Consider the following 109,362-nt stretch of genomic DNA (forward strand, 5'->3'; position numbering starts at 1 on the left):
TCTTTGCGACCCCATGGACTATATAGTCCATGAAATTCTCCAGGCAAGAATACTGGAGTGGGTAGCCTTTCCCCTCTCCAGGGGATCTTCCAATCCAGGGACTGAACCCAGGTCTCCCACATTGCAAGCGGATTCTTTACCAGATGAGCCACAAGGGTAATCCACCTCTCGGTAGATTCAGAGGAGGGGTAGATTAACGCATTTACTGAACATGGACTAGGCCAGAAAGCAGGAACATCTTGGTGGGCACCTTCTAATTATAAGCATTCATGGATGGGAAGCATGCTTTAGGCAATAAAAGATTAATTTTTTCTTTGCCTTTATTTTTTGGCAATTATATGTTGCAGAAACTATTATAAAGCATATGTGCATTTTGAGAGGATAAGTTGGAGGTGTGATGGAATGGGATTAAGTGGGAGACATGTCAGTCTGGGCTTTTAAAAAAATGTCCAGAGGTAATCCACAAAATGGATAAAACCAGATTGAGCTGACTATTGTAATCACTCGCAGTCAAGATCCTCATAATTAAGGATGAGGATCCTTGAACACAGGAAACTTCCTTTAAGGACGACTCATATTACAGATGTCATCCCTTGTAATCTGTTATTTTCCAGAATTTTGAGAAGAGGGCCCAAAGGTGCCATAGATAACGCCACCATGGCTAGTGTCTTCGTGGCATTTCTTTAAGAGGGCATTAGATACAGGTGAAAGCCAGGTGGCAATAGATTGAATATGGGATGGAAGAGGAGCCTGCTGGACTAAAGGGAGAGGGGAGAAGGCCTACATGGTAAACAGGTGCAGGTGATACAGGGACTCACCCTGAAACTCATAATTGGAGACATAGTCTGTAGCTGCAGGGGCGGTGATGGAGGGAGGAAGGCCCCCAAACACCAGAAAAAAGCGTCCCTTTTGGCAGAGGAAACGCTGTCTTCCTCTTTCCCTGGGCAAGCGGTGGAGGCCCGGGGCTAAGGGACAAAGCAAAAATGTCGAAATCCCCTTCCCTAACTCGCATCCCTTCCAGGGCTGACTAGGATTTTGTAGGAGTTCTTTCTCTGCCTCCCGGAGAAAGGAGGGTGACCCTGAGTGAGTTTAGTGAGGTTTGGAGCTTCGCCAGGTAGAGGGACGCAACCCCGGCCCCCGTAGGCGAGCCTAGAGCCTCTCTCTACTCGGCGTCCCTCTGGGTGAGAGCGAGGGGAGCGAAGGTGGAGAGGAAACAAGCGACGTCGCGAGGCGGGGCCTCCGGGACACCCAATCCCCTTCTTTCCCCGCCCCTTCCCCGCCCCCTCAACTGATTTCGACCAACGGAACGCCGCGAAGGGCGGTACCTGTCACGGCTGGCGTTCTGGGTGAGATTTTGCCCCCGCCTTTTTTCCCTCCCTCCCTTCTTTTTTTTTTAATCCCCTTTCTCTTTTTTGTGAATGAAAAAAGGAGGTCGCGAGCGGTCCCTGGGACTGCAGCGCTAGGCGTCTTGGTGGCCTCGCCTTCGGAGCGGGCCCAGGCGCGTAGCACCGGCGGCCTCGCCCCTCTCGCCCACTGCTGCTCGCCGCCTCCGGCCTCCGCAGCCAGAGAGGACCGTTGGCGGCGGCGCGGCCCAGCCGCGGAGGTCTGAGCGGCCTCCCGCTGCCCGGCTCCGGCGCGCCTCCGTGACACTGGGCGCCGGGAGATGCTGATCCGGAAGAGGCAGTGGCCGCAGTGCCGCGCTCGCGGCCGCTCCCGGCCCGCCGTCCGGCCTGGGCTGCTCTGTCAGAGTTTCTGATGTAACGCGACCCGGGCCCGGAGCCTGAGCGGCGGCAGCAGCAGCAGCAGCAGCAGCGCGGCGGCACCGGTATCGTCCTAACTTGCACCCGCGGAGTGACCCCAGCCATTTCACTAAAATGAGCGTGCTTAGCAGGAAGAGATGTGTTCCTTACACTAGAAATCACCCTGTCACATGTAGCGGTGTAAGTAAATGATTAATTTCTATTATGGCCGGGTTGCGAGCAGCCTCTGGAAACGCGCCTCTTCCCCGTTCTGCGTCCTCCCGGGGGCCGTGTCTGCGCCGGTCCTGATTTCCCTCGGGCGTCCTCTCGTCCCTGGACTAGAGCTTCGGCTGCTGGGGTCTTAGCGGGCGGGGGACTAACCTTTTCTGGGTTTATCTAGGGAAAGGAAAAGGAAAAGAACTTGATTGCCGTGGCATGCAGTGGCCTTCCCCTTCCCCGATTTAAATAAAAAAATTTATTTTGTATGTGTGTGCAGAACAGCATGTCAAGAGAAAAGGTCCAGAGTAGTGGAAATATTTCCGTTAAAAATATTAAATGGAATGTGGGGTTTTTGTTTGTTTCTGCCATTCTGGATATGTTACTTTCAACCCGTTCCATTGCAGTCTGTGCATCTGAGTTCTGGCAAACTAAGGGGAGAAATCCTTAAGGTTGTTTGTTGATGTTTGAGGAGGCTTATTCTGTGTTTAGGCTTGCATTTTTGTTTAACATGACTATTCAGCATCTTTTTGGGCCTTGATGCCCATCGGATCTGTGGAGGGATTCATCTCTCTGCTCCCCCCCAACCCCAGTGTTACGGTGTCAGCGACCCAGTGGGAGCCTTCTTTAATTGGAAGGGTCTTCTCTTCCTCATCCTGCCAATCCTCCTTGATCTTTACCTTCATTTTCAAGACATTCTTCCCTTTTGTATTTTGTAAGATGCAGGATGTGGGATATTGGTTGCTAGGAGACAAAGCAGGCTCCCAGGGAGATTCTGTTGTTTCCTTGACAACCAGACTAGGGCAGCTACAGATGAGCAAGCCTCCTATCGGCTGTGGGAGGGAAATGGGGGGCTTTTCTGGGCTTTGCAAAGAGTGTGTGTAGGGGTATGGAGGTGGGTCTGGGAGCCTATAAGGGTTGTAGCTAATTTGAGCATACGCCTTTTGTTCTGACCTGGCCTGAGTACAAAGACCTGGGACGTTGGTGGGCAGGAGGCTGTCTTTGGAGAAGGGGACAGGGATTGTGGGATGGAGTGTGAAGGGAACATCTCGGTGACTCTGGAATCATTGAGGAAGAGGAGTGGCCTGGGGGTCTTGATAGCCAGGGCAAGGTGGCAAGGAAACCATAGTGTATGGAAGTTAATCAGGAGGCTCAGAAGGAATGGGGATGAGGCAATTCTGTGGAAAAGTCTAGAGTCATTGAAGGTGAGAGTGCCAGAAGGAAAGGGGAAGTTGAGAGGCTTATTGAGGGGGTTGTGCCATTGTATACCAGCACCATTACTGTGAAGTAGCAATATTCTAGAGCAAAAATTACATTACTGTTGACAATGGCATCATATCTCCAGGACAGGATCCTTCTAAAAACAGGCCTGATTAGACTAAGAGTTCTGCTCGCTTAATTGGGCCAGTGTGTATCTTAAAAGAGAGGTATAATTACACATAGAGATATGTAATCTGGCATTATATAATACCACGTTACATAAGAAGGCAAATACCTCCTTTTGGCCCAGGCTGTCTTGGCACAGATTCATCAAGATTCAAGATTTGCTTCTGATGCCCTCATACCCATTTTCCAGAAGGGTAGACCATGGCACAGAGAAATGAAGTGATTTGCCCTTTCCCAGATTAGACGGTGAATGAAGTTTGCCAGTCAGGCAGTTGGGATGGGGGTGGAGTGGGTGAGAATGATCAAAATTGGGAGGAAGTCAAAGGACAAGTAAGAGAAGACTGCAGGGGAGCTGGGGAAATGGATGGGGAGGGGCCGCTCAGCCAGAGGAACACCCAACAGGTCTGCTGTCTAAACTCCCAGCGGAGTGTCGCTCTTCTGCTTGTTGGTTGGCTGTCCCCTGCTTAAACCTAGAGGTGCATAGGGTGTGCACTGAGTGTTTGAATTGTAGACTCAGCAATCTTGGACCAGCACTGAACCACTCTGCTGGTGTTCTGACATCCTCCTCACCATCCAGCTGCTCCTGGGTGTGAGAGCTGACGTGTCGCCTCAATTTCTCATCCCCTCTTCTGTCTACACAGCTCCATGGTGCTAGGACCTCAATTTAAGAAAGAAGCTCTGTTGGCTAGTAGGTTTCTTTTTTTCTCCTACATCTGTGTATATTTGTATTGGGGATTCTATCTGTTTTGTTCCTCAACTAATAAAACAGAAATCACAACTCAGATGCCTCCCAGTGCCAACACATCCTTCCCGCTGTCTGCCTTGAGACGAGGAACTGTCAGAGTGGAGCTCCCGCTCTTCGTCAGGAGAGTGAACTTGGGGGGAGGCAAGATGGTGGGCAGAATAATGGTTGCTTGCTGGAGAGGGTGAGAAGGGGCAGAGGAAGGAGAAGGAATGAGGCAGACGATTGCACTGGAAACTAGGGAGGGACCTGCACAGAGACCCCTGGTTGTTTAGATCCTGTAAAATTCCAAGAAAGAGGAGGCGGGTGTCTCATTGGAAAGTCCTTGCTGTACTTTTTGCTAAGGTGGCTGAGATGCAGATGCATCCACTTGAGCAAAATCCCAGTTGCCATCGTTGGATATTTCAGGTCTGCATTCCTGCATGCTGGCATCTAGTTACAGCCCTGCAGGAGCTGAGCTCCTCTGTTGCTGCTGGTGGCCAGGCTCTTGGGCTGGATGGCTCAGCAGTGAGAGCTCCTGGGAAGCCTCCAGGACTCCTCTGGGCTCAGCCTTCCTTGGCCTAGGAAGGAGTCCTTCAAATTGCTCCAACCCCCAGCTGACTTCAGGCACTCAGGGAATGTGAGCAGGGGCAGGTCAGTGACCCTGGTGAAACCAAGCTTGCTAATAATGCCTGCACTACCCCTACCGTCTCTCTTCAACCCTTCCAGAGGGGAGTGGATGCCAACTGTGAGGCTGTCAGCAAAAACCCCTAAAAGCCCAGGGCCCCCTCCTGGAGATAGCTTTTTAAACACTGACATGACATTTTGACTACAGAAGGACCTTCTGTTCGTTCGTTTGAGCCATCCCTCTCTGTGGGTGGATGAGCCGCTTCTCTACCTAACACAGAAGGAAACTGAGGCAAACATTTGTTCAGAAATTTAGGCCCGAGTTTCTGACTCTCTGCTTTCCCATTACCAGTGCAGCCAGTTTAATGAGCATCCTTCCAGGAGTGCTGGTGTCTGGGGGCTTCCAGCTTGAGACTCCTCCTCCCTAGGAAGGAGAAATGTGGAAGGGAGTGTATCTCATTTTCCCTGAAACTGGATGCAGGATACTTGGAGGGCAGGCCTGTGTAGGGGATGGGAAGGCTCACTAGCCATGGGGTGTATTGTCCCAGATTTCCCAGGTGGCTCAGTGGTAAAAAATCCACCTGTCAGTGCAGGAGACGTGAGTTGGATCCCTGGGTCAGGAAGATCCCCTGCAACCCACTCCAGTATTCTTGCCTGGAGATGGACTACAGTCCATGGGGTCGGAAAGAATTGGACACGACTGAGTGACTGAGTGTGTGCACACACACGTATTGTCCCAGGCTACTGCTTACCCCCACTACCACCATCTCAATACTGAGTGAGCCCCTTAGGCAATGGGACGATCCCACAAGAGGAGAGGAGAGGCCTGTGGACTGCTCAGGTGCACCCAGAAGCCGCCTCAGCTTGGAGAATCTGGGACAAAAAACTTCAGCATCTCTGTAATGGGGCTGGGGTTGAAGGATAGCCACAGGCAGGCTGGAGTTTGGAAATTGACAGCCAGAGAAGCAGAGAGGCAAAGGTCGCGGCCAGGAGGGCCACTGCCCAGTCTGACAAGTCCATTAAATCTTAATTTAATTTTTTCATTTAAATTTTTAAGTTTTAATTTAATTTCATCTTAATTTTCTCAGCGGCCCTGCCCTCAGGCATGCTGGGAAGAAGGGGTGGGGACCTGGCGCTGACTCCCTCCTCTCACTGTTTGTTCTGCTCTCACAGCCCTGCGGGCTGGAGGAGGAGAGCAGATGATAAATGAGCTTCCTAGGCAGACACCTCTCTTCCCAGGAGAGTGGGGACTAGCCCCCGAGCAGACTCCGCCTTGGGATCTCTCTCTGGCATTCCCCAACCAGAAGCCCTGCTGCTGGAGGATGGAGACAACAGGAGGAAGACCAGAGATTCACCCAGTGGAGCTGTGCCTCTCAGCCTGAAGGGACTCCTGTCTTCTCGGGCCCCTGTGGAGTCTGTGCCCGGAAAGCTACCCACTCCCTTGTCCTTCTCTCTGCTCAGATGCTCAGAGAGGCCACAGCCCCGGCAGAGAAGAGCTGCTGGCCCTGGCCCTCAGGGGCTGGTGTGCGAAGTTGTCTTGACTGTTTCTCTTCTCTCCCTCAGGTCCCAATTAATGGATTCTGACATGGATTATGAAAGGCCAAACGTAGAGACCATCAAGTGCGTGGTGGTGGGGGACAACGCTGTGGGCAAGACCAGGCTTATCTGTGCCCGGGCCTGCAATGCCACCCTCACCCAGTACCAGTTGCTTGCCACCCACGTGCCCACGGTTTGGGCCATTGACCAGTATCGGGTATGCCAAGAGGTAAGGTTGCAAATCTATGGCCTCACTTATCTGGGCTTCTTCCCCAGGGATCTCTCCAGAGGGGGCCTATGCTTAGCTCACGGAAGCCCTTTAAAGGTTGAGTAGGGGCAGCTGAAGAGCACAGATCCCTGGGAGAGGCCTGAGGGGAGCCCACCCCAGGGGAGGGGTCCCCAGCCCTTTTTGTTTGTCTGAGCAGAAGCCTGGGGCATCTTGTGTAACATAGCCCCCAGTAATGGGAAGCCCTGGAGCTGGGAAAGGGGTGGTGCTTTGGAGAGATGAGAGCTGCTGGGAGAAAAGAAACTGCTGGCTAATGATACCAGAAGACCCAAGGCTGGGAAACATCTGATTGGCAGGTACAGCTGGGAACGAGGACGGGCTCCTTGGGAGATCACATCCCTCCCATGACTATCTGCTCTCTGGAGTCTCTTCTGTCCTGGCCAGCTCTTGTTAGGGGACTCAGGTGTTCTAGGACACACAGAGGGAGACACTAGTTGTCCCTCCAGCCCCGATGCTGTGGCACCCAGGAGTGAGCTGACCCCACCCCGAGTTGGCATGCAGGGCCCCCAGGAACCATTGTCTTTGCTTCCCTCCTCTCTCCCTGTCCCACCCCGTCTCCTCCCCACCCCCTGCCAGGTGCTAGAACGTTCCCGAGACGTGGTAGATGATGTGAGCGTTTCTCTCCGCCTCTGGGACACCTTCGGAGACCACCACAAAGACCGTCGCTTTGCTTATGGGAGGTAGGGAAGGCCCCTGCTGCCTGCAGGGAGCCAAGTGGATGGGGTTTTTCCCTGAGGTATGAGGACATTCTGTGAAACTGAGTAGAAGGAGTTTCACTCTGTGAAACTGGGAGGAAGGAATGGAGAAAACTGCCCTGGGAGACCCTTGATGGGAAGGAAGCCCGGGCTGGGCAGGGAGCCGGCTTTGCAGTTGGGAGGCCTAATTTCAGTTCTCCCCTGTTAACCAGTAACGCTGGGACTTTGAGCAATTAGGAAGGCCATTCTGAGATGAGTTTTTTCAGATGAGATGGTAAAAGTGTCATGTCTAAATCACAAGAGAGCTGTGAGGTCAACCCAAGAGTCTTCGAAGGCTCTCAAGTGCTAACTTGGGGGTACAGAAATAGGAGGTGCTATGATTAAATGTTTTGGGTAAGATCATGTGAGCCGATATGACAGTCGTGGGACTGCAGTGTAGGGGTGCCGTTGGGTATGTGTCCTCCCTTGTTCCAGCAGCAGGGAACATCACTAGCTTTTACTGCCTATAACCTCACTCTCTCCCACCCCCAGATCTGATGTGGTGGTTCTGTGCTTCTCCATTGCCAACCCCAACTCCCTCCACCATGTCAAGACCATGTGGTACCCAGAAATCAAGCACTTCTGCCCCCGAGCACCTGTCATCTTGGTGGGCTGCCAGCTGGACCTGCGTTACGCCGACCTGGATGCTGTCAATAGGGCCAGGAGACCCTTGGCTAGGTAGGGAGTCCTGGTGCCTAAGGAGGGGAAGGTGGCAGATGGGGAAGGGGAAGAAGGGGTGGGGGGAAGTTGTGTGTCTCTCAGCTCCCTGCTCAGCCCTGAGAGAATGCACAGAGCCTCACTTCTCTCCCTCCATTTGAACCAGACTCACATAGGGGGCCAGTAAGAATAGTCATTCTTTTATCCATCCATCCATCCATACATTACACACTGAGTGGGCAATACTGGGCTAAGCATCATGAGGAGAGAAGGAGAAGGAGAGGTCATCTTTGTATGAAAGGAGCTTATAATCTTGCTGGGAGATGAACTGGATAGGTGAATATGTTATAAACCAGCATGCTAATTGCCAGAGAGGTAGTCGGCCCTCCCTCTACTTTGAGCCGGGGCCTACCATAGATAATAGAGGGCTTCCTGGAAGAAGAAGGGATTAGAAGTGAGCCTTGAAAGAATGGTAGGATCTGGCCAAACAGAGGAGAAAGGGAGTGGAAATGAGCAGGGCAGGAACGGGGCTTAGCCCCAGATCCTCAGCGGGGACTCCCCCAGTCAGGTGAAAAACACACAGGATTGGGGGAATGCATCTCCCTGCCCCCCACCCTTCCACCACTGACATGAATTTGGCTTCCCTTCTTGAACATGCCAGGCCCATCAAGCCCAATGAGATCCTTCCCCCGGAGAAGGGCCGAGAGGTGGCCAAGGAGCTGGGTATCCCCTACTACGAGACGAGCGTGGTGGCGCAGTTCGGTATTAAGGATGTCTTCGACAACGCCATCCGGGCAGCGCTCATCTCCCGCCGGCACCTGCAGTTCTGGAAGTCCCACCTCCGCAATGTGCAGCGGCCCCTACTGCAGGCGCCTTTCCTGCCCCCCAAGCCGCCGCCCCCGCTCATTGTGGTGCCCGACCCCCCCTCCAGCAGCGAGGAGTGCCCTGCCCACCTCCTGGAGGACCCGCTGTGTGCAGACGTCATCCTTGTGCTTCAGGAGCGGGTGCGCATCTTCGCCCACAAGATCTACCTCTCCACGTCCTCCTCCAAGTTCTACGACCTGTTCCTCATGGACCTGAGTGAGGGGGAGCTGGGGGGACCCTCGGGGTCAGGGGGCCCCTGCTCAGAGGACCATCGGGGTCACCCTGATCAACACCACCACCATCACCACCACCACCACCACCACCATGGCCGGGACTTCCTGCTCCGGGCAGCCAGCTTTGACGTGTGTGAGAGCGTGGAGGAGGGTGGGGGCTCTGGGCCTGTTGGGCTCCGGGCATCCACCAGCGACGGGATCTTACGGGGCAATGGGACAGGGTACCTGCCTGGGCGGGGTCGAGTGCTGTCTTCCTGGAGCCGAGCTTTTGTGAGCATCCAGGAAGAGATGACAGAAGACCCACTGACTTACAAATCCCGGCTGATGGTGGTGGTGAAAATGGACAACTCCATCCAGCCAGGGCCCTTCCGGGCTGTTCTCAAGTACCTGTACACAGGGGAGCTGGACGAGAATGAGCGAGACCTCATGCACATCGCCCACATCGCTGAGCTGCTTGAGGTCTTTGATCTGCGCATGATGGTGGCCAACATCCTCAACAACGAGGCCTTCATGAACCAGGAGATCACCAAGGCCTTCCATGTCCGCCGGACCAACCGGGTTAAGGAGTGCTTGGCCAAAGGCACCTTCTCAGGTATGAAACAGGCTTAGGAGCTGGTGTCCCAAAGGCAGGGGAGTTCCCTCCAGGAGCCTTCTGTAGAATCTGGGTCGGTCTGAGAAGCAGTCTGAGTCATCTCAGCCACCAATGTCCTGGAGATACCGTGGCTCTGCTCCTGAAACCTAGAGCCCCCAGCCTGAGATTGTGGTCATGTGGTGCTCACAGACTGTGGCTTCAGGAGGAAGCAGTCATCTGGGAGCAGTGTCGACCTGTGGGTTGGTTGTCCCACGTTCTTTCACCCCATCCTCACGTGATGCGTCTTCTCTCACCCAACAGATGTGACCTTCATCCTGGATGATGGCACCATCAGTGCCCACAAGCCCCTGTTGATTTCTAGCTGTGACTGGATGGCTGCCATGTTTGGGGGGCCATTTGTGGAGAGTTCCACCAGGGAGGTAAGGCTAGGATGGAAATGGTTGGGAGGGAGAGAGGTATACTCCCTTTCCATCTGAGGCATCTGTCTCTTCACGGTACTTCCTTCAGCCTTGACTCTGTCCAAACCACCAAGTGATGGGCCCAAGAGACATTTATGAGATGGCTCCTATAGCCAAGGACTTTGCAATATACCAAGATGGGGAATTATGGTCACATCCTAGCTCTATAGTTTAGAAAAACTTTTTCCTTAAAGCAGTAAGAACAGATTTTTATTCAGAAACTATTGCAATAGGGGAAAAGAGATCTCAGTATAGAACTGGTTTTAATTCTTAATTGAGCATGATCAAGTGGGGTTTATAGTCAAGGTGTAGGGTGGGAGTCAGTGGGTAGAAAATTACTAAGAGTAAACATCAGGAGTCAGTGGGAGTTCTAGCCAAATCAAGACTGGAGTTCAAGTCTGACCGCCTTTCTACCCTTCTCTGAACTGTGACACTGACTGTCCATACCTCAGCCTTGTAGTTCACAGTGTCCTCCTTTGTGAATCTGCTTAAAGTTCCAAGGGTCCACACCAAGTTTCTCTAGCTGATCTGAGGTTTCCCTTGAGTATGGGGATGAGGTCTTTTATTTCTGCTGAGTACCCTTCTCAGCTCTGGGCCCTTAGTCAGTGCTCAGCAAACACTTGAATGAAAAGCTGAACAAAGAATGTTAGAGCATAGCATCCTCTAACCCAGAGAAGGGATTTCCTAAGATTTCTGGGTCAGGAAGATCCTTTGGAGGAGAGAAGGGCACCCCTTTCCAGTATTCTTCCCTGGAGAATCCCATGGACAGAGGAGCCTGGCGGGCTACAGTCCGTAGGGTCGCACAGAGTCGGACACGACTTAAGCGACTTAGCACACACTGGAAAGGGAGCCTTCTGGGAGGTGAAGAGGAGAGTTTGAGATCTGAGTTGCCTCTGCTCCCTGAAGCATGAGTGGGTTGAGATGTGCAGAGTGTGAGATGGGAACTCTCCAGAGCCACAGAAGCAGCTGTAAAGTTCCAGCCAATTCCCAGTGCAGCCTAGAGAGGCTGGCGGCTGATGAGAAAGCAGTTTTTGTGTTGGTCTTGCTCTGGAGAGATCCCAGAGGCCCAGAGCTGTAGCTTCGAGCAGCCCAGAGAGATCAGCTGGTGTTTGCTCCGTTCATCCACATCCCACTTGGCACTGCTCCCTGAAGGATAGAGTGGGGCCGGGTACAGGTGACCGGAAGGACTCCTTCATGCTTCCTCCAAACCAGAAGGATGCTAATGTGAGTCCAGGTCCTTGTAAAAGCTGTTGGAGCCCTGCTCACAGGTGCTCAGCAGATGGGTTCATTGCAGGCTGTTGGTGTGGGAGATTAGCCTTTGGGGAAGAAGGGGTTCTGAGCAGGTCCAGGGACTGCAGAGGGGTGGCGGCCTGTCTATGGGAGACCAACTGTCCAGGCCAGAGCCTTCTGAGTTCTTCAGAACTTCTGCTCTTTCCTGAAAGCTGGACCTTGCTGCAGCCTGCTCCATTCCTTCCCACCCGCAGGTGGTATTTCCTTACACAAGCAAGAGCTGCATGCGGGCCGTGCTGGAGTACCTGTACACTGGCATGTTCACCTCCAGCCCCGACCTGGACGACATGAAACTCATCATCCTGGCCAACCGCCTCTGCCTGCCGCACTTGGTCGCCCTCACAGGTAGCTAAGCCCAGGGGAGGGTCCTCCAGGGAGGAGGAGGAGTCAGGGGACCCCCTGGGAGACGTGATTTCTTCTCTCACCTGTCTCCTCCTAGGGGACAGGCCGCCAGCACCAAGGGGATACGTTTACATAGCGTGAGATACGTCGGTGCGTATTGGGGTTGCGGTGAGGACGTGGATGTAAAGAAATGTGTGAGAGGGATGCTTGGTGGGGTCACCTTATAGGTCTCTCTAGAGGTTATTGCGGCGCAGCAAGTGGGCACCAGTAGATGCCAGGGCTCGAGGTTCTCAGCTTGGCCACACTCAGGCAAGCTGAAGAAGTCAGAAAGAACAGAACACTGTTCCTCATTCCTACCCTTGCATCTCCTCCTTCCTCTCCTTTTTCTTCCCCTTTCTCATTTCCTTCTTCTCTTCCACCTTCACTTTCTCTTTCTTCTTCTAGAAACACAGTAAACATTGACTTAATTGTTGGTCACTCCTAATTCTTTGATTCCTGGAAGATCCTACGAGCTAGAGCTCAGGTTTCAGGATGGACCAACCCCAGAGGCTTGGGTGGAGCAGGGACTGGGGCAGGAGGGAGACCAAGGAGCCGCGCTTGGGGTCCCAGGGCAGGAGGAGAGATGGTGTAGTGCAGATGAGAAGTCGTCTGGAGCCTGTCGTGCCCGCCGACAGGTGGCGCTCCTGAGCTGGAGTCAGCATGTGCGTTCCATTGATGTTGGTGTTGGTACCTGTACTGGCATTGATGTCCAGATTAATGTCCTTGGGTGGGTTGGCGGCAGAGAGCAAGGCCTCAGATACTGAGTTGAGGTTCAGGGAAGGACCTGGTGTTAGAGATGCTGTGGCCCTTGGCAGATGATCAAGATTGGGACTTGCTATGAGGGAAGCAGCGATCCTATGATGAGAAATGAGTTGAAAGGTGGCGCTTGGTCCCTGGAAGAGGTGAAAATGATTGACCAGAATCAAATGTTAAGAGCTGAGCCTGCAGAGGCAGGCCAGGGGACACTGAGGGTTTTAGGGCAGAGAGTAAGAGGCTTCTAAAGATTTCAACTGCAGAATTCCCTGGTGGTCTGGTGGTTAAGTCTGTGCTTCCACTGCAGGGGCCAGGGTTCAATCCCTGGTCAGGGAACTAAGATCGCTGAGAGGTGGGACCAGTAAATAAATAAATGATAAATCACAGCTGCAACAATTTGAAAAAGTGGTGCAGCATTCCCAGAACACAGAAAACAGTCCAAACTCTTAGACTAAATAACTTTTGAAAGACTTGCTACAAAGAAATGGCCCAAATGAAAAAAAAAATGTATTCAGGTGTTTCTTTAAGTTTGTTTCATGATAGCAAGCAATCAGAAACACGTCAAACAGGCACCCTGGTTAAGCACGGGTGGATGGATTTTGCAAGGTAGCCATTAAAAATGTTACCTCTCACTGCTGCATAGAAAGGCTTATAGAATATAACACTGAATGGCCTTTCCTGTGAAATGCTTCATAATTGCTAAAAAACATTTAAAAAATATGTTTCCATGTACCTTGTTAAGGAACAGTGGAAAATGCCAAGTGTTGTATAAGTGACATGTTTTGTGATATAAGCTTACTATGAAGTTATTAATTTAAGCTTAATTTTAAAAATGTTAAATATTGCACAAAAACATGTAATATGTGTTCATCTTAATAAATTATCACAAACCAAAGTGGCTCTTGCTCGCCAAACCAGAGTCCCCAGTCTGTCCCTCTCAACAACAGGCTCTCCCCACCCCAAAAGTAACCATTCTGCCTATTGCTCTAAGATTTTATGATCGCTCTTCCTTACTCTTCCTCATAGTTTTATCATCCAAGTGTTCATCCTGAAACACTATAGCATGATTTTATTTTTTATATATCTTTTAAGGTTTTTGTAATCTGTAAGTACCTTGTCTGTTAAAAACAAAAACAAAACTTTCCCTCGCGATATGTTGGAACAACCCTCTGATCTAGGGAACCTAGATTTTTCTACTGATTGCCTTTCTGTAGTATAACATATTTCCTTCCTATCAACTGGCCTTCAGGTCTAGAGGCGAGATTAGATCCAGTCTTCTTTTGGTGAGACTACATTTTGTAGGTTGTTTCTGCTTTTCATCAAGAGGCATAGATCATCTGCTTTTCTCTCTTTTTGTGGTGTTAGCAGCCATTGAGTTTTATTGCCATTCATTTATTAAGTGTTGTGAAATGGTAATATTCCAGTTCGGTCTATTTTTTTTTTTAATCTGTTGGAATACTTTCAAAAGGAGAGAAACTTTCCCTCACCTATGGTTTGTTTTCCCAGTGGAATAGTTCATGTAGGAAAGGCAGGTGAATATGTGGTATTTTAATTTACCAGTTGTTTTCCTTTCTCTTATATTTAGGTACTTATTTGGCTGCAGTGGAGTCTTAGTAGTGGCATGAAGGATCTTTTGTTGCAGCATGTGGGATCTAGCTCCCTTACCAGGGGTTGGTCCTGGGTCCCCTGCATTGGAAGTGTAGAGTTTTAGCCACTGGACCACCAGGGAAGTCCCAATTTACCAGTTTTCAAGATACACATTTGTTTCCTATCATCCTTTGAGAGTGACCAGTTGATTTTTTGTTATTAATATTACATGTGATTATGAATTTTTGGACTTGAACATACTCTATTGGTTTTTAGTTCAGTTCAGTTGCTCAGTCGTGTTCAACTCTTTGCGACCCCATGGACTGCAGCATGCCAGGCATCCCTGTCCATCACCAACTCCTAGAGCTTACTCAAACTCATGTCCATCGCGTCAGTGATGCCATCCACCCATCTCAACTTCTGTCGTCCCCTTCTCCTCCTGCCTTCAATCTTTCCCAGCATCAGGATCTTTTCAAATGAGTTGGTTCTTCACATCAAGGGGCCAAAGTATTGGAGTCTTAGGTTCAGCATCCATCCTTCCAAAGAATATTCAGAACTTATTTCCTTTAAGATTGACTGGTTTGATCTCCTTGCAGTCCAAGGGACTCTCAAGAGTCTTCAACACCATGGTTCAAAAGCATCAGTTCTTTAGCACTCAGCCTTCTTTATAGTTCAACTCTCACATCCATACGTGACTACTGGAAAAACCGTAGCTTTGACTAGATGGACCTTTGTTGGTAAAGTAATGTCTCTGCTTTTTAATATGCTGTCTAGGTTGGTCATAGCTTTTCTTCCAAGGAGCAAGCATCTTTTAATTTCACAGCATCAGTCACCATCTGCAGTGATTTGGGAGCCCCCCAAAATAAAGTCTCTCAGTATTTCCATTGTTTCCCCATCTGTTTGCCATGAAGTGATGGGACCAGATGCCACGATCTTAGTTTTCGGAATGTTGAGTTTTAAGCCAACTTGTTCAGTCTCCTCTTTCACTTTCGTCAAGAGGTTCTTTAGTTCTTCTTCGCTTTCTGCCATAAGGGTGGTGCCATCTGCATATCTGAGGTTATTGATGTTTCTCCCGGCAATCATTCCAGCTCTCGGTTTTAAATAATTGCAATTAGCTTTATGGAAACTCAGATACTCTACTGTTCCTTTAACCTGTAGAAGTCTCTTCAAGTTGGCTGCGGAGTCTCTAGAGGAGCTTTCTGATGCTCTGGAATGACAAGATGTGTCCGGTTCATCATGTACACTTCTTGCCCCATACCTGGAATCAGCCATTTCTCTGAGAAGTCTTGGCTTCCTGTAGTTGGAAATGGGATTTCAAGGCCACAATATTTGCATTAGCAATGCTTTTGCTATTGGGATGGCTGTTGTTTCTAGGTCTTTTTCCATGAACTCAGCTGAGACATATTACTTTTAAAGATAAAATACTTTATCAGTTTATCCTGATACAGTTAAAATTCAGAACTAAAAGTATTTACTTCTTCCCTAGAAAGGTCTTAACATGAAATGCAAAGTTAGTACACAATTTGTTACAAAATTTAAGTTAATATGAACGACTTGATTTAATCCTTAGTTCTAATCCATAGTTCTCAGCAAATTTGAGATTTAATACCCTCTCCCATCAGTATCAATGGCTGATTCTCAGGGGTGGGGACTTTCACCCCACCTGTATAACTCCTTGCTGCAACATATGTAGCTTAAAAAACTTCATAGGTTATTCCAGTCTCCTTCCTGGTTTCCTCACTGGTGGGAGCAGACTTAAATCTCCTGTGGCCTTTCCTGGTCTGTTGGGACTGGCCCTGGAGCTCTCTTTGCCCTGCTGTGGGCCCCTGCTGGGGTCGGGGAGGGGATGAACAAGAGCCTGTCCACTCCTGTGGTTCTTCAGCCCATTCCTGGCTGTGTGTCACAGAGCAGTACACAGTGACTGGGCTGATGGAAGCAACTCAGATGATGGTGGACATCGATGGGGACGTCCTTGTGTTCCTGGAACTGGCTCAGGTAGGATGACAGGGAAGGAGTCTCTCCAACATTCTCAGCTCTGGGCTCTGCCTGTTGGCAGCAAAGGGGGAGGGTTCGGGGGGTGGTGGGTAGGAAGGAAACCCATTGACAGACTTGGTTCCCCCAGTGGGCAGACCCATCTCATCCTCCAGGCCAGAGGATTCACCTCAACACGCCAAGAGGAGAGGCTGGCTGTGGCAGGAAGGGACGGAGACTTTAGGCAACCGTTGGGCAGGGGAGGGAAGCCCAGAGCCCTGTACAGACGTGGTTGCTGCCTGCTGAGGTCATTTAAGGCACACTGGGGACTCTCCATCTAAGATGAACTTCCTACCTGCATTTTCCCAAGTGATAGTGTTAGTTGCTCAGTCATGTCTGGCTCTCAGTGACCCCATGCACTTTAGCCTGCCAGGCTCCTCTGTCTATGGGATTCTCCAGGCAAGAATACTGAAGTGGGTTGCCATTTCCTCCTCAAGGGGATCCTGCTGACCCAGGGATCAAACCCAGGTGTCCTGCATTGCGGGCAGATTCTTTACTGTCTGAGCCACCCAAAACAGGCAAGCAAAATCTCCCCTACCAGCCCTCAGGGTGCCAAAAATTCTAAAGATTAGTTTATGAAGTTAAAATATGCCTGGGAGGTCAGCTCTCTAAGCCCGCTTGTCAGCAGCTTAGTGCAGGCTGCTCAGGTCCAGCATGGAGGATGAGGGGTCATTCTGAGGAGGGCAGACCCAGTAAGAGGCTACCTCATAGGACTGTGGGTTTCTGGGGCTGCTGGGGGCAGGTCACAGGTGAGGTGGGGATGGTGCCAAGGAGCAAATGCATGTCATTCCGTCATGGTTTTGTGTGGCCTTGCCTCTCGAGGTGGGTTCTTTGTGACTCAGGGCCTTTGCCCAGCTGCAGCAAAGCTCTGGCTCTGAAGGCAAAAGTAGACATCTGTGTGCAGACCTTGGCCCAGGGGTCCCAGCACAGACATGCTCCTGTCTGTTCCCAGTTCCACTGTGCGTACCAGTTGGCTGACTGGTGTCTTCACCACATCTGCACCAACTACAACAATGTGTGTCGCAAGTTCCCCCGAGATATGAAGGCCATGTCCCCAGGTGAGCATCCCCAGCGGCATTTGTCGCCTCCCTCTCCTTGGGTCCAAGCCTCTGACCTGACCCCAGGGCACCCAGAGGCTGCCAAAGACCCCTGTGGGTGGGGAGTAGCCTGCAAACATGCACCCAGCCCAGCAGAGGGGGTCCTGGAAAAGGCGCTGGCGTGGAGGGCGGCCCCCCCACCCCGGCCCGCCAGAGACCTTGGGCAATTCATTCTGCCCCTCTGAGCTTCTGCTTTTCACAGGTACAGACTAGAGGTGGTATTTTTTTTAGATGTTTGTGGACCAAACTCCACAATAAGAAATACATTTTTGTTCATTAATTTTTATAGTGTTGGTTAGTTTCTGCCAAACAACAATACAAATCAGCTGCAATTATACATATATCCCCTCCCTCTTGAGCCTCCCTCCCATCCCATCCCTCTAGGTTATCAAGAATTACATTTTATCTTGTGACCTATTCCACATGTTGAAAAAGTTATCAATTGTTTTTAATACTGTTCATGACTCATGACATTAAGTTCATAACCTAGGAATGGCACAAGTCACAGCTTAGACAACACAGATCTGGGTATCCTCTGGGGTCCCTGCAGCTTGGTCTCTGCTTAATTGATGTCTCAGGTCCTGGGGCCTGACAGGAGTCGAGGGATCCGGGACTCATGGGATCCAGGGAGAGGTGTGGCTGGCCTCCACCGCGTGGCCTTCACGGGGCACTGTCTGCGTTGCTGTGACCCTCCTCCCACCAGTGCCCTACCAGTTCTCCCACTCCTGCTCTCTCCTCGTCACCCTTCTAGATTTTCTTTCTAAAGCACAGCTCCAACTGCCTCACTTCCCTGGTGCCAAACTTCCGTGGAGCCCACACACCTTCTAGAATAAGTCCAAAGCCCTCAGCCTAGCCTTCCGTCCCATCTGACCTCCTGCACACCCCCACCCCCGCACCTCCCCTCTCAGAACCTCAGCTCTGCCAGCTGCATCTGCTGTCCCCCCAGCCAGGCCGAGCATCTTCTTGCCCACAGCTCTTCTCGCCATTTCTCCCTCATCCCTTGTCGCAGCCTGCTTTATTCTCCGAGCCTTGGTAGGATCTTCCCTCTGACTTGAAGAAAAGTGCAAGTGGAAACGCCTTTCCCCAGTGTGGACCGTCGGCTCCACTCCCTGGGCAGCTGACTCTCTTTGGGGGCTGAGTGAAGGCAGGGCTTCCGCTTCTGGTCCCCAGGGGTTGGCATGTGGGCCTAGGAGGACCAGAGGCGTGTTCCATGGCAGCGGGGCAGGGGTGGGAGTCCCTCTGCCCCTCCTCCTGCATCTTCCTCACCCAGCCCTACTGCCGTTCTGCCCCAGAAAACCAGCAGTATTTCGAGAAACACCGGTGGCCACCCGTCTGGTACCTGAAGGAGGAAGACCACTACCAGCGGGCCCGGAAGGAGCGTGAGAAGGAGGACTATCTGCACCTGAAGCGGCAGCCCAAGCGGCGCTGGCTGTTCTGGAATAGTCCGTCCTCGGCGTCCTCTTCAGCCGCCTCCTCGGCGTCCCCATCCTCCTCCTCGGCTGTGGTCTGAGATGCTGCCACCCTCTTCTGACCCTGCTGCTGTTGTCCCCACTTGTCTTTGCCCCTCTGCCCCTCCGCATCGCCCCCTCCACCTCCCAGGGACAGAGGACTCGCATAACCAGGACCCTTTGGGTGGAGCTGCTCTCACCAGCCAACATAGCTCGGCACAGAGAGGAGGGAGCCTGGCCTCGTGGACCAGAGCAGTGGCCCTGTGCAGAGGTCCTGATTCCACGGCCAGCCGGGAGACAACTCCTGGGAGGCGGGCGTCGGGGAGAGAGCTGAGGACCGTGACATCTTGTCTGTGGGTCGGAGAACCCTAACATCAAAGGGGAAACTCTCCTGCTGGGAAGCTGTGTGTCCTGGTCTGCACAGGCAGCCCCCTCCCAGGGAGCAGCAGTGGGCAGGCAGGGTCCTACCTCTGTTGGCCCCACGTCTCCATCTATGGACTTGAAGGGTTACAGAGGCTTTGTGGGCCTTTCCACATGGAGCCTTGTCAAATCCTCACTGGAAAAGTCAGGGTAGAAATTAAGCCTTCAGAGCCCAACTCCAGGCTTCCACCCCTGTGGTGCAGCTACCAGAAGCCGCCTCTGTCAGCATTGCTTCCGGGGCTGTGGGCAACCAGGCCTGAGAAGGTGGCAGAGGTTTTTCAGAGCTGCAGCCCTGGAAGCAGTGCTTCTTGGTGCAATGAGAAACTTCTCTTTCCCCTGATCCTTTACCGCTCAGGTTTGGAGACGGAAACCCAAGGAAACACTGGAACAGGGGGAGAGAGAGTAGAGGGTGATGGGACCAGAGTACAGCAATCCCATGCTCCTTTGGGCTCCTCCCCCCGCTGCTGGCAGCACAGCATCTTATGGGGAGAGGGTAAATTTTGCAAAAAAATGCAGACAGTAATGAACAAAATCACCACCGACAAAAACATTGTGGCCTCTATCCCCTCAAAGGAAGAAAAGCAGAAAAAGACCCTGGATGGCTCTCATTTTTATAAAGCCAAGCAGGGGTACCATGTGGATGAGGAAATGGTCGAGGTGGTAGAATTGACTCCGATGCTTTTCAGGAAAGCAGTGTCACAGGCTGTGACCGAGGACGTCCTGGCCCCTCTGACTGACTCTGGAGGGCACAGTGCGTGCCTTCAGCATGCTGGGGATGAGGTTGCAGGGGTGGGGAGGGTGGGCTCGGGAATCATCATGGTGTTGGACCCGTCACGAGAATCAGACTGTTCTCAACTTCAGCAGGTAACTCCATAGGTTATGACCGTGTTGAAGGGGTGGGATGTGGTAGGGGTCAAAGGTCAGGGAAAAGGGCACTGACATGGAGAATAGGAGTCCTTGTCAAGAAGGATCGTAATGAAGCACGTGACCTTACTCAGTGCTGGTTGGTGATAACAGGGAAGAATGGGGGAATTGAACAGGAGCAAAACCAAGGTCAGTCCAGAGAAGAGGAGGGAGGAGCCTGGAGGATGGTGGAGGATTAAGACAGTATCTTGCAGCCCCATGGGGGAAAGCTGGGCCACAACTGACCCTCTCCCCCTTTTCTAATTCTGATTTGTATCTCACTCCACACACCCTTCTTAGATTCAGAACACAGGGTCCCTCTGAAGAAGGTGGAGCCAGAGAGACTGAGCTCCTGTCCTCAGCACTCAGGACTCATCTCATCTAAGAAAGATGCTTTAGGGAGAGGGACTGGGTTTTGGTCCCAGGGCCCGGTGTGGGGGGCTCCACCCCCAATAATCTGGCATAGAGCAAACCCTGCAAAAATGGAACCTCTGCATCCATTTTGTGGTGCCAAGACCTAGAGATTTGAGGTCAAGGCCTTGTCAAGAGAAAGAGCAGGAGGTGGCAGGTCACGTGCGTCTTGAGTGGCTGTGAGCCATGGTGTCCAAGCCCTAGACTTCAAGGCCATGGCTGCCTCCCCTCCAAGTCCTCCAGATGGCAGGCTTGGAAACCAGACATGTGCTGCCCTCTCCTGGCTGGTCAGCTCACTTCTGCTGAGCTCAGGGTGAGGTTGAGGTGAAGGGGAGCCTCCGAGGTGGGGTGTGCTGCTCTGCACCAGCACCTTCACTCTGGGAAGGGCGTGGGAGGGGCCATGGGGGCCTCCCAAGAATTCCATGGGGATGGGAGAGCCAGGACCTGAAATCCAATGGCAGGGGAATTAGGTCTCCATGAGAGAGGAGGCCTGAGTTATCTGGCCCACTGATGAGGATGCAAAAAGGCCAACAGGGACAAAAAAGGAAGGTGGCTCAGAGGTGGCAGGAGGCTCACATTTGAGAGACCACAGAAGGATCCCAGCAAGCAGGGTCTCACCACCCCTTCCCAATAGCTCTGTCAGAGCCAGTCCATACCTCCAGGGAGCCCAGCAAGCCCAGGTGGGACCTAGATACCACCTGGGGAGGCTGTGCGGGACCTGGGCCAGCCCAGTCAGGGAGGAGAGGGATGGAGGAGGGGCTGAATTTCAGTCCCCCAGGAACCTGGTGCCCAGAAATTGAGTCAGAGCAGGAGACACATTCACGCAGGGCAAGCTTGAGCCTGAGGCATAAAAGCGAGAAGGAAGGAGTGGGTCACACAGCAAGAACACACACTCCTGCACCCGTGTCACTCAGAACTACTCTAGAGGAGAATGGGAGGATGGGGAAGAAAAATCCACACATGCCTCTTTTTATATAAAATTGCATATTTAATTTGGTCATGAATTCATAAACACATGAGTATTTTGTACCTAATGGCCTTTCTTGTACTGTTTGATGTTTCCAACTCTTCTAAGGTGAGAACTTCCAATGGGGAGAAGAGTGAAACGATGAGCAACCACTAGTGAAACACTTAATCAAGTGCCTATCGTGGGTCAGGTGCTCTTTGGATTGGACATAAAACAAGGCAACTTCATGCTCTCATCAAGCTTACCTTAAATAAACATGATGAACACTGACAAGGCTAATACTTTAGGTGGGCACTAAGGAAGTCCTCTGAGAAAAGGGATAAGTGACCTGACACTTGACTGACAAGAATTCATTTCTATCTTCCTCTGAAGATGAAGGCAGACTGTCCTCCACAAAAGGAACAGCAAAAGCAAGAAACACGTGACTTCCGGGGAACAGAGGGGCAGTAGGGCAGGACCTCTGAAAGGGAAGAGGAAAGGGCTATTGCAACAAGGCCACTGAGGTAGGACCCCTACCAAACTCCACTGGAGCACCATACCCTGAAGGTCCCTAAATACTCAGCCAATTCTAGTTTGGGTCCAGCCTTGGGCACACAGTTTTGAGATGAAAAAGATACACTGAGGAGTACTGCTTTCATAACATCCTCCTGCCATGACTGGAATACTGCAGAGGCAGGTGTGGTGGAAGGAGGGCTGAAGGGCCTGCAAAGTATTTCTTGAAGTAAGAGGGAGTGATCTGCCCTCCCTGGACTGAGGGTGCTGGGGTGCATCTTCCACCCTAAGAGTGGTCAAGCAAGGAAACCTCCCACTAAGAACTGGGAAGGGCAAATGGAGGAGGAGCCAGAGAAGGGGAGGAGACACCAGGAGAGGCCCCCTTGCATGTCGTTGTTCTGAAAAGAAGATCACAATACAGACTGGGCAAGATGGCAGAGCAGAAAGACCCTGAGCTTGGGTCCTCTCACGGGCAGCCCAAATTACAACTATTTGCAGAACAAGCACTGATAAAAAAGACAGGACCCCAGCAGCATAGGTCTTCTACAACTACAGACAGAAAGCAGGAACCACACTGAGATGGCTGGAGTGGGCAGACTCGCAGTCTCATCAAGTACCATACTCCTGGGTGGACCACCCACAAAGTAGAGAATTATATTGCAGGGCTTTTCCACAGGAGAGTTCTGACCCCCCATTTGGGCTTTCCAGCCCAGTGATCCTGCATCAGCAAGATGAACCCCCAGAGCATTTGGCTTTGAAGGCAAGCAGGGCCCTAATTTTGCATGTCCCACAGGACTGGAGCAAACAGAGACTTCAGTCTTAAAGAGCACACACATGCACTGGGAGCTAGGGCAAAAGTGGTCACTTGATGGAAACCTGGGCTAGAGCTGCCTGCTGGTCTGAAAGAGTGTCCCAGAGAGGCAGTGGGTGGGTGCGGCTCAGGCTGTGGGTATAGACACTGGTAACAGCTATACTTTTCACACTCTCCATGGGATTCTCACGGCAATACTGGAGTGGGTTGCCATTTCCTTTTCCAGTGAACCATGTTTTGTCAGAACTCTTCACCATGACCCACCCATCTTGGGTGGCACCGCACAGCATAGCTCATAGCTTCATTGAATTATCCAAGCCCCTTTGCCACGACAAGACTGTGATCCATAATGGGGATTGACAGAGGGGCCTGGCAGGCTAGTCTATGGGGTCACAAAGAGTTGGACACAACTTAGCAACTGAGCAATAACAGCCATACTTGGAAGCCTCTACTGGTGGACACGGGCGCTGACAGGCACTATCGTGGGATCTGCCCTCTAGTTCATTAGCCCCAGTAGGTAATGAGTTGGGTGGGGTTCATCAGCCCCACCCAACAGCCTGTAGGCACCAGTGCTGGGATGGTGTTGTTATTGTTGTTCAGTCGCCAAGTCATGTCTGACGCTTGGCAGCATGCAAACGGACTGCAGCATGCCAGGCTTCCCTGTCCTTCACTATCTCCCAGAATTTGTTCAAACGCATGTCCATTGAGTCAGTGATGCCATCCAACAATTTCACTCTTTGTTGCCCCCTTCTCCTTCTGCACTCAATCTTTCCCAGCATCAGGGTCTTTTCCAATAAGTCAGCTCTTTGCATCAGGTGGCCAACGTATTGGAGCTTGAGCTTGAGCTTCAGCATCAGTCCTTCCAATGAATGTTCAGGATTGGTTTACTTTAGGATTGACTGGTTTGGTCTCCTTGCTGTCCAAGGGACTCTCAAGAGCCTTCTCCAGCACCACAGTTCAAAAGCATCAATTCTCAGCCTTTTTGGTCCAACTCTCACATCTGTTCATGACTACTGGAAAAATTATAGCTTTGACTATACAGACCTTTGTCAGAAAGTAATGTCTCTGCTTTTTAACACACTGTCTAGGTTTGTCACAGCTTTTCCAAAAAGCAAGTGTCTTTTAATTTCATGATTGCAATCACTGTCCACAGTGCTGGGATGCTTCAGCCCAAACAACTAACAGCCCTACTCATCATCAGACAGCTGAGTAAAGACGTCCTGAGCCCACGGCCACCTCTAGGCATGCCTCTAGACATGGCACTGCCCACCAGTGGGCTAAGACCCAGCTTCCCCTGCCAGTGGGCAGGTAAGGGCCCTGCCCTCCAAGAAAGCTTCGCTGGCCTCTGGACAGCCTCACCTACCAGGGGGCAGAATGCAAGAAAACCACAGTCCTGCAGACTGTGGACGCAATCTGTACGCAGCAGGTGACACCCTGTCCTAGGACCAACTGGGCCCATCCCTGCCTATTAGCAGGCCAATACAAGCTTCAGGACATGCCAGATTCGATCCCCAACTGTGTCAGGAACTACCCCCGTACCCCCACCCTGCACCAGTGATCTGACACCAACTCGGGATACCTGGTGCCTGTGGCCAGACTCCAGGGCATGGCTCTGCCTGCCAGTCATCTGGCACTAACCCCAGGACCTGGCTTCACCCACCAGTGGGTGGGCAACAGCCCTGGAGTTTTCTGGACCCTGGCCATGCCCACCAGTGAGCCAGCACTAGCTCCAGGTCCCATGGGGTTCTGCAGCCAGCTTCCTTGTGACCAGGTACCACTAATGAACAGCTGGCAGCCTCCACACAAGGTAGGCCCTAGCAACCAGGCCTATGACACCGCCTACATAGTCCACCGCCAACAACAGAGGGAACAGCCCCTAGAGCAGGGGTCCCCAACCTCCAGGATCTAATGCCTGATGATCTGAGGTGGAGCTGATGTAATAATAGCCAAAATAAAATGCATAGAATTGCCAATAAGATATTGAATAGAAGTAGTAAAACAAGGCATCCTGGTCTTATTCTTGATTTTACAGGAAAAGCTTTTTGTCTCACTACTGGATAAACTCTTTGAAAAGGCCCTTTGATTTTGTGTGTGTGTGTGTGTGTGATGATTACGTTGTCCTTCTAAAACCCAGGAACAATATGAAGCAAAATGAAGAGGCCAAGACTCAGAGAAACATGGCTCAGTATTTTAAGAAGTATGAAGATATATTTGTCCCCTCAGAGGATTTACAGAACAAAGAATTTTTATCACAGCTTAGTTTGCTACTTCAAGCAGAGCTGTATTGGAGAAGCCTAGAAGTTTTAAAAGCAGATAAGTTTTCTGGACTCTTGGAATATCTTGCCAAAACTTCGAGATCAGCTTCGAGAAGTCTTATAATAAGTAGGGATGACTTGTCAATACTACAAAACTTATTTCCTAGCTTCCCTTTTATTCTGGTGAGAAAACCAATAGCCAGGTCAAGAGTCTAAAGTAATGGAAAAGTATACTTAGTCACTGGAAAATTCTCTCAGGGGCAATATAAGCATATGTATCATACAAAGCAACCAACTGTCTATTTCTTTCTTGGGAAAGGTAATAATATGAACAGACTTGTTCACAAAGGAATAATTGATCAACGTTTTTAAAAGACAGCTGATAGTAATTCCTTGGGGCAGAGTGGAGATGCACAGGAGGGAAAAGCCCAAGAACTTTTGCTTTGGTTAAAGGGACGAGTTGAAAATAATTGTTTGTGCAAGGATATAGATCATGAAATAAATTACAATACACATCATACCTGCTATTTTGGATCAACGTAGAAGTGGTAGAAGCATAGAAAAAATAATCTTTTTATAATACCTGGGGTTTTCCATTGGAGACCCACAGGCTTTTGACAGGTTATGTGAAAGTCTTCTTCTCCCTCCAGTTATGTGGACACAAAAGCACTTAATGTTTTTTAGAGCCAAGATCTAGACTTTAATTTGACAGATTTATAGATACAGCCTCTGACTTCTTGGCCCTGTATGTGCAATATTTATATTTCTTCTCAAGCATGCTGTGAGTCCCATATGGACTGTGGTGAAAAAGGAAGGAATGAGAGATGTGGAAGCTATCAAATATCTTCCTTGGTTTGGACAATATCACTGACGGCAAACTAAGGGGGAGTTATGGATAGAATTGAGCTTGCCTGGTGGCTCAGACAGTAAAGAATTGGCCTGCAGGGCAGGGGACCTGGGTTTGATCCCTGGGTCAGGAAGATCCCCTGGAGGAGGAAATGGCAACCCATTCCAGTATTCATGACTGGGAAATCCCATGGACAGAGGAGCCTGGTGGGCTATAGTCCATGGAGTCACAAAGAGTTGGACATGAATTAGTGACTAAAACAACAAGCTCTTCATATCCAGACACCATGACAAGTCCACATTGTACATGAAAAGGAAAGGCACAAGAACCTTTCCTGTGATGTGAATGGAAATTAAAACCACAATACTGTGGTGCCCCATTTTTACTTCTTAGACTAGCAAAGAATTTAAGTTCAATGTGGCTAGGGTTAGGGAAACAAGGAAACTTGTTTACTCTTCAGTTCAGTTCACTTGCTCACTCATGTCCAACTCTTTGTGACCCCATGAACTGCAGCACGCCAGGCTTCTCTGTCCACCACCAACTCCCAGAGTGTACTCAAACTCATGTCCATTGTCAGTGATGTCATCCAACCATCTCATCCTCTGTCATCCCTTCTCCTCCTGCCCTCAATCTTTCCCACCATCAGGATCTTTTCAAATGAGTCAGCTCTTCGCATCAGGTGGCCGAAGTATTGGAGTTTCAGCTTCAGCATCAGTCCTTCCAATGAACACCCAGGACTGATCTCCTTTAGGATGGACTGGTTGGATCTCCTTGCAGTCCAAGGGACTCTCAAGAGTCTTCACCAACACCACAGTTTAAAAGCATCAATTCTTCAGTGCTCAGCTTTCTTTATAGTCCAACTCTCACATCCATACATGACTACTGGAAAAACCATAGCCTTAACTAGATAGACCTTTGTGGACAAAGTAATGTCTCTGCTTTTTAATATGCTGTCTAGTTTGGTCATAACTTTCCTTCCAAAGAGTAAGCATCTTTTAATTTTCATGGCTGCAGTTACCATCTGCACTGATTTTGAAGTCCAAAAAAATAAAATCTTTCACTGTTTCCCCATCTATTTGCCGTGAAGTGATGGGACTGGATGCCATGATCTTAGTTTTCTGAATGTTTACTCTTAGCATGAGTTAAAATGGTCCAGCCTTTTTTTTTGAGGGCTCTGTCATTATCTGAGCAAAAGTATAAAATTCTCTAACCCACTAACACAACAATTTCACTTCTAAGGATTTACCCAATAGACAATACACATACATGTATGACTCATACAAGTATGCTACCCGCTCCAGTATTCTTGCCTAGGAAATCTCATGGACAGAGGAGCTTGGTGGGCTACAGTCCATGGGGTCACAAAGAGTTGGACACGACTGAGCAACTAACACACACACATACACACACACAACATACACACACACACACACAACATACACACACACAACCGCTATTCTCTCCCCTGCTCACTTCACAAAAGCGTGTGTTGTTGCTGTTGTTCAGTTGCTCAGCCGTGGGCAACTCTGTGACCCCATGTCCTGCAGCACACCAGGCTCCTCTGTCCTTCACTATCTCCTGGAGTTTCCTCAGTCATGCCCATTGGGTCAATGATGTCATCCAACCGTGCATTACCTTCTATTTTATTTTCGTTTTGTAGACTTCTTGTATTCTGACCAGACAATCCTGTTAAAATAATAGCTTTCTTATTCTCCCCTCCCATTTTTTACTTCAGAAGTCTTTTTCTTTTCCATACTGTGTCTTACATATGTTGTCTAACACAGAGTTCGTTCAGTGGTCATGGATCTTGATTTTACGAAGACATTTTTCATTTCCTGGGTCTATTTTCATTTCCTGGGTCTATTTCCCATATGGCTACTATTGGGCTTCCCGGGCTGAGTCAGCTGGGGGCCGTGTCTGCCCTGCAGAGAGGACAGTAAACCAGAGCAGGTGTGCTGTGTCTGCAGGGAAGCGGGTGCGCGTTTCCCAGGCTGGGTAACTTGAGATGTCTGCCTTTACTCTTTTGAGGTATCAGCTGGGGTCGGGTTCCTCTGTAAATCCACCCCATCACCCTTGTGCCCAGATCAGACTCAGCCCGGAATCACAGGGCTTGTCGCACTCGTAGGCCAGCACCTGCTTGAGAGAGGGGCGCCCCCCATGACCAGAGTGTCATCCCTGCTTCCTGCAGTGCTCTGCCTGGTGCTGACTGTCTAATAACAAATAGAGTCTCATCAGTGTAGGACCAAGGCCAATCTAGGGGAAAAAGCTGTTTTGATCAGAAAGTTGGGAGAATTGCTAAGCTTTCACTCTGGCCATGTTTTTGGAACAGTTCTCTCTGACTTAGTGGTGAAGAGTCACGCTGGGGGATCCTTTGGGCATGCTGCTGCCTCCGTGTTCCCTTGTTGATGTTTTCTGGGTGAGACCCCTGAAGTTGCAGATGTGTGGTCTCTGCCACAGGTTTTTGGAGGCCACGGTGCTCTGGATCAGCTGTTAGTTAACTGTGGGCATCGGATCCGGCCTGGGAGGGAGAGAAAGTAACAGCTCCAGACTGGAAGGTAAAACCTGCTTTGCTCCCCGGCTGTGGAAGAACGCGTGCCCTGAGCTGCCTGCAGAGTTGTCAGAGGTGGTGGTGACCCGGTGGGGGTTGGACCCTAAGCTACCACTGAAGTTCCAGATAAACAAGTGGGAGAGGAGTTGGTAGTGCGCCGGCCGGCCCCTCGCTTTATTGTAGGAGGGAGCCAAGGTGGGGGTGACTCCCTGAGTAGGAACTAGGCTTTGGACGAGCCACCTCCTCGCCCGGCATTGGGTCATGCGTCAGTCATCTGTCCTGTGTCCTCAGTGTCCACAAAGAGGACCATGACCACTCTCCATTCTCCCGAGGGAGCCTGGTGCCTTCCTCTAAGGGTCGGGCCTGGGTGACTAGAGCAGCACGGGGCCGCTCAGAGTTCGGGGTGTAAATATTTTTAGCTTCCTGGCCACCACATGGTCTCGAGCAGCTCCTGAACTAGCTGTATTGTCTTGACACAAAGTTAGGCATAGATTTTCTGTAAATGAGCAGATGTTCTGAAACATCTGTATGTTCCAGAAAGCTTTATTTACAAAGAACCTCGGTACTGGATGTGGGCCATGGGCCAAGGCATGCTGACCACACAGCGGAAAGCTCGGGGTGGACTGCTCGGACAGCGTGTGGCCTTGAGAGGTCACCAGACCCACTTCCCTGACTGGGGGTGATAAGGCGGTGGCGGGCCCCACTGCACACCTGGGAGGGCTGGATGTGAGGCAGGTGTTGACACTGACCGTGCCATGTGCCTCAAGCATGCCATCTGTGTTCCAGTGTGTGCCCTGATTCCTGGGTCACGTGCTTTGACAGTGTCCCACCTGAAGAGGGTGATCACTGCCAGCAGTCTTCCTGGAAGTGGGCTTAGGAGTCGTTGGCAGGCTGCTGTCTCTGTGGTTCTGGTTGGGGGCTGGCCTCCTGTTTCTTCAAGCGCAGGCACCTCTGAAGGCCCCCTATGGCTGGGGTTCTTGGGAGACTTCCAGGGAGCCTGGTGTGGAGAGGGTTCAGGAACACCCGACTGGGGGGCCCTGGTGTTGCGTTGCCCCCTGGAGTTACTTCCCTCTGGGCCGGCTTCCACATTGAGTGATCTTGTTTGCATCACCCACACTGAGCAGAAGTGCAGGCTGCCTCAGGGTCAGGGCGCAGGGCGGGGGGGCGTCCAATGTGGCAATGCTGGTGGGTGTCTGATGCTTCACTTTTGCCCCTGTTCCAGTCAGCTGTCAGCCACGAGTATCAGTCAAAGCTCTCCAAGCACTGCTTGCAGGTTGACTCTGTCTGGGGGTTTGGAGGCAAGTTTGGTGTCCATGCGGACAGAGTGGGCCAGGGGAGTGAAGTGTTGTGAGCAGACAAGAATTGGGGTAGTGGTTTCCCCTTGGGGGTGAGGAAGGGGTCTCCTGGGTGCTGGCCACGTTCAAGTGCTTCATTACGAAAAAGGTGTCGTGTGTGCCTGTCTCTCGCCTGTGTGTGAAGAAGCTCCCACGAGACGGTTTTAAGACATCAGGAGAGGGCAGTGCTGGAACCCACCCCTGCTTCAAGCTACCTCGGCATTCTCGCCAGTCACATAATCCCACCGTGGAATTATCCATGACACGGCTTCTGTCTACACGGGGTATCCTGTGTTGAGCTTGCCACCAAACCCTATAGAATGGATGTCAGGCAGCTTCTGGGGTCTTCTCCGGCAGAGGTCTGTAGAAGAGCCTTGGTCAGAGACCTGCTTCTCAGGAACAACACCAGTCTCAGAAACCCAAACTCACTCTTTATCAAGCAAAGAGTTGGCATACATTTTAAGTAGGGTATCCAGTAAACTGAGAGGTCTATTCAGATGCTTATATCTTTCCTTTTCTCCTTTGCTTTTTGCTTCTCTTCTTTTCACAGCTATTTGTAAGGCCTCCCAGACAGCCATTTTGCTTTTTTGCATTTTTTTTCCATGGCGATGGTCTTGATCCCTGTCTCCTATACAATGTCATGAACCTTATTCCATACTTCATCAGGCACTCTATCTATCAGATCTAGGCCCTTAAATCTATTTCTCACTTCCACTGTATAATCATAAGGGATTTGATTTAGGTCATACCTGAATGGTCTAGCAGTTTTCCCTACTTTCTTCCATTTAAGTCTGAATTTGGTAATAAGGAGTTCATGATCTGAGCCACAGTCAGCTCCTGGTCTTGTTTTTGTTGACTGTATAGAGCTTCTCCATCTTTCAATGCAAAGAATATAATCAATCTGATTCGGTGTTGACAATCTGGTGATGTCCATGTGTAGAGTCTTCTCTTGTGTTGTTGGAAGAGGGTGTTTGCTATGACCAGTGCATTTTCTTGGCAAAACTCTATTGGTCTTTGCCCTGCTTCATTCTGCATTCCAAGGCCAAATTTGCCTGTTACTCCAGGTGTTTCTTGACTTACTACTTTGCATTCCAGTCCCCTATAATGAAAAGGACATCTTTTTTGGGTGTTAGTTCTAAAAGGTCTTGTAGGTCTTCATAGAACCGTTCAACTTCAGCTTCTTCAGCGTTACTGGTTGGGGCATAGACTTGGATAACTGTGATATGGAATGGTTTGCCTTGGAGATGAACAGAGATCATTCTGTCATTTTTGAGATTGCATCCAAGTACTGCATTTCGGACTCTTTTGTTGACCATGATGGCTACTCCATTTCTTCTGAGGGATTCTTGCCCGCAGTAGTAGATATAATGGTCATCTGAGTTAAATTCACCCATTCCAGTCCATTTTAGTTCACTGATTCCTAGAATGTCAACGTTCACCCTTGCCATCTCTTGTTTGACCACTTCCAATTTGCCTTGATTCATGGACCTGACACTCCAGGTTCGTATGCAATATTGCTCTTTACAGCATCGGATCTTGCTTCTATCACCAGTCACGTCTGCAACTGGGTATTGTTTTTGCTTTCTTTCTGGAGTTATTTCTCCACTGATCTCCAGTAGCATATTGGGCACCTAATGACCTGGGGAGTTCCTCTTTTGGTATCCTATCAGTTTGCCTTTTCCTACTGTTCATGGGGTTCTCAAGGCAAAGATACTGAAGTGGCTTGCCATTCCCTTCTCCAGTGGACCACATTCTGTCAGACCTCTCCACCATGACCCGCCCGTCTTGGGTTGCCCCGCAGGCATGGCTTGGTTTCATTGATACCAAGGGAACATTTCATGCAAAGATGGGCTCGATAAAGGACAGAAATGGTATGGACCTAACAGAAGGAGAAGATATTAAGAAGAAGTGGCAAGAATACACAGAAGAACTATACAAAAAAAGATCTTCACGACCCAGATAATCATGATGATGTGATCACTAATCTAGAGCCAGACATCTTGGAATGTGAGGTCAAGTGGGCCTTAGAAAACATCACTATGAACAAAGCTAGTGGAGGTGATGGAATTCCAGTGGAGCTGTTTCAAATCCTGAAAGATGATGCTGTGAAAGTGCTGCACTCGATATGCCAGCAAATTTGGAAAACTCAGCAGTGGCCACAGGACTGGAAAGGTCAGTTTCATTCCAATCCCAAAGAAAGGCAATGCCAAAGAATGCTCCATCTACCGCACAATTCCACTCATGTCACACGCTAGTAAAGTAATGCTCAAAATTCTCCAAGCCAGACTTCAGCAATACATGAACCATGAACTCCCTGATGTTCAAGCTGGTTTTAGAAAAGGCAGAGGAACCAGAGATCAAATTGCCAACATCCGCTGGATCATGGAAAAAGGCAAGAGAGTTCCAGAAAAACATCTATTTCTGCTTTATTGACTATGCCAAAGCCTTTGACTGTGTGGATCACAATAAACTGTGGAAAATTCTGAAAGAGATGGGAATACCAGACCATCTGACCTGCCTCTTGAGAAATCTGTATGCAGGTCAGGAAGCAACAGTTAGAACTGGACATGGAACAACAGACTGGTTCCAAATAGGAAAAGGAGTACGTCAAGGCTGTGTATTGTCACCCTCCTTATTTAACTTCTATGCAGAGTACATCATGAGAAATGTTGGACTGGAAGAAACACAAGCTGGAATCAAGATTGCCAGCAGAAATATCAATAACCTCAGATATGCAGATGACACCACCCTTATGGCAGAAAGTGAAGAGGAGCTAAAAAGCCTCTTGATGAAAGTGAAAGAGGAGAGCGAAAATGTTGGCTTAAAGCTCAACATTCAGAAAACAAAGATCATGGCATCCAGTCCCATTACTTCATGGGAAATAGATGGGGAAACAGTAGAAACAGTGTCAGACTTTTTTTGGGGGGCTCCAAAATCACTGCAGATGGTGACTGCAGCCATGAAATTAAAAGATGCTTACTCCTTGGAAGAAAAGTTATGAACAACCTGGATAGTATATTCAAAAGCAGAGACATTACTTTGCCGACTAAGGTCCGTCTAGTCAAGGCTATGGTTTTTCCAGTGGTCATGTATGGATGTGAGAGTTGGACTTTGAAGAAGGCTGAGCGCCGAAGAATCGATGTTTTTGAACTGTGGTGTTTGAGAAGACTCTTGAGAGTCCCTTGGACTGCAAGGAGATCCAACCAGTCCATTCTGAAGGAGATCAGCCCTGGGATTTCTTTGGAAGGAATGATACTAAAGCTGAAGCTCCAGTACATTGGCCACCTCATGCCAAGAGTTGACTCACTGGAAAAGACTCTGACGCTGGGAGGGATTGGGGGCAGGAGGAGAAGGGGACGACCCAGGATGAGATGGCTGGATGGCATCACGGACTCGATGGACTTGAGTCTGAGTGAACTCTGGGAGATGGTGATGGACAGGGAGGCCTGGAGTGCTGTGATTCATGGGGTCGCAAAGAGTCGGACACGACTGAGCGACTGAACTGAACCGATCTGAAGAGGTCTATGCTAGTGGTGTCTTAGAGTGGAGAAAACCGTGCCAGAACCTTGAGTCCATGAAAGAGAACAAGTTGACATGGAGGAACTCACCACCCAGAGCCACCATAAGAAGTATATTAGTTAGCTTGCGCTGTGTAACAAACAGCCTCAGAACCCAGTGGCTTAAAATAATGTGTATTTATTATTTCAGGTTCTTTTGGTGGGGTCAGAAATTCAGAAATGGCTTAGCTGTGTGATTCTGGCTTGGGAGTCCCTCATGAGGTTATCGTCAAGATGTCATGTAAGGCTGCAGGTATCTGAAGGTTGTTCTGGGGCTGGAAGACCAGCCTGCAAGATGGCACACTCACAGGGCTGTTGGTGGAGCCTCAGCTCCTCACCACATGGACCTCTTCTCAGGCTGCTTGAGCGTCCTCACAACATGGCGGCTGGCTTCACCCAGGGCAGGAAGTCCAGGAGAGAGTGAGGAAGAGTCTGAAATGCATCTGATGGCCCTCTTTTCAGTAGTAACATGCTGTCATTTCTACCTTATGCTATTCATTAGAAGCGAGTCACTAAGCTCGGCCCATACTTAAGGGGAGGCAGATTGGGTTCCTTTCTGAGCAGAGGAATACCCCCAAACTTGAGGACATAATTTAAAACCACCACAGCAAAACCTCAGGGACAGCAGTATTCTGGGAGCTTCTTTCAGCTTAGACTTTGTGACCAACTATGGGATGGTACAACTGTCGCTAGCCCCCCTCCCACCTCCTCAGTCAGAAAGTGGCCTCAGCTGGCTGTGTCTATCGGGCCTAAGACCTCTGGGTGTCAGCCACTGTGTCCTCACTCTGGAGATCATGCTCATTCTCCTCTAAGCATTGCACACCTGGAACCCAGCATCCTGGGCAACCCAGGGACCACACCCCATCCTCTCCCACAAGTTGACTCCAGCACCAGTTTTTAAATACTTATTTATTTGGCCATGCTGGGTCTGAGCTGCATCGTGCTGGATCTTCTAGTCACAGCACGTGGAATCTTTAGTCGTGGCATGTGGGATCTAATTCCCTGAGCAGGGGTCAAAGCCAGGCCCTCTGCATTGGGCGCATGGGGTCTTAGCCACTGGAGCATCAGGGAAATCCCAGTAGCAGCATTTTTTGAAGCAATAAGAAAAAAAGAGCCTTCGATTTTATAAAGTCTTAGCCAATTCTGATAAAGAATGCCTGGTCACATTTGCTGAGTTTTTGGCAACTCGGCTGCTTGTCAAAAAATTGGGCCCAATCACACATACAGGCTCATTGTATGATTTCCAGGACACAACAGTAAACATCAGTTCATGTTCAACAGGCCAAAAGAGAACAGCCATTGTGTGATTATTTACTGTTGCACAGTGAACCACCCAGAACTTAGTGGCTGCAAACAGCCACCCATTATCTCTCATCAGGCTGTGGGTCGGGGAGCTGATTGGGGCCAGATGTGTGGCCGATCTCCAGTGGGGACACTCCTGCATGTACAGTCAGCTGGTGGGTCAGCTGAGCTTGGCTGCTCAAGGGTAGGCACGGTTCATGATGGACAAGCTGGCTGTTGGCAGGGGTGACGATGGGAGTCTTATCCTCCAGCAGGCTGGCCTGGGCTTGTTCACAGGGAAGTGGCCAGAGAGCAATGCTCTCAAGGCCCTGTGAGGCTTGTCACTTTGCCTCTTTCTGTTGGCCAAGCCAAGTCACAAGGCCAGCCCAGAAGCTGCAGAAATACGCTGTGCCTCATAACGGGAAACGTTGCAAAGTAGTGTGGCAAAGGGGGCAGTTACAGGCCAGGGCAGGAGAATCATGGCCTCCTACAGTCTACTCCCTGTGTGGTCTTGCTGACTTGATGCTGAAGAGGAGATTCCATAGACCTCAGCACCTTCCCGCTGTGGTTATTGTTGTTCTGTTGCTAAGTCAGTCGTCTTACTCTTTGCAACCCCATGAATTGCAGCACCCCAGGCTTCCCTGTCCTTCACTATCTCCTGGAGTTTACTCAAACTCATGTCCACTGAGTGTGTGACGCCAGCTGACCATCTCATCCTTTGTTGCCCACTTCATTGGATAGAACTGAACATCTTCCCACTAAAAACTCTTTAAAAACATCTATAGAAACATCTATTTCAAGCCAAGGGCCAAAGTCACACTGAATCATGATGTGTTCCAAGTGGTCTCATTAAAGTCAGGGACAAGTCAAGGATGCTGTGATGACCTCCATTAATTATCAATGCTCTGAAAGTTCTAGCATGTGCTATCAGACAAGAATATTCCATAATAACTGTGGTTGCTGAAAGAGGGAAATAAAATAGCCACTGATTAAGGATGATACGATGGCCTACCTGAAACACCCAAGAGTGTCAGCTGAAACACAGTGATAATAGAACTGCTGTGCCAGGGGGTCAGACGCTGACACTCTCCAGAGTCACTGTTGGCAAGAGAATCATGTAACTGCTGGAAAGTGCAGTGGAGAAAGGATGCAATCCCAAAGAGCAAGGTGGTGGGGGAACAGAAATACCCTATGATTAAATTTAAGAGGAATAAAATACCAATCTGCACAAAAATATAAAGTTCTACTGAGGAACAAAGGATGGAAGGAAGGGATCAGGGGAGGGAGGAAGGAAGTTTGTATAGATGGATGGATGGATGGATGGATGGGTGGATAAATGAGTGGATGGGTGGATGGATGGATGGATAAATGAGTGGATGGGTGGGTGGATGGATGGGCGGATGGATGGATGGGTGGTTGCATAGATTCACGGACAGACAGGTGGTTAGATAGATGGATGGATTGATAGATGGAAGATGGATGGATGGGTGGATGAATGAATTAGTGAGTAGATAGATGGATGGACAGATGACTGGCTGACTGCATGGACATGTAGATGGATGGATGGATGGGTGGATGGATGGATGAATTAGTGAGTGGATGGGTGGGTGGATGGATGAATTAGTGAGTGGATGGATGCATGAACAGATGGCTGGCTGGCTGGATGGATGGATGGGTGGATGAACAGAGGATGGAATTAATAAAGCAGATGTTTCCACTCCAATTCTAGAAACATAGTCTACAAAATTGGGTAGGAGCTGGGCAATGATTGTGTTCTCCAGAACAGTGGCAAGTGTTTGGAAACGGCCTAAGTGCTCATCAGTGAGGGGTGAGGTACAATCTGTGGACACCCCACAAGGAACAGCCCTCCCCCTCTTTCCTGCCACCTTCCCCATCCCCAAGAGCTCATCAGGGGTTCTTCACACGCCCCTCCCCCAACACCATCCTCACGGCAGGGGGCGGAGGTGGGGATGCTGCTTGAGTTCACCACCCATTAAACTCAATTCATAAAACGCTCCCTTTACCGAGATACTTTAAGAAAACCTCCGGGGAACCCTCAGCACCTTCATTTCTAAAAAGGTGGCTCTAGTGAACCCTCTGGGGCACAGAGAGCAGAGCAGATAATGCTGAGAACAAGTGCATCAGTGCAGGGTGAGCTGACCACCCTCACGCTCACACTTAGAAACAAGGAAGACAAATGGACGAGAAAGCCTTCACGCTTTTTGTGTAAAATAACCATGAGCCCGAGTCAGGCTCCACCTGGTCCTCAGGGCAGGTACATCTGGGAGGTCACGTCTCCTCCCCAGGGTTCCTCTCCAGAGTGGACACACCAAGCGTGGGGACTGAGCTGTGTCCTGAGTCTGCACTCGAGAAATGAGGAGCTGGCCGGCCCTGATCTCCTGGCAACAATCCACATTTCCACCAGATGCGTTTTAATTTTTCCAACTGGGAGGACCCTCTTACAGGACTTTCAAGGTCTTCCCACGTGGAGGAAACTTGGATGAGCACGATACGACTTGGTGCGACCTGGCAGATGTATGGACTCTTAAAACCCTGAGAGCCCAGGGTCTACAGCTCCCAAAAAGGAAACTGCCGAAGAGGACAGGCCCGACAAGGCAAATAAGGGAAAAGCAATGCAGCCTGGGGGCTAAGCCTTTTCTCTTTCACTTTCTTGACATTTATATTTACATTTCTTTTAATACATTTTCAAAAACTTCCTTTTTTTTAAAACAATTTTCACATTTTCAAAAGTCCCTTTTTTATGTTTTCAAAAACTCCCATTTCTCTATTAACAATGCCACTGCAGCCCAGCTGTTACAAAAATAACCTGTCTGAAGTATTCACTCACCTATCTTGTAACAACACTACTGCCGCAAATGCAAAGCTGTCATGGTTTTGAATGCTAGAACTTTAAGCTAGAACAGTGGATGTCTGTATAGAGAACCCCGGAAGCGACACAAACTGGGCGCGAACCCTCCCTAGGGAAGGAGGGAGGCGTACCCTTCTGGACCAGGCGGAGCGGCTGGTCAGGGACATGCTCTCCTGGATCGCCAGCCGCAGCTTTAGCCGGTGCAATGGGTTGCTGATGCTGATCTCACGCTGGATCTCCGCATCCAACAGGGCGACAGGGTGGACATGATAGCGCTGCTCTTCACGTTGGCTCGGCAAGCAGCCACCTACTAGGCCGGCATCCTGACCCAGAGCTGGGGACAGGAGACAGGAGGTCGGATGTTATGCGTGGCTGTGGAGGGACTGACACACCCAGCCCAGGCCTGGGGTGCGGGTGGGGGTGGGGCGCATACACACCTCCAGCCAGACCACAACAGTTGGCCCTTCCCACTGTGCCAAGGCACGCCTTGGCTCCGGGCTTCCTCCAGCAACTCATGCCTACAAGTAACGAAACATTCAAAATTCAAGAGTCACTACTACACACGGGTATAAAACAAGTTAACCTTAGTATTTATTCTCTTTATAAATTTGAAAAGTGAAATAGTATGTATCTCACCATTTTCCTTTAATCTTCTAAACCATCTACTTAATGAGAGTTCAGACATATTGCAAAGAACACTTGAGTCATGAAATGCTGAATGAGTCCCCGCAATTCCTTACAGAATTGCCTCCTTCCCGATGAAAGAGTTATTGCCAACCTTAAAGGATTCAGAAGTCTGTACATCCAAGGGAGGAGGGTAGTCAAGGAAAAACATCCACTCTTCCCTTTCTAAACAGTGAGGACAGACATGTAGAAGAGGAAACCACACCGAGATCTGAGCAGAGGACTCTGTCCCTGAGAGAGCGTCAGGAATGCACACCATTTCACAGCAGACACCCAAAGAGCAACACAGACTTTCAACACAGAACACTATAACACAGCAAGCAAGGAGAGGGCTGGATGGGGGCTGTTTCTATCCTACACTGCTGCTCAGCTAACTAGCTATGTGCTAAATTAAGGTACTGGTTATTCTTTTTGGACTAGGCCACTGTATGGCTTGCAGGACCCTCGTTCTCCAACCAGGAATCAAACCCCAGGCCTCCTGCAGTGGAAGTGCAGAGTTCTAGCTACTGGACTGCTAGGGAATTCCCTAAAGATACACAGTGGCTTTTCAATACACTCAAATAGCATCAGACTTTACTTAAGACTGTGAAGTCTATGTATGGTTAAAGCTCGAAATGCTTCACATCAAATTTCAAGTAACTGTTCCTTTAAGTCAACCTTAGGTTTCCTAGAATAGGAAATATTCTATTTTCTAGGAATAATTATAACAGAAAACACAATATGTATCTTAATAGCTCAAAAAGTGAAAGTGAAAGTGAATTTGCTCAGTCATGTCCAACTTTTTGAGACCCCATGGACTGTAGCCTAGCAGGCTCCTCCATCCATGGAAGTTTCCAGGCAAGAGTACTAGAGTGGGTTACCATATCTATCTCCAGGGGATCTTGGATCTCCCAGGGATAAAACCCAGATTTCCCACATTGCAGGCAGATGCTTTACCATCTGAGCTACCAGGGAAGCCCCTTAATAGCTCAAGGAGAGTTTTAAAAGAAGGCAAACTTTTAAAATTCCCGTATCCCAGGGGAACGAGCATGTACCACATGCCTGGAGTTTGCGTCCTAACCACAGCCACCATCCAGAAGCAAATGGAAGACTCGCCTGGCTTCTGCTGGGGTTTATTTCCTTCCTCGGCTATAAGATATCGCATCACTCTGCTGTCAGCGGCCCACTCTCCGCTGAAGCCTCTCTTTACAGAGACAGCTTCAGAGACGAGCCTGGGGGGCTGCCTGCTCTGCTGCGACGACCCTGCTCGGCCCGCCCTGCGGGGCTACTTAGCTAGGACCGTCTCTGCCCCCTCGAGGATCAAATTTGAGTCCCCAAGTGCAATTCGTTAAAACACTTGCTTAGCAGTAAACTGACGTGGCATGCTTCCTCGCCTTCAAATTAGAGTCACGGGAGAAAGACATTTGGAAATACAGTGAATTCTATGGGGAACAGACACACCCAAGAGAAAGCCACACCATCTGTGGATGACCAGGGGCACTTTAGAGCAGGACATGAGCACCACGGTCAAGCTGTCTTTCCTAACAAGATGGCTGTGTGAGCTTCTTCCCATCAAATGCTACACATGTGGCACCTCCCAGACGACAGGTGTGGCCTTGTATTCTGAGACTGACCGTCCACACAGCCCAGCACCTCCTACGAGGGTTCGCTGGGCTCCCCTTCACCAACACCATGCCCCACTCCTGCAGCGCTGCTCAGCTCAGAGCCTGGAGCTGGGGACGAGCCCCACGGGGAGGCTTCAGGACACACACAGCTCAGCAAACCTGCTGACTCGGCTTCCCCTGCAAGCTGGCGCATGACAGCGTCCACCAAGGGGAAGAGGAAAGACAGCATTTAGAGCAGGAGGCACATGATGCCCGAGGGGAGTCCCTGCACGCCCAGGACACTGCGGTGACCAACAGGGACGCGGAGGGTCCCGGCGGCCTCGGCCTCCACTCCTCATGGAGCACGTCCAGCACCTGGTGAGCCCGCAGTGCTCTCCCTGGGAGTTTCCACAGAACGTGAAAATCTGAGATTCACCAACCCTCAAAAATTCTCTGAAAGTGGGTGCATTGGCTGTGTAAATTTAGCAATTAAAAGAATACCTTTGAGACAAATTGGGGCTTAATAGGAAGAAAATAGTTTTGAGAAATAAGCTGATTCTCTCATCTATAATACCATAAATGTTAAACTATATTCAACTGAAATTTTTTCTGGAATACTAAAATATTTTTTCACATTTTATAGATAAGGCATTTTCCCTGTAGTCACTGTTGTTTCTGGTTGACTGACAGAACTGAGATTACCCACTGCGGTCAGAAAATCCTCGTACTTTGAATTGTTCTCTATGAAGCCACCAGAACATCCTAGAATTTGCCACGCATAGCAACAGAGCAAAGAAAAACCCACTTGTGCACGCGCGCAGATGAACACACACACGCAGAGTTAGATGTCCACCTTAACACCAGATCCAGAGAAACCTGTCTACCAGAAAACACACGCACACACACACATAAACACACACACACATCCCTAAACACAGGCACTGAATCCACTGGGATTCCTTTAAAATTATCCTCCCATCACTTTCAAGACAAGAGGCACAGGGCTCCTGAAACTGACGACGATGTGCACAGGCTCCTTACTTGCGGGCGTCCCTCATGTCCTCGTGGCTGGCCATGCACAGCACCCCGTCTGCAGCTGGTCCAGCTGAAGGGACCACAGAGAGGTGGGGGTCGAGGTTTCACATTTGATGGTGGTCTTGTCATCTCGTACCTCTTCCCGTAAAGCTGGCAGCTGATGGAATGAGGTAAGTGTAAAACTGGGTAACAACAGACTGTGTCGAATATGTGAATCTGGAGCTCTGTGAATAGCTGAGTAGCTGTGGAGTCGCTGTCCCCATGTCGGCATTTCTGTCATCGAATGTGCCGTTGATGCTCTAGTGTGACTGCCCCTCCCCAGCCCCCGGGTGTCAGGGACCCCCACGTGGCAGCCCCCAGGCTCGCTCTCTCCAGCTCATCCACCCTCTGGAAGTTTCCCCAGACCCTCAGTAGGAGTGGGCGCTGCAGGTGTGTGTGTCCTTGTGCCCCGTGTGATGTTGCACGACTAACCGCAGTCTGTGTTTGCACGCTTCCTCCCATGCTCGTGGGACCAAGCAGCGTGGCAGGAATGCAGAGGCCGGATTCTGCTACAGTCAGGACTTACTCCTGCCGAGCTTTAGGGTGAGTACAGGCCGGCCTGGTCCCGCGGGGGCACGGAGGCCACTCCCTAGGAGTGGAGGGTCAGCAGCTCTCCGGAGGTCGCGCCAGGGAGAGCCCTCAGGAGCAGAGAACGTGACCGTGGCGCCCGGCTGCCACCTGAGTGGTCAGAGCACGGCCCGAGTCTCCCTCGCGTCCGTGCACACAGGTGTCCCTCCCACAGCAGCAGCGCTGCTGGCCATGCCCTGTGTACACGTTCTCGGAGGGAACAGGGCCCAGAGCATCAGGGTTCACAAGGCTGCCCTGCCCTGGCCTCTCCATCCGGAGGCCAGTCTTTAACACAGAAGTGCACTGGTATCTGGGGGTCGGCCGCAGCTGAGGGGCCACCCTCCCTTGCAGGTGCTGCTCTGGGTGGTCCTCTGGTGGGTCCAAGCCGGGAGCTCAGCCCTGCTCGAGCCGCTCTGAGAGCAGGAGGCTGTCTGCTCTATCCTGTTCATGTCTCAGCTAGAAAGCTGGATTGGGTTTTAAGTTTTTTTACCAGCATCTTTTAGCTAGATGTCAGAATAAAGTCAGCCACAGAGCTCTCTCCTTGATCTGCTTGGTCCTTCACGTTTCTTTGAATTCTCAAAGCAGCGGAAGCCCAGAATGGGGTAGGGGGGGTGTCTGGAGGGGAGGGGCTCGGGCACCAGCTGCCATCTCAGGACTGACTCGTCTGTGTGTTTGTTTCCAGTTTACCCGCACTACTTCTGCAGGGGATTATACAGCATCCAGAATACGATAAAGACTACATTTTGAACTTGATGCAATCTTTAATCTGTTAATACTTGTTATATGGACCCTAAGTTATTTTATTACAGAGTATTTAATTAGTGAAAAATTCATGAATACCATAGAGAAAATATTTTAAAATTTAATGTTTCTTATATTTATGTAAACTTATGACTTCATTTATATACTTACTTTTTCTTGTATATCCAGGCTATGAATATCCTTTCAGATCAGTTCATGTTCTGATACCTGATTTTAGTCTTTCAAATGAATGTATTGTAATACTTGTCTGTATAAATCCTATGAACAAATATAGGGCTTTTGTAAATGATACATTTATTGTAATTATTCTTGTTTAATTTTAAAATGTTAAACCATGAGAGAAGGGGTTTTATTGCGATTGTAAAATCATCATGACACGGTGTGCATTATCCTTCCAGAATGTAACCAAGCTCTCCAACAATCACTCTGAAATGAGCGAACTTAATTTCAACCAATTGTTGTATTTTAATGAGTGACCTAAACTGTACTTTTTCTCTAGGAAGAAATGCTTTTTGTCTGCAGCATGAAGCGGTTTCAAAGTACTGGGTGTTAAGTGTGAGCTTCTGATGAAGTTTGGGCTGAAAGGAGGACTAGAAGACAACTATGAAAATCTCTCCTGTAACCTAGTCTCTGGACCCGGATCCCTGCTCTCCGGTGAGACTCTTCGAGGACCAATCCCGATGCCCTGCACCCGCTGCAGAGCCATTGAGCTGGACAGTGAGGGCGCCACATCCCCGACAGACAGACAGCATAGTGCAGCTCTGACAAAGGCCTTATTTTTCTGATGTAAATCATCTTTTTACATCTGTTTGTACACATGTTTAAAGCATGGACCTAGGCATACATTTTTAGATTTTGATGATTGTGGAGGAGCTAGAAGGCTTTGAGCAAATGTATTTGCTCTGCTCTTGACGAAGGTTGGAAGCTGGAATGAGCATAACAAAGGGTTATGAGCCTTCACGGAGTGCCTGAGGCTGGGAACGGATAACGAAGGGTTATACGCCCAGCCTTGAGGCGTTCAAAGCCTTCCTTCTCAACACCTGTTTCTGAGAGCAAGGACTGTTGTTTCATGATAAGACTCTCTTTACAGTTTCACCAAAGCTATGTTATGGCTTGGGCGGTGGGAACTGTATTTTGTCCTTAAATGCTTTGATGTTTATCTGAAATGGCTACGTGCAAGGCTGTCTTATGCTCTATTCCCTGAAAATTATAAAACTACACAATTGGATAATAAACTTTGCCAGTCCACTGGAGGCTGTCCCTGAATGTCCTTTTCAGAGTGTGGTTCTCCGAGCCTTACAATGACACAGCCATTTGGGATAGTAACTTTTACTTTTTCAGCAGCACATTAGAAAAGCCAGCAAGAGATGCGTTCAGATCACGGTGCCTTATTATGCAGCTGATATCTTGGTAGACACAGACGGCATGTCTCTTTACATGTGCATTCTGCCTTTACGTGTACAATTCATTGTTACTGTTTTTCTATTAATCTTTTGTGAACTCCCTGAATATGTGACAAAGTATGTACAGTCTACTTTTGAACTATTTTTATCACAGTATTATTTACTGCTTTCTTTCAATGAAGTACTGAAGCCAAATTTCCCACTGCCAATAAACAGTGCCGAGGGTAAGCTGTACTCTCAAAGAGAACAGACCAGAGCTGGTAATGGGAGCCTGTGTCATCACATGGACATTCTGTTAAGAGAAATGGATATACAATGGAAAGGCTAGAAGGCGGAAGTATAGGTGTCCCCAAAGGACGACCGACCTGGTATTCATGTCCTTGGCTCCGGAGACAAGGGACTCCATCACTTCAGCATCTGCAGGGACAGGGCCCCTCTGCTGCTGAGGCGTGGGCAGCGGGCCGAGGGTGGGAACAAAGTACAGGTGTCGAGGCTCACCGTGGATCCCAGGGCGGGGTGGCCGAGGGCAACCCGACGCGGACCCGAATGATGCACTAAGGAGTGTACGTGTGCACGCTTGTGTGTGGGAGCTTTTTATATTACTTTAGTCAACAGTCTTTATTATCCATATATCCATAGAAACAAGAATGTAGCAGGGGGAGGTGGGAGGGAGAGTCAAGAGGGAGGGGACACAGGGACACCTATGGCTAATCCATGCTGATGTACGTCAGAAATCAAACCAATATTGCACGGCAATTATGCTTCAGAAAAAAAGAACATAGCAAGGTGGTCAGGAAAGTATGAAAAAAAGATTTTTCATAGAGATTTATAATCACAACTCTGTGTACATCTGGGAGCAGGCTGCCCGCCACCATCACACCTTCCCGCCAGCATCAGATGTTTAACCCCCAGCATCAGGCCCGAGTCGAGCATCAGAATCTCCCCCAGCATCAGACCCTAGTCCAGCATCAGATGCTCCTGCCCTAGCATCAGGGCCCTCCTCCAGCATCAGGGCCTCCCCCAGCATCAGGCCCTCCCCCAGAATTAGGCCCTCACTCAGCATCAGGGCCTCCCCCAGCATCAGGCCCTCCTCCAGCATCAGGGCCTCCCCCAACATCAGGCCCTCCTCCAGCATTAGGCCCTCACTCAGCATAAGGCCCTCCCCAGCATCAGCCCCTCCCCCAGCATAAGGCCCTCCTCCAGCATCAGGGCCTCCCCCAGCTTCAGGACCTCCTCCAGCATCAGGCCCTCACTCAGCATAATGCCCTCCCCAGCATCAGGCCCTCCCCCAGCATAAGGCCCTCCTCCAGCATAAGGCCCTCTCCAGCATCAGGCCCTCCCCCAGCATAAGGCCTTCCCCCAGCATAAGGCCCTCCCCCAGCATCAGGCCCTCCCCCAGCATAAGGCCCTCCTCCAGCATCAGGCTCGCCCCCAGCAAAGGGCCTTAGTTCAGAACCAGACCTTCCCAACCATCAGACCCTAGTTCGCCATCAGGCCCTCCCCCAGCATCAGGCCCTAGTCCAGTATCAGACCTTCCCCCAGCATCAGACCCTAGTTCGCCATCAGGCCCTAGTCCAGCATCAGGCCCTCCCCCAGCATCACGTGTGGCAGCCCCACTTGTCTGACGCTCCTGAGCACACTTAGGCAGCCCCAGAGCAGCAGGACAATAGCTCTTGCAGGATGTGCATCTTTAGGAATCACCTGCGGATCACCAGCAGCTGGGGTCTATTTCAGGCCAAGGAGAGGCAAAGAAGAGGCACTTGTGCCGCAGGCAGCGGTGGGTATGGGCACATTCCCCAGCTCTGCTTCCTCCCCGAGGGGGCTTTGCTCTCCTGCTCTTCTCATGTGGTCACTCGAGGGCCCCAGGGCTGTGTCCTTCCAGATTCACGGTCTCCTTGATATCTCAAGCCCAAGTCCGGAGTTGCGTCCCAGTCCGGCGTGGCAGAGGGCTGGGAACACTCAAGCTCAAGGGCTGAAAGGATCCCAGGGGGACAGCTGGGCTCCAGCAGGTGGCAGAGCAGGGGATGAGGGTGGCCGCCCACAGAGGGCCCCGCAGCACCACTGGAAGGAGAGCAGGGATGCCTTAGCTCACTCGGGGACGTTGCCCGGCCTCAGCACTCAGATGTCACCCCCAGCAGCTCTGGGGACGCAGGAAGCTGGTGAGTGACACCACGCCACTCGGGCCGTGTGGGTGGGCACTGCTGACCATGGCCTCGGTTTTCATTCCAGTTCCAACTGTCCCTGCGAGGGCTGACGGGCTCCTCTTCCGAATGGCACAGATATTTTCTTTGTGGGTGAACACATCCTGGCTTGTTTCTGTCGGCACTGTTGTCGCTCATCGTGTGTTTTCCTCTTTTCAACCTGTACTTGCTGCTCTTCCAGTTTAACTTAGGAGCAGCCCTTATTTTCTGCATTTCCTAGTTGTCAGCGTTCCCTGGGGCTCTCCAGGTGGCGCTAGCGGTAAAGATCCTGCCTGCCACTGCAAGAGATAACGAGAGATGTGGGTTCGATCCCTGGGTTGAGAGGATGCCCTGGAGAAGGGCATGGCAACCCACTCCAGTATTCTTGCCTGGAGAATCCCATGGACAGAAGAGTTAGTGGCCTACAGTCCCTCGGGTCACAAAGAGTCAGACACGACTGAAGCAGTTTAGCACACACTCAGGTTTTAGTTCAGTCACTCAGTTGTGTCCGACTCTTTGCCACTCCATGGACTGCAGCACTCCAGGCTTTCCTGTAATTCACTGTCTCCTAGAGTTTGCTCAAACTCATGTCCATCGAATCAGTGATGCCATAGAACCATCTCATTCCTGTTGCATCCACCAGAGAGGTGGCTGGGGCTCAGCAAAGTGCATGGTCCCACTACGTGGGTGTGAACCTGCCCTCACCATTCCCTAACCACATGACCATCACTGTCTCCTCCTCTGTAAATCGGGAGGTGGCAGCACCTGCTTGGTAAGGGGCACACACAGCATCTGGTATATAATCAATGCACCATCCATCTCAGTGTTGTATTTATTACTAACAGGAATAGCATTTAATAATCTGCTCCTTTTTCTCTCTTCTCACTTCACTGTGCTCCAGACCACATCTGTTTTACTTACCCTGTAAATCCCACACCCAGCAAAAAGAAGACACTCAACAAATATCTGGCTGAAGAGGCAGGAACATACCCTGTCCTTAAGGAGATGAAGCCGAGAGAGATGGGGGCCTGATGATAACACTGTGTGATGAGGAGACCCCAGGAGGACCTGCGTGGTTGTGGGCTGGGGTAGGGGGCATGGGCAGAACCCTTGATGAGCTCCTGGGGATGGGGAAAGCGGCAGGAAGGAGGGGGTGCTGTTCCTTGTGGGGTGTCCACAGATTGTACTTCACTCCTCACTGATGAGCACTTAGACCATTTCCAAATGCCTGTCAGTGTTATAGAGGAAAAAATCGTTGCCCGGCTCCTACCTCAGTCAATTTCGTAGAGTATGTTTCTAGCAGTGGAGTACAAACATATGCTTTATTCATTCCATGCTCCGTTCATCCACCCATCCAGCCAGCCATCTGTTCATCCATCCATCCACTCACCAGTCCATCCATCCATCCACTCTGAACTCACCCATCCACCCACCCAGCCACTCATCAACTGATCTGATCATCTCAGACCTTAAAGAAGACAGACGCCTCCTCCACTCCTATCAGGAGGACACCCAGCGTGAGTGACAGGAGCCTCTTGGAGAGAGTGGGGGACACACAGAAGGGACATGCATGCAGACCCTCCTCCCTCTGAACGGTGAAGCACCCACCTGGTCCTAAGGCCTCCTTGCTGCTGTGTCCAGGCCGGCCCTTTTCCTTTTTGCCAAACAAATGACCGATGGAGGACTTGATGCCCTTCTTCTTTGGGGCTTTCTGCAATGAGTCCTGGCTGCTGTTGCTGTTGCTGGGGTTGCCCCCAGGGCCATCCTGAGAGCCTGTCGAGCTTCGGGGAGAGAAAACAACCTTTAACCGGCACCCTTGTGCAAACACACACCCCTCCACAAGACCTACGGATAGAACCGGCCACCCAGCATCACCCGCGCCTCAACCTCGCAGCAGACAGTGGAGTCTCCTTCACCAACCACACTCCACACAAGCAATGCAGACTTCGGGCCATAAACAACGGCCCCGGGAAGCTGAGATTCTCTGACTGGAGCTCTCCCCTGAGGAGGGCTTCACTCCAGACGAGCTGGTGCAGAGGTCGCTCCGACTCTCCCTAGGGTTGCTGCTCGAGAGGTGACAATGCTCCCAGGGAAGGGGAGCTCCTCAGTTCTGGGCCGTTCCCCCTGCCTCCTGCAGGGTGACCGTCCTCGGCCGTGGCAGGAGAGCGACGGTCACTGTGTAGGGCTGCTGGTCAGGTGACCACATGTGCCCTCCATCGAGTGCTGCCTGGCTCAAGACGGGAGCTCAGCAGGTGGGGGTCTGAATGAGGACAGTGTCAGTCACAGGAGGGGACAGACAGGCTCCTGAGAGGAGACCCCTGAGGAAAAGGGAGGGACCCTCAAGAGCAAATCCGAGAGGCACGGAGCCGTAACCATCAGGAATGCCCCCCAGGCTGGGCAGACCTCTAGCAAGAGCAGGAAGAAATCTCCCATAGGAGTCAATACGTAGAGACAGATGCTTTCTAAAATCACTGAGGTCACTGAGCTCTTCTACCCCAGCACCTCAAGTTCACCACTAAACACAGGCACCGAATCCAGTGGGATTCCTTTACAATCATCCTTGCAACTGTTTCAAGACAAGAGGCGCAGGGCTCCTGAAACTGACCACCAGGCGAGCAGGCCCCTTACTTGCGGGCGTCCCTGATGTCCTTGTCTCTGGCTGTGCGCAGTGACGCCATGAGCCGGTCCAGCCGAAGGGACCGCAGCAAGGCGGAGGTCAAGGTTTCACCTTTGATGGTGGTCTTCTCATCTTCTACCTCTTCCTGTAAAGCTGGCAGCTGAGGGAGTGAGGTAAGTGTAAAATTGGCTAACAATAGACTGTCGAGAAAGGCAATCACACGGGCTTTACATTATAACCAGAAACTTATTTGAAAATATATTAGCTATGCTATCCGCCAAGTACCAAAAAAAAAGCCTTGTTCTAGCTTAATGCCATCTTAAAGGACTGTTTGTTCAAGAGAAGCAGGGCCATGGAGCAGTGAGAGCACCCCACTGAGTTCAGAGACACCGGCCGGGAGCCTCCCTGCAGCCGGGCTCCGCACTCCCTGGAATCCAGTGACCAGATGGCCCTGTCAGGCAGGACAGCAGAGCCACGCCAGCACCGTGAACCCTGCATGGCATGAACTGCCCTGATGAAAGGACTGTGCTCATCGCCAGATGCTGCTCAGAAGCACCACCAGCAAGAGTAAGAAACCTCTCAGCAAAGCTGTCCAGACCTTTCTATTTGAAGGAGAAAAAGAAAGAGCTTGTACCACCACGCAAGATCATTTGTAGTGATGATGCAGGTTACTGACCCCATGACAACAAGTGAAACACAGAAAAGGTACCTAAGCCCTCCGCACGAACACCATGTGTCTGGCTTGTATTTCTCAGTAACATACAGACTGGGGGCTACACACTGAAGTGCTTACACCCAGTTTGAGTGTCATTTGCTCACTGTGGTTTACATAAAGCTCTCCTAGGTCTTCACTAAGAAATAATCTTGTATCAACCTAGAGGGGTAGGATGGAGAGGGATTTGGGAGGGAGGTTCCCAAGGGAAGGGATGTATGTGTACCTATGGATGGTTCATGTTGAGGTTTGACAGAAAGGAGCAAAATTCTGTAAAGCAATTATCCTTCAATTAAAAAATAAACTAATTAAAACAAAATGAACTCATCTGGACCCCCAGCTTTTCCGCTAGTCCTGGGTCTGAAGATAGGAAAGACAGTGGTGGCAACGGCAAGGGGAACTGATGAACCCCTTCGGGGTCCAGACAGGTCTCACTTATACATTTGGGCGTGTGGTTAAGCAGGGGAGGTTTGAGGAAACATGCATGGCAAGCATTTTTATAAACAATGAGTGTGTTGTTTTAACCTACTAACCAGTCCTTTTTAATGGGATTCTGTAAAGAATACTGAGCCAGTGCAGCCCCACAGGAGCTTGGTGACAACAAAGTGACTTAGTGTAAAATACAGCTGAACTCGTTTAACAGCAGCTGGATAAACTGGGCACCCTCCCCTGATCTCTACCAAGAAACCTCAGACAACAGACAGCTACAAAGGCTAGAAATTATCCACATGGAACTGAACAGGGATCAATCTCAAATGCAAGGTAAAATAAGCATTTATAAAAATCAGAAAACAACAAAGAACAGAGCAGGGAAGTGACACACCTGGGTTGACTATGGACTCAATGAAGACAAACACCTGCCTCAGAGTCAGGGACCACGGCCAGTCCCTCCCCCGGGCCCCCTCCTAAGGAAGGCCCCTGGCTCCCCAGCCTGGCTGCCCTCCCCCAGGATGGGCGCCGCCCCACTGGTGCCCACGTGCCTAGGATGGGCAGTGCCGTGTCCTCACTTAACAGGAAGGCAAAGCGGGCCACAGAGCGGGCGAGCGGCACAGCCAGGTCACCAACCCCAGGATGATGGCGCTGCTCTGCTGTGCCCAGCAGAAGGGCTCCCGGGCACTGAGCTGCCTGAACTGGAGCACGGCTGCCCGAGTCCTGCAGGAAGGCCCCAGGAGTGCTCGATCAGCAGGCTGGGAGTGGGAGAGGGACAAGGAAGGCCAGCCCTCGGGGCACTGGACTCCAACAACAGGGGCTCAACCAAGTGACCAAAGGGGAGAGGCAGCGAGCTCCCTCTTGATGCTCCCTCCATCAGGGATGCTGTGATGGACACGAGAGCCTCCGGAGCAAAGAGGGCTGGATGGCACCACAGTTAGTGTCCAGGCTCTGATCGGACCAGTCTGAACCACACTGCTAGGTGTGGGAGCCTGGGCACGGTGCTCGGCCTCTCTAAGCCTCAGTGTCCCTGTCTGCTGAATGGGGATAACAGCAGCCTGGACCTCACCTGGGCGTCTGCGGGATTAGATGACTGACTCGGGAAGCACTCGACACGGTGCCTGGCGCACAGAGTCTTCTGCACACTGCTACCCACCGTCATTAAATTGGCTTCCCCCAAATCTAACTTCTCTGGCTCTGATTCAGTCATTTGTTTTAAAAAAAAACACTAAGCCGAAATTCCATGGTGGTCCAGACGTTAGGACTTGGCACTTTCACTGCCAAGACACTAGTCTGATCCTTGGTTGGGGAACTAAGATCCCATAAGCTCTGCAGCACAGCCAAAAAAATAAGAAAAATTTTAAAATAATAAATACTATGTCTATTATAAATAAGCATGAGATGATTAGAAGGCAAACAAGTGGGAGATAGGCAAACTGTTACAATTGTCCCAACAAATGACCTATTTCCAACAGAACCGTCAGCATAGTTTAAGTGGTGGGTGAGTTTCATTACTTCCACTAAAATGTCAATTATTCACCAGTACATGACCACACAGTGTTCATTCATGTAAAATGATAATGACTCTCTAATACTTCGCAGAGAAACAAAGGCATGCTAAATTACTAAATAGTTTAGCTTTCGACAATGCTTCCTTAAATCACTAGGCTGATAGATGCATGCAAAGAAATGAAGAGAAACCAGATTTATTGAGACTTTGAAGCTAAAAATTCAAGAATCAGTATAGACAAATACAGTATAGCAAAAATGATGGCAAACATATAAGTGAGATGAAGATTTAGAGAACATGTAACTGGAAACAACATTTTTTTTGACCACAGAAATTAAATAAGCTATTCAAGATGTACTAGAGAAACACTATAAATTATTATTCAGGAAGATACAATTCTATTACAACATCATGATTTATTAAAGCACAGCATTCTGTACAAAAAGGGCCCTTAACAGTTGTCTAGTCTCAGCCAAACTTCTCTATAAGTTAGTTTCTCTTCATAAAACACGTTATACTTTAAAATAGTAATTTAACTGATGAGGAAGTTACCATAATACCTATTTGAACACTGAACAAATCGAATCACCTATTGGACATTAACATAAAATGCTTACTTAGAATTTGATTTAAAACTTCTCAAAATAAATTGATGAAAGCAGGTTCCCTGTGAAAATATGTAAGAATGAAAGCTAGCATAATAGCAGGTGCAGTCTTTACATTTTATTAACCATAGAAGATGCTTTTTTAACGAGTCTAGTAGAGACATTAACTGTGCAAAAGCTGATGAGATTTATAGTCTTCAATACAAGCACCAACACAGAAAGGATATTGTGTCAAAAGTCCATTCATTCTACACTTAAGAAGATCATTCCTTCATGCAAGTATAATCTCATTGATGAATTACACACGATATGTGGTTTAGGATCCATCTACATTATGCTTGTATCTGCATAGTGATATGCTAATTCAAAGTTACTGCTGTGGGGGAAAAACACCATGTGATGAGACATGAAGACAAAGCACAAACCCGACTAGGGGCACACCTGCTGTGGACCACAGCACTGCTATGACCAGAGCAGGTGGGAGGACGGGGAAGGGGAGATGGATGGGTCAACTGCAGCCTCGGGGGCGAGGCGGGGCAGTGGTGGGGAGCTGGGGTCTGGACTGGCAACCACTAAGCAGACAACAGGATGAGCCAGGAAATCGAAACCAATGATGAAAGCAGACACACCGTCAGAGAACTCCAATAGCAGGACAGAATATACAGAACTGCTCTTTCACAAATACTCAGAAAGAAATCAATCATGAAACTACAGAGAAATCGTCAAAGATTTTTAAATATCAACTAATTAGCCAATGATGCAAATTATAAAAACAGTGTCTCAAAAGACCACAAAATGGACTAGTTACCACTTCACATGCCGCTAAATGGTTCACAGTTAATTTAATTATATGCTGACTAACAATGCAGCTAACATGAAACGGTGGTAACCGAAAAATAGTGATAATACAAGTGCAGTTACAAAGCAGAGTGTTGTAAACATGATTTCATGGGGTAAACGGCAATGCACTCACAAAACCTAAGCTAAACATGGAAGAAAGCTGGAACATGTGCTTTAGAGCCGCACACTGTCACCAAAAGCCCTAGGTCGTCATCTCGTTTTCAGACTCGGAAGACTGAGGAAGCCCGACTTCTTCACTGGGGCCCTGGGGCACCGGGCTTTTAACCTGGTTTTACACGCAGAGCTGGCCTGAGCGCGCGGCCAGGCCCATCAGCGAGCAGACCAGTTGAGATTCCTAAGCCAGGGGTCCAGATATCAAGACTAATTTGTTGCTGTGCGATTATGGAATGATTTCGCTCAGTCGTGTCCGACTCTTTGCGACCCCATGGACAGTGGCCTACCAGGCTCCGCGGTCCATGGGATTTTCCAGGCAAGAATACCGGAGTGGGCTGCCATTTCCTTCTCCAGGGGATCTTCCCAACCCAGGGATCGAACCCGGGTCTCCTGCATTGCAGACAGACGCTTTACCGTCTAAGGCACTAGGGAAGCCCGATTCAAGACTAGGCAGTTTTAAAAACCTTAGACCTCTGAGCGTAGCAAATGTACCTGATTTTCTTCTGGGTTAAAAGAGAAAAAACAAACAAACAAAAGAAAACCTATGTGCTCGGGGAGGGACGCGGCAGGAAGGAGGCAGACACATACCACAGTCATGAAGCCCAGCTTGTCTACTTCCCGCGCGGGGCTGTGCCGCCTCCTTCGGGGCTTGGAGCGCCCTCTGCTGGGCGGGCAGGAGCCGGCATGCGAGGAGGCGGGATTCAGCTTGAGGGAGTTCGAGGACTGAGAACGACGAAAGTTGCTTAAGCTCCCCCTGCCCACCCTGCTCTCAATCCCTTCGGCCCGCTGATCCGTGTTCTCCTTCTTTTCTTGGACCAGCCTAAAATAGAATAAAATCATCACCTGCCTTTGTCAGCAGAGGAACGTGTCTGGACAACAAATTTGGGCTTGCATTCTGTGTCACGATTAGCAAATTCCAGGAACAGTTGCTCAATTAACATCTCAGCAAAAAGGTTCAGCTTTCCCTCTTTTGAATATTCTCAAACTGAGAATAACTTCTCATGGAGTCTTACAAAGTGGCCCCTGATCCTTCACGTTTGATTTGACTTATTTACTCTAACATTCTGATGGGGCCTGGGGGGTGACTCTCTCCCTGTGAGGAGATGCCTGAAGTTGACAAGCTTTACCTGCCCTGCTCTCAGGGCAGAGATGCACGTCAGTGCCTCAAATCTTTTCCACTGGGAATCGGGAACTCCGTATAACCAAAACAGCCATTCACGAGCAAGCTGGAGTTTCTAAACACAAGTCTCCAGACCAGATGATTGCCGAGTTGAACTTCTAATTTCTTTTTAAGCTTGTATATGTACAAATGCATCATTTGATGAAGTTCTCCACCAGCTCTGTGTGAGTTTCTGGATTCATGTCAATGAGCTGCATTAACCTAGAATTCACAGTTGCTGCTCTTCTCCCCTACTGTGTCATGGATGATTCCATATACAGATTAAATATATGATTATGCAAATAAAATGATTTTCAAATTAAAAGACAAGATCCTTAGAGGTAGAAAACTCTCCAGTTTCACTTCTACTTATACATCTTGAAAGTTTTTCACTGTTGACAAGTTGATGGACAGAATTTACCATTTACATCAAGTCAACTTGTTGCATAAGGAAAAATCACTTTTTCCTGACAACTTGCTGTAAAAATAAAAATATTAATATATAACTATTCTAAATTTCCGACGGGGATGAGAAAAGACAATATTTCTGAGCTTGTTTGTGCTCAAACACGGCCCACAAAGCAGTCTGTCTCAGCATCAAAAGTGCAGGCAGCATCATCTGTGTTTGCTGGTTGTGCCATTCACCCCTGCCTTTTCCCCGAGCCCCCCGCACTCGACTAGCAGGAACGGGCACCTATGTCAGGGGTGACGGGATGAGAACAATCTGAGCAGCAGCTCTGCCAGGTACTATGCAGGGTCACTGGCCTGTGGCCACTCTGAACGTGGACTCGGGCCAGGAGGCACAGCTGTGCGGGTATGGCACCAGGCAGGCCTCAGGGCCCCCAGCACCCCGGCAGCACCCAGACCCAGGGCCCCCTGCTCACCAAGAGGTGGGCCTTTGGGTTCTATCCTGTTTTGTAAACTGTTATAACTGCCAAGACTGGGTCTAAAGAAAACATTTTAAATATACTGATGAGATGAGAAAAACTCAAACACATTACCTTGGATCACTGTCTTACAACAAGCCAATCTTCACAATGTATTAAGTTAAAAAGGAAAATGCAGATCTGAGTGGGAATTTGCCAACCCCAGAACCCCAGCTTTTCTGTTCCAGGTGGCTTTTCACCAGAACCTGGAAGGCTCCGAGGGACACACGAGGGTGAACCCTCAGTGCTGGAGGGTGCACGGGCCACAGGGGACACTGCCTCGGCACCTCACCCACCTTGGGGCCCAGAGCTGAGGGGGGGACACCCCACAATGGCCCCCCACGGAGTGCTGACACCACACTGTGGACAGAATGTCCTGGCTGACTGAGCTCTATAATCAAGGGCAATCTCAGAACTGAAAATTCTCGAAGCAGACCTGAAGTCAGTTTTCTCACTATGGAACACTCAGACTTCTCTAAGCAGAAGACAGCTCCTCAGAGAAACCGAGTTTCCTGGCAGTTGGGCTCTGGCACACCCACCGGATCTCTTCGTTGATTTTGTCCAGCTGCTCCTGAATCCTCAAGGCCAGAGTCTTGGCATCGGCCTGCCCACTGGGCGACAGCAGAGCGGGCGCGCTGAAGAGGGTGACCCCGTTGCCCTCGCCGTCAGACATGCCCTCCTCACTCTCCAACACCTGGGCCACGTTGGCCAGCATGCTGGCTTGCTGCCCGCGCTCCCGGTCCTGATCTTTCAGGGGCTGCACCTGGCCATGAGAGGACCACGTCTCGTCAGCAACATTCCGGACAGCTCAAGTCTATCAGGAACTGAACACAATTTTACATGGAAGCCCTGACTTGGGACAAATGGGCCCTGCTTATGAGACACTGCCATCTCTTAAGTGAGCAGTACTGAAGAAACGGGCAGGAGGAGAATCCAGTTCCTAGATGGCCTGGTGACATTCAGGTCTCAGCGTGGACGGAAGGCAATCCTATGAGGTTATTCACAAGGGTGGGCTGATGGAGTCAGACACAAAAACCGAAAATTACAAAAATACATCCTTGCTTCCATCAGCCAGGCTGAAGGAAAATTTGAAAAAAAATCCTTCAGCTCCACAGCTGCTGGGTCCTCCCCACCGGTCATCACTGGTACTAGTTCGCTGAGGAGTGCCGTCCTCGCGGGTTCCCAGCCCTCCGTTTCCCAGGCTGGTCTGAACACGCACAGACAGGAGTGAGAAGGGGCAGCCAGGGGCCGGGAGGGCCAGCCTCCCGTGGCTCTCCTCTCAGGGCACAGGCCCTCAGGCTGTTCTGGGGATGGCCCCGCACACCGCAAGGGCGCCTCTGTCATCTGAGACGCACGGGAGAGTGCCTGCTGGGCCCCGTGCCGCCCTCCCGCTCTCACACCTCACACCCTTCTCTCCATAAATCTCCCCGCTGCCCCACTCTCACCCAGGTCCTGCCTTGTTTGCCCAGACATGACCTCAAAGCAATGGCGGGGCAGCCTCGAGGTGCTGGCTTGCCGGCTCCCTGTCCCCCGTGGCCAGTACCCTCACTTTCTAACTTCATCACGACCCCACCCCAGGGATGGACCACCTCTTTTCCTGGCTCCAGGACCACCTGCCATCATGCCTGCTCCACTCCAGTGAACTAGCTGCCTATGGGTTCACCCCCGTCAGCCCTATCGGCACATCCTCTCCATTCTCTTGCCTTAAAATTGCACATTTTTGAACATTTTAATTCTGAGAAACTGTACTCTAAGTGTTCCATAGCAAAGATAAACACTCAGAACAATACTAACCCTTATAAACCAGAATGAAGAAGTTACATCTCAGGTGTAGAAAAGCTTCTGGAGGAAACATGGCAAGCCATTGACAACAATGAAGTCTGTAGAGAGAAGCTGGACTTGGGGCCGGGGTTCAGGTGGTGGGGGACAGGACTCACTCTATCGCCCTCGCTCCTCTCATTGCTTTAAACTGTCTCCCCCTCACATTCATTCCTGGGCATTCCTCACTTTCATTCCTCTACACCCCACTTCACTTCCTCACGGGGTTAAACAAGTCAAACGGGCCGAGTTTCCGAGTCACTCGACTCAACCTGGCAGCTCTGTGCTGTCGGCCACGGCAGTCACTCGCCTCGTGCAGCCACTGACGATGTGACACAGTCCGGTGCAAAGCTCGGTGTGGAAATCACACAGATTTCAAGACTCGCAGTGGAAAAAGCATGTAAAGCAGCCCGTTCATTTTTAGGAATTTTAGATTGTGTATGTGTCTCGTATTATCTTTCTGATGGACAGCACTGTCCACATGAAAGGCTCATGCTTTGTCTCAGCTTTCGGGTGAACCCAGAAAGGACTACTCAGAATTCTGAACCACACACAACAGCCACACACTCTAAATCCACCTACAATGCAAGTCACGCTCAAGTTTCAAAACCAGAAACGCTATACACGTTACAGCAGTGGACTAGCCATAAGGAAAATGTAACTCCACTTCCGCTAAGCATCTGCAGTAACTGTAACAATGAACCCAGCTCAGTTCAGCTCTTAACACATTTCTAAAGGATTTAGAGATTTAAGGACCTTGTCCTTTTGCATTTCTTCTAAATGCTTTTTTTGCATTTTCAACTTCCCATAGGAGAGAATTCTGGAAAAGAGACACACAGTGCTTTAGAGTCAATTCTTAACAGACGTTGTGTGGACTGCGGGATGGCTACTCTCCTGAGTGAAAGCATAAAGCACCTCGGGATGAGGGGCGGACCTCGCGCCCAGAGTGAAGTGTCGGCACGAAGCCGGATGACAGCTTTTAACACTACCTTGTACACAGAAAAACTCCTCCTTTCCCGACTGATCTTCTAGATCCAAGGAGGCCAGGTCCCTGGGGTAAGTGAAACTGCTTTATGCTTGCTTTCAGCTTTTGCAGTTGAGTGCTCACTCAGGAAACTGGCTCAGGTTTCACATGCAACATTCAAACCTGAAACAAAACTATCCCCACCTCAGGGCCAGCCCACAGGTCAGGGTGCAGTGAGGCCCCTAGTGAGGTGTGGGTGTCATCTTGAGTTTTGTGGGGGAAAAATGTGCCACGGAACTTGTAGTGACCATGGGTCTCTCTCAGACAAGTGTCGCCCAAGCACCAACCTCGGCGAAGGCTCTGGGCCTCGTCTTTAGGGCACTGGTGCAGCTGGGACAGGTTTTCACCGAACCTGAACAAGACTGTTGCCCACTGAGCTGCTCTGATAGAGGTTCTCAGACATTTTCCAAAGTAAATCAAAAGAGAGATGGCTGGAGTTGGAATATGAGAATGCTTGCTTTTACTTGCTTCATTCAATCTTTTCTATCACATTATATAAAAGATCCGGAACTAAACTTATTGATTTGGCTGCATCGGGCCTTAGCTCCATCATGCAAGATTCCTTTGATGTGATTGCCGCGTGGCACGTGGGATCTTAGCTCACCAACCAGGGATCGAACCTGCGTCCCTGACCTTGCAAGGCAGGCTCCCAGCCACTGGACTGCCAGCAAAGCCCCAGAAATAAACTTCTAAGGAAGAAACGAAGGGGTGAAGGTGGACCTAGAAGAATGTTCTAGCACAGCGGCTGGTGACATCGGGGCCACTGGTGGATCCGCCTCACTGATGCTTTCTCTAAGGGTTGTGGGCACTCATCTATGTCTGTTCCTTTACACACTGCCTGTGGAGGCTGTCACGCTTATTGACTAGCATGAAATGCTGCTACTCTAACCAGTAAAGACATTCTGTCTGGCGCCCTCTCTGGGAGTTTTCCAACTCCTGTCCTGGAGGTTTCCCCCACACACAGACCGGGCCGAGCCAGGCCAGGTCACATGCGCCTCTTGTAAAGGGGCCATGAAGCTGGCTCACCTTATCCTCCAGAGCAGCCGTTCTCTCCTTCAGATGAAGCTGAAGCCTCTCATCTGAAACAGACAGAAGCTTATCCACGGTGTCTGATGAGTGTTCATTGTGTTCCTCATTCATTTCTTCTCTTTGCCTTGCCTAAAACAGGAAAAACGAAAACCCATAAACTTCAACAGCAAGTATACTCATTCTTTTAAAAGCACCGGGGAGCCGCGACGTGAGTGTCCTGTGCCCTGGTTCCCGAGGCGGTCCCCTCCCACGGCCAGCTCTGGTGGGCTCTTGAGCATCCCCAGAGCAGACGGGCAGGTGCAGAGGGAGGCAGGGACTTCACTGGTCAAACGTCACTCCCAACACTTCTCTTTGGCAGAGCACCTGGGGGACCTTAGTGTCACCAGCCATTTCCTGTTGAAGGGCCTCGAGGAGCAAGCAGATTTACACTCAGAAACAAGTACACTTGAAAGGGGATCGGCTTACACACTGAACTCTGAGCAGCAGTGACTCGGAGCTGAGGCATCCTGGGGACACACAGAGCACAGGACAAAACTGGAGGGAAACTAATGCAGGGATGACACGGGAGCGGGGACTGTCTGACACTCAGGGAGCGCTCCCATCTCAGAAGGGCAGCACGACCTGTGTCTGCGCTCCTTCCTGGACTGAGCAGCAGAGGAACAGGCCCTCCCCACGCCCGCCCCCCAGGGACCAACAGCAGCACCTTGGAGAGCGCAGCTACCCCCTGAGCCAGCTCAGCCTCCACTTCCAGCAGCATCTGCTGCAGCTTCTGCTCTGCCAGCTCCAGGCACTCCTGCAACTGTTGGTCTTTATCCTCCTTCTTCAAAGGGAGACCAGAACAGCAAGACAGGCCATGTGGTGTAGCCTCTGCCATTTTAGTAAGCTGAGGCAAAACCTAAATGCATGTGTCTACAGGATCAGTTGTGTTTCAGAAGCTGCGTCACGGCAATTTTACCTCAGTGTTCCTGGGCTTGGTCTCAGTGGGCAGAACACCTCCTGCCTGAGTATTTGCTTTTCCTAAACGTCTCCAAAGAAGTCTTTTAAAAAAAGTTCTTATAGATTAAAGAAGACCAGGTTTCTGTAGAAGCTTATTCATTCTTATCGACAAGTTAAGGGTCAGTACGGACCCTTCTTAAAACATCACCAGAATCATCATTTGAAGGGAACCCTACCGACCGCAGACGACCATGGCCTTGTAAACCAAAATATGGCTTTCATCTCCTCTGAAATACAGACCTGATCAGAGTGTGCCTGGGGAAATGCCAGTCAACTAATAATTGTAAATGCATGATTATTCTTTTAACAGATCTTCTTACTCTGAAAAGTTTCAGTGTAGAACAATTAGACAGATTCTTTTTTGAAAAAGAAAAAGAATGAAATCATCTATACGCTCGGGTTCCTGAGAGGTTAGCGTTTATTTCTAAGCTGCTTTCTTATATTTTCTGTGTGCGTATTACTCTATGTACATACATAAACAATAAGAGATGCTTTAAAACCCTCAGAGAACAACAGCACATGGTACGTAGTCTTTTCTGATCCGCCTTTTACAGCCATTCTTTTGTATGTCGTAATGCTCTAAATGAGCATTCCACATCAGACATTTCAATGGCTTTCTAGTATTTTATTTTTGTAGTGGGGCCAATGATACACTTTGTCACACACCAGACTGACTCACTTTGTTTTGGAAAAGCCAGATTTGGTTTTCCTGGTTAAGTCCTGATTATCTGAGACCACACAGGAACAGGAGCAAGTAAAGCTCACCAAACCACAGGACGTACAAAGCCTAATCAGACTGGAGCTCTAACCCTGCCTTTTGTCACAGTGACCCCAGTTCCCAACAGGCAGCCAGCTGCTGTGAAGTTCCCTGCTGCTCTCTGCTCTTTCAGTAAAAATGCTAACAAGCCAACACATTCAAGGCAAGTAAAACAAGAGTCAGGAGTGCAAGTCCACAAAAGGGTTAAACCAAATCCCAAATAACTCAAACCTGTAACTTGCAGTCACCCTCAATTTTTTAAAAAAAAATGTATTTCCTTTCAGTACAGCTGCTGTATCATGATGTCCATCCACACTTATGAACGCAGTATTTTAGGGTCCTAAGAACTTTCCATTGGGACTTGATTTCCAACATGGGAGTCACATGAAAAGGTCTTTACCTTCCTTCCTCAGTATTCACTACTAGAAAAGTCAGACACAGTTCAGTAAAAGCCACTACCTGTCGATGCATAGAATCCTTATTTGCGATTTCATTTTCAAGTTTATCATCGAGGTTGTGCCCAGAGATGGCTTCGTGCTGTGCAGCGAGGTAGCGTTTCTCAAGTGGAGTGATTCTCTTCTCCATGTCCTCCTTCTGGGCCATAGCCTACACCAGGCATTGCAGAGGAGAAAAGGGAAGTCATTATCATAGAATACTCCGATACACTTAAGAGTAAAATAGCGGGACTAAATCCTAAATTTCAAATCAAACATAAAATTAGCGTCCTCAAAATTAAAGTCCTAGACATGGCAGTTTTCTGAGGTGTGAGCAAAACCACGCCTACCTCAAATATCACATTTGCCACCATGGCACCCATCTGTTTTAATGTCTGTCTGGCCACTCGATTTACCAAGCTTTTTTCTACATAATAAACCCAAACAGCAAACATAAAGTACACTAAACTACTCTCATTGCAAGAATTCCAGAAGGGAAGGTATCTGGCATGAAATGAGGACCTCTGTCTCCTACACCATACAGGCGGGCTTGACCCAGAACAGGGAGGGACCTTCAACAGATCCAACAGGGAGCTCTGGGCTCATCTCCTCGGGTAAAAGTTGGAAAAATCTCATGCAATTTCTTCAAAATTATATAAGAATATTAATGAGTGGAAACAGAAGTCAAAGTGTGACACAACTGGGAGTAGCCTTCTCAAGCCGAGTTCTTCTAAAGCAGTTATACCACAGGTAGGAAACGCTCAAACCAGGAGCAGAACTTGCTGCTGGTGCGACTCCTGTCTGCTGGCTGAAAATCCATTTCAGGTCCCTCCGTGCTCACTATGTACCCGATGTTGTCCTAACATTAAAAGTGAAAGGTCTTAAAAACGCTTTTTCCAGAATTCTCTACATATTAACCTCTGCCACCTAATTTTCTCCTGTGGCCAAGAGTAGTGTGAACAGGCTATACAAACATGTGCAAATATTTCTGTTTTGTGTTCTCACACAGAATTACTCAACTGAGCTACTAAACAAGTACGCCTGGGGTACCACATGTTGGAGGGGTGCTCTCTGAGACGGCTTCATGGGGGAGGGGGTGGGCAGGGTGGGCACTGTCTGTGTGCACACAAAGGAGAGGTGAGGCTCACAGGAGGAGGCCTGAGCCCCCAGCTCTCTTCTGTTTTCACAGTGACCATTAGGGAGTTTCTCATAAATCACGACATCCGCAGACACGACCGCCAGAAACATCGTGATTCTGCATGATCACACAGCATGAGCCTGAGGGGAACTGAGCACCCCTGGCTGACACCCCGCACGCCCCAAGGCTGCAGAGTGAGGGTGTCTCGAACTGTAAGGACAGGGCCAGCGCAGCCAACCAGCCTTAGGCCAGCTCTCAGCAGGCCCGTCTCCCTCCTCCATTCAGCCTAGAGCCCCCAGGCCAGTTGAGAGAGTTAGAGATAACAGCATAGGACAAACCGGGGACCACGTCCACCCTGGGCATTGTTGTGGGGGCAGAAGCAGTTACTGAGGGTCTCATGCTGCCAGATGCTAGAGAAACCAATCACCTTGTGCCAGCACTCATCAAAGAGACCTAGAAGAGAAGAGACAACCACTGAGTGGTGGGGAGGGCCCTCTTGCCGCACCTCCCATCCTAGGGACAGGGTGCAGGGTGGGGGCTCAGACACTGAACAAAGAGCCCCAGGCCTGTGACTGCAAGTGGGACATTCTGAATCTGGAGAACCCACAGGGAGGAGAAGAGAAGGGAGAAAATGAAGTAAAATGAAACCCATGTAAAATCTCTGTGCAGTGCTACTGAACCACCCTCTTCTCCTGCCTCCTCCCACCAGACTCGGCCAGGGGGAAGAGGGGACCATCAGCTGAGCTGGGGGCCCGATATGATCACGGTTTTGTAGGACCAGGTGAGGTGGGAGGGGTTTCCTTGGGAACAAGATCAGAGACAAGCCAGGAGGAACAGGAGGATTGGGGCGATGGAGGAGGGAGCCAGCACCTCCTCCTTCCCTTCTAGAACCTCACCTTTCAAGAAGCACCACACAACCCATCCGATTAGGACAATGGCGTTTCCAAGTCCAGTTACAACTCCGATCCTCTGCCCTGAAGGGCCTGCGGAGAGAGAGGGGGTGACGGGGAGTGTCTGGCTCGTGGCTGCTGGCTCTCCAGGAACTGGGGCCTCTCCATGGGCCAGGGCACCTGATTCTTGGTCCACACATTTGATGTCGCTCCAGGGGGTACAGTCCGTGACCATGACCTTCCCATCAGGGCACCTGGGTACAGACAGACACAGGGGCGATGTAGGGGACCCATCAGGGCCAGCTGCCTGGATGAGGAGAAAGAGGGGGCAGCCTCCCATCCTGGGTCCCCTGACAAGACAGTGGAGGGGGCACAGGCTCTTGCTGTCTGCAGGGGAGGGTCCGCTCACTCCCCCTCTCTGGGCGGGAGAAGGATCCAGGATTGTGTACTGCAGCCCCCAGGCTCCTACTGAGTGTGCAGAGCTGTCCTTCAGGAGCTGGACTTCCTCTGCCAGGCCCGCCTGGCCTCCCTGGGCTGCACGGGAAGCTCTCTGAGGTGGGGGCCTCATCCAGGTCAAGGGTCAGAAGGGTGTGGGCACAAGTTTGACTCATCCTCCAGTCAAACTTGAACACGAGGCCCTCTCATCCACCTGTTGACTCTTCCTACCAATCTCAGCCAACACTGGAGCATCAGAGGATAGTGAATTACTATTGGCCCCTGAGTCCCCAAATAGGAAACATTCAGGTGCTACTGGGGAACAAGGGGCTGGGTGTGAGGCCTGTCGAGTTGGCTCCGGTTTTATGGGAACCTTGAAGGAGCACACACGTGGCCTCATCATGACTTCTGTCTGCTGTGAGCACTTTGGTCTTTCTAGGTCCCTCCCGAGGAGACATGAGAAGGGGCCACAGGGTAAGCCATGCAAGACAAACAGTGGTGGTAGGGAGCGCTGCTGCAGGCTCAGGAGACCCCACAGGCACAAGGGAGCTCTGAGAGGTGGGAGGAGCTTCACGGAAGCAGGAGAGAGAAATGGCTACAAGGAAACTGGGGTCTCCTGTGGGTTGGAAGCCCCCCAGGCTTCTGTGTCTCACCCGGTGCTGCAGTTTTGACAGAATTCAAGTGCATCTTCACGGAAAGTGCCAGGTTTGCACTGACACTCAGTGTCCTTGGTGGGGGTGCAGCGATTTTTTTCTTCTTCTCCTAGAGACCAAATAAGGTTTTGAAGATGAGTCTCCCTCATATGTCTCTCAACCCTTCTTCACCACCCAGAACTCCATCCACTGAGTTCAAGAAGTGATTTGGATGGCTTCCTGGCTGCTCCAGTGGTTAAGAATCCGCCTGACAAAGCAGGGGATACAGGGTGCATCCCTGGTCTGGGAAGGTCCCACACGTTGCGGGGCAGCTAAGCCTGTGCGCCACAGCTACTCATCCTGTGCGCTAGGGCCTGTGCACCACGATGAGAAGCAGCAAGAGTAGCGCCCCTCACCACAACGAGAGAAAGCCCTTGTTCTGCAACAAAGACCCAGAACAGCCAAAAATAAATGCATTAATCTTTTTTAAAGTAATTTTGGGGTCATTTTCTGTGGCAACACACACAGACCATCCATAGAACAGCCACTGTTCACGTGTCACCAACAGAGGCATACAAAAGGGACTGTGCATCATTACGGATTGCACCAGGGTTGGGAAGAAAAACGTTTTAGATCACAAAGGAGGAGCAAGAAGTGGGGTGGGGTGAGGTGTAATCAGAGGCGCTGTGGATGGAGAGGAACCCTTGGGTGATGTCCCAATGGGTGATGCCCTGCTGGAGTGGCAGAGGGACCTCAGGTCATGAAGGCTGAGAGAGGCTGAGACCCCAGAGCAGAGGGCATGGCGCCCACAGGAGTCTGGCCCAGGATCAGACACATCACACAGCTCAAACCCAGCCCTGCCCCACTCCCCCAGGCCTTCTGCACTCTTACCATCCAGCCCCCTCCATCAAGGGACACCTTAATCCCCTTTTCCCAGCTGATATTTTGAAAGACTTCCCTACCAGTTGGCATGTGTTATGCAAATAACTCTTGTTTTCATTTATTTTACTGACCTAGGACAAGTTGAAGACCTAGCTGGGCTGGAAATCAGGTTTCTGACCCCTCGTCCCATTTAAATCCCATCTCATCACCCAGCACCCTAACTGCAGGCACAGGGGACCACAGGTTCTGTACCTGATTTGCAAGTCATGCAAGGTAAGCAAGAAGAGAGGGTGTTTGAATGACTGGTGTAGTCTGTCCCATCGGTGCGTGGGGCACAACCTCCACTGGCTTCTTCCATATAGAATCCTGGGAAGGAAGGGAAAAGCTGGTGAGTAAACCCCACAGGATTCCCTGAGGCTGGCAGTGTGGCTGGGGAGGCCTCTTTTGGCCATCTGTGGAATCCACAAGGGGAACTCTCCTCAACCAGGCTTTCATCTTTTGATTCTTCATCTACCACATACCCTAGACAGACCCTAGACCAGTACTGCCAACAGAAATATATTACAAGCCACACATCCAAGTCACATTCATAGCTGGCACAGGAAACAGTAAAAAGAAAGGTCAGGGGCTTCCCTGGTGGCTCAGAGGGAAAGAATCTGCCTGCCTATGCAGAATACATGGGTTCGATCCCTGTCTGGGAAGATCCCACATGCTGTGGAGCAGCTGAGCCCAGGTGTCACAACTCCTGAGCCTGTGCTCTGCAGCTTGGGAGCCACAACTACTGAGCACACCTGCTGCGACTCCTGAAGCCCATGTGCCCGAGAGCCTCTGTTCTGCAACAAGAGAAGCCTCCCCAGTGAGATGCTCACCTACCGCAACTGGAGAGGAGGCCCCACTCTCCACATCTAGAGAGAGCCCATGCAGCAGCAAAGCCCCAGCACAGCCAAAAATAAACCCATAGACAGGAAGACAAGGGTTGGAGACCAGTCTTAGAATCTACCTGGTAGACATAAGTTCTCTTGGAGGCTCCCTTCCAGTGGGGCTGATGACTGCTGGTCAATTTCGTCCTTCCTTACAGACGTGGTTGAAGCAGGTTTAACCTATGGGGACAAAGCAGGGACAGGCATGAGTGGCTTCCACACTCTCACCCCTTCTAGGATCCACCCCACATTTCCTTGAAGACTGCCTGCAAAATGAAACAGGACTGGGATCTTTCTTCCCAGCTCTAAACTCTCATTCTTTTCATGTTTGTCCTTTGGCCTTTTGTGCTAGCAAGTAACTTTCACTTCAGTTTTTGCTCCTGTATTCTTTCCTCTTAAAATATGTTTATTCCAGAAAGTATGTGCTCAGATGTGTCCAACTCTTTGCGACCCCATGGACTGTAGCCCATCAGGCTCCCCTGTCCATGCGATTCTCTCAGGAAGAATTTTGAGTGAGGTGCCATTTCCTCCTCCAGGGGATCTTCCTGACCCAGGGATCAAACTTCAGTCTCTTGCATCTCCTGTGGTGGCAGGCTGGTTCTTTACCACCAGTACCACCTGGGAAGCCCAGAAAGTATAGGCAAAAAAAAAATTTTTTTATAAGAATACAGAGACCACAGAGATCCCCTTGATTCGAGAAGATATCCAGGATTTTGTGTCTTGACTTCTTCTATCTGACCACATGTGTGAATACTCTCAGGCTCTCTCTCTCTTTCTTCTCACATGTGCATGCACACACAGACACACACACACACACATTTTCACAAATGAGGGTTCTGCCATGCATACAATTTTTCATAGTAAGCTGAGGCAAAACCTAAATGCATGTGTCTACAGGATTAGTTCTGTTTCAGAAGCTGCGTCATGGTAATTTTTCTCTCAGTGTTCCTGGGTTTGGTCTCAGTGGGCAGAACACCTCCTGCCTGAGTATTTGCTTTTCCTAAACGTCTCCAAAGAAGTCTTTAAAAAAAATTTTTTTTCTTATAGATTAAAGAAGACCAGGTTTCTGTAGAAGCCTATTCATTCTTATCGACAAGTTAAGGGTCAGTACGGACCCTTCTTAAAACATCACCAGAATCATCATTTGAAGGGAACCCTACCGACCGCAGACGGCCATGGCCTTGTAAACCAAAATATGGCTTTCATCTCCTCTGAAATACAGACCTGATCAGAGTGTGCCTGGGGAAATGCCAGTCAACTAATAATTGTAAATGCATGATTATTCTTTTAACAGATCTTCTTACTCTGAAAAGTTTCAGTGTAGAACAATTAGACAGATTCTTTTTTGAAAAAGAAAAAGAATGAAATCATCTATACGCTCGGGTTCCTGAGAGGTTAGCGTTTATTTCTAAGCTGCTTTCTTATATTTTCTGTGTGCGTATTACTCTATGTACATACATAAACAATAAGAGATGCTTTAAAACCCTCAGAGAACAACAGCACATGGTACGTAGTCTTTTCTGATCCGCCTTTTACAGCCATTCTTTTGTATGTCGTAATGCTCTAAATGAGCATTCCACATCAGACATTTCAATGGCTTTCTAGTATTTTATTTTTGTAGTGGGGCCAATGATACACTTTGTCACACACCAGACTGACTCACTTTGTTTTGGAAAAGCCAGATTTGGTTTTCCTGGTTAAGTCCTGATTATCTGAGACCACACAGGAACAGGAGCAAGTAAAGCTCACCAAACCACAGGACGTACAAAGCCTAATCAGACTGGAGCTCTAACCCTGCCTTTTGTCACAGTGACCCCAGTTCCCAACAGGCAGCCAGCTGCTGTGAAGTTCCCTGCTGCTCTCTGCTCTTTCAGTAAAAATGCTAACAAGCCAACACATTCAAGGCAAGTAAAACAAGAGTCAGGAGTGCAAGTCCACAAAAGGGTTAAACCAAATCCCAAATAACTCAAACCTGTAACTTGCAGTCACCCTCAATTTTTTAAAAAAAAATGTATTTCCTTTCAGTACAGCTGCTGTATCATGATGTCCATCCACACTTATGAACGCAGTATTTTAGGGTCCTAAGAACTTTCCATTGGGACTTGATTTCCAACATGGGAGTCACATGAAAAGGTCTTTACCTTCCTTCCTCAGTATTCACTACTAGAAAAGTCAGACACAGTTCAGTAAAAGCCACTACCTGTCGATGCATAGAATCCTTATTTGCGATTTCATTTTCAAGTTTATCATCGAGGTTGTGCCCAGAGATGGCTTCGTGCTGTGCAGCGAGGTAGCGTTTCTCAAGTGGAGTGATTCTCTTCTCCATGTCCTCCTTCTGGGCCATAGCCTACACCAGGCATTGCAGAGGAGAAAAGGGAAGTCATTATCATAGAATACTCCGATACACTTAAGAGTAAAATAGCGGGACTAAATCCTAAATTTCAAATCAAACATAAAATTAGCGTCCTCAAAATTAAAGTCCTAGACATGGCAGTTTTCTGAGGTGTGAGCAAAACCACGCCTACCTCAAATATCACATTTGCCACCATGGCACCCATCTGTTTTAATGTCTGTCTGGCCACTCGATTTACCAAGCTTTTTTCTACATAATAAACCCAAACAGCAAACATAAAGTACACTAAACTACTCTCATTGCAAGAATTCCAGAAGGGAAGGTATCTGGCATGAAATGAGGACCTCTGTCTCCTACACCATACAGGCGGGCTTGACCCAGAACAGGGAGGGACCTTCAACAGATCCAACAGGGAGCTCTGGGCTCATCTCCTCGGGTAAAAGTTGGAAAAATCTCATGCAATTTCTTCAAAATTATATAAGAATATTAATGAGTGGAAACAGAAGTCAAAGTGTGACACAACTGGGAGTAGCCTTCTCAAGCCGAGTTCTTCTAAAGCAGTTATACCACAGGTAGGAAACGCTCAAACCAGGAGCAGAACTTGCTGCTGGTGCGACTCCTGTCTGCTGGCTGAAAATCCATTTCAGGTCCCTCCGTGCTCACTATGTACCCGATGTTGTCCTAACATTAAAAGTGAAAGGTCTTAAAAACGCTTTTTCCAGAATTCTCTACATATTAACCTCTGCCACCTAATTTTCTCCTGTGGCCAAGAGTAGTGTGAACAGGCTATACAAACATGTGCAAATATTTCTGTTTTGTGTTCTCACACAGAATTACTCAACTGAGCTACTAAACAAGTACGCCTGGGGTACCACATGTTGGAGGGGTGCTCTCTGAGACGGCTTCATGGGGGAGGGGGTGGGCAGGGTGGGCACTGTCTGTGTGCACACAAAGGAGAGGTGAGGCTCACAGGAGGAGGCCTGAGCCCCCAGCTCTCTTCTGTTTTCACAGTGACCATTAGGGAGTTTCTCATAAATCACGACATCCGCAGACACGACCGCCAGAAACATCGTGATTCTGCATGATCACACAGCATGAGCCTGAGGGGAACTGAGCACCCCTGGCTGACACCCCGCACGCCCCAAGGCTGCAGAGTGAGGGTGTCTCGAACTGTAAGGACAGGGCCAGCGCAGCCAACCAGCCTTAGGCCAGCTCTCAGCAGGCCCGTCTCCCTCCTCCATTCAGCCTAGAGCCCCCAGGCCAGTTGAGAGAGTTAGAGATAACAGCATAGGACAAACCGGGGACCACGTCCACCCTGGGCATTGTTGTGGGGGCAGAAGCAGTTACTGAGGGTCTCATGCTGCCAGATGCTAGAGAAACCAATCACCTTGTGCCAGCACTCATCAAAGAGACCTAGAAGAGAAGAGACAACCACTGAGTGGTGGGGAGGGCCCTCTTGCCGCACCTCCCATCCTAGGGACAGGGTGCAGGGTGGGGGCTCAGACACTGAACAAAGAGCCCCAGGCCTGTGACTGCAAGTGGGACATTCTGAATCTGGAGAACCCACAGGGAGGAGAAGAGAAGGGAGAAAATGAAGTAAAATGAAACCCATGTAAAATCTCTGTGCAGTGCTACTGAACCACCCTCTTCTCCTGCCTCCTCCCACCAGACTCGGCCAGGGGGAAGAGGGGACCATCAGCTGAGCTGGGGGCCCGATATGATCACGGTTTTGTAGGACCAGGTGAGGTGGGAGGGGTTTCCTTGGGAACAAGATCAGAGACAAGCCAGGAGGAACAGGAGGATTGGGGCGATGGAGGAGGGAGCCAGCACCTCCTCCTTCCCTTCTAGAACCTCACCTTTCAAGAAGCACCACACAACCCATCCGATTAGGACAATGGCGTTTCCAAGTCCAGTTACAACTCCGATCCTCTGCCCTGAAGGGCCTGCGGAGAGAGAGGGGGTGACGGGGAGTGTCTGGCTCGTGGCTGCTGGCTCTCCAGGAACTGGGGCCTCTCCATGGGCCAGGGCACCTGATTCTTGGTCCACACATTTGATGTCGCTCCAGGGGGTACAGTCCGTGACCATGACCTTCCCATCAGGGCACCTGGGTACAGACAGACACAGGGGCGATGTAGGGGACCCATCAGGGCCAGCTGCCTGGATGAGGAGAAAGAGGGGGCAGCCTCCCATCCTGGGTCCCCTGACAAGACAGTGGAGGGGGCACAGGCTCTTGCTGTCTGCAGGGGAGGGTCCGCTCACTCCCCCTCTCTGGGCGGGAGAAGGATCCAGGATTGTGTACTGCAGCCCCCAGGCTCCTACTGAGTGTGCAGAGCTGTCCTTCAGGAGCTGGACTTCCTCTGCCAGGCCCGCCTGGCCTCCCTGGGCTGCACGGGAAGCTCTCTGAGGTGGGGGCCTCATCCAGGTCAAGGGTCAGAAGGGTGTGGGCACAAGTTTGACTCATCCTCCAGTCAAACTTGAACACGAGGCCCTCTCATCCACCTGTTGACTCTTCCTACCAATCTCAGCCAACACTGGAGCATCAGAGGATAGTGAATTACTATTGGCCCCTGAGTCCCCAAATAGGAAACATTCAGGTGCTACTGGGGAACAAGGGGCTGGGTGTGAGGCCTGTCGAGTTGGCTCCGGTTTTATGGGAACCTTGAAGGAGCACACACGTGGCCTCATCATGACTTCTGTCTGCTGTGAGCACTTTGGTCTTTCTAGGTCCCTCCCGAGGAGACATGAGAAGGGGCCACAGGGTAAGCCATGCAAGACAAACAGTGGTGGTAGGGAGCGCTGCTGCAGGCTCAGGAGACCCCACAGGCACAAGGGAGCTCTGAGAGGTGGGAGGAGCTTCACGGAAGCAGGAGAGAGAAATGGCTACAAGGAAACTGGGGTCTCCTGTGGGTTGGAAGCCCCCCAGGCTTCTGTGTCTCACCCGGTGCTGCAGTTTTGACAGAATTCAAGTGCATCTTCACGGAAAGTGCCAGGTTTGCACTGACACTCAGTGTCCTTGGTGGGGGTGCAGCGATTTTTTTCTTCTTCTCCTAGAGACCAAATAAGGTTTTGAAGATGAGTCTCCCTCATATGTCTCTCAACCCTTCTTCACCACCCAGAACTCCATCCACTGAGTTCAAGAAGTGATTTGGATGGCTTCCTGGCTGCTCCAGTGGTTAAGAATCCGCCTGACAAAGCAGGGGATACAGGGTGCATCCCTGGTCTGGGAAGGTCCCACACGTTGCGGGGCAGCTAAGCCTGTGCGCCACAGCTACTCATCCTGTGCGCTAGGGCCTGTGCACCACGATGAGAAGCAGCAAGAGTAGCGCCCCTCACCACAACGAGAGAAAGCCCTTGTTCTGCAACAAAGACCCAGAACAGCCAAAAATAAATGCATTAATCTTTTTTAAAGTAATTTTGGGGTCATTTTCTGTGGCAACACACACAGACCATCCATAGAACAGCCACTGTTCACGTGTCACCAACAGAGGCATACAAAAGGGACTGTGCATCATTACGGATTGCACCAGGGTTGGGAAGAAAAACGTTTTAGATCACAAAGGAGGAGCAAGAAGTGGGGTGGGGTGAGGTGTAATCAGAGGCGCTGTGGATGGAGAGGAACCCTTGGGTGATGTCCCAATGGGTGATGCCCTGCTGGAGTGGCAGAGGGACCTCAGGTCATGAAGGCTGAGAGAGGCTGAGACCCCAGAGCAGAGGGCATGGCGCCCACAGGAGTCTGGCCCAGGATCAGACACATCACACAGCTCAAACCCAGCCCTGCCCCACTCCCCCAGGCCTTCTGCACTCTTACCATCCAGCCCCCTCCATCAAGGGACACCTTAATCCCCTTTTCCCAGCTGATATTTTGAAAGACTTCCCTACCAGTTGGCATGTGTTATGCAAATAACTCTTGTTTTCATTTATTTTACTGACCTAGGACAAGTTGAAGACCTAGCTGGGCTGGAAATCAGGTTTCTGACCCCTCGTCCCATTTAAATCCCATCTCATCACCCAGCACCCTAACTGCAGGCACAGGGGACCACAGGTTCTGTACCTGATTTGCAAGTCATGCAAGGTAAGCAAGAAGAGAGGGTGTTTGAATGACTGGTGTAGTCTGTCCCATCGGTGCGTGGGGCACAACCTCCACTGGCTTCTTCCATATAGAATCCTGGGAAGGAAGGGAAAAGCTGGTGAGTAAACCCCACAGGATTCCCTGAGGCTGGCAGTGTGGCTGGGGAGGCCTCTTTTGGCCATCTGTGGAATCCACAAGGGGAACTCTCCTCAACCAGGCTTTCATCTTTTGATTCTTCATCTACCACATACCCTAGACAGACCCTAGACCAGTACTGCCAACAGAAATATATTACAAGCCACACATCCAAGTCACATTCATAGCTGGCACAGGAAACAGTAAAAAGAAAGGTCAGGGGCTTCCCTGGTGGCTCAGAGGGAAAGAATCTGCCTGCCTATGCAGAATACATGGGTTCGATCCCTGTCTGGGAAGATCCCACATGCTGTGGAGCAGCTGAGCCCAGGTGTCACAACTCCTGAGCCTGTGCTCTGCAGCTTGGGAGCCACAACTACTGAGCACACCTGCTGCGACTCCTGAAGCCCATGTGCCCGAGAGCCTCTGTTCTGCAACAAGAGAAGCCTCCCCAGTGAGATGCTCACCTACCGCAACTGGAGAGGAGGCCCCACTCTCCACATCTAGAGAGAGCCCATGCAGCAGCAAAGCCCCAGCACAGCCAAAAATAAACCCATAGACAGGAAGACAAGGGTTGGAGACCAGTCTTAGAATCTACCTGGTAGACATAAGTTCTCTTGGAGGCTCCCTTCCAGTGGGGCTGATGACTGCTGGTCAATTTCGTCCTTCCTTACAGACGTGGTTGAAGCAGGTTTAACCTATGGGGACAAAGCAGGGACAGGCATGAGTGGCTTCCACACTCTCACCCCTTCTAGGATCCACCCCACATTTCCTTGAAGACTGCCTGCAAAATGAAACAGGACTGGGATCTTTCTTCCCAGCTCTAAACTCTCATTCTTTTCATGTTTGTCCTTTGGCCTTTTGTGCTAGCAAGTAACTTTCACTTCAGTTTTTGCTCCTGTATTCTTTCCTCTTAAAATATGTTTATTCCAGAAAGTATGTGCTCAGATGTGTCCAACTCTTTGCGACCCCATGGACTGTAGCCCATCAGGCTCCCCTGTCCATGCGATTCTCTCAGGAAGAATTTTGAGTGAGGTGCCATTTCCTCCTCCAGGGGATCTTCCTGACCCAGGGATCAAACTTCAGTCTCTTGCATCTCCTGTGGTGGCAGGCTGGTTCTTTACCACCAGTACCACCTGGGAAGCCCAGAAAGTATAGGCAAAAAAAAAATTTTTTTATAAGAATACAGAGACCACAGAGATCCCCTTGATTCGAGAAGATATCCAGGATTTTGTGTCTTGACTTCTTCTATCTGACCACATGTGTGAATACTCTCAGGCTCTCTCTCTCTTTCTTCTCACATGTGCATGCACACACAGACACACACACACACACATTTTCACAAATGAGGGTTCTGCCATGCATACAATTTTTCATAGTAAGCTGAGGCAAAACCTAAATGCATGTGTCTACAGGATTAGTTCTGTTTCAGAAGCTGCGTCATGGTAATTTTTCTCTCAGTGTTCCTGGGTTTGGTCTCAGTGGGCAGAACACCTCCTGCCTGAGTATTTGCTTTTCCTAAACGTCTCCAAAGAAGTCTTTAAAAAAAATTTTTTTTCTTATAGATTAAAGAAGACCAGGTTTCTGTAGAAGCCTATTCATTCTTATCGACAAGTTAAGGGTCAGTACGGACCCTTCTTAAAACATCACCAGAATCATCATTTGAAGGGAACCCTACCGACCGCAGACGGCCATGGCCTTGTAAACCAAAATATGGCTTTCATCTCCTCTGAAATACAGACCTGATCAGAGTGTGCCTGGGGAAATGCCAGTCAACTAATAATTGTAAATGCATGATTATTCTTTTAACAGATCTTCTTACTCTGAAAAGTTTCAGTGTAGAACAATTAGACAGATTCTTTTTTGAAAAAGAAAAAGAATGAAATCATCTATACGCTCGGGTTCCTGAGAGGTTAGCGTTTATTTCTAAGCTGCTTTCTTATATTTTCTGTGTGCGTATTACTCTATGTACATACATAAACAATAAGAGATGCTTTAAAACCCTCAGAGAACAACAGCACATGGTACGTAGTCTTTTCTGATCCGCCTTTTACAGCCATTCTTTTGTATGTCGTAATGCTCTAAATGAGCATTCCACATCAGACATTTCAATGGCTTTCTAGTATTTTATTTTTGTAGTGGGGCCAATGATACACTTTGTCACACACCAGACTGACTCACTTTGTTTTGGAAAAGCCAGATTTGGTTTTCCTGGTTAAGTCCTGATTATCTGAGACCACACAGGAACAGGAGCAAGTAAAGCTCACCAAACCACAGGACGTACAAAGCCTAATCAGACTGGAGCTCTAACCCTGCCTTTTGTCACAGTGACCCCAGTTCCCAACAGGCAGCCAGCTGCTGTGAAGTTCCCTGCTGCTCTCTGCTCTTTCAGTAAAAATGCTAACAAGCCAACACATTCAAGGCAAGTAAAACAAGAGTCAGGAGTGCAAGTCCACAAAAGGGTTAAACCAAATCCCAAATAACTCAAACCTGTAACTTGCAGTCACCCTCAATTTTTTAAAAAAAAATGTATTTCCTTTCAGTACAGCTGCTGTATCATGATGTCCATCCACACTTATGAACGCAGTATTTTAGGGTCCTAAGAACTTTCCATTGGGACTTGATTTCCAACATGGGAGTCACATGAAAAGGTCTTTACCTTCCTTCCTCAGTATTCACTACTAGAAAAGTCAGACACAGTTCAGTAAAAGCCACTACCTGTCGATGCATAGAATCCTTATTTGCGATTTCATTTTCAAGTTTATCATCGAGGTTGTGCCCAGAGATGGCTTCGTGCTGTGCAGCGAGGTAGCGTTTCTCAAGTGGAGTGATTCTCTTCTCCATGTCCTCCTTCTGGGCCATAGCCTACACCAGGCATTGCAGAGGAGAAAAGGGAAGTCATTATCATAGAATACTCCGATACACTTAAGAGTAAAATAGCGGGACTAAATCCTAAATTTCAAATCAAACATAAAATTAGCGTCCTCAAAATTAAAGTCCTAGACATGGCAGTTTTCTGAGGTGTGAGCAAAGCCACGCCTACCTCAAATATCACATTTGCAACCATGGCACCCATCTGTCTTAATGTCTGTCTGGCCACTCGATTTACCAAGCTTTTTTCTACATAATAAACCCAAACAGCAAACATAAAGTACACTAAACTACTCTCATTGCAAGAATTCCAGAAGGGAAGGTATCTGGCATGAAATGAGGACCTCTGTCTCCTACACCATACAGGCAGGCTTAACCCAGAACAGGGAGGGACCTTCAACAGATCCAACAGGGAGTTCTGAGGCTCATCTCCTCCAGTAAAAGTTGGAAGAATCTCATGCAATTTCCTCAAAATTAAATATTAATGAGTGGAAACAGAAGTCAAAGTGTAACACAACTGGGAGCAGCCTTCTCAAGCCAAGTTCTTCTTAAGCAGTTACACCACAGGTAGGAAACGCTCAAACCAGGAGCAGAGTTTGCTGCTGGTGCGACTCTTGTCTGCTGGCTCAAAATCCATTTCAGGTCCCTCCGTGCTCACTAAGTACCTGATGTTGTCCTAACATTAAAAGTGAAAGGTCTTAAAAACGCTTTTTCCAGAATTCTCTACCTATTAACCTCTGCCACCTAATCTCCTCCTGTTGCCAAAGAGTAGTGTGAACACGCTATACAATCATGTGCAAATATTTCTGTTTTGTGTTCTCACACAGAATTACTCACACCGAGCTACTAAACAAGTACGCCTGGGGTACCACATGTTGGAGGGGTGCTCTCTGAGACGGCCTCACACGGGAGGGGTGGGGCAGGGTGGGCGCTGTCTGTGTGTGCACAGAGGAGAAGTGAGGCTCACAGGAGGAGGCCTGAGCCCCCAGCTCTCTTCTGTTTTCACAGTGATCGTTAGGGAGTTTCTCATAAATCATGACATCCGCAGACACGACCGCCAGAAACATCCTGACTCTGCATGGTCACACAGCACGGGCCTGAGGACCTGAGGGTGAGCAAACGCCACTCGACTTGTCTGATCGCTGGTATCACTGTCACACATCCCTTCAAGGAGCGGAACCTCAGAAAACTAGAGAAGATGGCCAGGCAAGCTGCCTCAGCAGAGCCCGCGCAGCATGCTCTCATCTCTCCGAGAGAACGGGCTCCACAGACGTTCAGACTCGCCTGAGTGAATCAGAAGGAAATTTCCGCATCATCGGGAACACATTCAACAGGCAGGTCGGGGGATGAGCTGGGAGACTGGGGTTGACATGTATACACTACTGATGCTCTGCATCAAGGCCACAGCGAGTGAGGACCTACTGTACCGCACAGGGCGCTCTCCTCAGTGCTCTGCGGTGGAGTCACTGGGGAGGAAACCTGAAAATCAGGGATATGTGTGTGTATATATATATATGATTGTTCACTTTGCTGAACAGCAGAAATTGACACAGCAGTGTAAAGCAACTATACTCCAATAAATGAATGAGTGGACGAATGAACTTTTTAAAAAGGAACACACTGGGCCCCCTAGAACTTGTGGATACTCCATTCTGAAGGAGATCAGCCCTGGGTGTTCTTTGGAGGGAATGATGCTAAAGCTGAAACTCCAGTAGTTTGGCCACCTCATGCGAAGAGTTGACTCATTGGAAAAGATGCTGATGCTGGGAGGGATTGGGGGCAGGAGGACAAGGGGACAACAGAGGATGAGATGGCTGGATGGCATCACCGACTTGATGGACGTGAGTTTGAGTGAACTCTGGGAGATGGTGATGCACAGGGAGGCCTGGCGTGCTGCGATTCATGGGGTCTCAAAGAGTCGGACACGACTGAGTGACTGAACTGAACTGAACTGAACTAACTGAAATTACACGATGACTGATCAAACTTACCTCTTTATGTGTGGCACCTAATTCTTCTAGCAAACTACCCCTTTCAAGTGCTCCTCGTGTGTTGATGTGTGTCTATACGTTAGTGCACTTCTTAGTGTATGCTGCTGGTGCTGCTAAGTCGCTTCAGTCATGTCCGACTCTGTGCAACCCCATAGATGGCAGCCCACCAGGCTCCCCTGTCCCTGGGATTTTCCAGGCAAGAACACTGGAGTGGGTTGCCATTTCCTTCTCCAATGCATGAAAGTGAAAAGTGAAAGTGAAGTCGCTCAGCAGTGTGCGACTCTTCGCGACCCCATGGACTGCAGCCTACCAGGCTCCTCCACCCGTGGGATTTTCCAGGCAGGAGTACTGGAGTGGGTTGCCATTGTATACTCACCCTAATACACGGCTACTATAACAGAATACATTTAATGTATCTCATTCATCATAACGTCAAGAAAATCTGCTTATTAACAGCTTTAAATTCTAAGTTTAAGAGGAAAAAATGTTATCCTAAAATAATTCTATTACCTAGTTTTTAATTGCAAATTGATATACAGAATATAATAAATCTTGAGACATTTATACCAACGAATACTTTTTAACTGGGGGCTTCCCAGGTGGATCAATGGTAAAGACTCCACCTGCCAGTGCAAGAGGGCAGGTTCGATCCTTGGGTCGGGAAGATCCCCTGCAGTAGAAGATGGCCACCCACTCCAGTATTCTTGCCTGGGAAGTCCCAGGAAGAGAGGAGCATGGTGGGCTACAGTCCACAGGGTCGCAAAGACTCGGACATGACTGAGCATGGACGCAGGCAATACTTTTTAACCATATAAAACTCTTGACTTCTTACAGAAAAAATGTATTTACAAGAATTCAAGAAGCTCAAAAGTCAACTAGTTACATAAATACATGCATCATCCACCTAACAAGGCAGCAAGTGTACAAATCCGGGATGGCCGGGTGGCTGGTACCTTCTGGTCCAGGGCCTTGTGGTGCTCAAAGAGTGACTTCAGTGCTTTGAGCACCTCCAGCTCGCTGGTCATGCCGGCTGGGGACTGCGCCTGCCACTTGCCCGCCGTCATCTGCAGGGACGGTATGTACCGGGAAACCAGGCACTCCAGGTGCTCCAGCAGTAGCTGCAGGGCAGGGCCAAAGGAGCACCTTCAACCTCAGGCTTGAATTCAGGGCCGATAACCCCTCTCAGCCTCATGCTATCGCCGGAAACATGCTAAGGCAAGTCGGAATCCCGCCAGTGCAGTCTAAAATTAGAGTGGACTTCCCCAGTGGCCCAGTAGTTAAGACTCCACACTTCTGCAGGGGTCATGGCTTTCAGTCCCTGGTCGGGGAACTAAGACCCCACACAAACTGTAGCATGGACCAAATTGTAAGTTCAGAGAACTCCCCCCTCAAATGTACTAAAATTCTGTTAGCTCTCCTCATAAATTTGAAGCAAAGTATGAGAACCCCAAACTGATCCACTCTGGTCTGCTCAGTGGGAAGATGTGAAAAATGACTTGAAAACCAGACAGAGTTTAAAGACAGCAACACGGAGCCCAGCAGTGACCCCCGCGGGGCAAAGGTCAACACGTGAGAATGCCCTACTGACCCTGGTGTGGTCCCTTTCTGCTATGAGCACAGCCATTTCTTCCTCTCTCGCAAGAAGCTGCTTCCAGCACATTTTGAATTCCTCTGTAGATGTTGCCAACTCCTAGAAAACAGTGAAATGAGTAAGTGACCAAATGCAAACACAGATTCAAAAGAGAGCGAGACTCTGAAGATGACCCTGTCAAGTCTCCACAGGCTCCATACAAAGGATCTCCCTGTCCCTCCAGAGAACAGGGGTCCACTGACCCCAAGACCACACAGACCACCACAACTCAGACCGGCCTTCAGCCTCCACCTCGACCTGGCAGGCACACGGCAGGGGAGAACCCAGAATCCAAGCCTGCCTTCTCAAGACCCAGGGAAGTCTGAGAAACTTCCCTAAACATAAACCTAACAACAGAGTGGATAAAGAGATTTTTAAATGACACCCAGACAAGTGACCTAGAACCGCTGGGGAGGGTGAGGAAGAAAGGTAAGATCTACAAGGCCATCTGGCTTTGGAGTGTTCCTCTGGGAAAAAGGCTGATGGCACCCCAAGGCCATCTGTCAGCCTGACTCCACAGAAGTCACCCAGTCACTCAATACACTGGTAAAATGTTAAATTCATGTTATATGTATTTTATCACCATCTTCATGCACGCGGTGCCGTCCACGTGGTGAACTTGCTGAAGTTGAACCACATGGAGTCTTTCATTCTTCTAGTTTTCTTTGCGCAAATAAAAAACTCCTGGGCTACGTATCCCCTACTACATACTGAGTATTCAGCACCTAGAACACTGCCCAACCCTTGTAAGAGGCATGTAGTAGACATGTGAAGCTATGAGGGTGTATGTAATACACATAAGCAGTAGGTACCCGTCATTAAGATGCTGGACACACTGTTCTGTGCTTTGTAAGATGGGAGATGTTAAGGGGCTTAGCCTTTCTGCTTCAAGGACTGACTCTATAGCTCAATCCACGTGCCCCAGTGACTCCTCCAGCCAGTGTTTCCCTTCTTGTGGGGCCCCCGCTCATCCTCCACGCAGCACCTGCACAACCACTTACAAGGTCAACCTGCTGGGGTTGATCCTGCCCAGAAGGCCAAAACGCCCTGGCCGGCAGGGCCCACAACCAGGCTAATAAAATGAAACACAACCCCAACGCTTCGCTGGGTGAAGGCCAATCCGAGGGGCCCAGCCCCCGGCTGCTCTCACCTCAGGCCACTCTGCTTCCAGGACTTGGGCCGAGGCCAAGTTCTTCCTTGTCTTGGCCTTTGCCTTGGGGTAGCAGCACTGGAAAAGTGCCCATAGGCGGGCCTTTCTGCGACCCATCCTCGCGGATGGGGGCAGCCCCCCGCTCAGGGGCAACTGCTGTTTCACGGTTAGATACCTCAGCACCCGAGCTATCACCACCGATCTCACACTACGACCACCACTATTCACACTACGACCACCGCTCTCACACACACCACTCTCACACACTACTCTCACACACGACGCTCTCACACACCACTCTCAGACACACTGCTCTCACACTAGGACCACCGCTCTCACACTAGGACCATCAGCACTGCTGTCTCCAGAAGAAATGGCACGAAGGCTCTGCCTCCAGCACGTCTCCCAGGAGCCTGGAACCTGGAACCCACTCAGTCACAAGGGGCTCCGTGGTAACAGGGGGGCTGGGCTCAGGCCCACCATCAAGGGTGCAGACAGCGGGGAGGGGCTGCCAAAAAGACAACAGATGAGTGTGGGCTGCAGGAGAAGGAAGACTGTGCCCACAGCTCAGGCCCAGCATCAAATATGACCCTGCAAGGGGACTGGTTCATAGTTGAATCAAATAGTAGAAACTGCTTCAGAAACCACCACCACTAGAATGAGCACGTCTTCTAAGTGGGCTTCTGCCTCCTCTACCCCCCAAACAAGCCTCCAGTGAGGCTACTCAAAGGGCACCACTGAACTCAAGGGTGTCCCCAGAACCCACCCGGTGACAAGGACTCACCGCACTAGCTGCCCCTCACTCTCACCCTGAGCTCGGTCCTCCCTGACTGACTCCCTCACTCGAGCTCAGCAAGGGCTTGACCAACCTCCCGCCAGGCACTTAAAATGAATTCACAGTGGGTATAGGGGTTCCGTCCATCTGCTGCAAACTCGCCCTCTTAACTTTGACCCTGGATGCCAGACAACTCTTCCCTGTGGGGGCTACATGGTGGAGGTTCAGAGGTGTCCCTGCCTTCAGCCGTGACAGCCAGCGCCTCCCAGACCCCGCCAGGTGCTGCCCCTCCCTCCACGCCCGAGTCTCCCACCCCCTCTCCTGGCCCCACTCCCAGCCTCGTGGCTCTCCACTCGCCAGGGCACAGGCCATACTGCTCCTGGCTCAGCCGGAGCCTCTGTTATCACTTGAGGACCTCGGTCACCAGGGTGCTTGAGGCCCTATATCCACCCATCTCAGCAATTACACACTCTGGGGGAGACAGAGTACAGTTTGGGGTCCCGCCCCCAGTTCACCCTGAACACATTCTCTTTTTTTCGCTTGATCTGCTGGAGTTCTCTGAGATGTCTTTTGAAAACCTCAACTGTTGCTTTCAAAAAGACTGTAAAATCACTGTGCTCAACTTTAAGAATAAAATCTTCATTTTCCACCTTAAAGTGAAACTGGAGAGAAGAGTAAAAGCAGTCATTTTCTCAAACTGAAAAAGAAAACCCCCACGTCACAGAATACAGTTCACGCAACCCCTCCCTCCTCAGCCTTCTCCTCCACCACCAGCAGCCTGTCATCACAAGGCCTGCCCTGGGCCGGCAGGGGCAAGGGAAGAGGGCAGACTGACTCCTCTGTCCCCAGGCCACATGCACCGCTTGCCCCACCTTCTTCCCAAGTTCAGGTGGCATTGAAACAGCCCGGGCAAGCTGGGGATTCTGATCAGAAACACAACCGTGGGGAATAAGCAAGGACCCCTGGTTCTTGTCTGCCCCAGTATCAAAGATGATCAATAGAATTCCTGTGAATTTTACATGTGGCTTCAGATGAGAGAAGACACCCAGGGCTTCCCCACTTCCAGTTATAGATGCAAGCAGCTTGTGGGTCAGCCTACCAAGAGCTAGAGAAGCTAAATACATTTCAACAGAGGTCCTTAGGCAGCCACAATCCAAGATTTCAGACAAAAGCCCAGTGAGGGAGCTGGCGACTGAGAGGGCCGCTCCTTCCCTCGGGCCATCAGAACAAAGCTGACTCTGGGAAGAAAAGGCAGGGAAAAAGTCAAGCAGAGGGGACTGGCTAACAGCTCTGGACAGTTCCCTGGGCTGGGAAGACAAAACTTCAACCGCAGGCCTGACAAGTCAGTCCACATGGTAGAGACTAAGCTTCCCAAGAAAAGGGAGGCGCAGAAAACATACCCAACACTCTGCCCAAACCGGCTGAGCGCTGAGTATCAGTCAGCTTGTGGTGCTCGGGAGACAGACGGTGGGCTTCAGGACCGGCCGAGAAGGGAGGGGGCCATGGGAGGCACCCCAGCCTTCCAGATGGAGACGCTGGAGGGCTCCTCCCTGGGGTCAGGGGGGAAGCTGGGTGAAGGCTGCTGAGACTCAGCTTACAAGGACACCCCAGCCTCAAGTCACTCACACCCTGAGTGAACAGACAGCTCTGTCCCCACTAGAGGTCTGCGTCAGAGGAACCTCTGGAGAAGACAGCATCACCAGAAACTCTCGGGTTTTCCATAGATAATGTCCAACATGCAACCAAAAAAGCAGGAAAGGATGTAGCAACAAACAGGACCAAGAGTAAAAGAACTGAACCAGATCCAGAGGTATCAGATGTGTATCAGCATATCAGAGGTATGCTAGAGGAATCAGATGCAAACTTCACCAGTTCAAAAATATACTTGACAGAAGGAAAAATTTCTGAGACTCAAAACCGATTTGAGAACTTTCAAATAACAGTGACAGAACTGAAGAACTCAGGCTCTGGGCTTCACATCAAAGTGGACGTAGCTGAAGAGAGGATCAGTGAACTGAGGAATGGATCAGTTAAAAAAGTATATATGAGGGAAAAAAGTATAGACTATGTCGAAGGAACCCGTTGTTAATCTACATTGTTAAAAACTATAAATGGGGCCCCTCATGGTGGAGAAAAGACAGTCAGGGGAATAAGAAATGCCTCCAGGGGCTGAAACTAAAGAGCCTCTTAATGAAAGTGAAAGAGGAGAGTGAAAAAGCTGGCATAAAACTCAACATTCAAAAAATGAAGATCATGGCATCGAGCCCCGTCACTTCATGGCAAATAAATGGGGAAACAATGGAAACAGTGACAGGCTTTATTTTCTTGGGCTCCAAAATTACTGCAGATGCCGAAATGAAAAGACGCTTGCTCCTTGGAAGGAAAGCTATGACAAACCTAGACAGCACATTAAAAAGCAGAGACATTACCTTGCTGACAAAGGTTCATTCAGTCAAAGCTATGGGTTTTCCAGTAGTCATGTATGGATGTGAGAGTTGGCCCATGAAGAAGGCTGAACGCCGAAGAATCGATGCTTCTGAACTGTGGTGTTGGAAAAGACTCTTGAGAGCCCCGTGGACTGCAAGGAGATCCAACCAGTCAATCCTAAAGCAAATCACTCCTGAATATTCATTGGAAAGACTGATGCTGAAGCTCCAATACTTTGGCTGCCTGATGCGAAGAACTGCCTCTTTGGAAAAGAACCTGATGCTGGGGAAGACTGAAGGCAGGAGGAGAAGGGGAAGACAGAGGATGAGATGCTTGGATGGCATCACCGACTCGATGGACATGAGTTTGAGCAAGCTCCGGGAATTGGTGATGGACAGAGAAGCCTGGCGGGCTGCAGTCCATGGGGTCGCGGTGGGTCAGACACTGAGCGACTGAACTGACTGACAGGGACAGTGGCAAGCGTTGGTTCAAGAATCAGAGCATTGACTCAAAAATGAAAACCACACATTGGTTTCAGCAGCTCTGCAGGTGCCTAAGGCAAGAAGAAAATGGTCAAGCTCTCAGAGGAAAAAGGTGTGGCTTTTAATGGCACAGCAACACTGAGAGCTGACTTTTCAAGAAAAAGGAAGCCAGAAGGTAATGGACTGGCATCTGTAAAATGCTGAAAAACAAATAACCACGAACCTGGGATTCTATACCCAACAAAAACACGCTTCGAAAGTGAAAGCAAAATAAAGACTTTTAGGGCAAATGGAAATGAGACAATTCATCACCCACAGACATGAACTAAGCAAATATTAAGGCAGTGCTTTGGGAGAAAGAAAAGTAGTCTCTGACTGCAATATAAAAAACAAGTAAAGACCAACAATGAGGTAACTAACTGTCAGGGTAAATATTTACGCTACAGTGATGATAATGCCAAAAATATATCTAAAATTTTAAAGGGTAACAGTGACAAGGAGGAAACAGTCGTGTCAGGGAGGCAGTAAAAGTACTAAGTTAGACTTCAATGTAAAACACAGGCTGTGTCTGCGAATGTGCACCCAACAACCCGGCAAAGGAGCAGAGAACTAGAGAAACACCTCATCCTTCTAAAAGAAGGCAAGAGAAAAGAACAGACCAGGTGGGACGGACAGAAAACACACAGCAACATGGTATGTACAGACCGAAACATCAAAGTTATAAACAGAGCAAATGTTCTCATTAAAAGATAAAAGCGTCACACTGATTCAGATTAGAGCCACACACTGTTCCCAGAGGCACATGTTAAGATGGAAGACCACGGACAGGTGGAAGTAGAAGATGCCCAGGCGAACAAGGACAGAAACCTGCCGCGGCAACATCACGGTCAGAGAGTGTCTAAAGTAAGGGGCATCACTAGCGATAAAGAGGAGCATCTCATACTCATACAAGTTCAGTCTACCAAGAAGACGAGCATTCTAAATTTGAATGTACCTAATAACATAACCTCAAGACGTCAAGACATAAAAACTGACAGAAATAGAAACGCAGTCACAGCCAAGTTCATAATTGCAGTGGGAGACGTTAAAGACACATCTCTCGGGGAATTGGGCTCCCTGGGACACAGTCCCCTGCAGCCGCGAAGTACCTGAAATGCGGCTGGCTCTACAATGAGATGTGCTGCAAGCCTGAAACACACACTGGATTTTAAAGACTTAGCATGAGAAAACGAAAGTGAAATATTTCATTAGGTTTTATCAGGTTGATTACACACTGAAATGATAATATTTGGGGAATGTTAAAATAAAATATATTACAGGTAATTTCACCTACTACTGCTTTACTCAACGTGGCTACTGAAATCTGAATTACGATTGACAAACCTGATCAAACTGATACGCACATAACTGCATTCCCACTGATAGATATTATTTTCAAGAGCCCAAGGAACATATAACAAAATGAATATATATTGGGTCCTTAGGAAAGCTCAAATTATTTCAAAGGACTGAAATAATGCAGGGGATACTTACAGATTGCAATGGGCTGATGGCTTATGTGCCCTCAAACTTCACCCTGCACGTGGTGATGATGCTAGGAGGCAGGGACTCTGGAAGGGGTCAGGTCAGGAGGGAATGGGCTCCCGTGCTGCCAGGACAGGGAGAAGAAGCAGGCAGTCTAGGAACCAGGAAACAGGCCTCACCAGACGTGGCCCCTGCTGGTGATCTTGGGACTTCCCAGCCTCCAGTACTGTAAAAAGCAACTTTCTGTTGTTTCTCAGCTGGTCTACGGTATTTATAACAGTAGCCCCAAAAGACCAAGACGGGGCTCCTCGTGGAATTAACAGAGATCAAAAAGGGGCCACTAGAAAAACCTCCCCAAACATTGGGAAGATAGATGACATACTTCTTGTAGAATTTCATGAATAATAATTTTTAAAAACACAATGTAAATTAGAAAATACTTTTACATAAAAGATAAGGAAAATTTGGCTTATTCAAACTTGTGGGACCCAGCGAACTGTGTTTAGATAGTAACTTAAAGCCTTAAACACATATCCTGGAAAAGAAGGAAGGCCAAAATCAATTGAGCCTCCATCCCAGAAAACCAGACAGAAAGCACAGCGAATGGAACACACGTAGATGGGAGAAAAAGGAGCAGAAAATAAGGAAACACAAGGCAAATATGAGATTTTTTTTAAAACAAAGCCAGAAGTTGGCTCTTTGAAAGGACTGATAAAACTGATAAACCCCTTGAGAGACTGATTAAGAAAAAGAGACAAAGCACAAATCACCAGTATCAAGGATTTTTAAAAGGGGAGACAATGCATCTTGCAGAAAAGAAAGATATTATGAACCACAGTTCACTGACTAATAGGAGAGTCTACTGGCCTAGCAAAGGGGAAATGCTTTACCTAAATATACCCAAGAAGACATACAAAATCAGAAAATTTTATTTGCATGAAAAACACTAAATCTGAAATTAACAGCCTCCCCACAATGAAACCAACTGGGTTTGTCAATCAATTCTTCCAAAAATCTAGGGAAGAAAACAGCAATCTCACAGGAACTCTCAGGGTAAACAAGGAACACTCTCCACCTTGTTTTCTAAGACTAGCATACTGCTACTGCTGCTAAGTCACTTCAGTCGTGTCCGACTCTGTGTGACCCCATAGACAGCAGCCCACCAGCCTCCCCTGTCCCTGGGATTCTCCAGGCAAGAACACTGGAGTGGGTTGCCATTTCCATCTCCAATGCATGAAGGTGAAAACTGAAAAGGAAGTCGATCAGTCCTGTCGGACTCTTAGCAATCCCATGGACTGCAGCTTACCAGGCTCCTCCGTCCAGGGGAGTTTCCAGGCAAGAGTCCTGGAGTGGGGTGCCATTCCTTCTCCATGGAGTACAGGAACATGAAAGATACACACACACACAGAGCTAACTGTGAGGCGATGCGCCTGTTGGGCAATCATTCCACGATGTCTATGGGCATCATGTCATCACAATGCAGACCAGGAAAACACAAAAACTGCATCTGTCAGTGACTCGTGAGTGAAGCTGGGGTTCTAAACTCGGCCTGGCACCTTAGAGCTGGCGGGTGTGGGAGCTCGGGTCATGTGCAGGCTGTACACAGTCTGAATCACAGGTGAGACCTGAAGCAACCAAGCAACTCTCCATTTTTCTTTTGTGTTTAACAGATTCCCAGCATCGAGTGAGCAGCGTCAATGCAGCAATATTGTTTCCCCATTGAAGGCAGGAGCCTATAACACCAGCAGACTTCCCAATCGCCCCTGGGTGCTGCATCACACACAAAAGCAAAGAAACTCGACATCCCTGAGACAGAGTTGCCCGATGGCAGTGGGGACTATGGTCCACCAGATGTCCCAAGGGGACCCCCAGGGCTGGCCCCCCAGCTTGAGGCCACACTTGCCTTTCCACCATTCTGAAGGTCCTGGCAGAAGAAAGCCAGGCCGTGGAAGGGGGTGGTGTGGCCGGCCCGCGGGACTCAGGGCAGGACGGATTCGGGTCTGTGCTGGGCTCCACATCCAGTCACCACCCTTGGAGTGTACAAAGTTCTCGGTTTCTGACAAAAAGCAATGGAGCCAAGGTCACTTAGGATGGTTTTCAAGGAAAAAACCTCACTGAAGATTCACTCAGTGCCAGCCTCGGCCCCTACTGAGATTCAGACTCCTGGTCATCCAAGGTTGTGCCCGCAGCCCACCAGGGCAAGGGGAGCCTCCCGGACACAGGGAGGCGTTCTTCCCCCACTTTGAGTGAAGGGCTGGACCCCCGTGGATGAACCCGGATCACCCCTTCACTTCTGATGCTGAGGCCCACGTGACTCCCACGACCAGATATCCAGCCTCTCCCGGGTCCTCCGTGTCATTGCACAGGACTTGTCCATGGGGCCCAGCAGGCAGGGTGAGTCCTGTGCAGAGCCTCCCGCTCGTTGGCCTCGCTGCCCACATCAGGGCCGTGCAGGAGCACTGTGTGTCCACTGAATGAGTGGATGAAGGCCCTTAACAATGACAGTGATGACAACGAGGAGGAAGAGGTGAAGGGGGCTGAGATCCAAGTGTGAGTCCCTGATTCAGGCATCTGTGCGTATTGACTCATTTAACCTCATGACAAGTTTGTGTGTCTGTGTGTGGGGGGCAGGGGGCTGGTCCTGCCACTGTTCTCACCTTGGAGCTGGCAAGTTCACTCTCAGTGTCCAGGGGTGGCTGCAGCCACTGGCCACAGACTGGACAGCTTTAACACAAACTCATTAGCCCCCAGTTCTGGAGTCAGAAACCTGTGATCAAGGTGCGGGCAGGGCTCAGCTCTCTCCAGAGGCTCCAGCGGAGGGTCCCTCTGGCCTGGTCCAGCTCTTGGGGGATCCCAGGCCTCCCTGGGCTTGTGGCCACATCACCCCGACCTCTGCATTCATCTGCACAAACCTTCTCCCCTGGGTGGCTCTGTGCTTCAGATCACTCCCTCTTCTCTTCCAAGCACACCTGCCATTGGATTTAAGGTCCGCATGTGTCCCGGGTGATCTGGTGCAGAGGTCAATAATGTATTTCCATCTACCGAGACCTTTCATCTGCATAAGGTCACCTTTGCAGGCTGCAGAAGGATGGATGGCTTTCGGGGCCACCACTCAGCCCACCATGCTGGTCATGAAGCCACCAGGCAGAGCCTCACTGGGCTTGGTGCAGGAAGCTTTAAAGAAGCAGGGCTCCAGGACTTCAGTCCTAAGGCTGCCTCAAGAAGACAGTTAGGATCAGGACACTCGGGCACAGGGAACAGATGAGCAGGGCTCCAAGGTGTGCTGGTGGGTGTGGGGCTCACCTGCAGGGAGCCTGGAGCCTGACATGACGGCCCAGGGCGGGGGAAACAGCACGTGGGTTTGGGAATGTACACATCCCAGCATGCACGAGGGGAGGCAGGCATGGGCGCTCAGGCCAGGGGAGCCCAGATCTTCCTGCTGCCCTCAAGGGGCAGGTCAGATGGGCCCAGGAGGGAGCCGTGGTTTAAATGACCGGGGTCGCAGTCCCGGTCTGCTGCTGTGTTGTCTCTGGCCAGTGACTCAGCCTCTCTGAGACCCTCTTTTGCTCCTCTGCACATGTTTGCCACACGTGACTTGCTTCACAGTTTGGGGGAGATCTTGGTGCTCTCAGTAGCCCCGCCCAACCCCGTGGCTGGGGCTATGCCACCTCTCCACAACCTTGAGGCCTCTAAGACCACCCCTGCACAGACTCTCTTTGCAAAGAAGCTGGAAGCCGCTTCCCCTACCATAGGAAGCCCTGAGGCACACAACCCAAGAGGCAGCAACACCTCCAGCCTGGGGGCTTCCGGGCGCAGGGCTGACCTCATGGGGCAGTGGGAATGACCATGGATGGCCCCGTACGACAAACCCCGTCTTTCCTGTTACAGCTCCCGTTTATTTCTATGTGCTCTATTCAGCCACACGCAAAGACCCCAAATTTATTCCTCTGAGTCCGTGGAGATTTCTCTTGATGCTGGTCAAGAAGCAGTGCCCGGGCCACATCCCTGGGAAAACATGCTCTGCTGTTTACGTCAGTGACAGGGTCCCTCCAAAAAACCATCTGGCAGGATTGGGAAAGGGTCGTGGGACTCGGTGGATGTATGGGATGTCCTCGTTCTTACACATATAGGATGTTTTAAACCCTGGTGCCTGGCCTGACAGCAGTCTGCTCCTGGCAGGAAGAACCCATAAGATGCCGGTCCCCTCCCCCAGCAGGACGCCCCAGAGCGGTGGCTTCTATCCGGACTGGCCCCTCGGGTGGGGAGTCTGGAGGCCACAGAACCGCGGGGGCCTCGAGCCTTGGCGTGGGCGTGGAAAGGGCCAAGGGGTTCGGGGAGACGACAGGGTCAGGGCCCTTGCAATGGACCACCGCCAAACGCTGGACAAACACAAGAAATAACAAATGTCATACCTTAAAGTTTCTAAAGAGCCAAGAAGGCCCAGAAGAGTGACCAGGACTGGGGAGGGGAGGGGGAGGCTCGCCCAGCACAGACTGGACAGGTTTAAACCTCCACTCCCAGCTCAACTCACAGGAACAGTGACCTCACCACAGTTGTTCCTGGCACTTTCCTTTTAGAAGGAAGAAGGGAATCACAGAACAAGCAACAACGTCCCCATGGGGGATTCCTGGTGGTTGAGGATGCCAAGGGCCCCTTTTCGTCCCCACGGCTGCCTGAGCCGGCGTGTTGTATGTCACAGTCACCCAACTCCGCTGAAGGGCAGCCTCCTAGGTTGTTGGAAGGTTGGCCTCAATGAGGCCAAGCCTGGGGTCCTTAGCTCCCCTCAGAGGGCTCCCAGGCAGCACACCTCCCCAGCCCACCCTGACCCCACAGTTGCTGCCCACCCCACAGGGCCCCGTCACTGCCATCAGGGAATTAGGAGTGACAAGTCTCAGGCCTGAGGGTGGTGGCCGCGCCTCCACGGCATCCTGTGTGTGCACCTCAACCGGCTCACGGTCCAGCAGGAGCTGTGGGGAGCGTGTGTACACGGCAGGGACACACAGGACGGCTTCCGAGCACCGCTGGGCCAGGAAGCCACGGAGCCCTGCTGGGAAGCCTGGGTTGGACTTCTGACCACCACAGGGGAATGGTCAACTTCCCCCCTGTGCCCTCGGCTTCCTCAGCTCTAAGGATAATACCACCACTCGGAGGGCCTCTGATGCCAGGGCCGCTCTGTGGGAGAGGTCGTGTTCAACCTGAATGTTCAAGGCACGTGATGCCTGGTCAGTCCCTAATGACTGGGTGCATTCTTGGCAGCCCTGGATCCTGCCTGCTCTTCCTGTTGGCACCGGGGTCCCGAGTGGGTGTGAGCTGGAAGGCTGGTTCCAGGCTGAGTCTGTCTGCTTAGGTGACAGACATGCCCCCCCGGGAGGGAGAGCGTCTGGCACAAGGTGGGCCTCATCCCCTCCTTCTGATCAGTGGAGGAGAGACACACAGAGACGAGGAGGCCATGTGAGGAGGAACCGGAGGCTGGAGGATGTGGCCACAAACCCAGGAACACCTGGAGCCCCAGAAACTGGAGGAGCTGGGAGTGACGCTCCTCCAGAGCCCAGGGCGGGGGGCCCGGTCCTGCTGACCCTTGACTTTAGACTTCTGGCCCCCAGAACTGGGAGACAATCAATTAGTGTGTTTTAAGCCTCCCCTCCACCCCAGTTGGTGGTCGTCGGTATCAGAACCCCCACCTGGGACACTCAATGATCTGTGTCCCTAAGATCCACCAGTTGACCACTACCTCAGCCAGGCCAGTCTTCCCCCGGTCATCACGGGATGTCTTCTCAACAATAAACCTCCTGACTCGGGTGAAAGTCTCACGCTGCACACAGGGGCCCCATCAGTGTGGGGCTCAAAGCCCATGTTGCCTCGGAGCGGCTCAGCCTCACACACCTGCTGGCCCAGGGGGAGCAAAGGGGGTCACACACCTCTGAGCCCCTGTGACCTCCACACCCTGCCCAGTCATAACTGCAGATGACCAGGCCAGCAGACATTTCAGGAGGGCAGACTTGCTTATCTGCCCCCATTCCTCGTGCTTCACTGTCCTTTTCCATCCCCCCACCCCTGCTCCTGGGCTCCCCTGGGGCATCCCTTGGGGCTCAGCGGGTAAAGAATCTGTCTGCAATGCAGGAGACCTGGCTTCGATCCCTGCGTTGGTACGATCCCCTGGTGAAGGGAAAGGCTACCCACTCCAGTATTCTGGCCTGGAGAATTCCATCGACTCTATAGCCCATGGGTCACCAAGAGTTAGACACGACTGAGCAACTTTCATTTCCTTCATCCCTGCTCCTGGTCCAGCCTCTCCAGCTGGCCCTCATGTTTGGGCCCAGGGGACACTGGTGACATCTGGGGACATTTTCAGTTACAGTTATGAATGCTGCAAGATATTAAATACCAACAACACCAAGGCTGAGAAATCCCACTTTAAGACTCTTCATCTTTTGGGGGTCATTGTTTGAGTATCCAGTGGAGTCCCTGGATTTCTTTCTCCCTGGGGAAGCATGCATAAGCCCCAATTTTGTTTCACAGTGGGCAAGGTAGTGTGGCTGGGCTCTCTCCGAGGTATCTTGTTCCCCAAATCTTCCACTTCTTGTAATCAGAGCACATCTGGGAATGAGTCATCCCTGACATCTCTCCACTAATCAGGCTGGTGTGGACCCGCACACACCCCACACGCTGCCTGTACCCTGCGGCCCCTGAATAGACTCTGGTCTCGAGCAGGGGCAGACAACCGGCTTCCTGGGGCCTGACTCATCTCAGGGGAAAGCTCGGGGTTGCTGGGGCTATGGAAAAGTCGGTAACGATCTGAAGACACCACAGGCAGATGGCTCATGCTCAGCTCCAGCTTTTTGAAATCTTGAACCATTTAGTTGATGCCAATAACAGTTTCACCTAAAAAGGGCCCAATCAGAGACTTCCCTGGTGGTCCAGTGGTTAACACTCTGCTTTCCAATGCAGGGAGTGTGGGTTCAATCCCTGGTTGGGGAACTAAGATCACTGCATGCCTCGAGGTTTGGCCCCAAACTTTTTTTAAAAAAGTTCCAATCAACTGCTGAAAAACTTTTAAGGCTATAGAACCAAATTATCACTGAAATTTGGGATCACTGTGACCTTGTGATTTGTATTAACAAGGAGAAATGTTTGGTCTTTGCCCCCGGTCCTGGCACAGAGCTCCTAAAACTCTGGGAATTACCTAAGTGGGGAGAGCAGTCAAGGTCTCTCTTGTTAGGTGAATGAGGTGACTTTTCAGAGAGTGCCTCCTTTCCCCAGGGGGGCGCTGCTTGCCAGGGTAACTAAGCACATGGTTAGAGGATTGGAATTTCTGGTCCCTCCCCTGCCCACCCTCTTCCCCTGACCATGTTTGGGAAAGCCCGAAGCGCTTCTGGTTGAAGCAATCACAACAGCCAGTGACTGAATCAATTGTGCTGGTGTGATGACCCCCTCCATAAAAACCCCCAAATAGGGTCTGGACAGCTTCTGGGTTGAGGAACATATGCAGATTTGGGGAAAGTGAGGCTCGGAGAGTGTGAAGTTCCGTGCCTCCCCCACACACACCCTGTCCTATGTATCCCCCTCCATCTGCTGTTCCTGAGTTTATTACCTTTTACAATAAGGCTGTGATCTACTAGGCAACATGTTTCTCTGAGTTCCGTGACCCCTCGACAAATTAATAGAACCCAAAGTCATTAGAACCTCTGAACGGGTAGCCAGTGGGTCAGAGTGCAGGTGACAATCTGGGCTTGCAAATGATGGCTGGAGTCGGGGGGAGAGTCTTGTAGGGCTGGGCCTTTAACCTGTGGGGTCTGGAACTACCCCCAGATAGGCAGTGTCCACACTGAGTTAAGTTGCAGGAAACCCAGCTGCTGTCACAGAAGTGCTGGGTGGTGCCGGGGAAACAATGCATGCATGTTGGAACTGGAAGAAGCCTCATCACTTATTAGTACAACTCGATCTTTCCTGGTGGCCATAACCAATGTCTTTATGCTTGATGTTTATTTCAAATTCAGAAGTTTTAAAGAAGATACATGTGGAGAAGGATTTAACTGGACTTGGAAAGGCTCTTCTTTCTCCTTGGTGAGCATGGCCATTCCATTATCATATGAGCAATAATGATATATGCCTGAATATTCACATCACCAGTGAGAATTTCCCGAGTGCCAGACTTTAAGTACTTTAGAATAACCCAGTGATGTAATGACTTGTTTCCCAGATGGCTCAGCAGAAAAGAACCTGCCAGCCAATGCAGATTTTGAAATGCAGGAGACCTGGGTTCAATCCCTGGGTGGGGAAGATCCCCTGGAGGAAGATATGGCAATCCATTTCAGTATTCTTGCCTGAAAAATTCCACGGATAGAGGATCTTGAGTGCTACAGGCCACAGGGCTGCAAAGAGTTGGACACAAATGAGCAACTGAACATGCACTCAGTCATGCAAATACTGTTGGTATCTGTTTGACAAATGGTGAGACTTCATTGCTGTTGTTCAGTCACCTGATTTTGTCTGATTCTTTGCAACCCCATGGACTATACACTCTGAGGAATTGTCTAGGCCAGAATACTGGAGTGGGTAGTGTTTCCATTCTCCAGGGGATTTTTTGACTTCCCACATATTGTAAGAGTCAACTTGAGAAATCTTGTTTTTTTATTTCATTTCAAATAGCCTTTGGGTATCTGAAAGGACAGTGTAGGTACTTTCAAGATGTCTTCTGCAAACAAAGCCCTTTCGGCAAATGTGGTCAGGATCTCCAGGTCGGCGTTGCTGCGGTAAATGTCGCATCTCAGCCAGAAGGCAGATCCTAAGCTCTTCCTCTGGCAGAAAAAAATTCACAAAATAAGCCAAGAAAGAGCGCTGGAAAAACAAACCACACCAACAACCAGAAAATCATTCCTCATGAGACAAAGCTAGAGAAAAACCCAACATCCGTGTGGCCCCAAAACCCTCTTGGCAATGAATGTTCAGGAAGGAAGAGATGAAACATATCAAGTTCTAAGGAGAGGCAATGCCCATGGCCAGTGTAGTTTAGAGATGGCCTGACTTCTCAGATGTAGACACACACAAGTGTAAACCCTTTGCAGACAGCAGTGATGGTCATCACCATAGTAAGTGTTTACTCTGGTGACAACCTGCCCTGGGCACCACATAAGGGAGCAGACCTGATTCTCTTTCTCTACCCACACCATTCACTCATGAAGGCAGCTCAGGTGCTATCGTGCCCTGCCTGCCTGTCTGGCTTGTCCATGAGCTGCGACCACCTCCAGGGAAGGACTCTGCCTTCTCTTCTCTCTGCACCATGAACCTGCACACAGGGGGCCTTCAGAACCTCAGGTGACTCACCCCACCCACACTATAGCCAGAACCCTCCCCAGGCATTAAAACAGCTGTGGAGTCGCTTTGGCCCAAGCCCTGGTTACGGATCCCTGCAATCTACTACAGCCTCTACAGTGTGAATAATCAGGTCCTTTCTACACAGATTCCCGGCTGTGAGATCCGAGCTTTGGATTCATTGTCAGCTCTGTCCCTCCCGTGGCAGCCAGGTGGGCTGCGATGCAGACAAAGGAGCTCATGAGCTGAGTTTCAAGGGAGGCACTGAAAAGACAGCGATGGATGCAACCTGTTGCAAACTGAGGGAGGGTCCCTACAGGTCTCAGAAAAGGCCTCTGGTGTGCAGGTGTGGAGGAGGGCTCCCACGGTGCAAAGGAAAGAGAGGTACTCAGGGGCAAAGGCTCGTGGCCTCTCCTGTAGAAGCTCCACTTGGTAGGTCGTGAACAGTGGACAGCCAATGTGGTCACATGAGTGTGACTCTTATTCCCTCACAAGCAAGAGAAAGGGGGCAGGGTGTGGGAGTGCCCGGAGGGTGCTGGTGGGGCGGATGCAGGGAGGCGTCCTTCCTCTCTTCAGTGCCAGTTGCTTTTGTGAGTCTCAGAGCTGCCAGAAGGCAGTCACCAAGTCAGGTGCCCACAGCATCCAGTGCAGGCTGGGTGCCTTATCCCCTGTCACATGGACGAGCCACACCATATGGTTTCCCTGAGTTCTAACAGCAGGATCTGGGGATTTTGTCTAGGTACACACTTCCTTGCTGTAGCTGTGTTACCTGTTACCCCCTTCTTTGAGCCCCAGTTTTGTCCTCTAGAAAAGACATTGATTGCTACCTTAGCAAGTTACTACCTTAATTAGGGTAATCCTACAATTAATAGCTGGCCTTAGGAGATACTGGGCTTCCCTGATAGCTTAGCTGGTAAAGAATCCTCTTGCCATGCAGGAGTCCCAGGTCTGAATCCTGGGTTGGGAATCCTGATCCTGATCCACTGCAGAAGGGACAGGCTACCCACTCCAGTATTCATGGGCTTCTCTTGTGGCTCAGCTAGTAAAGAATCTGCCTGCTTTGCAAGAGACCTGGGTTCAATCCCTGGAGTAGGAAGATCCCCTGGAGAAGGGAAAGGCTACCCACTCCAGTATTCTGGCCTGGAGAATTCCATGAACTGTATAGCCTATGGGGTCACAAGAATCATACACAAATGAGGGACTTTCACTTCATTTTCAAGAGCTATGACCTGAATCCAGATTAACTGGAGTCTCCAAGGGTCATCTGGCATTTCTTCCCTGAAGCCAGCCAAAACCCACACAGTTGCATTTCCAGGGGCTCCACTTAGCCAGCTGGACAGAAGACCCAGTGTGGTTCAAACAAGCTGACAGACAAGCAGGAGAGGACTCACAGACAGACGGCTTCCCTCTGGTTTCAGGTGGAGCTCCGGGACCACAGCAGGAACTGGTGCTCTCAACCCCTGGGCTCAGCAGCACCCTCATTCTCAGGCCAGCAGCTCTGCCCTGATGGGCTCAGGAAGGTCACCAACTGCCCCAGGGGGATCTCACGCCCCTCCCACTGCTGGAGCCTGACCTCACCCAGCCCCACCCCTTCTGGCAGAAGGCCAGCTCCTCTTCCCTTGATTCCAGCGTGAGGCCCGGCCCGCACCAGTCCAGAGCCAATCACAGTGGCCAGGGGGGATAGAACACACCGATTGGCCAGGTCCAGATCCTGTGACCATACTCTCCAGGACACCTGTGAGTTGCTCCCCCTGTGTCAGCGGTGGAGACAGTGCCATGCCCCAAGAGCAGGGCTGAGAGTCCAGTCACTGTGTCCCTGTGCTTAGTGTCCTGGGACGCGCCTGCGCATCCTCTCTACACACCACTTTGTCCTCTGCAGGCAAAATATTCATGACACACCTCTTTCCTTCCCAAGCGCTGTTCACCCACCCACATTCAAGGGAGCAGGGCCTCCTGTTTGAAGATAGGTTAGGAGATCTTCTCTTGACCTCTGGGTTTGGTTCTTGTATCATGTTAAAATAATTTATTCAGTCTAAAAACCCCCACAAGCACCACCACATGCTGCTTTGCGTATTCAGGATTCTTAGCTGTTCTGAGTTGAGGGCATGGCCCACGGGCCTCCCAAAGGGAATGAGTTCTGTCCAAGGAAGCACCTGAGAGGCTGAATCACTGAATCACTTTGCTGTACACCTTAAACAAACAAATTATTGTAAATCAACAATACCTCAACTTAAAGAAAAGATATTCCTTCATCCAAAATTGTTTGAAATTTTGTGAAGTTTTTCTTTCTATTGTTGTTTCCTCAGTTCAGTTCAGTCGCTCAGTCGCATCCAACTCTTTGCGACCCCATGCATTGCAGCACGCCAGGCCTCCCTGTCCATCACCATCTCCCGGAGTTCACTAAGACTCACGTTCATCAAGTCGGTGATGCCATCCAGCCATCTCATCCTCTGTCGTCCCCTTCTCCTCCTGCCCCCAATCCCTCCCAGCATCAGAGTCTTTTCCAATGAGTCAGCTCTTCGCATGAGGTGGCCAAAGTACTGGAGCTTCAGCTTTAGCATCATTCCTTCCAAAGAACACCCAGGGCTGAACTCCTTTAGAATGGACTGGTTGGATCTCCTTGCAGTCCAAGGGACTCTCAAGAGTCTTCTCCAACACCACAGTTCAAAAGCATCAATTCTTCAGCGCTCAGCTTTCTTCACAGTCCAACTGTCTCACCCATACATGACTACTGGAAAAACCATAGCCTTGACTAGACGGACCTTTGTTGGCAAAGTAATGTCTTTGCTTTTCATAACTTTTCTTCCAAGGAGTAAGCGTCTTTTAATTTCATGGCTGCAGTCACCATCTGCAGTTATTCTGGAGTGCAAAAAAATAAAGTCTGACACTGTTTCCCCGTCTATTTCCCATGAAGTGATGGGACCAGATGCCATGATCTTCGTTTTCTGAATGTTGCGCTTTAAGCCAACTTTTTCATTCTCCTCTTTCACGTTCAAGAGGCTCTTTAGTTCGTCTTCACTTTCTGCCATAAGGGTGGTGTCATCTGCATATCTGAGGTGATTGATATTTCTCCCAGCAATCTTGATTCCAGCTTGTGCTTCTTCCAGCCCAGCGTTTCTCATGATGTACTCTGCATAGAAGTTAAATAAGCAGGGTGACGATATACAGCCTTGACGTAATCCTTTTCCTATTTGGAACCAGTCTGTTGTCCATGTCCAGTTCTGTTGCTTCCTGACGTGCATATAGGTTTCTCAAGAGGCAGTTCAGGTGCTCTGGTATTCCCATCTCTTGAAGAATTTTCCACAGTTTATTGTGGTCCACATAGTCAAAGGCTTTGGCATAGTCACTAAAGCAGAAATAGATGTGTTTTTTTTGGAACTCTTTTGCTTTTTCCATGATCCAGTGGATGTTGGCAATTTGATTTCTGGTTCCTCTGCCTTTTCTAAAACCAGCTTAAACATCTGGAAGTTCACAGTTCACGTAGTGTTGAAGCCTGGCTTGGAGAATTTTGAGCATTACTTTACTAGCATGTGAGATGAGTGCAATTGTGCGGTAGTTTGAGCATTCTTTGCATTTCCTTTCTTTGGGATTGGAATGCAACTAACCTTTTCCAGTCCTGTGGCCACTGCTGAGTTTTCCAAATTTGCTGGCAAATTGAGTGCAGCACTTTCACAGCATTGTCTTTCAGGATTTGAAATAGCTCCACTGGAATTCCATCACCTCCACTAGCTTTGTTTGTAGTGATGCTTTCTAAGGCCCACTTGACTTCACATTGCAGGATGTTTGGCTCTAGGTGAGTGATCACATCTTCATGATTATCTTGGCCGTGAAGCCCTTTTTTGTACAGTTCTTCTGTGTATTCTTGCCACCTCTTCTTAATATCTTCTGCTTCTGTTAGGTCCATACTATTTCTGTCCTTTATCAAGCCCATCTTTGCATGAAATATTCCCTTGGTATCTCTAATTTTCTTGAAGAGATCTCTAGTCTTTCCCATTCTCTTGTTTTCCTCTATTTCTTTGCATTGATCACTGAGCAAGGCTTTCTTATCTGTTTTTGCTGTTCTTTGGAACTCTGCATTCAGATGCTTATATCTTTCCTTTTCTCCTTTGCATTTCACTTTTCTTCTTTTCACGGCTATTTGTAAGTCCTCCGCAGACAGCCATTTTGGTTTTTCGCATTTGTTTTCCATGGACATGGTCTTGATCCCTGTCACCTGTACAATGTCACGAACCTCAATCCATAGTTCATCAGGCACTCTATCTATCAGATCTAGTCCCTTAAATCTATTTGGTTCTTAGTATGTGTCTAACTGGTTTGGTGGTGTTTTGTGAGGTAGAGATCCAACTTACTTTCCCATATGGATACCAAATTGTCCCAGTGGGACGATTCTTTGGTCCTTTCTCCTAGAAATGTCCTTTCTGGGTTTACATATTAAGAAGCTTTTTAAAAAATGCCAAGTATCAAGAACTTCAGATCTTTTTCATTTTGTAGAGCACCCCGGAGGCATGTTTCCATTTCTGTGTCTTCTCTTTACATTTCACCATTGCCAGTTTCTAGTATACACAAGTACCCTCAGAGGGTTCTCTGTAGTGTACCGTGTATGTTTCTGTGAGAACAGAGGATGTGAGCATGCAGGAGGGTCTGAGTCCATAGTGACCATGTGACCATGCTCAGCAACCCCAATATTAAGTCTGGCTGAGACCTCCTAAGGCAAGGTCTGTGTTTCTTCCTCTTGGTGTCTGGATATGCAAAACGATGTTGGTGGATTGGGACTTGGATCTCTGGGTCCAGCAGTGTAGAGATATATCCATAGCCTGCTTTGCCATTATATTTTCCTCCTGTAGGCTCTGCTGAGCTGGTGTGGAGATATTTCTGCTACAGGCTTGAGAGGTCATCAATCCTTCTGCTTCTCATCCCCTGCCTTGTCTGTACTTCTGTCATTTTTTAAAAATATAGCTAATTTTCAATGTTGTTCATCCTTGTATCATTCTGACACTCAGGCCCCTGTGGTTTAATAGACCTCCAGCCCCCAAGAGCTCTTTGCCTGGTGGAGACATGGAGAACTCAGGGAGCAACACTACATCACACTGGAGCCTGGACCAGAGAGAAGGTTCTTGCCAGGAAGGCTCCATCCCTGCTCTGGGGGGTTCGGAGTTATCACTTGTGATTGTGCATCCCCCGGGCCCTCGGTGCAGGCCCCACTCTGAGGTCTGGAAAGGAGGTGGCTTCCCTCATTGACACAGAACTAGTAGTTTTTTGTCCTCATCCTTGTCCAGTCCCATTTGGCTCCCAGGCTCTACCCTTGACCCTCGCCCACAGGATCAGGAAAGCCCAGTTCTAGAGGAGTTTCATACAAGGAAGGGCTCCTGGAGACACTCCAACCCCTTGGCCTAAATAAGCATTTCCTTGGAGTTTCACAGCCCAGGAAGGAGACACTGGTTTTGTGTCCATTTTACAGTTGAATATGTTGAGCCTCAGATCATTGTGTGATTTGCCCTGGGTCACTCTGCAGGTCAGTGGGGCAGCTGGAATTTGAACCCAGACTCTAGGTCTTGGAGCCCGTGACTGTACAGGTGTTTCTGCCCATCAGTTAAGTTTATTTCAGGGTTTGTTTGTTGTTGTTTTTTTTTTTTTGGATGCATTTGTATATGGGACTGTTCTGTTCTCTTTCTGATGGTTCATATCTTGCTATATTGCTGAGTTTATTAGTTTTAATAGTTGTCACTTGGTGGAGTTTTTAAGGTTACATATAAATCCTGTTGTAATCAAATAGTGACAGTGTAACTTCATCTGTTCCGATGGGGGTGACTTTAATTTCCTTTGCTTGCCTAGTTACTCTGGGAAGGACACTTCCACTACTATAATGAGCAAGATAGGTGAGAGTGGACATCCTTGTTCTTTCCTGATCTTGTAGGAAAACCTCTGGTGGCTCAGATGGTAAAGCATCTGCCTACAATGTGGGAGACCCAGGTTCAATCCCTGCGCTGGGAAGATCCCCTGGAGAAGGAAATGGCAACCCACTCCAGTACCCTTGCCTGGAAAATCCCATAGATGGAGGAGCCTGGTAGGCTACAGTCCATGGGGTCGCCAAGAGTCGGGCACAACCGATGGACTTCACTTTCACTTTTCACCTCTTTACCACTGAGTTGGATGTTAGCCGTGGTCTTGTCTTATATACTGTTTAGTATGTTCCATGTATAAACACTGAGAGATTGTATCAAAATTGATGTTACCCTTTGTCAAAAGCTGTTTCTGCAATTATTGAGAAGATCATGTGACTTTATTCTTAATTTTGCTTATATTGGGTATCATAGTAATTGATGTGCAAATAATAAATCATGCTTGCAGGCACAGAATAACTTACATTTGATCATCGTGTATGATTCTTTTCATGTATTCATCAATGTGGTTTGCTAATCTTCTTTTAAGGATTTTTATATCCATGTACACCAGAGTCAGGGTTCTCTGGTGGTTCATATGATAAAGAATCTGCCTGCAATCCAGGAGACCTAGGTTTGACCCCTAGGTCAGGAAGATCCCCTCGAGAAAGGAATGGCTACCCACTCCAATATTCTTGCCTGGAAAATTTTCTGGACAGAGGACCTGGTGGGCTACAGTCCATGGGTCACAAATAACTGGACATGACTGAGTGATTCACACGTATAAGACTGCTTCTTATCATTCTTAATATCTAAATTTAAGATTTTATCTCAGTCAAAAATTATAGTCAAATGCAAAATGTCAAAAGTCCAAGAGTCCTTAGAAATAAATGACAATAAGGCATAACGATGAAAGCAAAAAGGACTCCACATAATTTACTTTTCATAAGAATTTTAGATCTTCAGAGGAATTCTCATTAAGCTGAATTAAAATTCAGGCTTTAGTTTAGACTGGAAACCTTTTTTGGTATTATGTTTCTATGTTGAGACCGAAATTTCATTATGTATGTATGATATATTAAGCAATACTGTGTGGGTATTAAAATCGTATTTTCAAAACCTTTAATGACATTTATAAGCACTTATAGTGGAAAAATAACTAGGAAGAGAAGATGATCCCATGTAGGTTTAATGACATTGCATATGTGTTGCATGATAGTTTTCAGATTGTATTTATTTATTTTTAATTGAAGAATAACTGCTTTACAAAGTTTGGTTGGTTTTCCTCATACAACAACACAAATAAGTCATAAGTATATTATCCACTCTTTGGTGAGCCTGCCTCCCACTTCCCACCATCCCACTCTCTAGGTCGTCACAGAGCTCCCTGCTGGGCTCTCTATGTTATATAGCAACTTCCCACTAGCTAGCTATTTTGCATATGGTAGTGGCTATGTTTCAAAGCTACTCTCTCAATTTGTTCCCCCCCACTTCTCCAGCTGAGTTCACAGGTCTTTCCTCTACATCTGTGTAACTATTCAGTTCAGTTTAGTTCAGTTCAGTGGCTCAGTCGTGTCTGACTCTTTGCAACACCGTGAATCCCAGCACGCCAGGCCTCCCTGTCCATCACTAACTCCCGGGTTTACTGAAACTCATGTGCATTGAGTCGGTGATACCATCTAACCATCTCATCCTCTGTCATCCCCTTCTCATCCTTTGTCATCTCCTTTTCCTCCAGCCTTCGATCTTTCCCAACATCAGGGTCTTTTCAAATCAGTCAGCTCTTCGCATCACGTGGCCAAAATATTGGAGTTTCAGCTTCAACGTCAGTCCTTCCAATGAACACCCAGGACTGATTTCATTCTCTTGCAGTCCAAGGGACTCTCAAGAGTCTTCTCCAACACCACAGTTCAAAAGCATCAATTCTGTGCTCAGCTTTTTTTATAGTCTGACTCTTACATCCATACATGACTACTAGAAAATTCATAGCCTTGACTAGACAGACCTTTGTTGACAAAGTAATGTCTCTGCTTTTTAATATGCTGTCTAGGTTGGTCATAACTTTCTTTCCAAGGAGTAAGTATCTTTTAATTTCATGCCTGCAATCACCATCTGCAAGGAAGGATATAAGCATCTGAATGCAGAATTCCAAAGAGTAGCAAAGAGAGATAAGAAAGCCTTCCTCAGTGATCCATGCAAAGAAATAGAGGAAAACAATAGAATGGGAAAGACTAGAGGTCTCTTCAAGAAAATTAGAGATACCAAGGGAATATTTCATGCAAAGATGGGCTTGATAAATGACAGAGATGATGTGGACCTAACAGAAGCAGAAGATATTAAGAAGAGGTGGCAAGAATACACAGAAGAACTGTACAAAAAAGAGCTTCACGACCAAGGTGTGATCACTCACCTAGAGCCAGACATCCTGGAATGTGAAGTCAAGTGGGCCTTAGGAAGCATCACTACGAACAAAGCTAGGGGAGGTGATGGAATTCCAGTGGAGCTATTTCAAATCCTGAAAGACAATGCTGTGAAAATGCTGCACTCAATTTGCCAGCAAATTTGGAAAACTCAGCAGTGGCCACAGGACTGGAAAAGGTCAGTTTTCATTCTAATCCCAAAGAAAGGCAATGCCAAAGAATGCTCAAACTACTGCACAATTGCACTCATCTCACACGCTAGTAAAGTAATGCTCAAAATTCTCCAAGCCAGGCTTCAGCACTACGTGAACCATGAACTTCCAGATGTTCAAGCTGGTTTTAGAAAAGGCAGAGGAACCAGAGATCAAATTGCCAACATCTGCTGGATCATCAAAAAAGCAAGAGAGTTCCAAAAAAAACACATCTATTTCTGCTTTATTGACTATGCCAAAGCCTTTGACTGTGTGGACCACAATAAACTGTGGAAAATTCTTCAAGAGATGGGAACACCAAACCACCTGACCTGCCTCTCGAGAAACCTATATGCAGGTCAGGAAGCAACAGTTAGAACTGGACATGGAACAACAGACTGGTTCCAAATAGGAAAAGGAGTACATCAAGGCTGTACCTTGTCACCGTGCTTATTTAACTTCTGTGCAGAGTACATCATGAGAAACGCTGGGCTGGAAGAAGCACAAGCTGGAATCAAGATTGCTGGGAGAAATATCAATCACCTCAGATATGCAGATGACACCACCCTTATGGCAGAAAGTGAAGACGAACTAAAAAACCTCTTGATGAACGTGAAAGAGGAGAGTGAAAAAGTTGGCTTAACGTGCAACATTCAGAAAACGAAGATCATGGCATCTGGTCTCATCACTTCATGGCAAATAGACGGGAAACAGTGGAAACTGTGTCAGACTTTATTTTTTTGGGTTCCAAAATCACTGCAGGTGATGACTGCAGCCACGAAATTAAAAGACACTTAGTCCTTGAAAGAAAAGTTATGACCAACCTAGATAGCATATTGAAAAGCAGAGACATTATTTTGCTAACCAAGGTTCGTCTAGTCAAGGCTATGGTTTTTCCAGTAGTCATGTATGGATGTGAGAATTGGAATGTGAAGAAAGCTGAGCACTGAAGAATTGATGCTTTTGAATTGTGGTGTTGGAGAAGACTCTTGAGAGTCCCTTGGACTGCAAGGAGGTCCAACCAGTCCCTCCTAAAGGAGGTCAGTCCTGGGTGTTCATTGGAGGGACTGATACTGAAGCTGAAACTCCAATACTTTGGCCACCTCATGTGAAGAGTTGACTCATTGGAAAAGACCCTGATGCTGAGAGGGATTGTGGGGCAGGTGGAGAAGAGAACGACAGAGGATGAGATGGCTGGATGGCATCACCGACTCGATGGACAGGAGTTTGAGTGAACTCTGGGAGTTGGTGATGGACAGGGAGGCCTGGCGTGCTGCAAGGCATGGGGTCGCAAAGAGTCGGTCGGACACGACTGAGTGACTGAACTGAACTGAATGTGCTGAGAGTGCTATATCTAGATGATGGAGAAGCAGTGAGGTTTCTATATATATGCATCATTTTATCTTCTGCAGGAAATATGTCTAACAAAACATAGAATAAATATTATTTTAAAATATACAATATTTGACCCTGTTTATAAGAGAGGCCTTTTTAATATGATAAAATTTTCTTTAATGTAATTATTTCTCCTAACAAAACAAATGCTTGTAAGCAAGCATTACCTTGTACAATGCTAAGTTTTTTTTTTAGACATGAACTAATCTTTTTTTTTTTTTCACTCATTTATTTATTTTTGGCTGCACTGGATCTTATTGCTATGCTCAGGCTTTCTCTAGATATAATGCACAGGCTTCTCATTGATGTGGATTCTCTTGTTTTGGAGCATGGGCTACAGAGCATGTGGGCTTCAGTTGTTATGGCACACTGGCTTAGTTGCCCCATGGCCTGTGGGATATCCCTGGACCAAGGATGGAACCTGTCTCCCCTGCATTGGCAGGTGGATGCTTAACCACAGGCCCAACATCGAAGTCCTAAAAAAAAATTTTTTTTTTGAAAGGGGAATTCCAGCCAGTTTCTCCATTTACAGTAATCACAGTGATTCAACAGTAACAGAGTGAATTTATTCAATGGTCCCATACACCGAGCATCCAATGTACATGACTTTAATCCTCATTTGTTGCTGTTGTTCCATCACTCAGTTGTGTCCAACTCTGTTACCCCATGCACAGCAGCGTGCCAGGCTTCCCTGTCCTTCACTATCTCCCAGAGTCTGCTCAAATTCATGTCCACTTAGTCGGTGATGCCATCTAAGCATCTCATCCTCTGTCACTCCCCTCTCCTCCTGCCATCAATCTTTCCTAGCAACAGGGGCTTTTCCAATGAGTCAGTTCTTCCCATCAGTTGGCCAAAATCCTTGTTCTCCAAAGGACTCTTATGACTCTTCTCCAGCACCTCAAATGATCTAGAAAAATAATTAGTATGAAATGATTGCCATTTTAACCATCTCCTGAACGTGCCTTTCTTTATTTTAGAAAACTCATTTCCAGATTTCCTGCTTTTGCTTAGAAGAAGGTAAGAGTTACATAAGCATCCACCTTGAGCAGGCTGACCAAGAAATGCATCCTGGCCTTGGTCTCTAGCTAGGAACTGGGGTTTGTGCCATGGGGTGAGAAGGTGGAGCTCTGCAGAGCCTTTGTGTAATTGTGTCTTTATAGGGTAGTCACGGGTCTAGAATAAGCTTGACTTTCAGCCAAAGCACCTCATGTTATTTTCAACTATTACAAAAGGAAATGAAAGGGAATAAGATGTAGTGTTCTGGTGCTATACTCTGTTTTTTAAAAGCAGGGTGGTTATGCAGAGTCTTTGAGCACAGCAAAAAGGTTTATTTATTTATTTTTTTTCTCCTCCTATTTATAGCCAGATGAAATTCTTGAGAAATCTAGGTAAGGGGCCGAAGTTGAGGTTAATTGGTGCTAAATCCAGGAGAACTGGAGGAAGCCAGGAAAGATGGAAGAAGAAGTGGATGGGCCTGCAATCAATAAAATCGACACCCTTCTCCTGCATCACACCCCTCTGAAGTGTAACCCATGGCACTTTGTCTTCAGTCAGTCCCTCCCGCTAGCCCTATGAGGACAGGAGAGTGACTCAGCTTTGCCCACTGGGCACAGGGATGGTGGGCCCAGTTAATCTGCCCCTTGTTAAGAAATTGGGCCTGCAGCCCAACACACAGGGAACCAGACCCATCCATTCTGTGTGTTTAGGCAAAAGTGGCTGAGGATCACAGTCCAACAAATACCAAAGCTGCTTCTGATTCCAGACTCACTCCTGAGTGCATTTTCTTTAAAAGTATAATCAGGCTCCCTCCTGATTGCACTTTGTCTCAGATTGCATAATAAACATGCTTTTGTTTAAAAAATTGTTTTGCATTGTCACTTCTGAGCTATGTTGATGATGTCGTATCTGACATATTGACAAAGTTTGGCATTTTGTTTTTATTTTCACTCAAGCAGCATTGAAGAACAACCTGAGAAGTGTCACTCTTTTGGAGGCCAGCACTAAGGTGAAGGATATTGCAATATCCAGGCAGAGGATAATTCCAAAAGATGAACTTCAATAAGGTACTTTTGAGCATATTTTCCATGGGATTTTAGTAGATGAAAAAGACCCAAATATGGAGAAGGAATGACAACCCACTCCAGTATTCTTGCCTGGGAAATCTCATGGACAGAGGAGCCTGGTGGCCTACAGTCCATGGCATCACAAAGAGACAGACACAACTTAGCAACTGAACAACAACAATAGACAATCAGGCAGATTGTGATTTGGGGAAACACTGCTTGATGGAAATGTAGAATAAAATGGAGAGTGAAGTGACCTAGCAATATGGAGTACAGAGTTTTGGAAGAAATTGAAAGTGTATAGAATAATAGTTGCAAATATTCAAACAATAAAGTCTGTGGCTAAAGGAAAAAAAGAAAACTATCCAAATAAAGAAAAGCAAGTATTTGTAAAAACGGATAAAGATCAAGCTTTTGAAATTCGGGTGACAATGATGCTCACCGAGAGTTGTAAGCTATGTGGTCTTCATCACAGAAATCTTCTTCCTGTCACCAGGATGTGTATAGAAGGAGAAAAGCCCTTGGGGATATCGGCTTACATGAACTGGTGGAATCTTAGATTGTTTTTATGGCAGTGCCAATTAGTAGAGGCCCATAATCCACAGGCGGTTTCTCAATAAGACTTAGTTCACATGACTGTTCACGTTGCCTGAGGAATGAGCTATCTGTCCAGCAGGGAAGTTATCCGCCAAGATGTAGCTGTTAGGAACCGTATCGCTGAGGACACACTTCAAGTTAAGATCGCAGACAATGCTATTTGCAGAGACTTGTTCCCAATGGAGTATGTCATTGCCTGGGGGACAATGAAAACAGGCGGGCTTGGTGGACGGCCCTTGAAAGTCTGGTTAATGATGAGTTCTCCAGTGCCAGTGAGCGGTGGGCCTTCAGAGGGATGCTGTGGGAGCTAGCTCTTGACTCTGGGCCAGAGGCCCTACGTGGACATGGACCCCTTTGACATGGCTGCGTGCCATAAAAGACAGTTACCGCACTGTCCTGAGGAACTTTGCTGTGATGGCTTGTTGCTGGCCCTTTGATCTGGAAGAGAGATCCCAGTTTTAGCAGCTGGTCATGTATAGCCATCTCTGCTATGTCCTAATGATTACAGATGAGTCACTAATTGCACCCCATGTTCAGCTACATATCTTGAAAGAAAAAGATCAAAGAATTTGTGCATCTGCCTTAAAACCACCACAGGTAAATACTATTCATAATCTTGTTTATTCCTCTTAACATTTTTAAACACCTTTTTTAAAATACATTTTTTCATTTCACTAATTATTTTGCTACAATGTTACTTTTGATAACTCTCTGACATACTGTATGGGTCTAACACCAGTAAGTTAACCAGAATCCCATTGGGAACATTTTAATTATGTTGAAGTTTTTGACGTTTGAATAATACTACAAAAACATTTTGTCACATAAATGTCTATGTGTGTGTTAGTCACTCGGTTGTGTCCAACTCTTTGCAACCCACAAACTGTAGCTTGCCAGGCTCCTCTGTCCAGGGGATTCTCTAGACAAGAACATTGGAATGGGTTGCCATTCCCTTCTCCAGGGGATCTTCCCAACCCAGGTCTCCTGCATTGCAGGCAGATTCCTCACCATCTGAGCCACTGGGGAAACCCACATGTCTCTAAAATCCATGAGCATTTAGGTAGCATATAGGTAGACTATAATGGTCATTCATGTGGAAATGGTTTCAGCAACTCAGGGAATGGAGTAAAAGCCACGTGCTTAATAAGACATTGTCTGGACACTCTCCAGGGAGGGCGGGGTGGAAATCCTGGGAAGTGGTTTGCATCAGGAAGATTCCAGACTCCTGTGGGATCGTAGCATAATGGAGGACAGAGACAGCTGTCAAAGCCAGAGACCCTTTGCTGTGATTCAGCAGGGAGAGCATGAGGTGTGCCCAAAGGGACAGAAATACAAAAGAAACCAGAGGAATACAGTCAAGTGCCGAGACATGGTAAAACCCGCGTCCAGGAAGTCGAGAAAAAACAGGCCAAGATGACTCAGGACCCAGGAAAGGGATGGGTGAAAAGTCACTTCACTTTTTGTGGAAATCTATTCCAAAAACTGAGTTTTGTATTTTCTATTTGTCCAACTCAAACTATTGGGAGATGTCAAAAAAATCTTTAAAAGTTTATATGTATTTAATGAAATTCTATAGTGAATGTTTAACATCCAGGCAGAGAGACTGTGTGGACCCTGCTTATCTTTACTACTGGGGACAAATTTCTGGCCTCTAATCCTATTATTTTCAATTTATAAAATGGACATGATATTTTTCAGATTCGCTTAAAGTTTAAGTTTTTTGAGCAAAGATTGTGGGCAACTTTGCTTAAAGGCTGTTTGAAGGGTTAACAGGACTTTTCAGGTGGTGCTAGTGGTAAAGAACCCTCCCTGTCAATGCAGGAGACCTAAGAGATGCTGGTTCCATCTCTGGGCCAAGAAGAGCCTCTGTAAGAGCGCATGGCAACCCACTCCAGTATTCTTGCCTGGCGAATCCCATGAACAAAGAAGCCTGGTGGGCTAAGGTCCATAAGGCTGCAAAGAGTTAGACATGACTGAAGCAACTTAGCATGCAACAAGCACGAATGGTTGACACACCTTAGAAGGGAGAGGTTGGCTACTGCCCTGTAGGGACTCGAGGTTGTCCCCTGCTGATCAGGGCCATGTACTCACATTCTAGGCTTCTTTCCTCCAAAAGAGACTTTGTTTCTATTCCAGAAGAAAATACAGGATCTTTCTTACTGAAGAGGAGAGCAGGAGCAGTTGTGTCAGCCATTTATTTAAGCTCTGAGTTTCATAACCTGGAATTTATGCGTAAACCCCACTGCACACACAGGTACACATGCCTCTACTCTCTCCCCCTATGGGGAACCAGGGCTGTTTACTCAGCAACAAAACAGTCTGATCCTTGATCCAGAGATCTCACAACGTGAAGGTGTGTGTACAGTTGGCTAGTATGTATATTTGTATGCATACATATACACTTGTATACTGTTATAAATACATGCTACCCAGGTATACGTGCACACTCATAAAGACTCACATAAATAACTGTGGTAAGGTAACTCGTTAACTCGCAAGTAGGATCTCAGACCTGTCAGAATTTCAGACAAAATACCGAGAAATGGATCAAGAGAAGCACTGGGATGTCTCAAGATCAGGGTAAAAGGAT

General features: G+C 49.2%; 2 protein-coding genes and 1 pseudogene across 2 annotated transcripts; 1 reads left to right on the plus strand and 2 right to left on the minus strand.

The window, feature by feature from the left end:
• Window positions 1-1,427: 1,427 nt before the first annotated feature.
• On the plus strand, window positions 1,428-19,181 carry RHOBTB2 (Rho related BTB domain containing 2). The gene is made up of 10 exons (XM_052644896.1): window positions 1,428-1,940; window positions 6,253-6,454; window positions 7,088-7,191; window positions 7,738-7,923; window positions 8,564-9,591; window positions 9,892-10,010; window positions 11,534-11,684; window positions 15,967-16,055; window positions 17,044-17,149; window positions 18,481-19,181. Exons 2-10 carry the CDS (start codon window positions 6,263-6,265, stop codon window positions 18,696-18,698), a joined length of 2,193 nt encoding a protein of 730 aa, XP_052500856.1. The 5' UTR covers window positions 1,428-1,940; window positions 6,253-6,262; the 3' UTR covers window positions 18,699-19,181.
• Window positions 19,182-27,809: 8,628 nt separating this feature from the next.
• On the minus strand, window positions 27,810-60,783 carry LOC128052077 (liprin-alpha-1-like; annotated as a pseudogene).
• Window positions 60,784-62,065: 1,282 nt separating this feature from the next.
• LOC128052079 (tumor necrosis factor receptor superfamily member 10C-like) lies at window positions 62,066-67,855 on the minus strand. The gene is made up of 6 exons (XM_052644538.1): window positions 67,712-67,855; window positions 65,592-65,691; window positions 64,844-64,957; window positions 63,731-63,839; window positions 62,649-62,896; window positions 62,066-62,205 (listed from the first exon to the last, which is right to left on the minus strand). The coding sequence occupies exons 1-6, from the start codon at window positions 67,853-67,855 to the stop codon at window positions 62,066-62,068; spliced, it is 855 nt and encodes a 284-aa protein (XP_052500498.1).
• Between the last annotated feature and the right edge of the window lie 41,507 nt (window positions 67,856-109,362).

This window comes from Budorcas taxicolor, chromosome 8 (assembly GCF_023091745.1).
Source record: "Budorcas taxicolor isolate Tak-1 chromosome 8, Takin1.1, whole genome shotgun sequence".
NCBI lineage: Eukaryota > Metazoa > Chordata > Mammalia > Artiodactyla > Bovidae > Budorcas > Budorcas taxicolor.

Bases quoted from the DNA above. Each gene is read 5' to 3' on its own strand.
- RHOBTB2 (XM_052644896.1), top strand. From the start codon at position 6,263: ATGGATTCTGACATGGATTATGAAAGGCCAAACGTAGAGACCATCAAG. The intron at 10,011-11,533 runs GTAAGGCTAGGA...TCCCACCCGCAG, and splicing joins TGGAGAGTTCCACCAGGGAG to GTGGTATTTCCTTACACAAG. The intron at 17,150-18,480 runs GTGAGCATCCCC...GTTCTGCCCCAG, and splicing joins TATGAAGGCCATGTCCCCAG to AAAACCAGCAGTATTTCGAG.
- LOC128052079 (XM_052644538.1), bottom strand. From the start codon at position 67,855: ATGGCCCAGAAGGAGGACATGGAGAAGAGAATCACTCCACTTGAGAAA. The intron at 64,958-65,591 runs GTAGATTCTAAG...CTTCCTTCCCAG, and splicing joins AGAGAACTTATGTCTACCAG to GATTCTATATGGAAGAAGCC. The intron at 63,840-64,843 runs GTACAGAACCTG...TTTGGTCTCTAG, and splicing joins TTGCATGACTTGCAAATCAG to GAGAAGAAGAAAAAAATCGC.